At 39.9% G+C, this 112,513-nt stretch overlaps 3 protein-coding genes across 8 annotated transcripts; 2 read left to right on the forward strand and 1 right to left on the reverse strand.

Annotated features, from left to right (window-relative positions):
- Positions 1–2,147: 2,147 nt before the first annotated feature.
- Positions 2,148–43,374, reverse strand: ACADM (acyl-CoA dehydrogenase medium chain). Of its 6 annotated transcripts, none has more exons than XM_009248888.4 (12): positions 42,944–43,374; positions 39,288–39,375; positions 35,006–35,103; positions 34,820–34,889; positions 34,110–34,210; positions 32,868–32,948; positions 27,446–27,576; positions 19,979–20,087; positions 16,329–16,469; positions 15,343–15,438; positions 4,286–4,534; positions 2,148–2,953 (listed from the first exon to the last, which is right to left on the reverse strand). In XM_009248888.4, exons 1-12 carry the CDS (start codon positions 42,971–42,973, stop codon positions 2,882–2,884), a joined length of 1,266 nt encoding a protein of 421 aa, XP_009247163.2. In that variant the 5' UTR covers positions 42,974–43,374; the 3' UTR covers positions 2,148–2,881. The 6 variants fall into 6 exon arrangements, with proteins under 6 accessions (XP_009247163.2, XP_024101205.2, XP_054388965.1 ...); XM_024245437.3 differs by having other exon boundaries at positions 16,320–16,469; positions 42,944–43,272; XM_054532990.2 differs by having other exon boundaries at positions 16,320–16,469; positions 39,288–39,387; positions 42,944–43,083.
- LOC100440394 (dihydrolipoyllysine-residue succinyltransferase component of 2-oxoglutarate dehydrogenase complex, mitochondrial-like) lies at positions 21,115–24,260 on the forward strand. The gene is given in 2 exon segments (XM_054532993.1): positions 21,115–21,422; positions 23,065–24,260. Coding segments are annotated over 2 exon segments (1,362 nt in total). The 5' UTR covers position 21,115; the 3' UTR covers positions 24,120–24,260.
- A 26-nt stretch (positions 43,375–43,400) lies between the features above and the next one.
- LOC129050631 (inositol hexakisphosphate and diphosphoinositol-pentakisphosphate kinase 2-like) lies at positions 43,401–86,756 on the forward strand. Its single transcript, XM_054532992.2, has 2 exons — positions 43,401–43,604; positions 85,511–86,756. Exon 2 carries the CDS (start codon positions 85,916–85,918, stop codon positions 86,744–86,746), a length of 831 nt encoding a protein of 276 aa, XP_054388967.1. The 5' UTR covers positions 43,401–43,604; positions 85,511–85,915; the 3' UTR covers positions 86,747–86,756.
- Positions 86,757–112,513: the final 25,757 nt, after the last annotated feature.

The raw sequence follows: 112,513 nt of genomic DNA on the forward strand, positions 1-112,513 counted from the left end.
CTCCCTTTTGGAGTACATTTATATCTTGTATAGAAACATTTTCTTTTCCCTCCCTTCCTTCCTTACTCCCTCCCTTCCTCTCTTCTCTCCTTCCTTCTTTTTTTTTGATGGAGTTTCACTCTTGTTGCCCAGGCTGGAGTGCAATGGCATGATCTCAGCTCACTGCAACTTCGGCCCCCCGGGTTCAAGCGTTTCTCCTGTCTCACCTCCTGAGTAGCTCGAATTACAGGTGCCCACCACCACGCACGGCTAATTTTTTGTATTTTTAGTGGAGATCGGGTTTCACTATGTTGGCCAGGCTGGTCTCAAACTCCTGACCTTGTGATCTGCCCGCCTCAGCCTCCCAAAGTGCTGGGATTACAGGCATGAGCCACCTTGCCCGGCCCTTTTTTTCTTTTTAGGGTCTCACTCTGTCACCCAGGATGGAGTATAAATGGTGCCATCACAGTTCACTGAAGCCTCAAATTCCTGCCCTCAGTGATCCTCCCACCTCAGCCTCCCAAAGTGTTGGGATTATAGGCACGAGCCACCATGCCCAGCCCATTTCTAGAAACTTTATGTTTAGAAATGGTTGGGCCTCTGTATTGCAAATTCAAATTTGCATTTGAAATATATACATTCTATTTAACTTCTCATTTCTACATAATACCCAATTAAGAATTCTCTAAATCTCCTTACCAATCTCAAGTTGTATCATTTAAATAAAATTTCGTCATTGAGCATGAAGGAAATGTCATTTAAATATTTTATATTTGTAAAAGATTTGATTTTTATTTTGGTAATTTAATGTGGTATAAGAAATTTATTTGGTCTTTGTTCCCAGTTCCTGGCACAGAGCTCCTAAAACCCTTGGAATTTCTTGAGTTCTTGGAGTTAATCTTCTGTTATTCCTTATAAACCTTTTCAATCATACCTGAATTTGGCATATGAGATGACTTAGGCCCCTAGATAATCTCAGGAGGAATCTGGTCACCAGAAGGACTAAGTAATTAGAGGGTGATGTTATGGACTGAATTGTGTCCCTCCAAAATTCCTATGTTGAAGCCTTAACTCCCAATGTGACTGTACTTGAAGATAGGATCTTTTAGGGAGTTAATTAAGGTCATGAGGATAGGGCTCTAATCTCACAGGGCTAGTGTCCTTAGAAGAGGAGAAAAAGACAAAGGAGCTCCCCCTAACCCAACCCTTCATGATGCACAGAGAAGAGGACATGTAAGGACACAGAAGGTGGCAGTCTATAAGGCAGGAGGAGAGGCCTCACTAGAAACAACCCAAATGGCACCTTGATCTTGAAATTCTAGCTTCCAGAACTGTGAGAAAATAAATTTATTTAAGCCACCAAGTCTCCAGTGTATTTTTTATGACAGCCCTAGGAGACTAATACAGTTGGGAGCTTCCAGCTTTCACCTTGGTCCTCTGGGGAGGAGTGGAGGACTGGAGATTGAGCTCTATGGAAACTATTGAATTTGAGTTGGAGAGCTTCCAAGTTGAGGAATACAGAGACATGCAGGGAAGGTAATATGCTGGAAGAAGGCATGGAAGCTCTGCACCTCCCTTCTCCCTCCATAGCTTTCTCTATGCACCTCTTCATTAATTGTTCCTAGTTGTACCCTTTATGATATAAACAGGTAAATGTAAGTTAAGTGTTTTCCTGAGTTCTGTGAGCTATTCTGGCAAATTATCGACCCTGAGGGCAGGGTCATGGGAATACCTGAATTTGTAGCCATGTTGGACAGAGTACGGGTAGCTTGGGGAGTCAGGACTTGTGACTGGCCTCTGAAGTGAGGGCAGCCTTATGGAATTGAGCCTAACTCTGCTGCATAGTGTCAGAACAGAATTAAAATGTAGGACACAGTTGATGTCAGAGAACTGGCGAATGAGATGTGATGTCAGAAAGCACTCCATTTAGTATAACACAGTTTAGCAGTATTTGATATTTAGAATTACAAAGAAATATTAAATTCAGAGATTTGGGTTCTTATATTATTTCATATTTATATTTTCTGAGGTCTTTAAAAATATAATCTAATAAAAAATGAACAGGTAACTTTATTCAATTCAAAAGACGACTTTTTTCATCATAGTAAATACAAGAAATATACATTACACGAAGTAATGAAATTTCCTGGAAAAAATACAGAAAGATATGATAATAAGCACTGAACAATTTTATTAAGTTCTTTGCCAAAATGCAAACATATGAAATGAGATTGTGTACAATAGACCAAAGGCTACCTAGAGACCAACAGTCATATAAAAATAATTTAAGGCAAGCTTTATTATTTTAAATAAGGTAAGTGAAATATGGGCTCAGAATTAAACAAGATTTTCAAGAAAGTTCTTGTAGCTGTAAAATAGGAGAATATGAATGTCAAAATTTTGACTGTTTCTGTGCCAAACAGAAAGTTTCACAAATGCTTTCCAAACTGCAGTAAAAAGAACTTTAATAATACCATTAAGTCTACAAAGTCACTGTCAAGTTGATAGTATTCAAATACTACAATATTTTCTAAATGTAAATTTTGTAACATCTTGAATACTTTCTAAGCCCACTTTTCTGTCATTACAAAAATAAAATTCCAAGAAATTTCTGCTACATTAATCTTAAGAGATCAAAATAACATGTGTACTTTTCTAGGTTAATGTAATTCAAGTAAAGTGGTACTAAAGAAAACATATCATTTTAATAAAAACCAAACCTGCTTAAGAGACATAACAGAATTAAGCAAAAGTATAAACTACTATAGTAAGCACTTGCTTACATTTAATATAAGAGGATTTATTTTTATTTTCACTGGAAAAAACGTTAAAGCCCTTTCTCTTTTCTGGAGCTGAAACAGTGGCTTGTGTTCTAGTTATTCAAGTTTCTACAGTAATTTTTTTAATTTTTATACTTGCCAATGTGTTCACGGGCTACAATAAGTCTTTGAATTTGTGAAGTACCTTCATAAATCTGCAAGAAAAATATAAGTGTAGGTTAAATATCTTCAGTACATAAATACTTCGATTTATTCAACATTTTAGACAGTAGTAAAAGCTGTGTTGTAATATAAAACCAAATCAAACCATATATAGGGTCTCTAGCCTCTACAGATTCCAAAACCTGATTTTGTGAAAGTCTGAAAATATGGAGTTCTCTAAAGATTGGTTTAAGTTATTATAAAAAGCCATTTATCAAAATTTTGGAGAAGAGTTTTTATGTTTTTCAAAACATAAAAAAAGAAAAGATATTTACATTTCAGAAAGTTTGGGAAAACTAAAGTTTAATGTGGCCAAAATATTTGTCCAAATTTTCTGAACTGTTCTAAGGTAGCTGTCTCCTTCAGTCTTTTATTCTTACTCTTAATTTTTTTTTTTTTCTCCCACTGCCTATGGAACAGAGTTGCTAAAGAAACAGATGCTACAAGGATTTCATTTCAAGAGTCAGATCTTATTTACATTCTAAACTTCTAACTTTAGCCATTCGTTAGTTCATCTTCTCAGATGGCAGAGAAAAGCTAAGCGGTTGATGATAATAATAGCAATAATTATAATTAAAGGCTCTAGGAGAGGAAGAGTATCACCACATAAACCTGTGACTTTGGATAAGGCACAAATTCTAGACCTCAGCTTTTTCACGTCTACATGGAGAGGCTGCACTATGTCTAACATTCCTTCTCACTCTAGCATTTTGATTTGAACTCAATATTTCCAATGACTGGATGAGTCAAATAATTTGCTAGGTATAGGGGGAGCAAGGGAAGAGATACTGAGGAGCAAGAATGTGGTAATTATTAATTACTTAAGCCACATGTACAGAACATGCACATTTATATTTCCCTTTACTGAATTCCTCCTAAGTTTTTTTTACTACCAATTTAATTTGGAATTAATCTACATCACTGTCTCCTGATGTTGGTTTTTGACTCCAAGTATAGTTACAATAAATTAAATAGTTGTCAGGCAAGATTCAAATCAAAATAATTAATTTTAAATGACATGCATGCTTTTTGGAGAGAAAAGTTTGGGTTACAATTAGCTAATCTGTTAAAACTCAAAGAAATCTAATCCAAACATAATACACGTCTGTACCATTTTTTTCAGCCTATTCTCTCTTCAGACTTATACTTAATCACAAATAACATTCTTCTTTCTATTAATTAATTCCAAAAACTGGCTCACAGCCATATATGACAGTCATTTATTGCTACTAGGAACATAAAATTTCTAAATAATCAGAAATCCACGTTGTCATTTATGAATATTCTCTCTCCTTGCAAACCAAAAAAATCATCTTTAACCTTACCTGATAGATCTTGGCATCCCTCATTAGTTTTTCTACAGGATATTCTGTATTAAATCCATTGCCTCCAAGTATCTGCACAGCATCAGTAGCTAACTGATTTGCAATATCTCCAGCAAATGCCTTTGCAATAGAAGCATAATAGGTATTTCGACGACCAGAATCAACCTCCCAAGCTGCTCTCTGGTAACCCATTCTAGCTAGTTCAACTTTCATTGCCATTTCAGCCAGCATAAATGATATCGCTTGGTGCTAGAATTAAAAAGAAAAGAGTTAAAGGATATTTATTGAGAAAACTTAAAAGTTTTTTCCTAGGGCTTTTTTATTTTTATAGTGACGGGGTCTTGCTATGTTGCCCAGGCTGGTCTGCAACTCCTGGCCTCAAGCAGTCCTCCTACTTAGGCCTCTCAAAGTGCTGAGATTACAGGCATGAGCCACTGTGCCTGACCTTTTTATTTTTTATCTTTTAAACTTTTCATTAACTAATTTTAGGTTTATAGAAGTTACACCCAGCTTCCTCTAATGTTAACATATTACCAAACCATAGTGCCATGATCGAGAACAGGACATTAACACTGGTATAGTATTAACAACTAAACTATAAGTCTTACTCAAATCTGGTCAAGTTTTCTAATGTTCTTTTTCTGTTTCACCATTACACATTTAATTTAGTTATTTCTTCTTAAATACTGGTATAGTATTAACTAAACTATAAGCCTTACTCAAATCTGGTCAAGTTTTCTACTAATGTTCTTTTTCCATCATTATACATTGAATTTAGTTATTTCTTCTTATTCTTCCCCAGGCTATTATAATTCTTCAATCCTTCCTTATCTTTCATGTCTTTGCACTTCTGAAGAACGTTGATTGGTTATTTTATGTAAAATGTCCTTCAATTTCAGTTTGCCTAATTTTTTTGTTTTTGTTTTTGAGACAGGGTCTCACTTTGTTTTCCAGGCTGGAATGCAACGGCATGATCTCAGATCACTGCAGCCTCAATGACCCTCCCGCCTCAGCCCCCAAAGTAGCTGGGACTTTCCTTTTTTTTTTTTCTGAGACGGAGTTTCACTCTTTTGCCCAGGCTAGAGTGAAGTGGTACGATATCGACTCACTGCAACTTCCGCCCCCCATGTTCAAGTGATTTTCCTGCCTCAGCTTCCTGAGTAGCTGGGCGTGTGCCACCACGCCAGGTTTTTTTTTTTTTTTTTTTTTTTTTTTTTGTATTTTTAGTAGAGACAGGGTTTCACCATGTTGGCCAGGCTGGTCTCAAACTCCTGATCGCAGGTGATCCACCCGCCTCAGCCTCCCAAAGTGCTAGGATTACAGGCGTGAGCCACCACACCCGGCCTCTTTTTTTTCTTTTCTTTTTTTTTTTGAATAGAGATGAGGTGCCTCCCTATGTTGCCCAGGCTGTTCTCAAACTCCTGGACTCAAGTGATCCACCCGCCTCGGCCTCCCAAAATGCTAGAATTACAGGTGTGATTCACCATGCCCAGCCTCTGCTAGGACTTTCTAAAAGAAATTTGCTGGCTGGGCGCAGTGGCTTACACCTGTAATCCCAGCACTTTGAGAGGCCAAGGCGGGCGGATCACCTGAGTTTGGGAGTTTGAGACCAGCCTGACCAACATGGAGAAACCCCGTCTCTACTAAACATACAAAATTAGCCAGGCATGGTGGCGCATGCTTGTAATACGAGCTACTCAGGAGGCTGAGGCAGAAGAATCACTTAAACCTGGGAGGTGGAGGTTATGGTGAGCCAAGATCACACCACGGCACTCCAGCCTGGGGAACAAAAGCAAAGCTCTGTCTCAAAAAAAAAAAAAAAAAAAAAAAAAAGACAGTTGCCATAGAAAAAGAAAAATAATGTGGCACTGTATCAGATACCAAGACAAAGGAAACAACAACTAAAAGATGCTTCTTAGACTTAGAGACTCAGAATTAAATAGAAAACATAAAACAAATACTTTCAATAAGGGATAGTAAGTGCTCTATGAGTAGTTATATGGCCAAGATATGTTATAGGATGGAAATATGTTCCTGTTTCCTGGCATACAACTCCTAAATTCCTTGGGATCTCCAAAGTGCTGTCTTTTGTCTGATAGGTTCAGCGTGGTGCTGGTCACTGGAAAGACGATGGCAGGATTAGAGGGTTGGGACTTTCAGCCCCACCCCTACAACATCCAGGGAGGGGAGAGGAGCTAAAAGTCAAGTTAAATCATCAATGACCAATGGTTTAATTGATCATGCCTACGTAATGAAGCCTCCATGAACACCCAAGAGTGTGTCCAGAGTTGGTTCCTTCCAGTGGGTTCTTGGTCTTGCTGACTTCAAGAATGAAGCCGCAGACCTTCGCAGTGAGTGTTACAGCTCTTAAATATGGTGTGTCTGGAGTTTGTTCCTTTAGATGTGTCCGGAGTTTCTTCCTTCCAGTGGGTTCGTGGCCTTGCTGACTTCAAGAATGAAGCTGCGGACCTTCGTGGCGAGTGTTACAGCTCTTAAAGGTGGTGTGGATCCAAAGAGTAAGCAGCAGCAAGATTTATTGTGAAGAGCAAAAGAACAAAGCTTCCACAGCGTGGAAAGGGACCGAAGAGGGTTGCCACTGCAGGCTGGGGTGGCCAGCTTTTATTCCCTTATTTGTCCCCACCCACATCCTGCTGATTGGTCCATTTTACAGAGTGCTGATTGGTCCATTTTACAGAGTGCTGGTTGGTCTGTTTTACAGACTGCTGATTGGTGCATTTACAATCCTTTAGCTAGACACAGAGAGCTGATTGGTGCATTTTTAGAGTGCTGATTGGTGTGTTTACAATACTCTAGCTAGACACAGAGCGCTGATTGGTGTGTTTACAATCCTTTAGCTAGACAGAGAGTGCTGATTGGTGCATTTTTACAGAGTGCTGATTGGTGTGTTTACAATCCTCTAGCTAGACAGACAAGTCTACCAAGTCCCCACTCGACTCCGGAAGTCAAGCTGGCTTCACCTCTCAAGAGGACAGGGTTTGGAGAGCTTCCAGAGGTTCCTACAGGGTGAGATTCCCAGGGAGGGCATGGAAGGCATATGCATCTTCTCTCATACCTTACCCTGCACATCTCTTCCTCTGTATCCTTTAAAATATCCTTCCTGGCTGGGCGTGGTGGCTTACACCTGTAATCCCAGCACTTTGGGAGGCCAAGGTGGGTGGATCACCTGAGGTCAGGAGTTTGAGACCAGCTTGGCCAACATGGTGAAACCCTGTCTCTACTTAAAAAAAAAAAAAAAAAAAAAAAAAAAAAAAGCCAGGCATGGTGGCAGGTACCTATAATCCCAGCTACTTGGGAGGCTGAGGCAGGAGAATCAATTGAATCCAGGAGGCAGAGGTTGCAGTGAGCTGAGATTATGCCATTGCACTCCAGCCTGGGCAACAAGAGTGAGACTCTGTATGAAAAAAATAATAATTAAAAAAACAAGTTAAAAAATTAGATATCCTTCCTAATAAACTGGTAAATGTGTTTCCCTGAGTTCTGTGAGCTGCTTTAGCAAATTACTGGAATTCACAGATGAGGTCATGGGAACCCCAACTTGAAGCCAGTCAGCCAGAAGTTCTGGAGGCCAGGACTTGCAACTAGGGGAAAAGAAGGGGCAGTCTTGTGAGACTAAGCCAGTGGGATCTGATGCTATCTCTGGGTAGGTAGTGTCAGAACTAAGTTGGAGGATACCCAGCTAGTGTCAGTTGCTTGGTGTGTCCTCCTACATCTTTGCTCATAGAAGTCTTTATAGCAGCTTGATTTATAATCCTTTGGGTACATACCCAGTAATGGGATGGCTGGGTCAAATGGTATTTCTAGTTCTAGATCCCTGAGGAATCGCCACACTGTCTTCCACAATGGTTGAACTAGTTTACAGTCCCACCAACAGTGTAAAAGTATTCCTATTTCTCCACATCCTCTCCAGCACCTGTTGTTTCCTGACTTTTTAATGACTGCCATTCTAAATGATATGAGATGGTATCTCATTGTGGTTTTCATTTGCATTTCTCTGATGGCCAGTGATGATGAGCATTTTTTCATGTGTCTGTTGGATGCATAAATATCTTCTTTTGAGAAGTGTCTGTTCATATCCTTCGCCCACTTTTTGATAGGGTTGATTTTTTCTTGTACATTTGTTTGAGTTCTTTGTAGATTCTAGATATTAGCCCTTTGTCAGATGGGTAGACTGTAAAAATTTTCTCCCATTCTGTAGGTTGCCTGTTCACTCTGATGGTAGTTTCTTTTGCTGTGCACAAGCTCTTTAGTTTAACTAGATCCCAATTGTCTATTTTGGCTTTTGTTGCCATTGCTTTTGGTGTTTTAGTCATGAAGTCCTTGCCCATGCCTTTGGCCTGAATGGTAATGCCTAGGTTTTCTTCTAGGGTTCTTATGGTTTTAGGTCTAACATTTAAGTCTTTAATCCACCTTGAACTAATTTTTGTATAAGGTGTAAGGAAGGGATCCAGTTTCAGCTTTCTACATATGGCTAGCCAGTTTTCCCAGCACCATTTATTAAATAGGGAATCCTTTCCCCATTTCTTGTGTTTGTCAGGTTTGTCAAAGATCAGATGGTTGTAGACGTGTGGTATTATTTCCGAGGGCTCTATTCTGTTCCATTGGTCTACATATCTGTTTTGGTACCAGTACCATGCTGTTTTTGTTACTGTAGCCTTGTAGTACAGTTTGAAGTCAGGTAGCATGATGCCTCCAGCTTTGTTCTTTGGCATAGGATTGTCTGGGCAATGTGAGCTCTTTTTTGGTTCCATATGGACTTTAAAGTAGTTTTTTCCAGTTCTGTGAAGAAAGTCATTGGTAGCACGAAGGGGATGGCACTGAATCTATAAATTACCTTGGGCGGTATGGCAGTTTTCACAATATTGATTCTTCCTATCCATGAGCATGGAATGTTCTTCCATTTGTTTGTGTCCTCTTTTATTTTGTTGAGCAGTGGTTTGTGGTTCTCCTTGAAGAGGTCCTTCACATCCCTTCACATCCCTTGTAAGTTGGATTCCTAGGTATTTTATTGTGAATGGTATAGGTATCCCATTGTGAATGGGAGTTCACTCATGATTTGGCTCTCTGTATGTCTGTTGTTGGTGTATAGGAATGCTTGTGATTTTTGCACACTGATTTTGTATCCAGAGACTTTGCTGAAGTTGCTTATCTGCTTAAGGAGATTTTGGGATGAGATGATGGGGTTTTCTAAATAAACAATCATGACATCTGTAAACAGGGACAATTTGACTTCCTCTTTTCCTAATTGAATACCCTTTATTTCCTTCCCTTGCCTGATTACCCTGGCCAGAACTTCCAACACTATGTTGAATAGGAGTGGTGAGAGAAGGTATCCCTGTCTTGTGCCAGTTTTCAAAGGGAATGCTTCCAGTTTTTGCCATTCAGTATGATATTGGCTGTGGGTTTGTCATAAATAGCTATTATTTTGAGATACATTCCATCAATACTAGTTTATTGAGAGTTTTTAGCATGAAGAGCTGTTGAATTTTGCTGAAGGCCTTTTCTGCATCTATTGAGATAATCATGAGTTTTTGTCATTGGTTCTGTATGTGATGGATTACATTTATTGATTCAAGGTATGTTGAACCAGCCTTGCATCCCAGGGAGAAAGCCAACTTGATCGTGGTGGATAAGCTTTCTGATGAGCTGCTGGATTCGGTTTGCCAGTATCCTCCTTTAGCTCGGAGAAGTTTGTTATTACCAATTGTCTGAAGCCTTCTTCTCCCAACTCGTCAAAATCATTCTCCATCCAACTTTCTTCCGTTGCTGGTGAGGAGCTGCGTTCCTTTGGAGGAGAAGAGGCGCTCTGATTTTTAGAATTTTCAGCTTTTCTGCTCTGGTTTCTCCCCATCTTTGTGGGTTTTATCTACCTTTGGTCTTTGATGATGGTGACGTACAGATGGGGTTTTGGTGTGGATGTCCTTTCTGTTTGTTAGTTTTCCTTCTATCAGTCAGGACCCTCAGCTGCAGGTCTGTTGGAGTTTGCTGGAGGTCCACTCCCGACCCTGTTTGCCTGGGTATCACCAGCGGAGGCTGCATAACTGCAAATATTGCAGAATGGCAAATGTTGCTGCCTGATCGTTCCTCCGGAAGCTTCGTCTCAGAGGGGCACCTGGCCGTATGAGGTGTCAATCAGCCCCTACTAGGAGGTCTCTCCCAGTTAGGCTACTCAGGGGTCAGGGACCCACTTGAGGAGGCAGTCTGTCTGTTCTCAGATCTCAAACTCCATGCTGGGAGGACCACTACTCTCTTCAAAGCTGTCAGACAGGGAGGTTTAAGTCTGCAGAAGTTTCTGCTGCCTTTTGTTCAGCTATGCCCTGCCCCCAGAGGGGAGTCTACAGCAACAGGCAGGCCTCCTTGAGCTGCGGTGGGCTCCACCTAGTTCGAGCTTCCCGGCCACTTTGTTTACCTACTCAAGCCTCAGCAATGGCAATGACCCTCCCTCAGCCTTGCTGCCGCCTTGTAGTTTGATCTCAGACTGCTGTGCTAGCAGTGAGCGAGGTTCTGTGGCTGTGGGACCCTCCAAGCCAGGCGAGGGATATAATCTCCTGGTGTGTCGTTTGCTAAGACTGTTGGAAAAGCGCAGTATTAGGGTGGGAGTGTCACAGTTTTCCAGGTACCGTCTGTCACGGTTTCCCTTAGCTAGGAAAGGGAATTCCCTGACCCCTTGCGCTTTCTGGGTGAGGTGATGACCCGCCCTGCTTCGGCTCATGCTCTGTGGGCTGCACCCACTGTACGACAAACCCCAGTGAGATGAACCCAGTACCTCAGCTGGAAATGCAGAAATCACCCGTCTTCTGCGTCACTCACGCTGGGACCTATAGACTGAAGTTGTTCCTATTCAGCCATCTTGGAACCCTCGGGCAGATCATTGTATATTTTCTAATACCACACATGAAATGGCTAAACAATTATTTAACTGTGGATTCCAAGAATAACCTGACCCTTTTTATTCATAATGCTATATATAAGAGTACACAGACTGAAAGACTGAAGTGGCTGGACATGGTGGCTCACGCCTCTAATCCCAACACTGGGAGGCCGAGGTGGGTGGATCACAAGGTCAGCAGTTTAAGACCAGCCTGGCCAAGATGGTGAAACCCCATCTCTACTAAAAGTACAAAAGAAAATTAGCCGGGTGTGGTGGCAGGTGCCTGTAATCCCAGCTACTCAGGAGGCTGAGGCAGGAAAATCACTTGAACCCCGGGGGCAGAGGTTGCAGGGAGCAGAGATCGCACCACTGCACTCCAGCCTGGGCAACAGAGTAAGACTCCGTCTCAAAAAAAAAAAACAAAAACAAAAAACTGAAGTTTCAAAGGGCACACAAATGGGTTGGGAGACAACTAGCAAAGGAGTGACAAGGAATTATGGTGTCATATCACTGTACCTATTAATTAAAAATGCAAAACTAGGCCAGGCGCAGTCACTCATGCCTGTAATCCCAGCACTTTGGGAGACCAAGATGGGTGGATTACTCAAGCTCAGGAGTTCGAGACCAGCCTAGGTAACATGGCAAAAACCCATTTCTACAAAAAAAAAAAAAAAAAAAAAAAAAAAAAAAAAAAAAAGCTGAGCATGGTGGCTTACGCCTATAGTCCCAGCTACTCAGGAGGCTAAGGTAGGAGGATCACTTAAGCCAGGAAGCAGAGTTTGCAATGAGCTGAGATCACACCATTGCACTCCAGCCTGGGCAATAGAGTGAGACCCTGTCTCAAAAAAAAAAAAAAAAAAAAAAAAAGAAGCTATCAGCATTTTGCAGAGTGCTTAAAAGAGAAGCAAATCTTCAGCAGAAATCAAATGATAAAAGACTGTATTTTGAGCTAAGCAGTAAGGAAAAACTAAGATTTTTCAATATTTAATAAGAAAAAAAATCTTTAGAATTTATAAGAAAAAGAACATAAAAGGAGAAGATTCTATATTGAGTTGAAAGCCAAAAATACAGTTATCATCAGATACTTGGGTAAGGAGGACCTGGAAGACGATGACAGATCTTCACTGAAAAGCATTAGGTTGAAATTTGTTTATGAAAAAGATAAACTAACATTTAGTAAAATGTACAGCCCTGGCAACATGAAGGAGTTAACAAAGAAATACTTGGTTAAGAAAAAAAAAAAAACTCATAGGAAAGAAACAGAAATCTCTAAGTGCCTCTAAAAAGGAATTTAAATCCTGAGGAGAAGAGATAACATGGAGGAAAAAAAAAAATCAGACTCAGATTTGGGCTCAGCAGGATAGGAACCAGAGTTTTAAGAAACACATAAGAACAGGAGATTTCGATGTGAGCATGAACAATCTAAGGGGTAAAACTGAGACTCCCTGCATGTAAAAGCTTTGCTTTCCAAAGGTGCAATTAAAAGTCTGGGCTCATCAGGATAGGAGGGCCACAAAGAAGCTGATCTCTTGCCCAGGAGGGTTAAAAAAAGAACAAGAAAAAAAAGGACTTTTGTTATTGTTGTTGTTTTGAGACAGGGTCTCACACTGTTGCCCAGACTGGAATGTAGGGAGTTTCTTAATGTGTGAGATCAATGTACGAGCTCTGTGATACAGGATTCCCCAAGTCAAGAAATTAATGTAAAATAACAGCTCTTAGAATGGTGAAATCTCTGGAGTACCTAACAAAAGTGCCAAAAAAGTACAAAAGCCAATTTCTAAAATGCTTCCATAATGCTCTGAGAAATATAGTACCTCCTGCAGGTAAGTTGTTTACAAATAAAAAATAAAAGCAAAATAATTGACCATAAGAGAGTTAGGAGACACAATACACCTTGAAAGATTAGCACCCTAAGAATTGAAGATAACAAAAAAATCTGAAATTGATTATAAATGAAGAATGTTTACACGATTAATGACAAAAAAGGAAAAGGCGGTACGATGTTGAAAAGAAGGTATAATGGAAAAAACCAAATATAACTTCTGGAAATGAAAAGTAGTCATTAATAAAAAATCAACAGATAGATTAAATAGACTAGGCACAAGATAAAAGAACTAGAAAGCAGATCTGAAAAAATTATCTAGAATACAGTGCAGAAAGATAAATTATGAAACTAAGGTTAAGGGACACAGAGCAGTGCTGATCCAAGTTTGTCCACAGTGCTGATTCACAAACTGTTACTGGTTGATGGTACAGAAGATGAGAATAAGCATTTAGAAACTTTTACAGCAATTTAACATTGTTGTGACATTCTTATATTTTACAAAAATAATGGTCCACATTAACTGGAAATTAAAACAAACTGGTCTTTCACCACAGATAGTTTGAGAACCACTGACAAATGGAGATAGGAATAGGAGGCTCATGGGGGCCTGAGGTGGAAAGATTGCTTGAGCTCAGGTGTTTGAGACCAGCCTGGGCAACACAGTGATACCCTATCACTACAAAAATAAAAAAATTAGGCAGGCATGGTGGTGTGCCCCTATAGTTCCAGTTATTTAGGAGGCTGAGGTGGGAGGATTGCTTGATACCGAGAGGCTGCAATGAGCCATGACTGCAACATTGCACTCACATTTTGGCAACCAAGACCCTGTCTCAAAAAATAAAAAAAAAAAGAAAGAAATAGGAGGTTCACTATACAACTCATAGTGAGTTGCAGGAGAGAATACAGATAATGGGGGAGCATCAATATTTGAAGGGGTAAGAGTTAAGAATTACCCTGGAAATTCATGGAAGACACGACTCTTTATAGTACTAAAATTATCTGATACTCGAGAGGACATGGGAAGTAACAAGAATTAAGAGTATAACATAGGCCAGGCGCAGTGGTTCAGGCCTGTAATCCTAGCACTTTGGGAGGCGGAGGCAAGCAGATCACTTGAGGCCAGGAGTTCAACACCAGCCCAGCCAACATAAAGGAACCTCATCTATACTAAAAATACCAAAATTTGCTGGGTGTGGTGGTGTGTGCCTGTAGTTCCAGCAACTCAGGAGGCTGAGGCAGGAGAATCACTTGAACACAGGAGGTGCGGGTTTCAGTGAGCCCAGATCATGCCACTGTACTTCAGCCTGGACAACAGAGCAAGACTTTGTCTCCCACCCAAAAAAAAAAAAAAGCATAAAATAGGATCCTGGATCTGTGACTTATAAATTGTGTGGCCTTGGACAAATCATTTAATACCTCTGAGCTTCAGTTTCTTGATCCTTAAAAGAGATAACACTACCCAAGAAAGGGTTACTGAGAGAATTAGAAAAAAAAAAATTTTATATATATATATATATATATATATTTCTTTTTTGAGACGGAGTCTCACTCTGTCGCCCAGGCTGGAGTGCAGTGGCCTGATCTCGGCTCACTGCAAGCTCTGCCTCCTGGATTCATGGCATTCTCCTGCCTCAGCCTCCCGAGTAGTTGGGACTACAGGCGCCCACCACCATGCCCGGCTAATTTTTGTATGTTTAGTAGAAACGGGGTTTCACCGTGTTAGCCAGGACGGTCTCGATCTCCTGACCTCGTGATCCACCCGCCGCAGCCTCCCAAAGTGCTGGGATTACAGGCGTGAGCCGCTGCGCCCGGCTAGAAAATATATTTAAAATACATAGCACAAGGCCGGGCCCAGCGGCTCACACCTGTAATCCCAGCACTTTGGGAGGCTGAGGCGGGCAGATCGAGACCAGCCTGGCCAACATAGTGAAACCCCATCTATACTAAAAATACAAAAATTAGCCAGGCATAGTGGTGCGCACCTATAGTTCCCACTACTTGGGAGGCTGAGGCAGAAGAATTGCTTGAACTCGGGAGGCGGAGGCTGTGGTGAACTGAGATTGTGCCACTGCACTCCAGCCTGAGCAACAGAGCAAGACTCCATCTCAAAAAAAAAAAAAAAAAAAAAAAAAAACGCATAACACAGTGTCAGGTTCAGAAGTAACCAATAGTTAGTGGCACACTCTAAAAAGAAATGTCTTTGAAACTCATCTTGATAAAACCACATTATCTTCTTGCTATCAAAGTAGAAATTGATTAGTTTGTGGTTTAAAAATCATTTCTAAATATTAAATGAAAATGAGTGTCTTTACATTTGAACAAAGCAAGCAGTATTAAAATTACCTCTACAAGTAGCTTTCCAAAAGTTTTCCTTTCCAGGGCATACTTGGTAGCTTCATCCAAAGCTCTTTGTGCTAATCCAACAGCACCAGCAGCTACCTAGTATTTTAACATATTATAAAGCAAAAGTTCATGTTATCTTTAAAACACACAATATCTGCCTAAGTGTCTATGTTAGGGAGTGTACAAAGAGAAGGTGATGTACAGCAACAAGAAACTGGTGGGGAGCTGGGAATAGGCACGTAAGTTTATATTATTTGTTAATTAAAGGTAGTAAGAGGCATTTGTTAGGCATAATATCATACTCTAGAAAAAAGTCATTGCTTTTGTTTAACAAGAGAAACCTTACTAGGGGAAATATTCTTAATGAGTAAAAACAAAAAATGAGTACATATTAACAGGATGACCATATTTAGGGTGGACTGCCTCTCTAAATCTAGCACCAACTACAGTAATTTTGCAGTTGCTAAAATAATTTCTATAACGGATGGTAAGAAAAGTTGAAGAATTATCTAAAAAATTAAGAAAAGTAACAATATGGTCAGGCACAGTGGCTCACGCCTGTAATCCCAGCACTTTGGGAGGCCGAGGTAGGCAGATCACGAGGTCAAGAGATCGAGACCATCCTGGCCAACATGATGAAACCCCATCTCTACTAAAAATACAAAAATTAGCTGGGCAGAGTGATGTGCGCCTGTAGGCCCAGCTACTCATGAGGCTAAGGCAGGAGAATCTCTTGAACCCAGGACGCGAAGGTTGCAATGAGCTGAGATTGCACCACTGCACTCCAGCCTGCTGACACAGCGAGACTCTGTCTCAAAAAAAAAAAAAAAAAAGAACAGAAGATAACAGTATTTCTCCTATATCCTTAATAAAATAAGCAGATATTAAAAAGAGAAACACACTAAACATACAATTTTAAAGTAAAACTACTTATTTAATGTAATAAATAAAAGATCCTATAAAGATTATCAACCCACATTACTTACTATAGGTCTGGTTTTATCAAAAGCTCCCATTGCAATTTTGAAACCAGCTCCGTCACCAATTAAAACATTTTCTTTAGGCACTTTCACATCTTCGAAGACAATTCCTCTAGTATCTGAACATCGCTGGCCCATGTTTAATTCCTAATAAGAAAATTGATATATTTTAAGGAATTTTTTTTTTGAGCCAGCGTCAATTTTTGCTTTAATCACTGTTTCCTGACTTTCTGCAATTACCTAAAACAGGGATCAACAAACTGTAGTCTGCAATGCCTGTTTTGCAAAGAAAGCCTGATTAGAATACAGTCACGCCTATTTGTTCATATATCATCTACAGTTACTTTCTTGCTACAATGGCAGAACTAAGTAGTTGTGACACAGAGATGGCCTGCAAAGCCTGAAATATTTATAATTTGGACCTTGACCAAAAAATTTGCCAACCATAATCCAAAACAATGTTTCACAAATTTTGAAACCGACACTAAAGGTCTACAAGTACATCTTATCAACAAAGACAAATCTCATTATATGTTTGAAAGCTATCTATTTTACCATGTCAGAAAAAACATTTAGTAAACACAATCTGATTTAGACCTTTAATCTTAATAGAACTAGTAAAATAATCTACTGAATAAAAATTGATTTTGTTTTCCTTTGACTCTTTGTTAAGATTAGGTTTACTGAGATATAATTTACATGTAGAAAAGTCACCATTTTTATGTATACATTTCTAATAGCTCTGACAAATGTATATGTGTGTAACTACCACCATGCTCAAGATATAGAGTATTTTAGAACCCCAAAAAGTTACCTTGTTCTCCCTTTATAGTCAATTTCCTTATTCTACACCTATCCCCTGGCAACCACTCTGTGATTTCTCTCCGCGTAGTTTTTCCTTTTCCAGAACGTCATTTAAGTGAAATAATAAAGTCTGCTTTCTGTGTCTGATTTTTCACTTAGTATAGTGCTTCTGAGATTCATCCATGGTGCTGAATGATCAATAATTCATTTATTTTACTGCTAAGTAGTATCCCACTCTATGGATGTACCATATATTCATTATCTTTTCACTAGTTGACAGATACTCCCCTCCTTTTTAGCAGTCATTAATAAAATTGCAATAAACATTTGTATATAGGTCTTTATTTTCATCTCTCTTGGGTGTTTATCTAAGAGCACTGGTTATGTGGTAAGTGTATGTTTGACTTTATAAGAAACTACTAAACTAGCTACATTCCCTCAACTTTTTGTTTTAAAAATTTTCAAACCAATGGAGGAGTTGTAATAGGCATATAAGTACTTATATACCCTTCATCTATAATAGATTCACCAATTGTTAACATTTTGATACATTTGCTTTATTTTTTATTTCTCTTTCTCTTTGCATATAACTATTAGTGTTATGCTGAATCATGAGAGGAAGTTGCAGACATAACTCTTAATAAGGAAAAAAAGATCTCATTTTTAATAAGCAGAATGAGAAAACAGGAGCAATGTAAACAAAGAGCTATAAACTAATCCTTTAATTTGCTGGTTTTAATAGTCTGCTTCTGAGTTTGAGAAATGATAACAATAGTTTGACCTAGAAAGAAGCCAACATCCCTTTATTTTGTCTTTAAAAGTTAATAAACTAGAATCTTGGACCACCATGCAGATATAATGAGAAAACACCTTACCAGATTCATCCCAAACCCCACAACATTTAAAACCAAAATGCTTCCTGGGCTCATCTCAAACCATATAATTTCTAAAACACAAAACATTTGAAAACATTAGGTCTCACTCTGTCATCCAGGCTGCAGTACAGCAACACGAGCGTGGCTCACTGCAGCCTTGACTTCCTGGACTTAGGTGATCCTCCCACTTCAGCCTTCCAAGTAGCTGGGACTACAGGTGTGCGTCACTGCAACTGGCTAATTTTAAAATTTTTTTGTAGAGGTGAAGTCTCAATATGTTGCCCAGGCTGGTCCTGAACTCCTGGGTTCAAGTAGTTCTCCCACCTCAATCTCCCAAAGTGCTAGGATTACAGTCATGAACCACCAGACCTGGCCTGAAAACATCAAATTTCACAAATTTGTAAATATCTATTTGTTTCAATAAAGATTTAAGAAGGCTTAAATATACACAATATAATTATCTGTATCCCTCACCAGAAAGTAATTTACCTAAGGCCAGGGATTTTTGTCCATTTTGATCCATACTGTATCCCTAATAGTTAGAATACCGTATATAGTATGCACTACATAAATATTTATTGAAGTAGATTTTTTTTTCAAGTGAGAAAATTAGGCAAAAAGAAAAAAAACTAGAAATAGCAAGATAAAATCAGGAGTGAGTTTACTACTAAAAAAAGTATAAGCTGTTAGGTCCTTTATACTTTCTAAAGATGGGCCATACATTTGGCCAAGTTTGCTAGCAACTATTCCTAAGACAGAAACATGATCTGTTACACAAATAAAAAACAATTTCTTGGGAAAAGCACAACAATTTTTAGTTCTTATATTTTGTTATATACAACAGTATCATCTGTTTTGTCAAGTGCAGTCCACCTTTAATATCTGATTGAAAATATAGCACAATACAGTATCAGAAACTACACTGGGTAAGGTCCTAGGACACCTTCATATTGATTTCAACTCTGCCTGTAACTTTGGGACCTTGGTTGGGTGCAGTGGCTCATGCCTGTAATCCCAGCACTTTAGGGGGCCAAGGTGGGAGGATTGCTTGAGCCCAGGAGTCTGAGACCAGCCTGGGCAACACAGCACAACCCTGTCTCTACAAAAAATACAAAAATTAGCCAGGTGTGGTGGTGCATGCCAATAATCCTAGCCACTCAGGAGGCTGAGGTGGGATGATTGTTTGAGCCCAGGAGGCAGAGGTTGCAGTGAGCTGAGATCCTGCCACTGCACTCCAGCCTGGGCAACAGAGCATAACACTGTCTCAAAAAAAACAAAACAAAACAAAACAAAAAACTTTATTGACTTCATTTCTTTCCTCTTTTATAAAATTTATAATTTTAAATTCTGATTTATAAAATTTTAAACTCTTTTCTCTTTAGTCTACTTTAAATGCCAAATTTATCTCCACATATTCAGAATACAAACCTTTTCAAATATGTTAAATTACCTTTTCTTATTTAAGTAAGACTTTATTGCCTTTCCACATTCAAGGCTATTTGCTACTTTCTACACTCTTTTCAGGCATAGACTTTTTTCTTAATGTTGTATGACCTAGTAAAATCTCAATTATGTCACATTGTTTTTATCTGTAAAATGGGCATAATGCCACTTACCCTACCAAAAGGTCGCTGTGAGAATCCAATGGGGAAAAGAGTGGGAAAGTCCTTTGAAATATCCAAAATTCTTATTATTGGTCAGGTAATATAAATGATAGCTTGATTTTACTTCATTATTCCTCACAGCTGTTATTAGCCTTCTCCACAGGTTGGTACTACTCTTTCAAAATGACTTGAAAAGACTGTTCACAAAATCTCCAGTAGTATATAGACTATTTGATCTAATATCATCAAAACACAGCTTCATTTTTACTCCAACTTAATACATACAAATGTTTTCATTAAAGGAAAGTTAAGTAATTTTGCAATTTATAATTAAAATAATGTTTGGGGCCCTAATCATTGATAAATACTTTACCTTTCTCCCAATCTGAATTCCTGGGGTATCTGCTTCCACAATGAATCCAGTAAAGGCTTTATTAGCAGGAGCTTTAGGATCTGGATCGGAACGTGCCAATAAAAAATACCTAAGAGATACACATACCCGATAATGGTGATAATATCAGCAAATAACACATGGTGATTGCTCTCTCAGTTAATTCTCTTAACAATCCCAATTATTATTACCTACATTTTACAAATGAGGAAATAATCAGGTTTAAAAACTTGCCTAGTCACGTACCTAGTATATGGAAGAGCTAGTATTTGAGGTCTATGTCTTAATAACACAGTACGCCCTCCCCCATTCCATGGGGTTTCACTTTCTGTGGTTTCAGCTACCTGCAGTAAAGTATATATAAGATACTTTGAAAGACAAAGAGGACATTTACATAATTTTTTTTTTTTTTAAGACAAGATCTCACTTTGTTGCCCAGGCTGGAGTACAGTGGCATGATCTTGGCTCACTGCAGTCTTGACTTCCCCAGCTCAAGCGATCCTTCCACCTCTTCTGAGTCACTGGTACTATGGGCATGTGCCACCATGCCTAGCTAATTTTTTATTTTTTGTAGGGATGAAGTCTCACTACCTTTCCCAGGCTGGTCTCAAACTCCTGGACTCAAGGGATCTTCCCACGTGGGCCTTCTAAAGTGCTGGGATTACAGGTGTGAGCCACCATGCCTGGCCTACATTTACATAACTTATTACAATACATTGTTATAGTTCTATTTTATTAGTAGTTGTTGTTAATCTCTTGCTGGGCCCACTTTATAAATTAAACTTTGTAATAAGTATATATGTATAGGAAAAAAACATAGTATATACAGGGTTTGGTACTTCTGAGGTTTCAGGCATCCACTGGGGGTCCTGGAATGTATCCTGCAAGGATAAGGAGGGACTATAGTATGCTATTTAACTTTCTTTTAGTAATGTGAGTTGTAAGTAAAAATTCCTGGTATAGTATTATTATTACAACAAGACAGTCTGTGCCTTTTGAAACTGGCACTTTTTCTTTCCCAAAACTAATTTTATTCTTTAAGGGGCATGCTATCTTGAAAAGGAGGGCAAATAGAGCTGCCTGTGAAAAGGAATAATATAAAACGGAGACCCGGCCGCCATGATGCTGTCCCGGTCCCGCTGTGTGTCCCAGGCATTCAGCCGCTCGCTCTCCGCCTTCCAGAAGGGGAACTGCCCTCTAGGGAGACGTTCCCTGCCTGGGGTCTCCTTATGCCAGGGACCAGGTTACCCTAACAGCAGGAAGTTAACAAGTGTCTTCAGTGTTTGCTTCTTCAGAACTACAGCTGTATGCAAGGATGACTTGGTTACAGTCAAAACCCCAGCGTCTGCAGAATCTGTCACAGAGGGAGATGTCAGGTGGGAGAAAGCTGTTGGAGACACAGTTGCAGAAGATGAAGTGGTTTTGTGTCCGGAATTGGTGGGTTCTTGGTCTCACTGACTTCAAGAATGAAGCCGCGGACCCTTGCAGTGAGTGTTACAGCTCTTAAGGTGGCACGTCTAGAGTTTGTTCCTTCTGATGTTCGGATATGTTCAGAGTTTCTTCCTTCTCGTGGGTTTGTGGTCTCGCTGGCTCAGGAGTGAAGCTGCAGACCTTCACGGTGAGTGTTACAGCTCTTAAGGCGGCAGGTCTGGAGTTGTTCCTTCCTCCCTGTGGGCTCGTGGGCTTGCTGGCTTCAGGAGTGAAGCTGCAGATCTTTGCAGTGAGTGTTACAGCTCATAAAAGCAGCATGGACCCAAAGAGTGAGCAGTAGCAATATTTGTTGCAAAGAGTGAAAGAACAAAGCTTCCACAGTGTGGAAGGGGACGCGAGCAGGTTGCCAGTGCTGGCTCGGGCAGCCTGCTTTTATTCTCTTATCTGGCCCCACCCACATCCTGCTGATTGGTAGAGCCGAGTGGCCTGTTTTGACAGGGCACTGATTGGTGCGCTTACATTCCCTGAGCTAGACACAAAGGTTCTCCACATTCCCATCAGATTAGTTAGATACAGGGTGTAGACACAAAGGTTTTCCAAGGCCCCACCAGAACAGCTAGATACAGAGTGTTGATTGGTGCATTCACAAACCTTGAGCTAAACACAGGGTGCTGATTGGTGTGTTTACAAACCTTGAACTAGATACAGAGTGCCGATTGGTGTATTTACAATCCCTGAGCTAGACACAGGGTGCTCCAAGGCCCCACCAGAGCAGCCAGATACAGAGTGTCCATTGGTGCACTCACAAACCCTGAGCTAGACACAGGGTGCTGAATGGTGTGTTTACAAACCTTGAGCTAGATACAGAGTGCCAATTGGTGTGTTTACAATCCCTGAGCTAGACATAAAGACTCTCCACATCCCCACCAGACTCAGGAGCCCAGCTGGCTTCACCCAGTGGATCCCGCACGGGGCTGCAGGTAGAGCTGCCTGCCAGTCCTGCGCCACGCACTCGCACTCCTCAGCCCTCGGGCGGTCGATGGGACTGGGCGCCATGGAGCAGGGGGCGGCGCTCGTCGGGGAGGCTTGGGCTGCACAGGAGCCCATGGAGGGGGTGGGAGACTCAGGCCTGGCGGGCTGCAGGTCCCAAGCCCTGCCCTGCGGGGAGGCAGCTAAGGCCCGGTGAGAAATCGAACACAGTGCCGGTGGGCTGGCACTGCTGGGGGACCCAGTACACCCTCCGCAGCCGCTGGCCCGGGTGCTAAGTCCCTCATTGCCCGCAGCCAGCAGGGCTGGCTGGCTGCTCCGAGTGCGGGGGCCGCCAAGCCCACGCCCACCCGGAACTCCAGCTGGCCCGCAAGCACCGCACGCAGCCCCGGTTCCCACTCACGCCTCTCCCTCCACACCTCCCTGCAAGCTGAGGGAGCCGGTTCCGGCCTTGGCCAGCACAGAAAGGGGCTCCCACAGTGCAGCGGTGGGCTGAAGGGCTCCTCAACTGCCACCAAAGTGGGAGCCCAGGCAGAGGAGGCGCCGAGAGCGAACGAGGGCTGTGAGGACTGCCAGAGTGAACGAGGGCTGTGAGGACTGCCAGAGTGAACGAGGGCTGTGAGGACTGCCAGCACGCCCTCACCTCTCAGTTTGTGAGATTGAAACTGACAAGACATCGGTGCAGGTTCCATCACCAGCAAATGGCATGATTGAAGCTCTTTTGGTACCTGATGGGGGAAAAGTCAAAGGAGGCACTCTGCTTTTCACACTCAGGAAAACTGGTGCTGCTCCTGCTAAGGCCAAGCCGGCTGAAGCTCCTGCTGCTGCAGCCCCAAAAGCAGAACCTATAGCAGTGGCAGTTCCTCCCCCTGCAGCACCCATACCCACTCAGATGCCACCGGTGCCCTTGCCCTCACAACCTCCTTCTAGCAAACCTGTGTCTGCAGTAAAACCCACTGCTGTCCCACCACTAGCTGAGCCAGGAGCTGGCAAAGGTCTGCATTCAGAACATCGGGAGAAAATGAACAGGATGCGGCAGTGCATTGCTCAGCGTCTGAAGGAGGCCCAGAATATATGTGCAATGCTGACAACTTTCAATGAGATTGACATGAGTAACATCCAGGAGATGAGGGCTCGGCACAAAGAGGCTTTTTTGAAGAAACACAACCTCAAACTAGGCTTCATGTCGGCATTTGTGAAAGCCTCAGCCTTTGCCTTGCAGGAACAGCCTGTTGTAAATGCAGTGATTGACGATACAACCAAAGAGGTGGTATATAGGGATTATATTGACATCAGTGTTGCAGTGGCCACCCCACAGGGTCTAGTGGTTCCAGTCATCAGGAATGTGGAAGCTATGAATTATGCAGATATTGAACAGACCATCACTGAACTGGGAGAAAAGGCCCGAAAGAATGAACTTGCCATTGAAGATATGGATGGCGGTACCTTCACCATTAGCAATGGAGGCGTTTTTGGCTTGCTCTTTGGAACACCCATTATCAACCCCCCTTAGTCTGCCATCCTGGGGATGCATGGCAGCTCTGACAGGCCAGTGGCTATAGGAGGCAAGGTAGAGGTGCGGCCCATGATGTACGTGGCACTGACCTATGATCACCAGCTGACTGATGGCAGAGAGGCTGTGACTTTCCTCCGCAAAATCAAGGCAGTGGTAGAGGATCCCAGAGTCCTCCTCCTGGCTCTTTAGGAGGAACCCACACACCCTACAAATTGATCACGCAGGAACTGAAAACCAGTCTTCTCCCTGTCCCCTCACGGGTCCCAGGTTAGCCTGGTGACAGGCATGCACATGCTGTTGGCCTCAAGTAAGGAAGCAGAGCACTATGTAACCAGCACTCACAGGTCTTTTCTTGGTGTTCCTGCCAGGCTGTCTCCCTCTCTGCACCTGTCTCATACCCTCGAATATCTTAATTCCTTAAGCTTGAGAGAGAGCCTTAATGGATGCTCATTCATATTCCTGCCTTTCTTCCATCAGCTCTCTGCAAAGATGATTTTGCTTCTCCTTAGTGCTGGTATACTATAGAGAAACCCCCGGGGACCATGTGATTAAGTTCCTATCTTTCGAAAGTTTGTTCTGCAGAGAGATCTAGGAGGATGCTGTGCCTCCCAAGCTCAGAGCAGCCTCTGTCCTGGCTGTGCACATTCTCCCTTGATTCCACTTGTGTGGAGGGATTGAACACAGGCAAAGAGGTGCTGCTTTGCTTCTTCAGTGGCACCTTCATTCTCCATTGTCATTGACTTCAAGATGCCTCTTCTACCTCTTCCAGGAAGCACAGGCCAGGGGATCTGGCTGTGTGAGTGGGAGGAGAGGGCAGAGGTCCCCTGAGGTCACGTGTTGTAATCATGATAGAAGGAGAGCCCAGGCCTGCCCTCACGCTCTCCATCATAGGCTCACACCAAGAAGACTCGTCTTGGCACAGTCTCACACAGCTGGGGCTGTAGCAACCCTCTCCTGGTTGCTGGGCCTCATTCTAGCACCTTGTTCTTACTTAGAGCAGATTCTAGTACATCATGGCAGTGGAACCGAGCGTGGTCCCAAAGAAGGGTCAGAGCCTGGTAGAGACTAGGGAAGGGAGGTCTACTCTAGACTAACTCAGATTGCCTTGAGCTTTCCAATTAAGTTGCTGTAAGCACGTGGGCTGAGGAGGCAGTTCTTGTTCCTTCCTGCGTTATAGCGGGGCCTTGTCTCTTCCTCTGCAGGACACAGATCTGGAGGACGTGGACTGGGGTAGGAAACCACCCTGAGGGTATTAGTAGATAGTGGTGTAATGGATGAGGTCACTTCTAAGGTGTGTTGCCCGTGGATCTGGGCACAATCATTGGAATTCCTTGGAGCTACTGTGATTCATGGCTTTGTATCCAACTGCATCCAGGCCTGAGGCTGCTGACATTTGACACCAGGGCCAGTAGAGAGTGCCCTTTTATATCTTGAGCCAAGAAGTGAGGCCTGGGGGTGGGGAAGGGGGGAAGGGGTGGGAGCCAATACTGAGTGCCTGCAGCATCTACTACTCTGTCTTCACTATTCAGAACTTGTAACTAAAGTATTTAAAGAAACTGATTTTAAATGCAAATTAAAGGGCAGATGTTCTCAAAAAAAATAAATAAAACGGAGACCCATATGTTCCAACTACTGTTTCTTTATGCAGCAAGTCAGTGTTTTTGTTATAGCTGAGTTATTATGAATATTTGCTGATTTTTTCCTACAGAAGAATTTCTCAGAAAGATTTTGAAGTGTAACATAAGAAAAAAATGCAAATATCCAAGCATCTGTCTAATTCATGTTCTGTATATCCTGGTACACGAAAAATTCTTTTAAAAACGTATATTCTTCCCTAAACAACACAAACTTATTTTCTTTGGTTAAAACCAATACATTACCACTCATTCTATAGTTTTATTTAATGATAGTAACAAAATCATAAAAATTGTTATCTGGTTTCATATATTACCTAATTTGCCTTACTATATGAACAGTGAACAGTTGTAATCAGTTTTTCTTTTTATTTTAATTTTGTAAAGATGGGGTCTCGTTATGTTGCCCAAGCTGGTCTTGAACCCCTGGGCTCAAGCAATCCTCCTGCCTCAGCCTCCAAAAGTGCTGGGATTGCAGATGTGAGTGATTGCACCTGGCTAATCCGTTTTTAAAATTACAAAAACTTCAAACTGCGTTGTTAGATTTCTCTCAACTTGTTAAATTTTAATAGTTTCTTCCCTTTTTATTAGTTGCTGATATTACCAGGAATTGCTTAAAGGTAAAGATATAGCACTCCATAATACTGAATATATTTAGGATGCTCATAAGGAATTGACTGATATGTTTAATCTAAATAACTTTTTAGTAGGCTCACTCCGAAAAAAAATGATATTTTATTTGCTAGAAAACTGTAGTATATGGCACACAAATATATTGAATCTGAATTTTTTACAAAGAGAGACAGACAGGTCATTTAGTACATTATTCCAATCAATAAAAAGTTATTCTAGAAACTCTCTATATACTTGTAGTGATGGGTAAATACAGTATTTCCCATGACAACTTAACAGCACTGCTGATGGAAAGCTTGTCTTTATGTTAAGCTAAAGTCTACGTTTTTCTAACTTTCACTCATTAATTCTAAGCTGGCATCCTGAAGTAAATATATAAGCCTGATCATCTTTCTATGTAATAATATTTGAAAAACTTCAAGATTCTTCCAAAATAACCAAGGCTTTGCTTTGCAGAACATATTTTGTAGGCTCCTCCTAATGCAAGACACTTACCTGCTTCTAGATTTAGTCAAGTTTTTCAATACATGTTTTAAAATGTGTTGCCCAGAAGTGTCACCATTTTTTCTCTATTTGATGCTGTACTTCTACTACTTTGGCTTAAAATCACATTGGCTTTTTAAAGGCTCATACTATTGATTCTTATTGAACTTAAGAGTTACTTATTGAACTTTCCTCATCTTTTATCAACAAATAATCAAGTGTTTTTCTTTAGTATTTTATATTTATACAAATTATTTTTGGTCCTTTGTTGAACTTCATTATTTTTTGACCATGTATTAGAAATTTTCAGATTTTATTAAAGTCAAATTCTGTCTTCTCTAATACATAACCTGTTTTAAGACTGACTCTGTTTATTTCTGACAACTGGAGACAGGCACTATACCAAAGGTTTTCCTTTTTCCTTAGAGTTTTAGGGATTCCAAGGAGCGGCTGGTATAGGAGATGAGGAGTGGAGATAATAAGCCAAGTAGATAGAGTGCTAACCTTCCTAATCAGATTCAAACAGAGCACGCATTTGTATTTTATTTTACACATTAAACTTCTGAGAGTTAATTTGAAAAAATAGTGCAGGGGCTTAAAAATAGTTTTTGAAAATCACTGAACTGTTTATAATCTCCTATAGGCCTTCCAGTTCCACAAACATACCTTAACTGTAGTGGTTTAAAAATATACAGAAAGAAGAAAGAGAGATTTGAAGATAAAACAATTAAGAAAAAATATACAAAGATGTTTTGAACAACATACCAATTAGCTTTTCCTCCGTTGGTTATCCACATCTTCTGACCATTAATAATATACTCATCTCCTTTCTTTTCTGCTTTGGTCTTTATACCAGCTACATCAGAGCCTGCTCCAGGTTCTGTTACACAATAAGCCTTGAATATATAAAAACAAGAGAAATGAAATTAAATGTTAGTGATTAAATTTTGACTGTTTGGAAACAGGACTATATTATTTTTTAAGCTGTATTTTAAATATTTTTAAATATCTAAAATTAAAATGTTCTCACAAAATCAAAGAAACCACTCAAATGTAAAAACTTTTCTGTTTTGTTTGTAAGAGACAGGGTCTCACTCTCTTGCCCAGGCTGGAGTACAGAGGCTCAATGCAGTCTCGGCTTCCTGGACTCAGGAAATCCTCCTGCCTCAGCCTCCCGTGTATAACAGCTGGGACTGCAAGCACACATCACCATGCCCAGCTAATTTTAAATTTTTTGTAGACATGGAGTCTCACTGTGTTGCCTAGGCTGGTCTCAACCTCCTGGGCTCAGGCAATCCTCTGCCTCAGCCTCCCAAAGTGCTGGGACTACAGGTATGAGCCACAGTGCCTGGCCTAAAAACATTTAATATATAATTCAAATTAGGCATAGGTATATCAACAAATCATGTATTAAAAAAAAATTGAAAATGTTAGATAGCTTCAAACAAGTTCATTAAATTCAATTTCACATGTATTCATTCATGCAAACATTTATTGAATATCTACTATGTACCACAATATAAACTAGGATATGGGGAAACCAGAGGTAAAAGACATTCAGTCCTAGAGATTTTCACAATGTAACAGTGAAGATAAATAACTATACTGCAACTCTGTGTGTGAAAATCACAGATAAGGGGCTTGAGAAACTAGTTTCCCAGGGGACAGGATGTTTAAATTAAGTCTCAAAAAGGAAAATGGCTTCTTTGGGAGGAGGGAAAAAGAGGAAGAATATGCATTCCAGGTACAAGTAATGGCATATGCTATGATGCTAAGATAAGAAACAGAGTTACCCAGTGTTTCTAATGCTGAAAGTACCAGAGTTCCACAGTACATAAATTCTATGCATGTAAGGGAATGGTAAGACATGAGTCTGGAAAGAAAGGAAGGAAATGGTCGACGAGAATCTTTTATATCACATTACAAATTTAAAATTTTATCTGGTAGAAACAGGGGAGCCTCTTAGAGCTCTTAAACAGAGGAGTGACAAGACACAAGCAGTAATGGATAAAAGGGGGTGGTAGAAGGCAAGTGTTAGTGCAAGTTAATTCAAGAGTGGCAGGTACTATGGATACTAAAGAAACAAGTTACTTGCCCTTAAGGTACTTACAGTCCAAAGAAGAAAGAAAATGGGCCGAGCATGGTGGCCCCCGCCTGTAATCCTAGCATTTTGTGAGGCTGAGATGGGAGGATCGCTTGAGACCAGGAGTTCAAGACCAGCCTGGTCAACATGGCGAGAACCCATGTCAATTTATTTTTTTTTAAATATACAACAAAAAAGAAAGAAACTATATACATTTTAATTCAAAGTAGTAAGGGTATATAGCGGCACTAGAAATGATTACTTAGGGCCGGGCGTGGTGACTCAGGCTTCAGGCTTGTAATTCCAGCACTTTGGAAGGCTGAGGCAGGTGGGTCACCTGAGGTTAGGAGTTCAAGACCAGCCTGGCCAACATGGTGAAATCCTGTCTCTACTAAAAATACAAAAACTTAGCCAGGCTTGGTGGTGGGCGCCTGTAAACCCAGCTACTTGGGAGGCTGAGGAAGGAGAATTGCTTGAACATGGGAGTGAGCCGAGATGGCGCCACTGCACTCCAGCCTAGGCAACAGAGTGAGACTCCATTTCAGAAAAAAAAATAATAATAATAATAATAATAACTATACTTGGCTGGGCATGGTGGCTCACACCTGTAATCCTAGCACTTTGGGAGGCCAAGGTGGGCAGATCATGAGGTCGGGAGATAGAGACCATCCTGGCTAACACGGTGAAATCTTGTCTCTACTAAAAATACAAAAAATTAGCCAGGCGTGGTGGCACGCACCTGTAATCCCAGCTACTTGGGAGGCTGAGGCAGGAGAATCGCCCAGGAAGCAGAGGTTGCAGTGAGCCAAGATCACACCACTGCACTCCGACCTGGGCAACAGAGCGAGACTCCGTCCCAAAAAATAAATAAATAAATAAATAAATAAAAATAACTATACTCAAACATCTGAAGGGCAATATAGCCAAAGAAAACTACAGTGAAATCACTCTAACATTTATTGAACACCTATTACAGTATGAACTGGTAAAATTATAAAAAAAAAAAAAATGACAGGTTCTGTGCTTAAGCATTATGTAATCTAAAATATTTTTCTAATGATAACACATGCTCGCAAATGATGCTGCTTCAGAAGGTGTTGATTCCCAGGCACCTGAGGTATAAAAACATGTCAGCCAGATGGTCTTTTGACAGGGATTTTGTAGAGGGGATTCAGGCATCACTCAAGTTAACTGAACTAGATTACTCTGCTACCTGGAGATTTGATGTATTCAGCATCATGACAAATTAAGGAGTCGTCCATAAAAGATGCCCCTTTCAAGTACCAAAATTTTGTTTTAACCACCTTTCAGGTGATTTTTTCCCTGAAATATGCTATTAGACATCTGTCTGTTTCATAATACAGTGAAGCTTTTAGAGCTTGTGAAGTAAATGGGTCTGTTTTTCTCTATACAAAATGGCTTGTCACTACTGGTTCTTCAGAGTTGTTTTTGTCTTCTTTTTTTCTTTTTGGTTTTTTATATATATATATATGTATATATATGTATATATGTATATATATGTATATATGTGTATATATACGTATATATGTATATATATGTATATATGTGTATATATGTATATATATGTGTATATATGTATATATGTATATATGTATATATATATGTGTATATATATATGTATATATATGTGTATATATATATGTATATATATGTGTGTATATATATATATATGTATATATACACACATATATTTGTGTGTGTGTGTGGTGGCAGTCTCTCAACGTTGTCCAGGCTGGTCTTGAACTGCTGGCCTCAAGCAATCCTCCTGCCTTGGCTTCCCAAAGTGTTAGGATTACAGGCATAAGCCACCATGCCTGGCCTGTTCTTGGCTTCTTATTTGATCATTTTTATTTATTTTTTTCTGTATTATTTCTTACCATAACATTATTTTCTAAAGTAAAAACCCAAGGAGTTTAAACATTCAACAGTACAGAAAAGTGAAACAATTTATAGCATATCCATTAGATAGCAAATTATGCAGTACTGTTACAGCATGTAAAAAGAAGGCATAAGAAAATGTTCATGTTGTTAAATAAAGAAGTACATAAAACTACATGTATATAATAGGGGGCTAACTGTTAAAAACACAATTACATATTTAAAACTCTGGTAGGCACTACAATAGGAAGTAATACTAATTAACTCCATATCTGAGGGATTACAGATATTTTTGTTCTACTTTAAATATTTCTAAATTTTCTATACTCAGTATTTTATAATTAGTAAAGTTATAAAATTTTAATTTTTTGGAAGTTTGCCTTTGGCATCCACGAGTTTTGGAATTTAACCAACTGTGGATCAAAACCCACAGATATGAAGGGCTAACTGTACATTTTGTATAACGGACTTGGCAACCAAAAATTTTGATATGGAGGGCAACAGGTCCTAAACTATTCCCTCATGGATATGGAGAGCTGACTGTCTGTGCTACAGGAGAACAATCGAGATGTTTCACACAGTTCTTAAAGACAATAGTGAGAATGTTTAGCTAACCTCTCAACTGTTAAAAAAATTGCAAATTTCCTAGCAAATATGTACAAATTCCTTTATTAAACAGTTTGCTTGAAATTTAGGTATCTGAAATAAAAAACATTTATTTTCAAATATTATTTTCTGTTAAGATGAATTCTCATCATTAGCTCAAAACTAACAAATCTACTGTATTTCAGTATAACAACCACACCTTAGATTGAAATATGTTTGAATAAACAAGAAGTAAAAATCCTTAGGTAAACAACAGTTTCAGAATAGAGCCTCTGTGTGTGTGTGTGTGTATGTCTGTGTATTCATCTTTTTAAAAAAATCTAATGTAAAAATTTGTTGGGTTGCTTTCAGAGGTTTAAATAAACTCTACAACTATTCTTCCCAAGTCATTCAGTCATTCAACAAATAAGTTGCTATTTCTTCAGTTACAGGTTCACATTAATATTTATTTATTTATTTATTTATTTAGAGACAGGGTCTCACTGTGTTGCCCAGGCTGGTCTTGAACTCCCGGGCTCAAGCAGTTCTCCTGCCTTAGCCTCTCAAAGTGCTGACATTACAGGTGTGAGCCACTATGCCCAGCCCACATTAATTGCTGTTTTTTTTTTTTTGAGACAGAGTCTCACTCTGCTGCCCAGGCTAGAGTGCAGTGCCGCCATCTTTACTCAGCAACCTCTGCCTCCCAGGTTCAAGAGATTCTCATGCCTCAGCCTCCCAAGTAGCTGGCAAGCGCCACCACATCCAGCTAATTTTTGTATTTTTAGTAGAGATGGGGTTTCTCCATTTTGGCTAGGCTGGTCTCGAACTCCTGACCTCAGGTGATCCACTTGCCTCAGACTTTCAAAGTGCTGGGATTACAGGCGTGAGCCACCACGAACAGCCAACATTAATTTTTTACTAATTCAAAACACTACTAGTTCAAACATACATTGCCCTACATTCTATCTGAACTTCCTGACACAATGACTCAGTTCTTAAAGTGTAGAATGCTCCATTAAATAGATCTCTCTCTCCTGAAGTAAGAGGATTATTATGACACTTTTTGACATCCCAAAAACATCACAAGTAGATCTCTCTTCTCCTGGAAATAAGCAAGGAAATTATGATGACATCTTTTTTTGTTGTTGTTGTTTTTTTTGGTTTTTTTTTTTGAGACAGGGTCTCACTCACTCTGTCACCCAGGTAGCAGTACAGTGGTGTAATCTCTGCTCACTGCAACCTCCACTTTTCTGGTTCAAGCGATTCTTGTGCCTCAGCCTCCTGAGCAGCTGGGATTATGGGCAGGCACCATCACGCCTGGTTAATTTTTGTATTTTCAGTAGAGATGGGGTTTCACCATGTTAGCCAGGCTGTGAACTTCTAGCTTCAAGTAATCTGCCTGCCTCGGCCTCCCAAAGTGCTGGGATTACAGGTGTGAGCCATTGCCCTCGGCCTATTATGATACTTTCTTGGCATCCTTGACACATCATTGCAATAATATGTTGCTAATTTTTGTTTCAATGCTAAATATCCCAATATATACATACAGACTGAAAAGGAGAAATAGCACCTTTGTTCCCTTCTTAAGTGTGAAATAAAGCGGCAGCTACACATACTCACACACATCAATGGCTCCTCAGTCATTCTCCCCAAATACTTCTTCTTTTGTTGATCATTTCCAGCAATAATAATAGGCATTTGCTACCGAAGAAAATTGACATTAAAAAATCAAGTCATTTTTATTGGATATGTAAATTCAGAGATGCTATAATTCAAAATGAAAAAATAACTATTTTTCACCTAAGAAGTAAGTCCAAAGAACTGGCCTATACCTTGCCTCTAAGTTAGAATGAGGAAATAAATCTGCTAATCTAAATATTTTCATAAAATTAGGTTATATGGAGGACCTGTGGCATTATAATCTGTGAAAATCTACTATAGTAAAATGCACTAATAAAAAATTATGTTTAGAATATGTGACACGGTATGTATGATCAGGCCTAAGAATTGCTTGTTAGGCCGGGCGCAGTGGCTCACGCCTGTAATCCCAGCACTTTGGGAGGCCGAGGTGGGCGGATTACGAGGTCAAGAGATGGAGACCATCCTGGCCAACATGGTGACACCCTGTCTCTACTAAAAATACAAAAAAAAAAAAAAAATTAGCCAGGCATGGTGGCGGGTGCCTGTAGTCCTGTAGTCCCAGTTACTTGGGAGGCTGAGATAGGAGAATGGAGTGAACCTGGGAGGCGGAGCTTGCAGTGAGCTGAGATCGTGCCACTGCACTCCAGCCTGGGCGACAGAGTGAGACTCCATCTCAAAAAAAAAAAAACAAAAATAAGCTGGGCGTGGTGGCACGTACTTGTAATCCCAGCTACTTGGGAGGCTGAGGCAGGAGAATTGCTTGAACCCAGGAGGTGCAGGTTGCAGTGAGCCAAGATCACACCACTGCACTCCAGCCTGGGTGACAGAGTGAGAAAAAAAAGAATTGCTTGCTAAATTTCAGTACTGCCATAGTGGCAGCAAGCCATCCCAATCCTGCTCCTGAATGCTGGATTTAGCCCTTGGCTTTACCTAAGAATTGCCACTGAAGCTGCAGCCAAAGTATACAGTTTCCTCCAAAGGACAGTCAGAACTCCGAGTACTAGAGACAACAAGGTCAGAGTGATCAAGCCTTGAAATCAGAACTCCAGGCTTCACTGCTGAATCTTGTGTTCCTCTTTAAAGAAAACTCTGTGTACCCACTAACCTTACCTAGTAGTAACTGACTCTCCTTTTTTTTTCTTCTAAAAATCCAACTTCTTCAGGAGTAACTATCTCATTAACAAGAGCTCAGTTAGGTAGTTAATTTTCCAAGTCACTTACCCCCAAAGAATTTCCTTCAATAGCAGTTTGAACCCCTGTACATCCATAAGCCAATTCTTCAGTAATTAAACAAGCATCAAAAGTTCCAAGTCCAAGACCTCCTACAGTATCAAAATGTTTCAACACATTATAATATGTAGTATATCACAATAGAAATAAAGGTAACCTATTTTAATTTCTTTCAATATGACCAAAATTTGTTTTAAAAGGAAATTTGCAATATAATACCTACATGTGTTCTGGCTGGCACAATAAGAAATTATACTTTCTTAAAGTAAGCTCTAAAATTTTCAAAAAATTATTTTACTATTTGTAATTTGAACCTATAATCCTGTTCTAACTTGATTTTGTTAAAACTCAATTCAACTCTAAAACTAGGTCTGAGGAAAAGAATGATGGTTCACAAAAAAGACTCAATAAAATGTAATACAGAAGATAGGAATAAAATGCAACAAATTGACCAACTCTAGAAACAGAAGTTACCAAGGTTTGGGTGCAAGTTAAGGTTGGAACCAGTTAGAAGAAGGAAAAATGCATCTAAGTATAGAGAACAAGCTTCCAAAAGTGGGCAAACACTGTAGTGTGAGCAGGAAGACAAAGGCAGAAAGTCATTTAATGGCAAGAAATATTTGAAAAAAGTGACTGAGTAGAGTTCCACAATTTTTCTTACTCATATGCATTCCAGTATTAAAAATATAAAGAAAGCTTACCACAGTTCTCTGGAATGTGTGTATTCATTAAACCAAGTTCCCAGGCTCTTCTAATTATGGGGACCGGATACTAGACGAAAAAGAAAAGAACTGAGTTAAAATATATTTTGAAATCCAGATAGTTTGATTACATAATCTTGTAAAAAATGTAAAAGATTTTTCCCTCTTTAAAATGTATATACCTACTTCACCAGTTTTATCATATTCTGCAGCAACTGGGATGATTTCCTCTCTGGCAAATTTACGAGCAGTAGCTTGAAATTCTTTCTGCTGTTCGGTGAACTCTAACGGAAAATTATTTAGAAAAAGTTAAAACTGGATAACAAGGAAAAATGTCCTATGAAGTCAGTATGTAGAAATGTGTATTTATTGTGGGGACTTAAATCCTTGATTATCAGAAAGTCAGACTACAGTGCATTTTTTGACTAATCAAGAGTTCACTACACAATATAAATAAACCTATGTCAATACAAATGCTAAAGGAAATAGGTAAGATTTCTAACTTTTACAAATGAGTAATAGATATTAACTTGTAGAGCTCAAGTGAGTTTTTCTTTTCCAATTGGTGATATAAAAAACGTTTAACTTATTATTAGTTCCTAAGCCAATTTATCAAACGTTTGCTAACACTGAAGTGATACTAATATACAAGACACCTCCCTGATGACAAGAATCAATCTAACGAGATAGATGAAACACACTCAGTGACATAAAGCAATAAAACTTATTTCAAAGTGTCATATAAGAATATCAATATCATAATTTTGCCTTTTTTTTTTTGAGACAGTCTCATTTTGTCACTCAGGCTGGAGTGCAGTGGTGCAATTATGACTCACTGTAGTCTTGACCTCCTGGCCTCAAATGATCTTCCCACCACAGCTTCTCAACTAGCTGGGATCACAGGCACATGTCACCATATCTGGCTAATTTTTGTAATTTTTGTAGAGACAGGGTTTTGCCATGTTGCCCAAACAGGTCTGGAACTCCTGGGCTCAAGTGATTCTCCCATCTCGGCCTCCCAAAGTGCTGGGACCCACCTCACCCTATTTCATTTTTTTCTGTTTTCATAGAGACAGGGTCTCACTATGATGCCAGGCTGGTCTTGAACTCCTGGCCTCAAGCAATCCTCCTGCCGTGGTCTCCTGAAGTGCTGGGATTACAAGCATGAGACACCAAGCCTAGGCTTACTGCTCCTTTAAACTCAGACAAGCTTATAAATTAGCACAAAGCAAATGGTAAAAGTGGTAGAAAGGTTTTTCAAAAGATAGTAACATAAAATCCTGCTATGCAATGCTAATAAATGGTGTCCAACAATTTGTTTACATAAAATAAGGGATTATTGTTTTAAAATTAATGAAATTAGTATGGTGGCTTGATTGAGGAGAGGAGTCAATTGCTAACTGCATCTTTTCAAATCCATGGTATCCTTGTGTTTTAATGTGGTTGCATCTAACGTCAAAGATTAGGTAAAATTTAAAACAGATAATAGGGTATTTCAAGCAAGAAAAATGAGAGCAAATGCACAGAGGAATGTTTAAGACTATAGTAATCATTTGTATGGGGATGTGAAAAACAATACATAAAAGTAGAATTCTGGTGCTGAATTGAACAGCATAAGATCAGATCTCTTTTTTTTTTTTTTTGAGACGGAGTCTTGCTCTGTCGCCCAGGCTGGAGTGCAGTGGCACGATCTAGGCTCACTGCAAACTCCGCCTCCCGGGTTCACGCCATTCTCCTGCCTCAGCCTCCCGAGCAGCTGGGACTACAGGTGCCCGCCACTGCTCCTGGCTAATTTTTTTTTTGTACTTTTAGTAGAGACGGGGTTTCACCGGGATCTCGATCTTCTGACCTCTTGATCCACCCGCCTCGGCCTCCCAAAGTGCTGAGATTACAGGCGTGAGCCACTGCGCCCAGTCAAATCTCTCTTTTTATAGATAAACTAATGCAGAGTAAGGAAATTCTAGTATCACAGTCTCACAATGAATTAGCAGAAGTATACTTAGAGTTTCAGTCCAGTGTTCTATCACAGCTTTACTTCTAAGATTGGTGCCAGTTGATATCAATCTTGCAGGTAGATAGAGGGTAGAGAAAGTCTGGGCACAGTAGCTCATGCCTATAATCCTAGAATTTTGGGAGGCTGAGGTAGGTGAACCATTTGAGGCCAGGAGTTTGGGGCCAGCCTGGGCAATATAGCAAGATCCTGTCTCAACAAAACATTTAAAAATTTCAAAAATCAGCTGTGTGTGGTTGACATGGACCTATTGTCCTAACTGCTCAGGAAGCTGAGGCCAGAGAATCCATGGAGCCCCAGAGGTCAAGGTTGCACCTAGCTTGGGTGACAGAGTGAAACCCTGTCTCTTAAAAAAAAAAAAAAAAAAAAAAAAGGAGAAATGACAAGGATGTATTATGGATATTTATTGAGAAACTACTTTGATCTAGTCACTATGTGCTAGGGGCTTTAAATACACCATATAATTTAATCTTCATAGAAATTCTGTGTTATAGATATTATTTCCATTTTACAGATAAAGAACCGGATACAACTGGTTCAAGGAAAAGACCCGTATTGAACCTCACAATCTCCCTCCCAAACATATCTATCTCATCCTCTGTCACTCAGTGAACCATCACAGATTTCTCCTGCAAGTCTCTTACTACTGAGAGTGAAATTTTAAGTGACAAGCAATCATACCAAATTAATGCTAATTATGTCAGTATGATCCACTGCGCTGGCTGGGCATGGTGGCTCATGCCCATAATCCCACTTTGGGAGGCCAAGACGGGTGGATCACTTGAGGCCAGGAGTTAGAGACCAGCGTTTCCAACATGGCAAAACCTCATCTCTACTAATAATATAAAAATTAGCCAGGTGTGGTGGCCCACACCTGTAATCTCAGCTACTTGGGTGGCTGAGGCAGGAGAATAGCTTGAACCCAGGAAGCAGAGGTTGCAATGAGCCCAGATGGAGCCACTGCAATCCAGCCTGAGCAAGAGCAAGACTCAGTCTCAAAATAAAAAAAAAATCCACCATCCCAAATGGCTATCCTCACACTGCTTGAAAACTTTCATTTAGGCTTTGGCTACAGAAAGAGAAAAAAGAAAAAGAAAAGAAAAAAAGAAAATTTTCATTTAGGCTGGGCACAGTGGTTCATGCCTGTAATCCCAGCACTTTGGGAGGCAGAGGCGGGTGGATCACTTGTCATCAGGAGTTCGAGACCAGACTGGCCAACATGGCAAAACCCCATCCCTACTAAAAATATAGAAATTAGCCAGGCATGATGACCCACACCTGTAGTCCCAGCTACTCAGGAGGCTGAGGCAGGAGAATCGCTTGAACCTGGGAGGTAGAGGCTGCAGTAAGCCACCGCACACCGGCCTGGGTGACAGAGTGAGACTGTCTCAAAAAAAAAAGAAAGAAAAGAAAAGATAATTTTCATTCAGTCTTTGGCTACAGGTCACAGAAAAAAAAAAAAAAAAAAACCAGAAAATTTTCATTTGGTCTGGGTGCAGTGGCTCATGCCTATAATCCCAGCACTTTGGGAGGCTGAAATAAGAGGACTGCTTGAGCCCAGGAGTTCAAGATCGGCCTGGGCAACATAATGAGACAATGAAAGCTCATCTTTAAAAAAAAAAAGAAAGAAAGAAAAAGAAATGAAAAATTTCATTAAATTCTGGTAAAAAAAAAAAAAAAAAAAAAACCTTTATAAAGAAAAAGGAAAAATCTTTAAAAAACACAACAAATAATAAAAAAAAAATAACTGGAGAGCTTTGAGATTGTCATTTGTACCTAGCTGTGAGTTATCGCAGCTGCCTTTAACTATTTTCTGAGACCAAATAAATTGAGTAAATGGTTTTTAACTAGAGAAAAAATAAAAATTTTGAAGAAGCACTTCAGAAGGCCAAGAATGCCAAAGATAGATATTATTTCAAATTTTTTGCGTGTAGTTTTCATTTTATAGAGGGCAGAGGAAAAAAAATCATATTCCTTTTCCCTACAACAACCACATGGCTCCCTGGTCCCAGGAGTGAGAACTTCATCTAATAGTACCAAAATTGCAATTTGGATATATTATAGCAAAAACAAGCTTTAGCTTATTTTTGCCAGGCACCTAGAATTGTAATCTAACAAGTGTTTTTAAAATGTATTTGTGGCATTCAGATATGTAAGTTGAAGACTATTCATATGTATCAGTAAATCTCATTTATTTTGGGCTAAACATTCAGGAAAAAAGGAAGGAATATAAGTGTATGTATGCTGCTAACACAGATCTAATGTATAGTGTAGTATACTGAGGAAGAAAATGAGATCAGGAAGAATGGGGTGAGTTATTGTGAACTATCTGTGGATGGTGGACTGGTTCTACTCAATGAAAGACATTATTAAGTTTATTTACAAACATATTCCAAACAAACACATAGAGCTTCATATGTATAAGTTTAAAGTCAAAAGATAGAACAGAACATATACCAAAACTAAATCCTAATCCTGGTTCACGTTGTCGATTGGCTTTTGTATGCTGTGATCTCCAATGAAAATGAGAAATACTTCTCAGGACCTGTAAAGAACACTTTTATTAAAATAAATTTGATAAGTTAAACATTAATCAGATAAGAGACTACTGATAATTACAAGTGACTACAGCAACTGGTTTGACCGTACTCATAGTTTTTAAAGTCATCACTATCTAAATGCCTTCAATCATAATTTAAATAAGCCAATTATCAGTTATATAAATTCCTATTACAGAGGAGATGTTTTTAAAAAGTAATGAAAATAAAGTCAGTGGTATTTATACTACTGAAGTGGAGGGTTTAGGACAAACAACAGTCAAGGGTAGTAGTAGACGTAGGACCACTCTTCTGGGTATCTTACAAGCTCCTAGGACGTTGATGGTTGGAGAGTTGGGTTGGGGAGAACGATAGGCTGGAAGTGAACATACTTTGTTCAAGAGTTGCCTAGTCCATCAACTTTGATACCCTGTCCCTGTGAGCCTCCCATGCATGCCTCTGGGAACCTTCCCCTCAGAGGATGTCATTTTTTAGGATACCCCACTCTAACAAAACAAATTAGCATAAAACCATGTTCTGTATTTTCTGCTGTCTACAGGGATTCTTACAATGTTCTGAGCAAGGAGTCACCAAACTAGGGCAGCCACATCATGCTGTCTATTGCTGCTTTCACAGCAGATCTAACTAGTTACTACAGAGACCATCTGGTTCACAAAGCCAAAAACATGTACTATCCGTTCCTTTACAAACACGTTTGCTATCCCACTTCTAAACTACTAATACACTACTTGTCTTAGGATCTGAAATATACTTATATTTCTTCAAAGGAACATATAAAGAAACAGACAAATATACATATATTATTGCTTTGCAACCCATTTTTATATTCATGACAGCTTAATGGATACAAAAGTAAAAATTTGCATTTATTAAAGCTGCCAAACTGGGAACCACAATGGTGTTCTTGAGTAAAGGTTTCAGGACAGTCAAAATTACACAATTTTCACTGTAAAAGACTTTAACTGAACTATCCGGCAATTTTAACAAGCTTAGATACTAAGAGAAAAGAGAAGCTGAAGAATATACTAAAGTTTCTGCATTTAAATTCTTATATTTTTCAAAATCCGTAAAAAGAAACTGTCTTTGTAGATGACAATTTCAACTTATAAAAGAGGAATTCCTACATGTAAGGTGACAATATAATTAAGAGTGTCAAATATTTGTAATTGAAACAGTGCTTTCCAAATAACACACCTCATACTACAATAATAAAAACATATAGAGTATGAAAACTTGCATTTTCTTTGCAACTTCATTAATTTTATTTTGAAAGTGAAACAGTGCCAGGTGGGGTGGCTCAGGCGTGTAATCCCAGCACTTTGGGAGGCTGAGGTGGGCGGATCACGAGGTCAGGGGTTTGAGACCAGCCTGACCAACATGGTGAAACCCCATTTCTACTAAAAATACAAAAATTAGCCAGGTGTGGTGGCATGCACCTGTAGTCCCAGCTACTCGGGACGCTGAGGAAGGCGAATCGCTTGAACCTGGGAGGCGGAGGTTGCAGTGAGCCTAGACTGCACCACTGCATTCCAGCCTGGGTGACAGAGCAAGACTCCATCTCAAAAAAAAAAAAAAAGTTAAACAGTTTCTCTGGTGCTTATTGTCCAGCAGTCACAGACCAAATCTACTCTGATTTACAGTCACGTTACACAGGTTAGTTCACTGAATTCCAGGTCAAGTCTAGGATTAAGCCATTCCTTTATTCCACTTTCGCAAGTGAAGAAACGAAGGCTTAGAAAGTCAACTAAATTAGGCAAAGTCACTCTACTATTAGGGCAACCAGGATTCTAACATTTACTATCAAGAGCGCATGCTATTAACCACCTTGCTATACTGATCTTTCTGTTAGTATCCTAATCGGTCACTAGGTTCCATAACAAAGGAAAACATTCCACAAAAATCAGAACAAAAAACCTGACTCTATTATAAATGCGTTTTTAAATACCATGCACAAAAGTCAGAACTCAAACCAGGCTAAATGGTCTACTGAGAGACTTTTTTTTTTTTTGACAGAGTCTCCCTCTGTCACCCAGGCTGGAGTGCAGTGGGGAGATCTCCGCTCACTGCAAACTCAGCCTCCTGGGATTACAGGCATATGCTACCATGCCCAGCTGATTTTTCCTATTTTTAGTAAAGACAGGGTTTCCCTGCGTTGGCCAGGCTGGTCTCGAACTCCCGGCCTTAAGTGATCAACCCGCCTAGGCCTCCCAAGGTGCTAGGATTACAGGCATGAGCCGCCGCGCCTGGCCAACCGAAGGACTTTAAACACGGAAAAAATCACTTCACATGTGACTATTCAGGAAAATATGTTACATAGAACAAAGTGCAAAGGTTGCTATTACCAGAATACAATGCCCATCAACCTGTTAATTATATAACAAAGTTAGCCAGTTAATTAGAGAGGTGGTTTGCAAATAGAAAACAGAAATAGCACAAGATCTGGAGTTACAATTGCTGAATTTGAATCTAGGTTCCACAACTATATTTGTGGCTGTAGACAGGTTACAAACTGCTTATAGCTTCCGTTCAAAACCAAAAAATGGGGCTAATCTCACTGCGTATTTTCGGACGATTAAAGTAAGATTATATTTTGAAAGCCTAATGCTATATAAATATTGGTTTTATTACTTCGGGCTGTCTAGAACAATGAAATTCCAAATACCGAAACAGCACCACTAGAATTGAACACTTTTGTGCATTTCTTGGGAATATAAGAGTGTTAGTTTTATGGGTTAAAGCAGAGAAAAAGGGTGTAAGTTTTCTATATCAGGTTTTTTTTAGATCCTTCCTTGGAGGTTGAGAAATCCGCTTTTCTGGTGTTGGAGTTAAAAACAGCTGAAATCTCCCAATTTCTGCCTTCACTTCACATTAACTTGTGTAACACCAGCAAAACATGGGCAGCAATTCTTTAGAATTATTCTAAAACCGCAGCTTTTTTGGTCCAAGACATAACTTGAACTTAATTTTAAGTGACATCTAAATGGCAGTCGTGTGAACCTATCAAGAATATTTAAGATACCAAAATTCATCTAGTGACAAACTTATTTAGAATCTATTAAGACCCAATACTAGAATACACACACAAGTTCACATAAAATTCTGCAGTAGGTTTTTTTCTTTTACTTTTTTTTCCCGTAAGCAACGTGGAAACGTTACAACGAAAAGCTTATTAAACATTAAGTATTTCAAGGAGTAGCTGCTCCATTTTCCTTTTTCCGGTGGTTCTGACACAGAGACAGGGTCACTTCGGAAAAAGGTGGGATTCCCGGCGTAAATATTTGGAGGGTTTACCAGAGAAAGAAAAACGATATTCTAAAGAGAGGATGCCGGCTATAACGGGGTCGGCTGACGGGAGGATACGGAAAATGAAACGCTAGGCTACGTTCCGTCCGGTGGCAGGAGGCGTGAAAGCAAGGTGGGGGCCGCTAGGCTGGCTCCTTCCTCAGCCCGACTTCCCACTCCTCCCGGCCGCACCTGTTTTTGGCCCACGGCCCCCTGCTCCCACACCACAATACTCATGTCCCAGCCCCACCGCACCGCTGGGCTCCCTCTCACCCTGCAGCATCGCCCGAACCCCGCTGCCATGTTGGCTCCCGTTCCGGCCACTCGGACAATAGTACAGGGGTCACGGCCTTGACATACTCCCCGAACGCGGAACTCCTCTGGTCCCGCCCACTGGGGCCCGTGGGCGGGATGGGGCGGGGCGGGGCGGGAAGGGGCGGTTGGGCTGCGGAAGGAGGGGGCACTGCGCTAGGCGGGGTGGGAGCGGTCGCCGGCGCCGGGTATCCGACGCATGCTCCGTGACCCTTGCGTGCGCCGTCGCTGCGAGCTGGGGAGGGGTCGCATATCCTCTGCGGGCAATCTCTGCTAAGCCTCTGGCCCTGTCTGTGGGACGCCGAGGCTGACAGCAGCGCGTAAAGAGAGCCAGGGCGGGGGAGGGGGACGGCGGCGGGGCTAGGAGGGCCGGGTGGCGCTGAACGCTGGGGGACTTGCGGCGCGGTGCAGGACGGGAACCTGGGTGAGGACGTGGCTGGGGCCTGGAGGGAGAGCGGCTCCCGTGGTCAGCCTTCACCTTTACCCGGAGAGAACGGTCAAACCCAGATTGTGTCTGTTTGGCGGATTCAAAGTATTAATACATTTTGCTCTCAAATGCCCTACCTATAGCGAAAGCATATTTGTGTTTCCTTAAAATTTAAAAGATAATTTAATTGTTTAGGTAAGTTTGACCTTTCCGCGTATTCCCAAGGCTATTTATGACTTGTCCGCTGATGTGGATGTGGTGTCCTTGGATATGCGGGTGCAATCCGAGGCTGTCCAAAGGTCCTGGTTCAGCGAATGATGGAAGTGAATGTCTTCCTGAGGGATTCTACCTGGAGTCACTTTCTCCTCCAGTGAGACCCTGAGTTTTGGGATGGTAGCTTATACTAAACCTTATACTAACTTTACATTTTCTTTTGCCCAATAAAGGTCACCCATAAATTCATTCTAATTTGGCTGTTAAAATTCTATATCCTGTTATTGTATTCCCCTACTTTGTCTTCTGGGAATTTATGGTGTGTTAGTCCTAGGTATAAGGTACAATGTTAATTAAGCGCTATATTCAAAGTAAAAGTACCAGGAAAATTCGGAAAAGGGATAAAGAACTGAGTTTGTCCTGGTATAGGCAAGAAAGCCTTCAAAGTGGTAAGTAAAACACAAAGTGGACACTTAAAAATGATTAGGAATTGTCTATTCATGTCTTCTTTGTTCCAATTTCTTTTTTTTTTTTGTGAAGAAATAAAATGCTTATTAAAAATATGGACACTTCCCGTAAGAACTTCTTTTTATTCAGTTATTATTATACTTTAAGTTTTAGGGTACATGTGCACAATGTGCAGGTTAGTTACATATGTATACATGTGCCATGCTGCTGTGCTGCACCCATTAACTCGTCATTTAGCATTAGGTATATCTCCTAATGCTATCCCTCCCTCTTCCCCCGACCCCACAACAGACCCCAAAGTGTGATGTTCCCCTTCCTGCGTCCATGTGTTCTCGTTGAATTCTCATCTATGAGTGAGAACATGCAGTGTTTGGTTTTTTGTCCTTGCGATAGTTTACTGAGAATGATGATTTCCGATTTCATCCATGTCCCTACTAAGGACATGAACCCATCATTTTTTATGGCTACATAGTATTCCATGGTGTATATGTGCCACATTTTCTTAATCCAGTCTATCATTGTTGGACATTTGGGTTGGTTCCAAATCTTTGCTATTGTGAATAGTGCCTCAATAAACTTACGTGTGCATGTGTCTTTATAGTAGCATGATTTATAATCTTTGGGTATATACCCTGTAATGGGATCACTGGGTCAAATGCTATTCTAGTTCTAGATCCTTGAGAAATCACCACACTGTCTTCCACAGTAGTTGAACTACTTTACACTCCCACCAACAATATAAAAGTGTTCCTATTTCTCCACATCCTATCCAGCATCTGTTGTTTCCTGACTTTTTAATGATTGCCATTCTAACTGGTGTAAGATGGTATCTCGTTGTGGTTTTGATGTGCATTTCTCTAATGACCAGTGATGATGAGCATTTTTTCACGTGTCTCTTGGCTGCAGAAACGTCTTCTTGTGAGAAGTGTCTGTACATATACTTTGCCCAATTTTTGATGGGATTTTTTTTTCTTGTAAATTTGTTTAAGTTCTTTGTAGATTCTGGATATTAGCCGTTTGTCGGATGGGTAGACTGCAAAAATTGTCTCCCATTCTGTAGGTTGCCTGTTCACTCTGATGGTAGTTTCTTTTGCTGTGCAGAAGCTCTTTAGTTTAATTAGATCCCATTTGTCAATTTTGGCTTTTGTTGCCATTGCTTTTGGTGTTTTAGACATGAAGTCCTTCCCCATGCCTATGTCCTGAATGGTAATGCCTAGGTTTTCTTCTAGGGTTTTTATGCTTTTAGGTCTAACATTTAAGTCTTTAATCCATCTTGAATTAATTTTTGTATAAGGTGTAAGGAAGGGATCCAGTTTCAGCTTTCTCCATATGGCTAGCCAATTTTCCCAGCACTATTTATTAAATAGGGAATCCTTTCCTCATTGCTTGTTTTTGTCAGGTTTGTCAAAGATCAGATAGTTGTAGATATGCAGCGTTATTTCTGAGGGCTCTGTTCTGTTCCATTGATCTATATCTCTGTTTTGGTACCAGTACCATGCTGTTTTGGTTACTGTAGCGTTGTAGTATAGTTTGAAGTCAGGTAGCGTGATGCCTCCAGCTTTGTTCTTTTGGCTTAGGATTGACTTGGCAATGCGGGCTCTTTTTTGGTGCCATATGAACTTTAAAGTAGTTTTTTCCAGTTCTGTGAAGAAAGTCATTGGTAGCTTGATGGGGATGGCGTTGAATCCATAAATTACCTTGGGCAGTATGGTCATTTTCACGATATTGATTCTTCCTGCCCGTGAGCATGGAATGTTCTTCCATTTGTTTGTGTCTTCTTTTATTTCGTTGAGCAGTGGTTTGTAGTTCTCCTTGAAGAGGTCCTTCACATCCCTTGTAAGTTGGATTCCTAGGTATTTTATTCTCTTTGAAGCAATTGTAAATGGGAGTTCACTCGTGATTTGGCTCTCTGTATGTCTGTTATTGATGTATAGGAATGCTTGTGATTTTTGCATTTTGATTTTGTATCCTGAGACTTTGCTGAAGTTGCTTATCAGCTTAAGGAGATTTTGGGGTGAGATGATGGGGTTTTCTAAATATACAATCATGTCATCTGCAAACAGGGACAATTTGACTTCCTCTTTTCCTAATTGAATACCCTTTATTTTCTTCTCCTGCCTAATTGCCCTGGCCAGAACTTCCAACATTATGTTGAATAGGAGTGGAGAGAGAGGGCATCCCTGTCTTGTGCCAGTTTTCAAAGGGAATACTTCCAGTTTTTGCCCATTCAGTATGATATTGGCTGTGGGTTTGTCATAAATAGCTCTTATTATTTTGAGACACATTCCATCAATACCTAATTTATTGAGAGTTTTTAGCATGAAGGGCTGTTGAATTTTGCTGAAGACCTTTTCTGCACCTATTCAGATAATCATGAGTTTATGTCCTTGGTTCTGTTTATGTGATGGATTACATTTATTGATTCAAGACTTGCATCCCAGGGATAAAGCCTGTTAGATCGTGGTGGATAAGCTTTTTGATGTGCTGCTCAATTTGGTTTGCCAGTATTTTATTGAGGATTTTTGCATCCATGTTTATCAAGAAAATTGGTCTAAAATTCTCTTTTTTTGTTGTGTCTCTGCCAGGCTTTGGTATCAGGATGATGCTGGCCTCATAAAATGAGTTAAGGAGGATTCCCTCTTTTTCTATTGTTTGGAATAGTTTCAGAAGGAATGGCACCAGCTCCTCTTTGTACCTCTGGTAGAATTCGACTGTGAATCTGTCTGGTCCTGGACTTTTTTTGGTTGGTAGGCTGTTAATTATTGCCTTAATTTCAGAGCCTGTTATTGTTCTATTCAGAGATTCAACTTCTTCCTGGTTTAGTCTTGGGAGGCTGTATATGTCCAGGAATTTATCCATTTCTTCTAGATTTTCTAGTTTATTTGCATAGAGGTGTTTATAGTATTCTCTGATGGTAGTTTGTATTTCTGTGGGATCGGTGGTGATATCCACTTCATCTTTTTTTATTGCATCTATTTGATTCTTCTCTCTTTTCTTCTTTATTAGTCTTGCTAGCGGTCTATCAATTTTGTTGATGTTTTCTAAAAACCAGCTCCTGGATTCATTGATTTTTTTGGAGGGTTTTTTGGGTCTCTATCTCCTTCAATTCCGCTGTGATCTTAGTTATTTCTTGCTTTCTGCTAGCTTTTGACTGCGTTTGCTCTTGCTTCTCTAGTTCTTTTAATTGTGATGTTAGGGTGTCAATTTTAGATCTTTCCTGCTTTCTCCTGTGGGCATTTAGTGCTATAAATTTCCCTCTACACACTGCTTTAAATGTTTCCCAGAGAATCTGGTACATTGTGTCTTTGTTCTCATTGGTTTCAAAGAACATCTTTATTTCTGCCTTCATTTCCTTATTTACCTAGTAGTCATTCAGGAGCAGGATGTTCAGTTTCCATGTAGTTGTGTGGTTTTAAGTGAGTTTCTTAATCCTGAGTTCTAATTTGATTTCACTGTGGTCTGAGAGACAGTTTGTTGTGATTTCTGTTCGTTTACATTTGCTGAGGAGTGCTTTACTTCCAACTATGTGGTCAGTTTTGGAATAAGTGTGATGTGGTGCTGAGAAGAACGTATATTCTGTTGATTTGGGGTGGAGAGTTCTGTAGATGTATATTAGGTCCGCTTGGTGCAGAGCTGAGTTCAAGTCCTAGATATCCTTGTTAAGCTTTTGTCTCATTGATCTGTCTAAATGTTTACAATGGGGTGTTAAATTCTCCCATTATTATTGTGTGGGAGTCTAAGTCTCTTTGTAGGTCTCTAAGGACTTGCTTTATGAATCTGGGTGCTCCTGTGTTGGGTGCATACATATATTCAGGATAGTTAGCTCTACTTGTTGAATTGATCCCTTTACCATTATGTAATGGCCTTCTTTGTCTCTCTTGATCTCTGTTGGTTTAAAGTCTGTTTTATCGGTGACTAGGATTGCAACCCATGCTTTTTTTTTGCTTTTCATTTGCTTGGTAGATCTTCCTCCGTCCCTTTATTTTGAGCCTATGTGTGAGATGGGTCTCCTGAGTACAGCACACTGATAGGTTTTGACTCTTTATCCGATTTACCAGTCTGTGTCTTTTAATTGGGGCATTTAGCCTATTTACGTTTAAGGCTAATATTGTTATGTGTCAATTGTATCCTGTCATTATGATGTTAGCTGTTCATTTTGCCCGTTAGTTAAGGCCATTTCTTCCTAGCATTGATGGTCTTTACAATTTGGCATGTTTTTGCAGTGGTTGGTACTGGTTGTTCCTTTCCATGTTTAATGCTTTCTTGTAAGGCAGGCCTGGTGGTGACAGAATCTCTGAGCATTTGTTTGTCTGTAAAGGATTTTATTTCTCCTTCACTTATGAAGCTTAGTTTGGCTGGATATGAAATTCTGGGTTGAAAATTCTTTTCTTTAAGAATGTTGAATATTGGCCCCCACTCTGTTCTGGCTTATAGAGTTTCTGCTGGGAGATCTGCTGTTAGTCTGATGGGCTTCCCTTTGTGGGTAACCTGACCTTTCTCTCTGGTTGCCCTTAACATTTTTTCCTTCATTTCAACCTTGGTGAATCTGACAATTATGTGTCTTGGGGTTGCTCTTCTTGAGGAGTATCTTTGTGGTGTTCTCTGTATTTCCTGAATTTGAATTTTGACCTGCCTTGCTAGGTTGGGGACGTTCTCCTGGATAATATCCTGAAGAGTGTTTTCCAACTTGGTTCCATTCTCCCCATGACTTTCATGTATACCAATCAAACGTAGAGTTGGTCTTTTCACATAGTCCCATATTTCTTGGAGGCTTTGCTCGTTTCTTTTTACTCTTTTTTCTCTAAACTTCTCTTCTTGCTTTATTTCATTAATTTGATCTTCAATCACGAATATGCTTTCTTCCACTTGATCGAATCGGCTATTTAAGCTTGTGCACGCATCACGTAGTTCTCGTGCCATGGTTTTCCGCTCCATCAGGTCCTTTAAGGTCTTCTCTACACTGTTTATTTTAGTTAGCCATTCATCTAATCTTTTTTCAAGGTTTTTAGCTTCCTTTCGATGGGTTCAAACATCCTCCTTTAGTTCAGAGAAGTTTGTTATTCCCAACCTTCTGAAGCCTACTTCTGTCAGCTTGTCAAAGTCATTCTCCATCCAACTTTGTTCTGTTGCTGGCAAGGAGCTGTGATCCTTCAGAGAAGAGACGCTCCAGTTTTTAGAATTTTCAGCTTTTCTGCTTTGGTTTCTCCCCATCTTTGTGGTTTTATCTACCTTTGGTCTTTGATGTTGGTGACCTACAGATGGGGTTTTGGTGTGTATGTCCTTTTTGTTGATGTTGATGCTATTCCTTTCTGTTTGTTAGTTTTCCTTCTAACAGTCAGGTCCCTCAGCTGCAGGTCTGTTGGAGTTTGCTGGAGGTCCGCTACAGACCCTGTTTTCCTGGGTATCACCAGCGGAGGCTGCAGAATCGCAAATATTGCAGAACAGCAAATACAACTGCCTGATCCTTCCTGTGGAAGCTTCATCCCAGAGGGGTACCCACCTGTATGAGGTGTCAGTCGGCCCCTACTGGGAGGTCTCTCCCAGTTAGGCTACACGGGGGTCAGGGACCCACTTGAGGAGGCAGTCTGTCCATTCTCAGAGCTCAGACTCCGTGCTGGGAGAACCACTGCTCTCTTCAGAGCTGTCAGACAGGGACGTTTAAGTCTGCAGAAGTTTCTGCTGCCTTTTGTTCAGCTATGCCCTGCCCTCAGAGGTGGAGTCTACAAAGGCAGCAGGCCTTGCTGATCTGTGGTGGGCTCCGCCCAGTTTGAGCTTTTCAGGCTGCTTTGTTTACCTACTCAAGCCTCAGCAATGGCAGACGCCCCTTCCCCTGCCAGGCGGCTGCCTCTCAGGTTGATCTCAGGCTGCTGCACTAGCAGTGAGCAAGGCTCCATGGGCATGGGACCTGCCGAGCCAGGCACGGGATATAATCTCCTGGTGTGCTGTTTGCTAAGACCATTGGAAAAGCCTGGCATTTGGGTGGGAGTGTCCCATTTTTCCAGGTACAGTCTGTCACAGCTTCCCTTTGCTAGGAAAGGGAAATCCCCCAACCCCTTGCACTTCCTTGGTGAGGCGATGCCCCACCCTGCTTCAGCTCACTCTCCGTGGGCTGCACCCACTGTCCAAGCAGTCCCAGTGAGATGAACCAGGTTCCTCAGTTGGAAATGCAGAAATCACCCGTCTTCTGCATCAATCACCCTGGGAGCTGCAGACCAGAGCTATTCCTATTCGGCTGTCTTGGAACGGCTGGAAGTTACTTTCAAAAAAGAAACACCTGTGTGCCTTTTACTAGCTTTCCACAGAATTAGGATATGCTGTGTGTATTACAGCTATTTTGGTTTGTGCATTCTTGTCTTTCACACTGAACAAGCATTTTTGAACACTCATTAGAAAACACTGGCACCTTGTGCTCTTAAAATTGATTGCTTTAAGTAAGGATTTGGAGAAGTATTCCTGATATACTGGCATGTGTTGGCTATCAGTAATTGAGAGGGAGGAACAGTATTGAATGTACTATGATGATGGATTTCATTTCTTCCTGTAATTCTGTTAATTTTTCCCATTTATAGTTTGGGATACTTTATTTAATGTGTGTAAGTTTTTTTTGTTTGTTTTTACTTTTTTCTTTTTTAGAGATGGGGTCTTGCTGTGTTGGCCAGGGTGGTCTCCAACACCTGGACTCAAGCAATCCTCCTGCCTCGGCCTCCCAAAGTGTTGGGATTACAGGCCATTACCACACTGGCCTGCATGTAAATTTAAAATTATCTAGTTTTGTTCAGTTGAGGCTTTTCTTTTGTTATTGTTCATTTGTAGGGAATTAAAAAAAAAAAGGGAAAGGAGACAGGGTTTGCTCTGTCACTCCAGATAGCAAGCAGTGGCCGGATGATAGCTCATTGTAACCTGGAACTCCTGGGCTCGAGTGATCCTCCCATGTTAGCCTCCTTAGTAGCTGGGACTACAGCATGATGCACCACCATGCCTGGCCAATTTTTTTTTTTTTTAATTCAGTCTTTCTCTGTCACACAGGCTGGATCTCCACGAGCTGCAGTCTCAAGTGCCTGGGCTCAAGAGATTCTCCCACCTCAGCCTCCAAGTGGCTGTGACCACAGGAGTGCACCACCACCCCCAGCTAATTTTTTAATTATTTATAAGCACAAGGTCTCCCTATATTGCCCAGGCTGCTCTTGAACTCCTGGATTCAAGTGATCCTCCAACCTCAGCCTCCCAAAGTGCTGGGACTACAGGCAACAGACAGCTATTGTACAAGGCGTACCCTTTTATCATTAAATGATGACCATATCTAGCCCTAATAAGGCATTTTATCTTGAAAAGTCTTCGTTACATGTTAATTTCCACAGATTTATTTTAGTTAATAGTTACCTCTAAGAGTTTTTTTTCAACTTTTTATCTTTAACCTTTCTGTGCCCTTATGTTTTAGTGTGTCTTGTAAATGAAATATGGCTGACTTTTTGGTCTATCATTAACCAGTAACCTCAGTTCATTTACATGTAATTATTTGTTTATTTTGGGCTTGTTTCTGTCATCCAAATTTTTTCTTCCTATATGTTCCACTTTTCCTATTTTTTTGTATTATTTTGGCCTTTCTTGCCTTTAAAAAAAAAGTGTCTTAATTTTTTCTTATTTTATTTTTTCTTTTCTTCTGGTTTAAAAGTTACGAATTCCAATAATTTAGTGGCTGTTTTTAAATTTACCTTGCATAATTAAAAATGTGTATAGTTAATATCCTAACCCTCTCTCCCAACAGTACAAGAACCTTAGGACATTTCAAATGTTTCAATCTCCTTGGACTTGTTCTCGTATTTTAGTTATGTTTTTTTGTTAACTTCATAAATACTATCTTATTATCATCTAATATAGGCAATTTTTGTTTGTTTGTTTTGAGACAGAGTCTTGCTCTGTCACCCAGCCTGGAGTGCAGTGGTGCAATCTCAGCTCACTGCAAGCTCCACCTCCTGGGTTCATGCCATTCTCCTGTCTCAGCCTCCAGAGTAGCTGGGACTACAGGTGCCTGCCACCACACCCAGCTAATTTTTTCTATGTTTAGTAGAGACGCGGTTTCACTGTGTTAGCCAGGATGGTCTCGATCTCCTGACCTCGTGATCCGCCCGCCTGGGCCTCCCAAAGTGCTGGGATTACAGGCGTGAGCTATCGCGCCCAGCCTAATATAGGCAAATTTTTTACCCAATAGTTACAATTCATTTAACTATTTCCTTTTGCATAGCACACTGTCCTTCTGAAGTGATCTTCTCTTCCTTAATGATTTTACTTCACTAGATTTTCTGTTGGTAGATAACTATTAGTTTTTTTATCTGAAAATGGCTTTATTTCACACAGATGATTCTTCAACGAATTTTGTGGGTTAAAGATTCTAAACTGGGTACAGTGGCTCACAGCTGTAATCCCACCACTTTGGGAAGGAGGGTGGATCACTTGAGGTTAGGAGTTCAAGACCAGCCTGGCCAACATGGTGAAACCCTGTCTCTACTAAAAATACAAAAATTAACCAGGCATGGTGGTGGGCACCTGTAATCCCAGCTACCAGGGAGGCTGAGGCAGGCAAATCACTTGAACCCAGGAAGTGGAGTTTGCAGTGATCTGAGCTCACACCACTGCACTCCAACCTGGGTGACAGAGTAAGACTCTGTCTCAAAACAAAAACAAAAACAAAAAAAGTACCTGAGACTGGGCAATTTATAAAGGAAATAAGTTCAGTTGACTCACAGTTCTGCATGCCTAGGAGGCCTCCGGAAACTTACAATCATGGCAGAACATGAAGAGGAAGTAGGCATCTTCTTCACAAGGCAGCAGGAGAGAGAAGAGTGTTATGTAGAAGGAAATGTCAAACACTTATAAAATCATCAAATATCGTGAGAACTCACTATCAGGAGAACAACATGAGGAAAACCACCCCTTTAATCCAATCAGTTCCTACCAGGTCTCTCCCTGAACACCTGGATATTATAATTCATGATGAGATTTGGGGTGGGGACAGAAAGCCAACCATATCACAGCCCCCTTGCCCATAAGGCAATGCTCATTTGTGTGGTCCCTGGTGCTAAACCATTCTTGGAGGAACTGCTTCTGGAGCAGAGCAGCTCCCTCACTGTGATCTACTGAAAGTCAACCCTCCACACACGGGACTGTTAAATATATATATATATATACATATATATATATTTTTAAGACACAAATAAAAAGGAAAAAGAGAAGCTATCTGTCAATTTGTCAATCTAATTGTTACGTTGTGGGTAATTCTCTTGCTGCTTTTAAGATCTTTTCTGGGTCTTCTGTTTTGTGCAGTTGCATGAAGATGCCTCTAATTGTGGATTTACTTTTATTTCTTTTACCTGGTATTTGATGAACTTCCTATATTTGAGAATGTAGCACTCCTAAAAATTTTCTAGCATGATCTGTTACAATACCATTCTTAGACACAGGTAAGGTGGATTGGTGGCCCATGTTTAGAGGGCAGGTCCTGCTGTGGTCCTCCTACAGCCACATACCTTTACATGCAGCTAGGAGTCTCTGGAATCCAGTAGACATGCCCACCCAGAATCAGCCTCCCCACCACTACATGGTATTTCAGGTCACCCTCCCTGCATTTTTCTACCCAAATAGCCCCATAGACCACTTGCAAATTCGACTTGGGTATCTTCCCTGGGCCCTTCCCTTAAAGGGCAGATCATTTGCTGGTATGTGCACCACATGTCCTAAGGAGTTGCCAAGGCATTGATGTAAGCAAGGTATGAAAGGAGCTTGGATGTCTAGGTTAGGATGTCCACATGCATAGGTACAAAACGCACTGTGATGCAAGACCCTGAAGCGGTACAAGGAAAGGAACAGGCCAAGAGACATCTTTTCCTAATCTGTAATTTTCTAGCACATGATTCTAAGAAGTTCAAGCTGGCTAAATTTGAACCTGGCATTCTGGGTTGTCATCAAGGTATAATTATGAAAACTGGAGGACAGAATATAGAGATATAGATAGATAGATAGATAGATAGATAGATAGATAGATAGATAGATAATAGACTGACTTGAGACAGGTTCTCACTCTCTCCCCAGGCTGAGTACCATGGCACAATCACCACTCAATGCAGCCTGGACCTTTTGGGCTCAAGTGATCCTCCCACCTCAGCCTCCTAAGTAGCTGAGAATACAGGTGCGTGCCAGCACGCCCAGCTAATTTTTTAGTTTTTGTAGACATGGGGTTTTACTATGTTGCCCAGGCTGATCTTGAACTCCTGGATGCAAGGAATCCTCTCTTCTTGGCCTCCCAAAGTGCTGGGATTACAGACCTGAGTCACTTTGCCTTGCCGGAATATTTTTTTTTCTTCTTCCCTTTTTTTTTTTTTTGAGACAGAGTCTTGCTGTTGTCGCCCAGGCTGGAGTGCAATGGCACTGTCTCGGCTCGCTGCAACTTCCCCCTCCCGGATTCAAGTGATTCTCCTGCCTCAGCCTCCTGAGTAGCTGGGATTACAGGTGCTTGCCACCACACCTGGCTAATTTTTGTATTTTTAGTACACACAGGGTTTCACCATGTTGGCCAGGTTGGACTCGAACTCCTGACCTTGTGATATGCCCACATTGGCCTTCCAGCCTGCCGGGATTACAGGCATGAGCCACCGCGCACCCAACCCTTTTTTTTTTTTTTAAACAGGGTCTTGCTCTGTTGCCCAAGCTGGAGTGCAGTGGTGCGATCACAGCTCACTGCAGCCTCTACCTCACAGGCTCAAGTGAGCCTCCCACCTCAGCCTCCCAAGTAGGTAGGACTACAGGTCTGTGCCACCATGCCTGGCTAATTTGCGTGTGTGTTTGTTTTGTAGAGACAGGGGGTCTCAGTATGTTGCCCAAGCTGTTTTCAAATTCCTGGCCTCAAGCAATCCACCCACCTTGGCCTCCCAAAGTGTTGGGATTACAGATGTGAGCCACCATGCCCTGCCCAGAGCATATTTTATTTAACTGTGGATTAGCTTGGATATTAACTTTTAACTGTTAAATGTATGTTATATGGTATGTGGGTGTGCACTTGTGAGTTTGCTCCAGGCCCTGCAAATGTAAAGAGTGGGCCTTCTCCCTTTTTGGGACTTTAGTTGACATGTTAGACTTCCTTTTTTTTTTTTTTTCAGATGGAGTCTCTCTGTCGCCCAGGCTGGAGTGCAGTGGTGCGATCTCGGTTCACTGCAACTTCCACCTCATATGTTCAAGTGATTCTCCTGCCTCAGCCTCCTGAATAGCTGGGATTACAGGCGTGCGCCACCACGCCTGGCTAATTTTTTGGTATTTTCAGTAGAGACAGGGTTTCACCATGTTGGCCAGGCTGGTCTGAAACTCCTGACCTCAAGTCATCCACCTGGCTCAGCCTCCCAAAGTGATGGGATTACAGGAGTGAGCCACTGAACCTGACTGACATGTTACACTTTCTTGTTGCATCCTTCTCATTTCTTAACCTCTTGTATTTTTCACCTTTTTGTCTTTCTGTGATGCATCCTGGGTAATTTATTCCTATCTATAAGCTAGTATTCTTTTCCTACTTAAAGTCCATGGGCTAGCAGCATCAAAATCACTCTGAGAGCTATTATAAAGGCGGAGTCTGAGTCATATCCTAGACCTACCAAATCGCATTCTGCATTTTAGTAAGCTCCCCAAGGATTCCTATGCATGTGAAAACTTGAGAAGTACTATTTCAGATTCCATTTGATTATTTTTCAGATCTACCTGTTTGTTTCTATAGATCCCTATTATTTTCCATTGTGTGATTTTTTGAATTTCTTTACATCTTCCACATTGAGTTATTTTATACAGTTTTCTCTTGGTGTCTGCAGAGGTACTGGTTCCAGGTACCCCTGCAGGTACCAAACTCCAAGGATGCTCAAGTCCTTTGTATAAAACAGCATAGTATTTGCATATAACCTGCGCACATCCTCCCATATGCTTTAAATCATTTCTAGATTACTTATAATATCTAATAAGATGCCTACATATCACTCTATTTGTGTGGATTCAAGGTAGTACTTGCATGTAGCAAATTTAAGTTTTGCTTTTTGGAACTTTGTGGAATTTTTTTTTCCCCTGAGTATTTCTTATCTGAGGTTGGTTGAATCCACAGATGCTGAACCCACGGAAACAGAGTATGGCCAACTGTACTGTTTATGTGATCATTCTAATATCTGGAGTCTTGAGGTCTGTGTTAGTCTGTTCTCTCATTGATATAAAGAAATACCTTAGACTGGATAATTGATAAAGAAAATAGGTTTAATTGGCTCATGGTTTGGCAAGCTATACAGGCAGCACAGCTAGAGAGGCCTCAGAAAACTTTCAATCATGGCAGAAGGTGAAGGGGAAGTAGGCAAGTCTTACATGGCCAGAGCAGGAAGAAAAGGTGTGGGGTGGAGGCACCACACAATTTTAAACAACCAGATCTGATGCGAAAACTCACTCATTATCACAAGGACAGTGTTCAGGGGGATGGTGTTAAACCATTAGAAACCATTCCCATGATCCAATCACCTCCCACCAGGCCGCACCTCCGACATTGGGATTACAGTTGAACATGAGATTTGGGTGGGGACACAGATCCAAACCATGTCAAGGTCCCAAATGTGTTATTTTTAATTTTCAGTTGACTTTTTTTCATGCTGATTGGTTCTGTATTTACTTTGAAGATTTTTCGTTGTCAGCTCACATTAGGGCCTAATTGGAAGGTGTTTTTCTCTGGAGAACATTTGCATTTGCTCTGACAAGAGCCAGAAAGTGATAATCGTCTAAATTTACATTATGTCAACATAAGCATAAGTATTAAACATGTGCTATGTAGCTGGCCCTCTAAGAAATGCTTCTACCCTGAAGGAGCCTAGTGGGAAAGATAGTTGGTAAATAATCTGTGACAAATCCTGTGACAAATTCTGTGACAAAGGCAAGCTAAGTATGCCATGGAAAAGGTGCCCGTAAATCAGATGGAAGAGAGTTGTGGTAGAGGGGAAAACAGAGGGAGACAGGGATTGATCACATATCCCGGGAAAGGCAATGCTTGAAATAAGAATCATATAAGCATCAGACCCAAAAAGTAACATTATTCAGATTGTTAATAACTGCTGAAGGAATGAAAAACAAACCTAACCTCCTACTGTATAAATTCATTCAACTAATATGTATTGAATGCCTAGAATATGCCAATATTATTCTAAGTTCTGGGGGTACAGTGGTAAGCAAAATAGAATATATGTAGAAAGCATATATTCTAACAATTCATTTTTAATTTTTATTATTATTATTTTTGAGACAGGGTCTCACTCTTCTCCAGGCTGGAATGCAGTGGTGGGATCAGGACTCACTGCAGACTCATCCTCCTGGGCTCAAGAGATCATCCTCCCACCTCAGTCTTCAGAGTAGCTGGGACCAAAGGTGTGCATCAACGTGCCCAGCTATTTTTTTTTTTTTAAGAAGCAGGGTGTCCCTGTGTTGCTCAGGCTGGTCTTAAACTCCTGGGCCCAAGCAATCCTTCATCCTCCTGCCTCAGCCTCCCAAAGTGCTGGAATTACAAATGTGAGCCACCGCCCCCAGCCCAATGCTTGAACTACATTTGAAAATTCTATTCCTAGGTATTTATCCTATGAATATACCCCCTTGGTTATGAAGTGACTTATGTGCAAGAATAACCACAGGAGCAGTCTTTGTAATAGCAAAAGATTTAACTTAACATTGTCTTTTGCACAATAAAGATCACCCATAAATTCATTCTAATTTGGCTGTTAAAATTCTGTATCCTGTTATTGTATTCCCCTACTTTGTCTTCTGGGAATTTATAGTGTGTTAGTCCTAGGTATGAAGCAGAATGTTAATTAAGCGCTATATTCAAAGTAAAAGTACCAGGAAAATTCGGAAAAGGGATAAAGAACTGAGTTTTTCCTGGTATAGGCAAGAAAGCCTTCAAAGTGGTAATAAAACACAAAGTGGACACTTAAAAATGATTAGGAATTGTCTATTCATGTCTTCTTTGTTCCAATTTCTTTTTTTTGTTAAGAAATAAAATGCTTATTAAAAATATGGACAGTTCCCATAAGAACTTCTTTTTTTTAATTATTATTATACTTTAAGTTTTAGGGTACATGTGCAAAATGTGCAGGTTAGTTACATATGTATACATTTGCCATGCTGGTGTGCTGCACCCATTAACTTGTCATTTAGCATTAGGTATATCTCCTAATGCTATCCCTCCCTCCTCCCCCTACCCCACAACAGACCCCAGAGTGTGATGTTCCCCTTCCTGTGTCCATGTGTTCTCATAGTTCAATTCCCATCTATGAGTGAGAACATGCGGTGTTTGGTTTTTTGTCCTGCGGTAGTTTACTGAGAATGATGATTTCCAATTTCATCCATGTCCCTACAAAGGACATGAACTCATCATTTTTTATGGCTGCATAGTATTCCATGGTGTATATGTGCCACATTTTCTTAATCTAATCTATCATTGTTGGACATTTGGGTTGGTTCCAAGTCTTTGCTATTGTGAATAGTACCGCAATAAACATACGTGTGCATGTGTCTTTATAGCAGCATGATTTATAGTTCTTTGCATATATACCCAGTAATGGGATGGCTGGGTCAAATGGTATTTCTAGTTCTAGATCCCTGAAGAATCGCCACACTGACTTCCACAAAGGTTGAACTAGTTTACAGTCCCACCAACAGTGTAAAAGTGTTCCTATTTCTCCGCATCCTCTCCAGCACCTGTTGTTTCCTGACTTTTTAATGATCGCCATTCTAACTGGTGTGAGATGGTATCTCATTGTGGTTTTGATGTGCGTTTCTCTGATGGCCAGTGATGATGAGCATTTTTTCATGTGTCTTTTGACTGCACAAATGTCTTCTTTTGAGAAGTATCTGTTCATGTCCTTTGCCCACTTTTTGATGGGTTTCTTTGTTTTTTTCTTGTAAATTTGTTTGAGTTCATTGTAGATTCCGGATATTAGCCCTTTGTCAGAGTAGTAGGTCGCGAAAATTTTCTCCCATTTTGTAGGTTGCCTGTTCACTCTGATGGTAGTTTCTTTTGCTCTGCAGGAGCTCTTTAGTTTAATTAGATCCCATTTGTCAATTTTGGCTTTTGTTGCCGTTGCTTTTGGTGTTTTAGACATAAAGTCCTTGCCCATGGCTATGTCCTGAATGGTAATGCCTAGATTTTCTTCTAGCGTGTTTATGGTTTTAGGTCTAACGTTTAAGTCTTTAATCCATCTTGAATTAATTTTTGTATAAGGTGTAAGGAAGGGATCCAGTTTCAGCTTTCTCCATATGGCTAGCCAATTTTCCCAGCACTATTTATTAAATAGGGAATCCTTTCCCCATTGCTTGTTTTTCTCAGGTTTGACAAAGATCAGATAGTTGTAGATACGCGGCGTTATTTCTGAGGGCTCTGTTCTGTTCCATTGATCTATATCTCTGTTTTGGTACCAGTACCATGCTGTTTTGGTTACTGTAGCCTTGTAGTATAGTTTGAAGTCAGGTAGCGTGATGCCTCCAGCTTTGTTCTTTTGGCTTAGGATTGACTTGGTGATGTGAGCTCTTTTTTGGTTCCATATGAACTTTAAAGTAGTTTTTTCCAATTCTGTGAAGAAAGTCATTGGTAGCTTGATGGGGATGGCATTGAATCTATAAATTACCTTGGGCAGTATGGCCATTTTCACAATATTGATTCTTCCTACCCATGATCCTGGAATGTTCTTCCATTTGTTTGTATCCTCTTTTATTTCCTTGAGCAGTGGTTTGTAGTTCTCCTTGAAGAGGTCCTTCACATCCCTTGTAAGTTGGATTCCTAGGTACTTTATTCTCTTTGAAGCAATTGTGAATGGTAGTTCACTCATGATTTGGCTCTCTTTCTGTCTGTTATTGGTGTATAAGAATGCTTGTGATTTTTGCACATTGATTTTGTATCCTGAGAGTTTGCTGAAGTTGCTTATCAGCTTAAGGAGATTTTGGGCTGAGACAATGGGGTTTTCTAGATATACAATCATGTCATCTGCAAACAGGGACAATTTGACTTCCTCTTTTCCTTATTGTATACCCTTTATTTCCTTCTCCTGCCTAATTGCCCTGGCCAGAACTTCCAACACTATGTTGAATAGAAGTGGTGAGAGAGGGCATCCCTGTCTTGTGCCAGTTTTCGAAGGGAGTGCTTTCAGTTTTTGCCCATTCAGTATGATATTGGCTGTGGGTTTGTCATAGATAGCTCTTATTGAGATATGTCCCATCAATACCTAATTTATTTAGAGTTTTTAGCATGAAGGATGTTGAATTTTGTCAAAGGCCTTTTCTGCATCTATTGAGATAATCATGTGGTTTTTGTCTTTCGTTCTGTTTATATGCTGGATTACGTTTATTGATTTGCGTATATTGAACCAGCCTTGCATCCCAAGGATGAAGCCCACTTGATCATGGTGGATAAACTTTTTGACGTGCTGCTGGATTCGGTTTGCCAGTATTTTATTGAGGATATTTGCATCAATGTTCATCAAGGATATCGGTCTAAAATTCTCTTTTTTGGTTGTGTCTCTGCCAGGCTTTGGTATCAGGATGATGCTGGCCAGATAAAATGAGTTAGGAAGGATTCCCTGTTTTTTATTGATTGGAATAGTTTCAGAAGGAATGGTACCAGTTCCTCCTTGTACCTCTGGGAGAATTCAGCTGTGAATCCATCTGGTCCTGGACTCTTTTTGGTTGGTAAGCTATTGATTATTGCCACAATTTCAGAGCCTGTTATTGGTCTATTCAGAGATTCAAATTCTTCCTCGTTTAGTCTTGAGAGGGTGTATGTGTTGTGGAATTTATCCATTTCTTCTAGATTTTCTAGTTTATTTGCATAGAGGTGTTTGTAGTATTCTCTGATGGTAGTTTGTATTTCTGTGAGATCGGTGGTGATAACCCCTTTATCATTTTTTATTACATCTATTTGAATCTTCTCTCTTTTCTTCTTTATTAGTCTTGCTAGTGGTCTATCAATTTTGTTGATCTTTTCAAAAAACCAGCTCCTGGATTCATTGATTTTTTGAAGTGTTTTTTATGTCTCTATTTCCTTCAGTTCTGCTCTGATTTTAGTTATTTCATGCCTTCTGCTAGCTTTTGAATGTGTTTGCTCCTCCTTTTCTAGATCTTTTAATTGTGATGTTAGGGTGTCAATTTTGGATTTTTCCTGCTTTCTCTTGCGGGTATTTAGTGCTATAAATTTCCCTCTACACACTGCTGTGAATGTGTCCCAGAGATACTGGTATGTTGTGTCTGTTCTCGCTGGTTTCAAAGAACATCTTTTTTTCTGCCTTCGTTTCCTTATGTACTCAGTATTCATTCAGGAGCAGGTTGTTCAGTTTCCATGTAGTTGAGCAGTTTTGAGTGAGTTTCTTAAACCTGAGTTCTAGTTTGATTGCACTGTGGTCTGAAAGACAGTTTGTTATAATTTCTGTTCTTTTATATTTGCTGCGGAGTGCTTTACTTCCAACTATCTGGTCAATTTTGGAATAGGTGTGGTGTGGTGCTGAAAAAAATGTATATTCTGTTGATTTGGGGTGGAGAGTTTTGTAAATGTCTATTAGGTCCTCTTGGTGCAGAGCTGCGGTCAATTCCTGGGTATCCTTTTTAACTTTCTGTCTCATTGATCTGTCTATTGTTGACAGTGGGGTGTTAAAATCTCCCATTATTATTGTGTGGGAGTCTAAGTCTCTTTGTAGGTCACTCAGGACTTGCTTTATGAATCTGGGTGCTCCTGTATTGGGTGCATACATATTTAGGATAGTTAGCTCTTCTTGTTGAATTGATCCCTTTACCATTATGTAATGGCCTTCTTTGTCTCTTTTGATCTTTGTTGGTTTAAAGTCTGTTTTATCAGAGACTAGGATTGCAACCCCTTCCTTTTTTTGTTTTCCATTTGCTTGGTAGATCTTCCTCCATCCTTTTATTTTGAGCCTATGTGTGTCTCTGCATGTGAGATGGGTTTCCTGAATACAGCACACTGATGGGTCTTAACTCTTTATCCAATTCGCCAGTCTGTGTCTTTTAATTGGAGCATTTAGTCCATTTACATTTAAAGTTAATATTGTTATGTGTGAATTTGATCCTGTCATTATGATTTTAGCTGGTTATTTTGCTCATTAGTTGATGCAGTTTCTTCCTAGTCTCGATAGTCTTTACGTTTTGGCATGATTTTGCAGTGGCTGGTACCAGTTATGCCTTTCCATGTTTAGTGCTTCCTTCAGGAGCTCTTTTAGGGCAGGCCTGGTGGTGACAAAATCTCTCAGCATTTGCTTGTCTGTAAAGTATTTTATTTCTCCTTTACTTATGAAGCTTAGTTTGGTGGATATGAAATTCTGGGTTGAAAATTCTTTTCTTTAAGAATGTTGAATATTGGTCCCCACTCTCTTCTGGCTTGTAGAGTTTCTGCCAAGAGATCCGCTGTTAGTCTGATGGGCTTTCCTTTGTGGGTAACCCAACCTTTCTCTCTGGCTGCCCTTAACATTTTTTCCTTCATTTCAACTTTGGTGAATCTGACAATTATGTGTCTTGGAGTTGCTCTTCTCAAGGAGTATCTTTGTGGTGTTCTCTGTATTTCCTGAATCTGAATGTTGTCCTGCCTTGCTAGATTGGGGAAGTTCTCCTGGATAATATCCTGCAGAGTGTTTTCCAACTTGGTTCCATTCTCCCCGTCACTTTCAGGTACACCAATCAGATGCAGATTTGGTCTTTTCACATAGTCCCATATTTCTTGGAGGCTTTGCTCATCTGTTTTTATTCTTTTTTCTCTATACTTCCCTTCTCACTTCATTTCATTCATTTCATCTTCCATCACTGATACCCTTTCTTCCATTTGATCGCATCGGCTCCTGAGGCTTCTGCATTCTTCATGTATTTCTCGAGCCTTGGCTTTCAGCTCCATCAGCTCCTTTAAGCACTTCTCCGTATTGGTTATTGTAGTTATACATTTGTCTAAATTTTTTTCAAAGTTTTTAACTTCTTTGCCATTGGTTTGAATTTCCTCCTGTAGCTCTGAGTAGTTTGATCGTCTGAAGCCTTCTTCTCTCAACTCGTCAAAGTCATTCTCTGTCCAGCTTTGTTCCGTTGCTGGTAAGGAGCTGCGTTGCTTTGGAGGAGGAGAGGCACTTTGCTTTTTAGAGTTTCCTGTTTTTCTGCTGTGTTTTTTTCTGCATCTTTGTGGTTTTATCTACTTTTGGTCTTTGATGATGGTGTTGTACAGATGGGTTTTTGGTGTGGATGTCCTTTCTGTTTGTTAGTTTTCCTTCTAACAGACAGGACCCTCAGCTGCAGGTCTGTTGGAGTTTGCTAGAGGTCTACTCCAGATCCTGTTTGCCTGGGTATCAGCAGCGGTGTCTGTAGAACCATGGATTTTTGTGATCCGCGAATGCTGCTGTCTGATCGATCCTCTGGAATTTTTGTCTCAGAGGAGTACCCAGCTCTGTGAGGTGTCAGTCTGCCCCTACTGGGTGGTGCCTCCCAGTTAGGCTCCTCAGTGGTCAGGGGTCAGGGACCCACTTGAGGAGGCAGTCTGCCCGTTCTCCGATCTCCAGCTGCATACTGGGAGAACCACTTCTCTCCTCAAATCTGTCAGACAGGGACATTTAAGTCTGCAGAGGTTACTGCTGTGTTTTTGTTTGTCTGTGCCCTGCCCCCAGAGGTGGAGTCTACAGAGGCAGGCAGGCCTCCTTGAGCTATGGTGGGCTCCACCCAGTTAGAGCTTCCTGGCTACTTTGTTTACCTAAGCGAGCCTGGGCAATGGCGGGCGCCCCTCCCCCAGCCTCGCTGCCGCCTTGCAGTTTGACCTCAGACTGCTGTGCTAGCAATCAGCGAGACTCCGTGGGCATAGGACCCTCTGAGCCAGGTGCGGGATATAATCTCCTGGTGTGCCGTTTCCTAAGCCTATCGGAAAAGCACAGTATTCTGGTGGGAGTGGCCCGATTTTCCTGGTGCCAGCTGTCATCCCTTTCCTTGACCAGGAAAGGGAACTCCCTGACCCCTTGCACTTCCCGAGTGAGGCAATGCCTCACCCTCCTTTGGCTGGTTCACGGTGCGCTGCACCCATTATCCTGCACCCACTGTCTGGCACTCACTAGTGAGATGAACCCAGTACCTCAGATGGACATGTAGAAATCACCCCTTTTTTGCATCACTCACACTGGAAGCTGTAGACCGGAGCTCTTCCCATTCGACCATCTTGGCTCCTCCTCCTCTTTGTTCCAATTTCTTATTCTGAACATTTTAAACACAGAAAAGATGAACGAAAAGCACAAAATCACCCATATGCCTATTGTAACTGCCCAATAGGTTCACCTGCTTCTTACTGTACATGTGGCTGGCAGAGAAGGGAAGATGGAGCCCTCATCTTGAACATGTCTAGTCTCTAATTCCTGCCACCATTCACCTGTGCAAGCTCCCAGCTTGCTTGTCTATGCCTGCAGCTCGACTTTATGGGCTGCTCTTATTTAGAAAGTGATTTGGGTCTGCTTTTCATTAAAAAGAAAAGCCTTACTGATGTTGGGAACAGGTGCTCAGTGTTGCAAAAATCAACACTGAGACAAGGGATTTCTTAGCAAGGCTAGTTTGCTTTTTGCAGAAAGGTTGCGGCTCGCTAGTAGTCTTGCCACGAGAGCACACATGCATAAAGGAGACAGGGTCATTTATAACCTGACATGTGCACCCTACTACTGTGTCCGGTTTCCATTGGCTGGAACCGGACCTCATGTTCTGTACTTGTCCTGATTGGCTAGCAACTTAGAACTTTCCAAAAGAGGCAAAGACAGAGGAGAACAAAGGAAGGAGGAAGCAACTTGTGGAAGCAACTTGTGGAATGCTGAGAAAGGTAAAAACACCTCCAAATAAAGAAGAGAACAGGCTATGGCCTAATGCTTGCTTGGACCAGTGTAAGCATGCCAGGGCAAATATCTAGGCTAAAATGTCGTAGCTAAGAGCACAAAGTACATTGATTTCTTTATTACAGCTAGCATATCAAAGAATGTTAGTGTGGCCCACTGCCACAGTTACTACTTGAGACCATCATTACTGCAGTTACTACTGTTACTGCTTGAGACCATCACTATGAGACCAAATGAAGAGATGAACATAGAAATGATAAGACAAAAGGAACTGTTTTAAGGAAAGAGCCAGGGGAAGAAGAGAGCTCCCTGCTTCTAGTGAGCAAAGGCAGCCCCTGATCTTCCACAGCCCTTCCTATTTTTTGGGTAACAGGAGCAGGGAGGAGGTGGTAACAATTGGTAAGCTGCTTAATTTATCACAGGTTCATATTGTTACTGACAGGCTTCAATTATGCCAAATCATAAGAAACATTTGTGCCTGGATCATAACTGCCCTCAGCAGTCCTTCTGGGTGGCATATGCAGTTTGTCAGTTCGCCAACATTCTGCATTTGAGGAAACAGTTTGCTGCTTACTCATATACCCTCCAGTGATATACTGAGTTGATCACCACCCTCATTCTTTCGGCCTCCAATATGTTAGCACAGGTCTTTGAATAAATTTTGCTTCTAAGAGAAGTTACTGTTTATTCCTAATTAGACGGAGAGGAAAGTCCCTTTGAAGAGGAACCTCTACTTCACTTTTTACACTGAGGACTCCCATACTTGTACTATCTGCCTAAGTAATTTCTTCTTAATATCATTATCACCTAGATTCAAATATTTTTCCATATTTATTTATATATGTGTACCTGTGTGCGTGTTTTGGTTGTTGGTTTTATTTTTCTCAGATCTGTAGGTTGTAGATGAGACACTTCAGTTCTGAATACTTTAGCTATATGTCTCCTACAAGGACATTTTCCTATATAACCATTTCCTATAAAACCTTTATCACATCAGTGAAAATTAACAATTATTCACTACTATTATTTAATGTCCAGACAATATTTACATTTCTCCAGTTGTCCAGTTTTGTCCAAAATACCTTTTGTAAATAGTTTGTTTTTGAACAAGTATCCTATGAAAGATTGCCCATTGCAGTTGTGCTTTAACTTTCTTTGGCTTCTTTTAATCTAAAGCTTTTAATCTAATTCATTTTTCCCAATAATAACTGTCTTTTTAAACAAATTTAAGATACCAAGCAGTTGTCATGAAGAATGCCCTAATGCTGGATTGTCTGATTTTATTTATTTTATACCTCTAGATTTTGTATTTCCTATCAGCTGCAAGTTACCAGAGGCTTGAGGAGTTCAGATTAAACATTGGATAAGGATACTTCAAAGGTCATACTGTGTAGTTAATATTGTATCACATTAGGAGGCATTTAATATCAGATTTGTCCCACTATTGGTGATGCTGTAAGCCAGCAGTGTCCAATCTTTTGGCTTCCCTGGGCCACACTGGAAGAAAAAGAATTGTCTTTGGCTATACATAAAATACACTAACACTATTGGTAACTGATAAGCTACAAAACAAAACAAAAACTCAAGAAAATCTCATAATGTTTTAAGAAAGCTTACAAATTTGTGTTGGGCTGCATGCAAAGCTGTCCTGAGCTGCATGTGGCCTGTGAGCTGCATGTGGTCTGTGGGCAGCAGGTTGGACAACCTTGCTGTAAACCAAAAATAAAATTCTAAATTCCCCCCAACTATCTGAATGGACTTTCTCGTAGGCTAGGGCACTCTAAAATTTAAATTTAACCTGAAAGACTACTTCAGGCCATGATGGGAAGTGGGGGTTGGACATGCCTCTTTATACCTCTGTGATGTTAACATCAACACAGACCTTAAGTCTGATAAGAAACATTTACATTCTCTTCTCTCTGAAGGAGAGAGAACAGAATGCTTTTCTGTTCTCACCTGAAGGCTTCCTCTGAGCAATAAGAACTTTGGTCTCCACAATTCTTTAACTTAACCCAGACATTTCTTTTCTATTGGTTCCAGGTCTTTAGATAAGCTCAACCAAGTGTCAACCAGAAAATTTTTAAATTTGCCTATAACCTGGAACCTCCCCCCGCCTACACCCCTGGCTCCGCCCCTGCTTCAAGTTGTCCTTTCTGAACTGAACCAATGTATTTCTTAAATGTATTTGATTGAAGTCTCATATTTCCCTAAAATATATAAAACCAACCTGTACCCCAACCACCCTGAGCACATGTTCTCAGGATCTCCTAAGGACTGTGTCGTGGGCCATGATCACTCATATTTGGCTCAGAATAAATCTCTTCAAATATTTTACAAAGTTTGACTCTTCATTGACAATGCTATTTGATCATTTGATTATTGACAGACAGTTCTTTCTATGGTAAAGTTACAGTTTTCCCTTTGCAATTAGGAAGTAATTTATAGGGTAATATTTGGCATCATGCCAAACAATCTTTCATCTACATTTTTGCCAGTAGTAGGAATGGAACCATCTCTCAATAAATACATTTTTATTAATTAAGCACTGTTTCACAAAACTTTTCTACATTTTTAGGTGAAATAATTCGAACATTTCCCTGGTGTTCCTTCTCCCTAACCCATCTATTTCAAGGTAAGCAGGACTATACAGACCTACGCTCCAAAGTCTAAGGAAGCTGAGAGGCTGAAGAAAGAGGCTGACACATTAATGTTTCTCAAAAAGAAACATTTAATGGAGACTTAAAAACAGAAGCCCTGTTTGCATTTCATGTGGCAGTGAGACAAGATGGTGGATCCCGGTGCCATTACCCCTCAGACCCAGGGCTTATATACCATAGGGAAAGGGTGACTCAGAAGGGACATGTAGGGCAATTGAAATACAATAACATCAAAGTTGTCTTTACCTAAGGGGAGGATTTACAGTAAGTACATGCTCTTACACAAGAAACAATAGAGAGAGGGGAAATCTTAGAAGCCTTCCCAGAACAGGGGAAGTCCACATGGTGGATTAGCATCCTAGATGGAGTTGCTTTGTCCTCCACATTCCGCTAATTCATGTGTAGAATCTCACGCACCCTTCCCTTTTGCAATGGTCTCAGAGCATTTGAAATCCCACTGTGCCTTATTGGTTTCTCATTGCCAACATACTCCTTGGTATTTCAAACAAGGGAGATTCACAGGCTTTGTTGAGTTTCTCTAGTCTTCAGAATACTATGACTTTGGTTTTCTTGGAAGAAGTAAAACAACAAAAGATACAGAGCATCAATAATTTGAATAGTAGAAATACAATCCACACAAGGATTACAATCAGAAGAGAATTTGTATTCCAGAACAAAAATAAAAGGAGCCTATTCAAGTAAGGAGCCAACTAAAAGCATCATGAAGAAAATTAAAACCAAGTTCCTTTTTAGAGACTTCTTGTAGCCAGGAAATAATTCAGGATTTAGTCCAAATTGTAGGCAAATTATAAAAACTCAAAAACAATGGTCAGGGCTAGAATCTAAGATTTTTTTTTTCTCCAGTTTTCTTATTTCTACCGAGGATAAATTATACTAGGACCAATTTATTTGCAAAATAACTTTGTGTCATTATATTGGCCTGGTTATTTGAATAAATTGTAGCAGGAATAGTGATCAGCCATACAGGCTTCTTTTAAGTTGGCTTTGCTAGAACTATCAGAAGTTTTCATTCCAGTGTTTTAAAGCCTGAACACCAGAAGCCAAGCCAAGGATTCACCATTAGACTGCATTTATAATACCTGTACAAATTTCTCTCTTCTTGAGGTCTCAAAATATCTTGAGATTTCTGATCCTGTTAGAAAGTGACATTCATTACTTACCATGGGTCAGGAAACTTTTTAGGGAACCAGTCTTTCCATAGGCTTTTTATTGTCTCTATACAGACAACTTCAATTCCCCAAGCAGATTGATCATGTCTGAAAATAGGCCATTCCAGTCAAAGACTTGGTAAAATAATGTGTCTCCAATTGTGTCCTATTACAAAAGAAAACATTCATATTGAACATATGTACATAACTATATTGCCATAAAATAACACAAATAGTTTTCAAATTTGGGAGAATTCATATACAGAGAAGGACAAATTTTGCTTACAAAAATACACTTAATTATTATAAGTTATAAAGAGCTCAAAAGAAAAAAGTTTTCTTGACTCTTCTTCAATCAGAGTAATGCCTTCCAAACAGGATGTTGCCTGATGACCTTGGAACTGCCATCCACAAGCCAAGCAACTCTTAGGTTAGAGCTGTTTGTCAGGTACTATGGTATCCAGCAACTCCTCACCAGTTCCAGGATCAGTCCTAGGGGAGAAAGAGTCTCGCTGCTCATGAGTATATCCTCTTTGCACTCCTCAGGTAGCAAGATCCATTCCCATTTTATTGTGTAACTCTTCTGGGCACTGCTATCCCTGTTAGAGTGTTTCTCTGACATCATTCCAGACAGCATGTGTATTTTAGGTGTCAAGATCTTTTTATGTCCTCCAGTCATAGGGGTAGCTTCTGTTAATGTCCCATTCCAAGGCAGTAAATGCCCCTCAAGTAGAAATTCTGTAGTCCACAGTCCCAGTAGTGGTTGTTGGGAGGTGCTTACAGGCCTTTGCCATGACCCCTAGTAAACACTCCACAAAGGGCTATCAAGTGGAGGTTTCATCCCTACCAGCAGTCCATTTCTACTCTACCCTCTGAGGGCTTGAGCAATTTACTGGCTCCCATTTAGCATGTCCAGCTAATATTTCTTAAAGGGCAGATTTATGTGCCTTCTAGTTTGCAGTACTAAGTAGGAGAAACATGCTCCAGTAGGATACAATGTCTGTTTTCATGAAACATTTAAGTAAAGGTGTCACAACTTTATGTAAAGTTTATTTATAAACTTTTCAACTTTCATAATCCTATCAATCTTTACATTTTTGTGTTCTAACCCCAAAAACTTTTCTTCTCCACCCAAGATCATTTCTTGAAAAAGCCTCTGGTGAAAAACACTTTGGGTTCCCAGTAGGGAATTGAGCCAAGGAACTTTGTATATCTTCATTAACCACCTCAACATTACCTCAGGCAATTGTTGGTCAGCTTTCTCTTTTACTATTTCTCCAATCGGGCAAATACAGAAAATTGGCCCTTTAATGTTGAGGGACCAGCAGGGGCTCCCTTTGGTTCACCCAACTTTTGGTAGCATTGTATTAAGACCTTTGTTTTAACCCCATCAATTTCCATTTTATTCATTCCATTTCTTAATAACCATTTGAAGATTCCCACCTTGCTGGGATGAGTCCTATGACTTTAATTTTTCTCTAAGTTTCACCCCCATCAATATATATATTTTTAAATTCACCTTATTTTTTAAAAAAAAACTATTTTAGGTTCAGAGGTACACGTGCAGGTTTATTATATAGGTAAACTGCATGTCTTGGGTTTGGTGCACAGATTATTTTGTCGCCCAGATAATAAGTGTAGTACCCAATAGGTAGTTTTTTGATCTCTCTCTTCCTACCCTCCACCCTCAAGTAGCCCCAGTGTCTGTTGTTTCCTTCTTTGTGTCCATGTGTACTCTCAATGTTCAGATCCTACTTATGAGTGAGAACTTCTGATATTTTTTTTCTTTTCTTTTCTTTTTTTTTTTGAGACAGGGTCTCACTCTCTCTCCCAGACTGGAGTGCAGTGGCCCGATCCTGGCTCACTGCAACCTCCGTCTCCCAAATTCAAGCGATTCTCATGCCTTAGCCTATGGAGTAGCTGGGATTATAGGCATGAGCCACAGCACTGGGCCAATATTTTTTTTCTGTTCCTGTGTAAATGCACTTAGAATAATGACCTCGAGTGCCATCTATGTTGCTGCAAATGACGTGACCTTATTTCTTTTCATGGCTGTAGAGTATTCCATGGTATATATGTACCATATTTTATTTTTCTTTAGAGATGGAGTCTCCCTCTGTTGCCCAGGCTGGAGTTCAGTGGCACGATCTTGGCTCACTGCAACTTCTGCCTCCCGGGTTCAAGCAATTCTCCTGCCTCAGCCTCCCGAGTAGCTGGGACTGCAGGCACATGCCGCCACACCCAGCTAATTTTTTTTGTATTTTAGTAGAAATGGGGTTTCACCATGTTGCCCAGGCTGGTCTTGAACTCTTGAGCTCAGGCAATCTGCCCACCTTGGCCTCCCAAAGTGCTAGGATTACAGGCGTGAGCCAGCATGCCCGGCCACCATATTTTCTTTATCCAGTCTACCGTTGATGGGTATTTAGGTTGATTCCATGTCTTTTCTGTTGTGAATAATGCTGTGATGAACATACACGTGCATGTGTCTTTATGGTAGAATGATGTATATTCCTCTGGGTACGTACCCAGTAATGGGATTTCTGGTAATTCTGTGTTGAGTTCTTTGAGAAATTGCCACATTGCTTTCCACAGTGGCTGAACTAATTTACATTGCCATCAGCAGTGTATAAGCATTCCCTTTTCTTTTTTTTTTCCTTTTTTTTGAGATAGAGTGTCACTCTGTCACTCAGGCTGGAGTGCAGCGGCTTGATCATGGCTCACTTCAGCCTCAACCTCCCCAGCCCAAACCATCTTCCTTCCTCAGCATCCCAAGTGGCTGGGACTACAGGCACAGGGCACTGTGCCTGGCTAATTTTTTGTAGAAGTGGGATCTCTTTATGTTGCCCAGGCTGGTCTCTAACTCTGGGGCTCAAGCCATCCTCCACCTTGGTCTCCCAAAGTAGTGTGATTACAGGTGTGAACCAATGTGCCAGGCCAGTGTTCCCTTTTCTCCACAACCTCACCAGCATCTGTTATTTTTCGGCTTTTTAATGGTAGAGATTCTGACTGGTGTGAGATGGTATCTCATTGTGGTTTTGATTTGCATTTCTCTATTGATTACGGATGATGAGCATGAGTATTTTTTCATATGCTTGTTGGCCACGTGTATCTCTTCTTTTCAAAAGTATCTGTTCATGTCTTTTGCTTACTTTTTAATGGAATTGTTTGCTTTTTGCTTGTTAATTTATTTAAGTTCCTTATAGATTCTAGATATTGACCTTTGTTGCAAATATTTTATATTTATATTAGACCTGTGTTTGCAAATATTTTCTACCGTTCTGTAGGTTGTCTGCTTACTTTGTTGATAGTTTATTTTGCTATGCAGAAGCTCATTACTTTAATTAGGTCCCATTTGTAAATTTTCATTTTTGTTGCAATTGTTTTTGTCATCTTTGTCATGAAATCTTTTCCAGGGCTTGTGTCCAGAATGGTATTTCCTAGGTTATCTTCCAGAGTTTTTATAGTTTTAGCTTTTACATTTATGGCTTTATTCCATCCTGAGTTAATTTTTGTATATGATATAAGGAAGGCATCCAGTTTTAATTTTCTGCATGTGGGTAGCCAGTTACCTCAACACCATTTATTGAATAGGGAGTCTTATCCCCATTGCTTGTTTTTGTTGACTTTGTTGAAGATCAGATGGTTGTAGGTATGCAGCTTTAGTTCTGGGCTCTCTATTCTGTTCCATTGGTCTTTATGTCTGTTTTTGTACCGGTACTATGCCGTTTTGGTTACTGTAGCCTTGTAGTATAGTTTGAATTTGGGTAGCGTGATGTCTGTAGCTTTGTTCTTTTTGCTTAGGGTTGCCCTGGCTATTTGGGCTACTTTTTGGTTCACATACATTTTAAAATAGTGTTTTTTTTAAACTCTGTGAATAATGTCATTGGTAGTTTGACAGGAATAGCATTGAATCTGTAAATTGCTTTGGGAAGTATAGTCATTCTAACAATATTGATTCTTCCTATCCATGAGCATGGAATGTTTTTCTGTTTTTCTGTGTTGTGTCTGATTTCTTTGAGCAATGTTTTGTAATTCTCGTAGAGATCTTCCACCTCCCTGGTTAGCTGTATTTCTAGGTATTTTGTTCTTTTTGTGCCTGTTGTGAATGGGACTGCATTCTTGATTTGGCTCTCAGCTTGAACATTGTTGGTGTATAGAAATGCTACTGATTTTTTCTGGATGCAGTGGCTCATGCCTGTAATCCCAGCACTTTGGGATGCTGAGGTGAGTGAATCACCTGAGGTCAGGAGTTTGAGACCAGCCTGGCCAACAGGGTGAAACCTCATCTCTACTAAAAATACAAAAATTAGCTGGGTGTGGTGGCACATGCCTGTAATCCCAGCTACTCAGGAGGCTGAGGCAGGAGAATTGCTTGAACCCAGGAAGCAGAGGTTGCAGTGAGCTGAGATTGCACCACTGCATTCCAGCCTGGGTGACAGAGTGAGACTCCATCTTAAAAAAAAAATGCTACTGATTTTTGTACATTGAAATTTTGCTGAAGTGGTTTATCAGACGTAGGAGCTTTTGGGAAGAGACTGGGGTTTTATAGGTATAGAATTACATTGTCTGCAAGCAGAGATGTTGCTGACTTGCAACATCTTGACTTCCTCTCTTTCTACTTGGGTGTCTTTTATTTCTTTCCCTTGCCTGATTGCTCTGGATAGGAATTTCAGTACTGTGTTGAATAGGAGTGGTAAGAGTGGGCATCCTTGTCTCTTCAGTATGATGTTGGCTGTGGGTTTGTCATAAGTGAATCTTACTGTTTTGAGCCATCACTTCAGTACCTAGTTAGTTGAGGGTTTTTAACATGATGGAATGTTGACTTTTATCAAGACATTTCTGCATCTACTGAGATGATCATATGGTTTTTATCTTTAGTTCCGTTTATGTGATGAATCACATTTACTGATTTGCATATGCTGAACCAACCTTTTATCCCAGGGATAAAGCCTACTTGATCCTGTCGGATTAGCTTTTTGATGTGCTACTGGATTTGGTTTACTAATATTTTGTTGAGGATTTTTGCATATATGTTCATCAAGGTTGAGAACACTGTCTCACACCTATAATCTCAGCACTTTGGGAGGCCAAGGCAGGAGGCTCGAGCCCAGGAGTTTGAGACCAACCTGGACAACATAATGAGATCCCATCTCTACAAAAAGTAAAAAATTTCCTTGGTATGGTGGCACACACCTGTACATGCAGCTACCTGAGAAGCTAAGGCAGGAAGATTGCTTGAGCCTGGGAGGTTAAGGTTGCATTCCCTATTTAATAAATGGTGCTGGGAAAACTGGCTAGCCATATGTAGAAAGCTGAAACTGGATCCCTTCCTTACACTTTATACAAAAATCAATTCAAGATGGATTAAAGACTTAAACTTTAGACCTAAAACCATAAAAACCCTAGAAGAAAACCTAGGCATTACCATTCAGGACATAGGCATGGGCAAGGACTTCATGTCTAAAACACCAAAAGCAATGGCAACAAAAGCCAAAATTGACAAATGGGATCTAATTAAACTCAAGAGCTTCTGCACAGCAAAAGAAACTACCATCAGAGTGAACAGGCAACCTACAAAATGAGAGAAAATTTTCACAACCTACTCATCTGACAAAGGGCTAATATCCGGAATCTACAATGAACTCAAACAAATTTACAAGAAAAAAAACAAACAGCCCCATCAAAAGTGGGTGAAGGACATGAACAGACACTTCTCAAAAGAAGGCATTTATGCAGCCAAAAAACACATGAAAAAATGCTCAGCATCATGACCATCAGAGGAACGCACATCAAAACCACAATGAGATACCATCTCACACCAGTTAGAGTGGCAATCATTAAAAAGGCAGGAAACAACAGGTGCTGGAGAGGATGTGGAGAAATAGGAACACTTTTACACTGTTGGTGGGACTGTAAACTAGTTCAACCCTTGTAGAAGTCAGTGTGGCAATTCCTCAGGGATCTAGAACTAGAAATACCATTTGACCCAGTCATCCCATTACCGGGTATATACCCAAAGGACTATAAATCATGCTGCTATAAAGACACATGCACACGTATGTTTATTGCGGCATTATTCACAATAGCAAAGACTTGGAACCAACCCAAATGTCCAACAATGATAGACTGGATTAAGAAAATGTGGCACATATACACCATGGAATACTATGCAGCCATAAAAAATGATGAGTTCATGTCCTTTGTAGGGACATGGATGAAATTGGAAATCATCATTCTCAGTAAACTATCGCAAGAACAAAAAACCAAAAACGACATATTCTCACTCATAGGTGGGAATTCAACAATGAGAACACATGGACACAAGAAGGGGAACATCACACTCTGGGGACTGTTGTGGGGTGGCGGGAGGGGGGAGGGATAGCACTGGGAGATATACCTAATGCTAGATGATGAGTTAGTGGGTGCAGCGCACCAGCATGGCACATGTATACATATGTAGCTAACTTGCACATTGCGCACGTGTACCCTAAAACCTAAAGTATAATAATAATAAATAAATTAATTAATTAAAAAAAAGAAAAAAAAAAAGGTTGCATTGAGCTGTGTTTGTGCCACCACACTTCAGCTTGGGCAACAAAATGTCGGATCTCAGTGACATTTTCCCCAGACCTAGGGCTTATATACCATAAGGAAAGTGTGACTCAGAGAGACATACAGGACAATTTAAATATAATAACATCAAGGTCATTTTGACCTAAGGGCAGGACTTACTTTAATTATGTGTCCTTACACAAGGGACAATAGATACAATATAAATCTTAAAGGTGTTCTCAGAAATAGGGTGAATCAGAAGTCATCATTGCAGAGTAGCACCCAAGATAAAGTTGCTTTGGCCTCCACTGCTTCTCTCCCTAACTCATGGTCATATGATACAATTGATAGGCCATCTTTAGTTCTCCAGGTTAGTGGTTCTTAACCTGCAGTTCCTGAATAAACTTAAAATGGATCTGAGAACCCTTTGGAGTTAAATACAAAATCTTATATGTAGTCATATATTCCTGAGGAGAAGACCTTCATGCAGAAAGGAAAGTAAGAGTATATCAGTTTAGATGCCCATAGATTGGTAGACATGATGGAGGAAATAGTTGGAGACTTTCTTCTGATTGTTCCTATTTCTCAGTGAAATAGGAAATAAGGTCATTAGCAGAGAATGAGGAAATGTTGGAAGTTTGAGTGAAGAGTGTAAAATTATTATGTCAATATAGACTGTCTCTTATTTCTTTACACTTGAGAAGTAAGGATGTGAGGGGTGAATAAAAATACAGAGGTAATAGATTCAATACATTGGCATGCCTAGTGAGTTTGAATAGTTAATGGAACTGGAAGATTGGAGAGAATGAGCTGAAATGATAGAGGGTAGTGGTTAGGTGGAACAGGAGCAGTTATAGTAAAGACAAGGTCTAGGTTATCATTGTAGAGTGAGCTTTTGAAGTATATAACAGGATTATTGTAGGAAGGGAAGCCAGCGAACACAGAGGCCATGTTGTTGGAGGGATCATCTTTGTGAATATTGAAATTATTAAGAATTATGACAGAGTTTGAGAGAAGGTGATTTTGAACCAAGTGCAAAACTCTTGGTAGCATTCATATTTTTTCTCCCTCAGACACATAGAAAAAAAAGATGATTGAATTGTAATTATAAAGCTAATTTTTTTTTAAACAACAGCATTTTTTGGTACCTGATTTTTTTTCTTTTCCATGTTTTTTTTTTTTTTTCCTCAAATGCTTTTTCTGTCTTCTGTAGCAGTAGTAATAGAACTGGGCACATTACATTATGATTTTATAAAAAGTTATTTCATAGGAAAGTAATTTATGATTATACCACTGCCAAGCCTCTGGTGTTACTTAAGCCTTTGTCAGCTCTGCCAGTGAAAAGCCAGTTTCACATTCATTGACACTTCTATTTATAGAGCAGAAGTCATGCTTAAAAATTGTTGATCCTACTTCAGGCACTAGATGTAGCTATTTGGCTTAGATCCCAGGAACTAATCCTTAGTGAGGTTTTCTTTCTTAAAGACTTCTTTCTTTTACATTTGAAAGATTAATCTGTATATTCATTTTTAGGTGGCCCTTAGGAGGTATGTCACCTTGGAACCACAGATAGACCTTCTTAACTTTGTAGACTCAGAAATATGAAATTATCAGTTTTCCCAAATAAGATCAGATAGTAAACTCAGATTCTAATTTGGACCATAATAGGTGAAGGAGCTGAGATTTCCCAAAGGGTAAAACGAGTCTTTACCATGTAGTGTACATTCTTCCAGCCAGAAAACAGAGAGAAACAAGTTAGGAGCAAGAGTAGGATTTCCTGGGTCTTGGGAACCAATAGAAGGACAAAGAGAATGCTTATATGGTCAGATCAGACACACTGTGCTCAGTAAATGCCACCTTCACATGCCAAAATCCTTTGAGAGCCAAAGAATAGAGCATAATCCAGAACTAGAGTGAGAGGACTACACCTGGAGGATTTGAAAAGAAACTGGAAATATCTGAGACCAAACAGCAATTTTAATAGAACTCTTGTGTTGGCCAGAGTCAGAGTAACATGGTCATATAAGGAAATGCTTGAGAGACAAAGTAGCAAAGATAAGAAGTCATACTTGCTCATTTATGCTTGCCAACATGATTTCACAAAGTCTCTGATTCTGAGAAAGAGGGATGCTTCGAGGACAAACAAGATAGAGCACATCACCATACCCTCACATCTCTTGCCTGAGTCACTATATTCCTTGAAAGATAAATGACCCTTGTCCTTGACTTTTCCTGCACATAAGATAACATCTGATGGAATGAATGATTATGCTTCTGTAATCTAAAATCAGATGTACTACTGTACCCAAACTTTGGTATGATTTTTCACATACTAAACTTCTGCTACCTGTTTATTAGCCGTGAGCTGAAATATTGTGCTGAAGCAGTCTGACAGAACAGCTCCCATGCTGTGGTCTATGGTCTACAGTCCTCAGTAAGACTTCTGAATAAAACTATTTTTTAAAAGTTTGATTTATCTTTTTCTTCAGTTGATATGACCAACAAGAGGCCCACAGGCTATGTGTAGGTCACTTGGTTGATGACATAATTTCAGCATAAAGTGAGTCTACTAGAGATGTCAAGCAGTGGCTATTGTCTTTATATCTGTCTGCTTCTATGGGAATTTGCCCTGTGTAGCTCTTGTGCTCCCCAAGCAGCTGTGTTCTGAACTATGAGTGACCTTGCTGCCTCTGGCCTATGGCTGTTTGGGCCAAGGGATAGGCAATCTGACCTAACAGAAGTCAATTCATGACCCAGTCAGGATTTTACCAATAGCCTGGCACAAAATGATGAATTTAGCCAATCAGATTGGCTGTCTTGGGAATTTAAGTCATAGAAGCAGAGGTATTGGTTGTGGGCAACTGAAAGTTCACCAATAGAGAGCTCATGATTGTCATAAAGTTATAGAGAAACAGAAACTATGAGCACTGGAAGCCAATGGGTAGAGAGAAAATGAGTAAAGAAAAATAAAATTACCAGGAGAGACAGGAAAATAAAAACTTCACATCTTCAAATAGAGATGATTATATTAATTGTTTCTAAGACCTGTTGTCTGGTTTCAGTTGTCACTAGACCGTATTATACTTTGGCACTTTGTTCTTGGAGTAGCATAAAAGTCTAGCCGTAACTTCATAGTAAAACCTCTTAAAATAGCTGAGCAGATCTTTGTTCCTTGCAACTGTAAGAACCAAGGAACCATTTCCCTTTTTCTAGGGAGCTATGCTAATCAAGCTAAATTGTGCCTAGTTACAAAGATTCTGTGCTTTGTTACTCATCTGTCTCTATGCTTTTTAGCTTTTATTTAACTGCTTATTTTTTCCTTTTTTTTTCTTTTTTTTTTTTTTTTTTTTTTAGGTAGGGTCTCTCTCTGTTACCCAGGTTGGAGCGCAGAGGTGGGATCACAGCTCACTGCAACCTTGACCTCCTGGGCTCAAGTGATTCTCTCACCTCAGCCTCCCAAGTAGCTGGGACTATGGGCGCATGCCACCACTTCTGGCTAATTTTTTAATTTTTAAAGTTTTTGTAGAGATGAGGTCTCACCATGTTGCCCAGGCTCATCTCAAACTCCTGGGTTCAAGCAGTCCTCCTGCCTCAGACTCCCAAAGTGCTGGGATTACAGGCATGAGCTACAGTACCTGGCCAACAGCTCTCTTAAGGTATAACTGATGTACAATTAACTCTACATATTTAAATTGTACAACTTGAATGAGTTTTGATATATGTATACCATATATCAAACCATCACCACAATTGAGATGACAAGTATTTCCATCACCCCAGAATGTCCTCATGCCTCTTTGTTATCCTTCCTTCATTCCTGTTCCCAGGCATCCACTGATCTGCTTCTGTCACTGTAGATGAATTTGCATTTTCTAGAATTTTATATAAATGGAATCATACAGTATGTATCTTTTTTGGCTTACTTATTTACCATAATTTTAAGATTCGTTCATGTTTAGAGTATCACTAATTGTTCCTTTTCTGCTGAGTAGCATTTTGTTGGATATACCAGAATTCATTGATGGATATTTAGGTTGTTTCTAGTTTATGAGTATTAAAAATAAAGCTTCTATACACATTTGTGTACAAGAACAGGAATTAGTGTAGTAGAAAACAAACAACGGAGTCAACAAAATTAAAAACTGATTTTTGGAAAAAAAACTAAAAATAGGTGTGCCTCTAGCAAGACTGGTAAAGAAAAGATACAATGTTTAAACAGTTTTAGAATTTATAGGAGGAATAGCTACAGATTTAGGAGAGATTTTTAAAAATCACAAGGGTGCTATGAAAAGTTTTGTTAATAAATTTAGAAACAAACAAAACATACTTTTCCGTAACTGTAGAAATTACTATAATTACATCAAGAAGAAAGAAAAAACCTGAATAAGACATTACTTATAATAATAATAAGCCGCTATCATACTTCAAAGACTTGAGCTTCAGATAATTAAAAATTCTTGGCAATGTGAGTATTTTGAACCAGGATCAGTCTGTAATAAGATTTCATAATAATGATTTAATAATATTTCATAATAATAAGTATCAGTATGTAATAATACCTCCTTCCTATAGGTCTAGTTGTTGTGTTTTTCTACATATATGCTTTTCAAAAAATTAAAATAGATTCCTAAGTATTTGAAATCTCAGCATTTACTCTTAATCTGATGTTGAACTGGAAGAATCAGTTTATACTGAGGGACTTGTGTACATTTGGTTATAGGCTAAAGGCAGCCGTGTATTTGGTTATAGGTTAAAGAGTCATGGACTGGAACCAGGAAAGTTTCAGCCAGGAGAATCACGTCAAAACTCTGAGATTAAGATCATAAGTGGTTGAGTTATTGGGAGGTCAAAATCATGGCACAGCAACAACTCATCAGTATCCGGGATTAACAAAGGCAAGATTAACATAGCCAAAATAGCTAACAACAAGGAGGAGAGTGGGACAGGAACAATGGCAAAATTGCCTCAACAGGTTTAAACTGACTTATTTTTAAAATAAGATTGATTCATAAGATTATAAGTATGGGCTAATTATTTTAAAACCCCACAAATTAAGATAAATACAAAAATAAATGATGTTAATATTTGGTATATAGCTTGTATAATTTATTGCATAGAATACAGACATTTATTTATAATCTTATTTTTACAAGGTTGAAGTTTTTTTCTGGAGGAAAGGTTGAGTTTTATTATATGTGTAATTTTATATTTGTCTTTTGAAAATATAGTAATCATGAACATTTCCTCCATAAAGATATAATTGCCATCGTTTTTAATGTTTTCACAAACTATATACTAAATATCAGAATTTAGTTTTCCAATTTCCTATTGTTGAATATATAGACTAATATTTTTACTTTTTTAAGCAGTGGTGAAATAACCATCATTGAACTTGATTCACTGTGTACTTATCCAGTTATTTCTTTGGCAAATAATCCTGAAATTCACATACTTCCTGGGTCAAAGACAATAAACTTTTTTTTTTTGAGACGGAGTCTTGCTCTGTCACACAGGCTGGAGTGCAGTGGCACCATCTTGGCTCACTGCAACCTCCGCCTCATGGGTTCAAGCGATTCTTCTGTCTCAGCCTCCTGATTAGCTGGGATAACAGGCGCATGCCACCATGGCTGGCTATTTTTTTTTTTTTTGTATCTTCAGTAGAGATGGGGTTTCCCCATGTTGGCCAGGCTGGTCTCAAACTTCAGACCTCAGGTATCTGCCCACCTTGGCCTCCCAAAGTGCTGAGATTACAGGTGTGAGCCACTGCACCCAGCCGAGAATAAACATTTTTAAGGATTTTGATATAATCTCTAGAAATATTTTACCAGTTAACATTCCCACTAGCCTTGTCAAATAAAATTATAATATTGAGAGCAATAATACATTTAGTAATATTTATTAAATAATTACTATGTGCCAACTACATGTCAAATACCATACAAGTTACCTAATTTAATCAATAGCAACTTCTTCTCAACTTTCCTTATTTTTTTCATCTTTGACAAGTTAATAGATGAAAATTTGTAACTTATTTTAATTTGCATGTTTTGATTAATAGTCATGTTGGACTTTTACTGTATTAATCAATTTATCCAAATTTGATATTTTTCCCCGGAATACTATCTTTCTTTTGATTTTTCTGTTTTGTTCTCCAGGTCATATATTTGGAAACCCTTTACAAGGAATACTTTTGAGGTTTCAAAACAATGGCAAGAGGTTAGGGTTTTCATAGAAATTATAGAAAATAAGATTATCAAGTAAAGCAGAATACCTTTTATTTGTGAGGGATTCATCGGAGTAGTGGGAAATACTATAGGGAAAGGACACAAACCTTCTGAAAGGTCAGAAGTTTCTGCAGAGCCCTTGGGGGAGAATAGCTGAAGGCAGCTGTTCTATAACCTGGAGGCAGAGGGCAAGGAGTAGGTACAAGGAAGTGTGGGGGAATTTATCTTAAACAGGCTGTGTACTTATGTTGACCAGGAACTGACCTTTGATCATCAGCACATGAAGTTCTCAGAAAGAGGAAAAATAAACCTTAATTACCTACAGGTTGTGTTGACTCCAGGTTTTTGGCATTGTGCCTGCACTGAATAAAAGCAAGCAGCACCAGCTTCTTGAGGCTGCCCTCTGACCACTAGAGCCAGGAGGTCACCTAGCTGCTCTTAAACTGCATACCTGTGTCTGAGTACTTATTTCATCTGTCAGCCAGGGTCTGTGGGACAGACCTGGCATTTATTAATTTGTTGTTAACTAGATTTTAAATAGTTCCATTATTATATACATATTATTCTTTACATATACATATTAAAATATGGTCAATTTTCTGTTACCATATCATGTGAAAAAGACTAAACAGATTTTCATCAAAATTTGAAAGTATATCTGGAATGGTCTTCCTCAACATACAGACTAGGTAGCAAGCATGAAGTTTCTTTAATGGGTCTTAGAAGGTATCTTAAAGATACAATCAGTCATCCTTCAGTAAAGCTGCAATTGAGAGAGAGTGACAGGCTTATAGAATTACCAATCATGAGAAATACTTCACATGTGTTAGCTGCTGTGGATGCTACAGTAGCAGTTGGTAAGCAAAAGAAACAGGAAAATGTATCAATCCAAAAGGAAAAAAAGAAAAATGAATTGGTAAACAGGACACATGGGATAATATGACAGAAATCAGATAAACATCACTCATCACAAAATTGTCTTCTAGGCAGAAATAAAGATGTTCTTTGAAACTAATGAGAACAAAGACACAACATACCAGAATCTCTGGGACACATTCAAAGCAGTGTGTAGAGGGAAATTTATAGCACTAAATGCCCACAGGAGAAAGCAGAAAAGATCTAAAATTGACACCCTAACATCACAATTAAAAGAACTAGAGAAGCAAGAGCAAACGCAGTCAAAAGCTAGCAGAAGGCAAGAAATAACTAAGATCACAGCGGAACTGAAGGAGATAGAGACCCAAAAAACCCTTCAAAAAAATCAATGAATCCAGGAGCTGGTTTTTAGAAAACATCAACAAAATTGATAGACCGCTAGCAAGACTAATGAAGAAAAGAGGGAAGAATCAAATAGATGCAATACCACCGATCCCACAGAAATACAAACTACCATCAGAGAATACTATAAACACCTCTACACAAATAAACTAGAAAATCTAGAAGAAATGGATAAATTCCTCGACACATACACTCTCCCAAGACTAAACCAGGAAGAATTTGAATCTCTGAATAGACCAGTAACAGGCTCTGAAATTGAGGCAATAATTAATAGCTTACCAACCAAAAACAGTCCAGGAACAGATGGATTCACAGCCGAATTCTACCAGAGGTACAAGGAGCTGGTACCATTCTTTCTGAAACTATTCCAATCAATAGAAAAAGAGGGAATCCTCCCTAACTCATTTTATGAGGCCAGCATCATCCTGATACCAAAGCCTGGCAGAGACACAACCAAAAAAGAGAATTTTAGACTAATACCCTTGATGAACATTGATGCAAAAATCCTCAATAAAATACTGGCAAACCAAATCCAGCAACACATCAAAAAGCTTATCCACCATGATCAAGTGGGCTTCATCCCTGGGATGCAAGGCTGGTTCAACATATGAAAATCAATAAACGTAATCCAGCATATAAACAGAACCAAAGACAGAAACCACACGATTATCTTTTTCAGAGGTGAACTTTTGTTAAACAAGTCATTCAATAGTATGACAAAGGCACTGAAACTATACTTATAGGTGAATTGTTTCTCTGAATGATCCCTTGTTTATTATTTATATCTTTTGTTTATTAATTTATTACACCTCTGTATGTATATTTTTTAATATACATAAATGCACATATAGTTAAATGACAAATTTAAAACTCTTGACTGTAGCTTCAAAATACGCTTGCCTTATTAATACATAAAACAATGCATATGCTAAATTTCTTTTACTATCTTAGTAAAATTTTACCAGTTCCCTTGATAGACAAATGGATAAAACATGCCCATTATTTTGCATATTTCTCGCTTTGTAATGAATATATCATTATTTTATTTACATCTTTTAACAAAAGCAACTAACTAGTGAATGCGCACAGTCACAGAACAATTAGGATGTAGATAACTGAGAACTGTCTATCACAGACAAGTGTTTTAGCCCTGAATGAACTCCAGTGAAGGTTGCTAATGGTCTGTGAACATGCTTCTATATCTTTTCTATATTTTATAAAGTAGGAAAAATGACCATGTATACTAACATGACTGTTTTAGTCTGTTCTTATGCTGCTAATAAAGACATATCTAAGACTGGGTAATTTATAAAGAAAAGAGGTTTAATGAACTCACAATTCCACATGGCTGGGGAGGCCTCACAATCATGGTGGAAGGCAAAGGAAAAGCAAAACCATGTCTTACATGGCCGCAGGCCAGGGAGCATGTGCAGGGGAACTGCCTTTTTATAAAATTATCGGATCTTGTGAGACTTATTTACTATCCTGAGAACAGCATGGGAAAAACCTGCCCCCATTATTCAATTACCTCTCACTGGGCCCTTCCTATGACACATGGTGATTATGGGAGCTATAATTCAAGATGAGATTTCAGTGGGGACACAGCCAAACCAACGACCTTAAGGTATTTACACATCTTTTTTCTATCATGTTAACTAATGGACAATCTAGAATGTAAATGAATAAGATATATACATATATATATAATTAAATGATATTTGCTTGTTTTTATATTCTATATTTATGAATTTAGTTCTACTTAGAAAATATCCAGACAACCAAAGACTATTTTAATGAAATTAATTAGTTTAACAATAGTCTGGGGTCTTGAAGTCAGCCAGAGATTTTGGAAATTGTTTGAGGTTGACATGAAAGAGACACAATCCTTATTGATCTTAAAATAGTTCATCAGACAAATATGATATTTAAAATTCGATATAGGTAGTATAAGTAAAGTTACTAGGTCTATATGATTTATGGTATTATCTGAAGCTCACAAGAGCAAATCTTTCAAAAGATGGTTGAACGATAATTTTATACTTTTTAACAGTTAATGGAAGTAAAAATCAGTATAGGAAATCTAGCAAATCAGAATTAATTAGGTTTCTCATGAGAAAATAATATGCTAACATTTTTCACACTGTGATAAAATCAGGGGAAAACATATAGCTATTTTTAAAGTCAAATTACAAAACCAATTTAATTTGTCCAGTGATTCACCTTGATAGGGAATATAACCTAAACTTATTTGTTTACAATTTTTTCTGTATTTACCAAATATTAAAACTTTCCAATTTTTGTTTAAAAGTACTGTTCTCTTAGAATTCTCCCCTACCCCCACTGTTTTCCAAACTGGTAACTACTTATATTTTTCTGCCTCTTATCTTGAGACTTTGCAACCAAGGCCATTAATTTAATTTATAGTAAGCTCCTCCTCCTCCTCATACTTCTCCTTCTTCTTTTATTGAGTTATGGCTTCAGCAAGCCTCTCAAGCTTTCATAAATGGTAAGCACACTTAAAACATTATGATATAAATTTTTCTCTCTTCTTCCTGAAGATTATTGAATTTCTTATTCATCTCTATAAGTCAATCAGAATAGGAGTTCTTTTAACCATAAGAGACTTTATAATTAAATTAATTTTTTTTTCAGACATAGACACAAATCTTGATGAACACTTCACCCCTGCCTCCAGAATGAAAGGGGGAAACCTAGACCTGAATGGGCTTGACCATCTCACAACTGCTCACGTGACGACCGCATTTGTGGCAGGTAAAAAGATTGCTGAATCAACTCAAGAAAGCAATAGCCTCACTGTCTTTGTATTTTGAATTGATATCAACAACTTTGATATCAACAATGAAGCAATGATATCTAAGAACAAAAGAGCATTTGCCAAAAGTCATCATAAAATGAAGTGATTGTATAAGCAGAAACAAGCTGTCACAGACCTGTGTGTCAGCTAACATATGGAGAATGCTTTCTTCTGATGCTATTTATTTAGGGGCAGTTTTAATATAAATCATTTCAATTATATCTACATCAAATAAAATAAAAATGAATGAAGCCCCCAGATTCTTCATTGGACCAGAAGACACAGAAATAAATCCTGGAAATTATCGACATTTCTTCCACCATGCAGATAAAGACCATGAGGAGGAAGATGATTCTCCACCAGAAAGGCAGATTGTGGTTGGAATATGTTCCATGGCAAAGAAATCCAAATCCAAACCAATGAAGCAAATTCTTGAATGGATCTCCTTATTTAAATATATCACAGTAGTGGTATTTGAAGAGGAGGTTATTTTGAGGGAACCAGTGGAAAACTGGCCTTTATGTGATTGTCTTTTTTCTTTCCATTCTAAAGGATTTCCACTGGACAAAGTGGTTGCCTATGCAAAACTCAGGAATCCACTTGTAATCAATGACTTGAATATGCAGTATCTCATACAAGATTGGAGAGAGGTATATACTATTCTTCAAGCTGAAGCTATTTTACTTCCTCGTTATGCAATTTTGAACCATGACCCAAATAATCCCAAAGAATGTAATCTGATTGAAGGGGAAGATCATGTAGAAGTAAATGGGGAAGTTTTTCAAAAGCCATTTGTAGAAAAGCCAGTCAGTGCAGAAGATCACAATGTTTACATTTATTACCCAACTTCTGCTGGCAGTGGAAGTCAAAGACGCTTTAGAAAGATTGGCAGTAGAAGTAGTGTTTATTCTCCACAAAGCAATGTACAAAAAACAGGCTCATATACACTTGAGGATTTTATGCCTGGAGACGGTACTAATGTTAAGAGATTCCTCATGTTTTGTACCACCAACATCTTTGGCAGTCTGAAGCCTATGGACTCTTTTTTAAGAGTAGTGTTCTTAAATGCTTAAAACATGTAAGATTATGATGGAGAAAAATTTTATTCAAATATAATAAAATATTTAAAAATAAAAAAGAAATAGACACAAATATGCCATTTGTTTAGAAAATGTTTCATACTCAGCAGAAGTATCTTGTCATATCTCTGGGCAAGGAAAGAACTCTGGGAGAGTCTAAAGTTGCCTTTCTTTGTATTTTATTATGTCTTTTTTTGGGAAGACTTGTTCAGACGTGATCAACTTATGGGTTCTACTGTAAGATTTTATAATATTTTGTCATAGTTCACATGAAGTTCTTCCTCACGTCTTCATTTGGCTCATTTGTGACTATTTCCATGGGACTTTTTTATTTATTAATATTTTCCAAGAGGAAAGAATAAAAAATTCATGTACTCTGAATCCTTTAGTTTCCTCAGAAGGCCATGAAACCCCAGACAAGCCAGAGCAGTTATTCCCATTTTAAGGACATTTGAGCCTGCATACAATTGTAATACAAACCAAGCAAAGCTCTTTCAGAAGGCACAACTCTACTTCATGATCCATGAAAAACTGGTTTTAATATTTGCATGCATTTTCTTTCTATGAAGGTCTGTTTGAACTGGATATTTCTATAGCATGCACAAATGATAGATTGTTATGATCAATTAATATTCAAAAGTTCCCCCAGAGAGAGAGAGAGAATGAGAGATAGAATCACTCACAGGTACAGAAAGAACTACCATTATAAACAGACTATTATAAAGACAATCTTCCTTCTGTGATGGTTTCCCAATGAATCATACTTCTCTGTCTCCACATGCTTGTGTAGTCCCTGTCACATTTACTCTGGGCTTGACCATCGACTTGCTCCAGCCAAGAAGATATCAGCAGATATACAAAAAGCAAAGGCTTGATAAGCATGTGTGCATTGGTGCTTGCTCTCTTGGAGCATTTCTGCCACTATGTGAAGAAGCCAGGATGAAAGACCTCATAGAGAGAGACCCAGCTGGCTTAGCTGGTCCAACCATCCAAGGTGAGACCGTAGACATGTAAGAGAAGTTGTATGAATGATATCATCCAGCCCCAGCTGAATACACGGATGACTACAAATGCATGAGTTGGGCTTGGCAAGATCAGCAGAAGAAACTCAACAAAAATTTGGCGAAACTGTTGTTGTTTCAAGACACTGTGTTTTGGGGTGGTTTGCCACACAGTAACAAATAATTTACATATCTTTATTTTCTAAGGAAAGTAAAAGGCCTTTTCCCCTTTTCAGTACAAAGACCTAAAAATAACTGACCAAAGAAATTATAGATCGTAAGACAAACAACATGAAGTTTCTTTCAATGGTTGGAAAAGTTAACAAATCAAGCAGATATCACAAGGGCAATTCCTCAACCCCAAGGCTGAGACCAGCCAAATCTGACTACACCCTTATCTCATCATCTGGTTAAGAGATATCAGGAGATATCAGAATTTCTATGACAGTCAGACAACTAAACAAAGATAAAGGGCCAAGCAGATTCCCAGTTACCTGTAACTTGTCAGAGACCATAGAAAACAATTTCCCAACATTAATTCAACTGCAACTGTGAACAAAAACACACATTGCTAAGAGCCAGGTTCAGCATGTAAGAGCCCATGAGTTTGATCCCTGTATAATGGCATGCACTGGGGAAGTGAGCAAAGGCAAGACAGAACATGGTGGGTCTGGATGAAAAGCTTTCTTAGGCTGCATGCTTCTAAGGGCTCAGAGGCTTATTGGAATAACAGTCAAAGAATAATTTAGAGGTATTTAGTTTGGCTAGAAACTGAGCTGAGTTTACTTAGATTTGAGAGAGGTAGTATTTTCCCTGTATCAAGCATAGGTTGTTTATCATGGAACAAAAGTAAAGAAGGCTTTATTAAAACAAGAACTATAGACTGGTAGAACAATAGTTTTGTTTTGTTTTGTTTTAAATTGACAGATAAAATTATATGTGTTTATCACATACAGTATGATGTTTTGATGTATACATACATTGTGGATTCACATAATCTAGCTGATTAATGTATGCATTGCCTCACATAGTTATCATTTTGTGGTGAGAACACTTAACATCCACTATCTTAGCATTTTTCAAGAATACAGTATATTGTTATTAACTATAACCATGTTGTATGATAGATCTCTTGAAGTTATTCCTCTCATCTAACTGAAATTGCGTATCCTTTCACCAACATCTTTCCAACTCTTTTCCCCCCATCCACCTCAGCCCGTGGAAATCACTCATCTACTCTCCAGTTATATGAATCAACTTGTTTAGATTCCACATACGTGTGAGATTATGTGATAATTGTGCTCCTGTGCCTGGCTTATTTCACTTAACACGATGTCCTCCAGGTTCATTCATATTGTTGCAATTGGCAGAAGATATCTACAGTCTGATGTTTATTGCAGCACTGTTCACAACAGACAAGATATTGGAATGAATCTAAGTGTCGAAAACGAATGAATGGATAATGTGGTCAATATACATAGTGGAAAGCTATGTATAGTCATAAAAATAATGAATTTTGTTTTTTGTCCAGGGGCAAGTTGATTGGCTGAAAACTAACAAGAAAGAAGAACAGTTTTCCTTGGAGCAGGCTGACAAGATTTATTGAGAAAGCAAATTTAATTATTAATGGGTTGCTTGAGAAACTTTATGATTTCAGCTGTGGAGTATATTTGATTGCTATCTCTGTGTAACAGAGCCTGGGCTCTTTCCTTGGCTTTCCTACCTTAGTTAAACCTAGACTGCACCACTTTCCTCACTATAAATCCTCATGGGACAGTGTTGAAGTTTTCCTGATTCCTTGCAGGTTTTATTTCATTTCGTTTTGATATTAAGATCCTACAACCTTAATACACATTAACAACTGTGTTTGTTATTATAAGAATAAATACATTTCAGGTTATAACATAGCTAGTAAAACTAGATTCTACTTACTATGTTAAATCATAGAAATGCTTCTATGTTTCACTTGTGTGATTTCGGAGCAGTGATGGCCATCGGAGTCACTATACTTGAAACATGGAACTTGCTTTAATCGTACTATTAGCTTCTAATATTATAATAAGACAATAAATGATGTCATATTATTTAAGTCTTTTTATTTTGTATCATATTTACTGCATAGGGATGTTGTGAGGATTAAAAGAGTTGATACAATAATTGCTATATAAATGTTAGCTATTATTACACAATTATAATAAATATTTTAAGAAGGAAGGTCAAGAGAATATACAATAATTTGGCAAAACTATGTCAACTGCATAGGCGGATTTATATCAGTGAGGTACTAGGTAATAGAGGGAAAGAAATTCACTATCCTTTTGAATAAAAATTCTGAGCACTATTTTAATATATTTTTGGGAAAGGCTAATTCAAGGGGATCTCATGGCTAGTCCTTTTAAAGGCATGTCTGTGTGTAGTGTGTATTCCCATGTTTCAATTCTTATAAATTTTCCCAATAAAATATTTTTTAATCTGTCTTCTCTACTCCCCCAGTTTGACCCGGTATTGATAAACTTTAAATACAATGAAGATATGTTTATCAGAAAAATATTTTACTCTGCTTAATTTCTTAATGTAATAAAATACATATAACCAAAAATATTGTCATTTTAAACATTTTTCAGTTGCAATTCAGTGTCATTAACTAAATTCACAGTGTTGTACAACCATACCATTATTTCCAAAAACTCTTCATCACCCAGACAGAAACTCTGTACCCATTAAGCAATAACTCTCCATTCCTCACTTCCACCAGCCCCTGGTAACTTCTACTCTACTTCTTGTCCCTATGACTTTGACTATTCTAGATACTTAATATAAGTGCAATTTTTGTCCTTTTGGGTCTGGCTTATTTCACTTAGCATAATGTTTTTGAGGTTCATCAATGTTGTGGCATGTATCAGAATCATTTCTTTTTATGGCTGAATTATATCCCATAGTATGTATAGACCACATTTTGTTTATCCACTCATATATTGATGGATGCTTGGGTTGTTTCCACCTTTTGGCTACTGTGAATAATGCTGCAATGAACATTTTTGTGCAAGTATTGGTGTGAGTTTTTGTTTTTAATTATTTTGAATATATACTGAGGAATGGAGTTGCTGGATCCTATGAACTGTTTCAGTTTCTAAATCTAAATTAGTTAAAATTATGTTAAATTAAAAATTCAGTCCCTTAGTTATGCTAGCCATATTTCGAGAACTCTTTAGTCACATACAGCTAATGATTACCATATTGGTCAGTGCAGGTCTGGATTAATAATTTGATGAATATCTTTATAATAAATCTACTGATTGTGCCCATTTTCTCTACTGCTCAAATAAGCCTGGTTCTTCCTGCTTTTGTGCTTTGGTTTACCTTTCCTGAGGTCGTACTTCTTTTTGCCTGGGATATCTACCTATTCTCTATTTTCTTTTATAGAAATGTTATCTGTTTCAGAAAGTACTCTTTATTACTGCAGGTCACACTGATCATTACTACTCATAAACTGTCAAAACACTTGTTAACTTTATTATTTCCATGACATTTACTTGCATGATACTGTAGTTATTTATTTATTTGTTTCTTATCCGGATTAAAATTCCTTATGGGCAAAGCTAATAATAAAAACAAGAACTACATCAGCAAAACAAAACTAGTCATTTATTAAATGATTGCAGTTCCTCAGGCACAGTGTGGTTTTATACACTCCATTTCATTTAATCCTTAAAACAGACTTAGAAAGGAAGTAGTATTATCTGGATTCTAAATCAGGATTTGGGGTTTACAGGCTAAGTATCATGTTTAAATCCCTATATCTAGCAAATGGTAGAGTCAGAATTCAAACTCAGGTATGTCAGATGCTCTTACAAGTCTGCTTATACTTTATAAATATTACTTTGGGAAATCTTTATAAATAATATTATCTAACATTTATTTATTGTTTACTCTGTGCCAGATCTTATTGTAAGTGCTTTTCTTGTATATAATAACTTAATTCTTATAACAGTCTTAGGAAGTGTGAGCTGTAATCACCATCATTTTATGTATATGATAACAGCTCAGAAAAGTTAAGTTTCACAAGCCAGACACAAAAAGCCTAACATCGCATGTTCTCACTCATAAGTGGAAGCTAAAAAATGTGTACACATGGATGTAGAGAGTGAAATGATAGGCAAAGGAGACTCTGAGGGGTGAAAGGATGGGTGTGGCAGGGGGTGCATGATGAGGAATTACTTAATGGGTAAAACATATGTTATTCAGGTGATGGATACCCTGAAGCCTTGACTTTACAATCACACAATCTATGAATGTAACAAATTGGCACTTGTACCCCATAAATTTATACAAGTTAAAAATAAATACATAAATAATGCCTTCCCAAAGTTAAGTTTTATACCTACTAAATAGCAGAGTCAAGATTTGGACTGAGAGTAAATAAGAGCTTGCATTTTAAATAATCATATTATTTATAAACTTTATTCAACAAATATTTGTTGAGTAATTAGTATGTCCCAGACACCATGCCCAATACTAGGATTTAAAGATGAATAGACCATAGTGTGTGTATAGCTTTTCTAGGAGTTTAGCCTACTAAAATGAACAAACAAGAAATATTTGTCATTGGTATAAAAGTTATTAATCACAACTACTACCACCACAACCAAATAAGAATAATGAGGGCTTGCTGTTTTCAGGAACTGTTTTAAGTGTTTTGCAGACATTAATTCATTTAACCTCACAGCAACTTTTAAAGATCACCATGGTTATTGTTGTTTTTATTTTTTAGGTCAGAAACTGATCAGCAGAGATATTAGGTAACTTGTCTGAGCCAGAAGTGGAAGAAATAACTTATGAACATACGCAATTTGGCTCTAGAACTCAAGTGCTCAAATATTCCCTATGGGTAATAGAGTCTTAGTTTTTCTGAGTGTGAACAAGTGCCATTATATAGAACACATTTAAAACTGACTCTTAAAAAACAATTTCAGGAGCATGGAGAAAACAGGAATGATAGTCATTCTGCAATGAGATTTTAAAAGACGCAGTTTCTAGAATGGTCAGCAGAGGGTGAAGGGAGGCAGCATTTGTAAGGTGCCACTTCATTACAATGGAGTAAACTTCATGAAACTGATCATCTCTAAAGTTCTCTCTTGCTCTGACATTCCAGGATGATCCTTGTTTGAATTATTTTTAGTTCAATGTTACACAACACAAGCAAAAAAAAGAAGTAGCTCCTTCTGAAATACATATAGCTGAGATGATTTTTTATCTGACTTAGCATAGCATTTATTTCAGTATTTATTGAATATTTTGTAAGAATGTCTCTAAAGAAGTAAGTGTAAGATGATCCGTAAAGAGCTCAAGTCTGTACTGAAGAGGCAAGGTAAAGAAAAATTTACATGATGATATAAACATCATATGAACAAAGTTTCAGAGTTCAGAGACACGGAGAAAATAATGGGGCCGAAATAGAAGGGAATTCTTTATGGAAAATGTAGCCTTTTCCAGGACTGAAGGGTGGGTAATACGTGTACAGGAAGGGAAAAGTTGGCTTCTCCTTAAAATTAAATTTCTCAAGTGCTTACGATTTGTCATCAGTGAGTCCAGGCACTGCAGAGAAAATAAGGATGAGTGATACTGTCCAGGCAGGGTGGCTCATCTTTGTAATCCAGCACTTTGGGAGGCCAAGGCGGGCAGATTGAGCTCAGGAGCTTGAGACCAGCCTGGGCAACATGGCAAAAACGTATCTCTACAAAAAATATAAAAATTGGCTGGGTGCAGTGGCTCATGCCTGTAATCCCCATGCTTTGGGAGGCCGAGGCGGGTGGATCACCTGAGGTCAGGAGTTCAAGATCAGCCTGGCCAACATGGTGAAACCCCATCTCTACTAAAAATATAAAAATTAGCTGGGCATGGTGGAGTGTGACTGTGATCCCAGCTACTTGGGAGGCTGAGGCAGGAGAATCGGGAGGCAGAGGTTGCAGTGAGCTGAGATTGCGCCATTGCACTCCAGCCTGGGTGACAGAGCAAAACTCTGTCTCAAAGGAAAAAAAAAGAAAAAAAGTAGGCATGGTAGTGCATGCCTATAGTCCCAGCTACTTGGGAGACAGAAGTGGGAGGATGGCTTGAGCCCAGGAGGTGGAGGTTGCAGTGAGATGAGATTAGGCTGCTGCACTCCAGCCTAAGTGACAGAGCTAGACCATGTCTCAAAAAAAAAAAAAAAAAAAAAAAGAGTGATACTGTCTCTGCCTTGAGGAAGTCACAGATACCCTAGCAGTAATAATACAAGAAAGGATATGGTAGGCAAACAACAAGATGCGCTATTGGAAAAGTTAACAACAAAACAATATGTTTCCCATTCTAAAGAGAGGAATCAGACCATTCATGTTGTACTTTCGCCACCAAAGTGGGAGCCCAGGCAGAGGAGGTGCCGAGAGCGAGTGAGGGCTGTGAGGGCTGCCAGCACGCTGTCACCTCTCAATCCCCTCTGTAAACAGGACACCACAACTGCTGTTGGGAATTTGGCCGATGACCGCTCTAGCTACTTCCTGCTGGATAGGGGTGAAGAAGGGGCCCTGCAGCTGTAGTGTCCTCCAGAGGGGAACTCTCTAGGCCAGGGGAAGTGCCAGTCGGTCGGTCCAGGGGTCCTTGGTAGAAGATGTTAGTTGAACTCATTTGGGGTTCCATTTGTAAGACCATCTGTAGCTTGATGGCCTCAATTCTAGAGGCAACAAATTTGACAAGAAGGTTAAAAATACAGGGTCCAAAGGCAAGTAACAGCAAGATGGCTGCCACGGGACCTAGAAAGGGGAAAAGCCATGTTGCCCAACTCCAGAGGTTGGTATAAGAATTTGAAAGGCGTTGTCTGATTTCAGAAGCCTTTTCCTGTAAACGCCAGGTGGCATCTCGTACTATCCCCAACTAGTTAGTGTAAAAACAACACTCTTCCCCTAAGAAGGTGTAGAGTCCTCCTTTCTCAGCAGTGAGGAGGTCTAGGCCTCGGCGGTTTTGGAGAGTCACTGCTGCCAAAGAGTCTATTTGGGATTGTAAAGTAAGAATAGATTTGGTTATTTCTTGCAAACTGTCTGAGAGGCAGATATGGGTTGAAGATCCACATAAGTAGACTATGCCTTGGCTGGGTAGACAGAAGTTTACCCTGGCTTTTAAAGGAATAGGGTACACTGTTTTTTCTTTACTATTTCTATCTCTCTTTTTCTCTTCAACTTATTCTTTGTCTCTTCCTCTCTTTTTAACTCTTTCTTTGACTTTCTGTGTCTGTCCCTCTTTCTCTCTGACTCCTTCTCTTTGTCTCTTACTCTTTGACTCTCTGTTTCTTCCTCTCTCTGTCTCCTTTTCTGTCTCTTTGTCTTTTTGTCTCCTTCTCTTTGTCTCTTTTTCTTCCTCTCTCTTTCTCTCTTTCTGACTTTCTCTTTCTCTTTCTCTTTTCTTTTTGCTGGTCTTTTCCTGCCTCTGCCAGCCACTTATGTTGCTGTTCTCTCCTCTCCTTCCCATTTTTGATGGCTTTGGCAGTGTAAGACTGCCACCTCTTTGGGTTCCTGCACCATTGCAATAACTCCATAACTTTTCTGTGGCATCCAGTGGGGGTTCCCAGAGGTTAGGAACTCCCATTCTTTCCATATTGCAGCAAAGGCATGTAGGATTAGATAAGCATACTTGCTATTTGTATACACATTTATTCTTTTTCCCTTTCCCAGTTCTACAGCTCGGGTAAGTGCCACTAGTTCTGCTAACTGGGCACTGGTCCCTGGGGGAAGAGGCTTACTTTCAAGAATGGTTACATCACTAACTATGGTGTAACCTGCCCTTCATACCCCATTCTCCACAAATGAACTTCCATCGGTATATAGGTTAAGGTCAGGATTAGTTAAGGGGACTTCTAAGAGATCATCTCGGGTGGCATAAGTCTGGACTATAATTTGTTGGCAGTCATGCTCAATTGGTTCCCCATCCTCTGGGAGAAAAGTGGCAGGGTTGAGGGTCATGCATGTGCATATTTGAAGCACCGGTCCCTCAAGGAGTAGTGCCTGGTATCTAAGTAGGTGGTTGTCTGATAGCCGTAAACTTCCTTTGGCACCTAGTATGCCATTTACATCATGAGTAGTCTAGACAGTGAAATCCTTTCCTTGTATTATTTTGATAGCCTCTGACACTAAGATGGTCACTGCTGCAACTACCCTTAAACAGTGAGGCCAGCCTTTTGCTACTACATCAATTTCCTTACTTAGGTATGCCACTGCTTGTGGGGTTGTCCCAAGAGTCTGAGTAAGGACTCCAAGAACTATCCCTACTCTCTTTGTGATGTATAAAGATAAATTTTGTCCTGTGGGAAGGCTTAAAGCTGGAGCTTGTACTAGGGCCTGCTTTAAGGTTTTGAAGGCTGTTTCTGCCTCTGATTCCCATTCTACTAGATGAGTATTTGCCCTCTGGGTTTCCTTAATTAGAGTATAGAGGGGCCTGGCTATCTCGCCGTATCTGGGGATCCATAGTCGGCAAAAGCCGGTAATTCCAAGGAACCCCCTCAAATGTTTTAATGTCTTGGGGTGAGGATAAGCCAGTATAGGCTGTATTCATTCCTTCCTGAGAGCCCTGGTCCCTCTGGCTAAGATTAGGCCTAGATATTTGACCTGCTGTAGGCAAAGCTGGGTCTTCAACCTAGACACCTTGTACCCTTGATTAGCTAGAAAGTTTAAGAGATCTAGAGTAGCCTGCTGGCACGAGGCTTCTGAACTGGTAGCCAAAAGTAAATCATGCACATATTGAAGGACCAGAGTGCCTGGACTTGAGAAGTGGCCTAGATCTTGGGCCAGGGCCTGACCAAAGAGATGAGGGCTATCCCTAAACCCTTGGGGCAAGACCGTCCACATAAGTTGGGACGTGTGGTCTTTGGGATCCTCAAAGGCAAAGAGGAACTGGGAGTCAGAGTGCAGGGGAATACAGAAGAAGGCATCCTTGAGGTCCAGAACCTTGAACCATTCTGCTTCCTCTGGTATTTGAGAGAGCAGGTTATAGGGGTTGGGTACAACTGGATATAGTGGAATTACTGCCTCATTGGTGAGTCTAAGATCTTGCACTAGTCTCCACTGACCGTTCGGTTTTTGTACTCCCAGAATTGGGGTGCTGCAGGGACTGCTGCATTTCCTTACTAAGCCTTGAGCTTTCAAATGTTTAACAATATTCTGTAATCCTTTATGAACTTCAGGCCTTAAGGGATATTGCCTTTGATAAGGAAAAGTGGTGGGATCTTTTAACCTGATTTGGACTGGGCGGGCATTTTTTGCCCTTCCAAATTGTCCTTCCAATGCCCAGACTTCAGGGTTGATTCCCTCCTCAAGTAGGGGACAACAAATGGGTAACTTGTTCCCCATATTCGTGTAGACAATAGCTCCAGCCTTGGCTAATATATCCCTCCCTAATAAGGGTGTGGGACTTTCAGGCATAACAAGAAAGGCATGTGAAAGAGCAAAGTCTCCCAATTACAACTGAGGAGGTGGGAGAAATACCTGGTTACAGGGTGTCCCAGGATTCCTCGAATGGTAACAGACCTTGAGGACAGTCATCCAGGACAGGAGATTAACACAGAGAAGGCCGCGCCAGTGTCCAGGAGGAAGTCAATTTCCTGGCCCTCCATAGTTAAACACACCCGGGACTCAGTGAGGGTGATTACATAAGCTAGTGCTTGCCCCGGGCACCCTCGGTTCTGTTGTTGGATCATCTGGTTGGGGGCTTCTGACCCAGGGAACCTTCATCCTCTGGGGCAGTGCACCTTCCAGTGATTGCCTCGGCATGGTGGACATGGACGAGGGGGCAGCTTGTTTCTCATTGGACAATCTTTTTTAAAGTGTCCTAGTAAACCACACTGATAACAAGCCCTACCAGGTGATTGGCCTGCTCCATTTTCTGTTCTTTCTGAACCACCAAGGTTTGATTGTCTGAGGGCCATGACTAAGGCTGCGGCCTTTCTCTGATCTCGCTTTTCCTTTTGGGCCTGCTCCTCTTGGTCCCTATTATAGAACACCGAGGTTGCAAGGTTTAATAATGCCTCTAGATTTTGTTCAGGGCCCAAGGCTTGCTTTTGGAGCTTTCTCCTGATATCTGTGGCTGATTGGGTAATAAACTTATCTTTTAGAATCAATTGACCCTCGAGTGATTCAGGTGACAGGGGAGTATATTTTCTTAAGGCCTCTTGTAGCTGCTTGAGGAAGGCAGAAGGATTTTCTTCCTTTCCCTGAGTTATGGTGGACATCATTGAATAGTTCATGGGCTTTTTTTCTAATTCTCCTTAGTCCTTCTAGAACACAGGTCAACAGATGTTTACGACTCCAGTCCCCATGATCTGAGTCAAGGTCCCAGTGGGGATCCATACTGGGGATGGCTTGCTGACTGGTAGGGAATTTGTCCCTTTCTTCGGCTGTCATTCTATTGTTTACTTGACTAAGATACCAGGTATCTCCAAATTCTCAGGCTGCAGCTAAAGCCACATTCTTTTCATTAAAGGCCAGGGTTTGATCTAACAGTAGCATGACATTCCTCCAAGCGAGGTCAAAGATTTGCCCTAGACTCTGTAGGACATCTGTGTACATATCAGGATCATCTGAAAACTTCCCCAGGTCTGCCTTGATCTGCTTTAAATCAGAGAGGGAGAAGGGGACTTTACCTGGGTTGGGCCAAATTCCCCTCCCCATACAGCTTGAAGGGGACATAACCTATAGCCCAGGGGTTTTTGTGGTCCTTCGGAGATTTCTTTGCTTATTTCCTTCTGGGCAGGGGAGATTAGAGGAACAAAGCTTCCACAGTGTGGGTGGGGCCAGATAAGAGAATAAAAGCAGGCTGCCTGAGCCAGCAGTGGCAACCTGCTCGGGTCCCCTTCCACACTGTGGAAGCTTTGTTCCTTTGCTCTTTGCAATAAATCTTGCTGCTGCTCACTCTTTGGGTCCACACTGCCTTTATGAGCTGTAACACTCACTGCGAAGGTCTGCAGCTTCACTCCTAAAGCCACCGAGACCACGAACCCACTAGGAGGAACGAACAACTCCAGAGGCACCACCTTAAGAGCTGTAACACTCACCACGAAGGTCTGCAGCTTCATTCTTGAGCCGGCGAGACCATAAACCCCACCAGGAGGAAGAAACTCCGAACACATCCGAACATCAGAAGGAACAAACTCCTCCAGACACGCTGCCTTTAAGACCTGTAACACTCACCGCAAGGGTCCACAGCTTCATTCTTGAAGTCAGTGAGACCAAGAACCCATCAATTCCAGACACACTTTCAAAGGTCAAGGTTCTAAACTAGTTCTGCCAGCTGCAGTGATTCACTCCTCTCTAGTCTATATAAGAAGTTGAGGTTGAAGAGAAAGATATTTATTTGGTGAGAAATTGACAGTGTTTTACATTTCACCCACCTTAAGTACCAGCCTCTGATGGAGAAGAGGATGTATTTTTTGATAGTACAGATCCCCTAAATAGACACTGCAGAGCATGCTCGGAGAAGTGGAAATTGCCTCAGTGCTGGCACAGCAAGAATTTCAGACCCTGAAGAATATGGCTCCCTGCATAGGTGACTTAATGCCTTCTGTTGGTGTTCTAAGTTGTTTCTGAGTATTAACATAGCTGGGGACCTGAAAAACAGTGAGTCCATGTCTTTCTCTGACTTGGAAAATTGGGCGGTTGCCAATTCCTCTGAACTTCAGGTGAGCTTCTGTGAAATACACTTAAAGCATGGGGAGTTGCACCCACTGATCTCTTCTTATTTTATTTTTATCAATGACGGTTCATTTACTCTTTGGGAGTTAACAGGTAATAGTAATAGTAATAGTAATAGTAATAGTAATAGTAATAGTAATAGTAATAGTAATAATAGTGAAAAAAGGCAGAATATGGTAGATGCAATCCTCTCTCCTCAAGTTAAGGAGAGGCTTTTCTAGAGGACCACTTGGAGAGCTTTTGCATGTCTCCAGGAACTTGAGCATCTTACCAGTGAATATTCTAAAGCTGACATGCTGTGGCTGGAACTGCCCGGTCTGGTGGCTGAACACACAGCTGGCTGCTTTGTGACTGGGCTGTACTTCCTCATGTGGCAGGCTAATGGTGAATGTTTCTGAGACTTGATAAGGACCCTATGGAAATGATTCTAACCAAGAGTACTTGCCTGAAGGACAGGAACACAGGGGTGGACCTCAGAAATCCAGCAGGCAGACAGAAAAGAGGCAGACAAGCTAATTGCCTGGGATTGATAAGAAACCCACAAAGGCACCCCACAGAGTCAGCAATTGTATTTCTGCCACCAAGAGGGCCCTGCAGGTAGATTACAACTGTAGCTGTCACAAAAGCTGTGCTACATTTTTCCAACTCTTACTCTCCTACCCACAGATATCAGAAACAATGACCAGCAAATTGAGGGAATGGAGCTAGAAAAAGAAAAGCTAATTTTACCTCCTACTTACATAGGCTGGGGATAGAAGAAATTTAAATTTGAGTTTGGAGTTTGAAATTATATTCAATAGAGATGTATCTTGTGCTTTCTAACTTGCTTTTAATGGTATTGTGTGGTTCTCAGTTTGTTTCCTCAGCTTTGCATTGTTCCCTTTCATCTTCAATACTGCTTTACACCTTATTTCTTTAAAAATTGATTTTATGTTCTCATTAACTTTTATATCGTGAAGCACTTGCTGGAAATTCTTTGTAAAGTTCTGCTTACTTCCAGCATGGTTTTTCATCTGTATTTATATTCTTCTTTCTCATATGTATTTATTTTTGCTGATAATGTGTTTGCAAAGTTATTGTGTCCCTTCTTTTTATCTTTTAAAATACAGCAGTTTTGTTTAGGCCTTCTCTTTGCTGTGCTATAATGTGAGTGAATTCCACTTGCTTTTTTATTACCTTAGATTCAAGGAGGAAGAAAGAGCTCAACTGTGGCTGTGTACAGTTGGAAGAGGATCCACACTCTACTGTCTTCTGGAATTTTAGTAAATGTTTTCTGTGCAAAAATCTTAATCTATTGGAGTTTATATTCATTACACTGAGAAGTATTCTTGGGCTTTGGATTATTTCTCCTCATCAACATGGAGCCCAGATTCTTTGTTTGCTTTAAAGAAAGTAATCTGGAATTTGGTTTTGTTTGTTGAGTTCTCTATTTCAATGTCATTAGCTTGTTTTATGTTTCCCTTTCCATATTTGCCCATTTCTCCCCAGTAGAAATTTCTCTTCCTCCCAAGCTCCTCTCTCTCATCTTCTGGGAAAAAATAAACAACATAGGAAGTACATGTAGGTTACTTCCCTTCAGGCACTACACATGTTTCTTCTCCACTTTCCCTCCCTCAGAGACTCTTGTCCTAATTATTTTCTATTTTTTTCTTCCTTTCTGCTATATCACTATTTATTGTTGGAGATAATTAACTATGGGTGTTTATGATTGTTCTGCCATCCTCTCCTTTTTCACCCAGCTGTAAGATGCCAAAAGGGAGATTTCCAATAGTCCCCTTTCCTGGTAGAACATGCAACTAGTTGAGATGGGACTTTTCCCTCCTTGCAAAATTCTTTGTCTCCTCTAAGGGTTACTCATATTTCATCTAAAGCTACCTTTCCTATGTTATAGTGTAGGAGTGGGTGGTTATACTTTTCAGAGTTTTGTTTGCTCATCTTCCCTACAAAGTGCTTGTTTGGAGGATGATATTAAGAGGTTTGCCATACTGTTCTAAGCTTTATTCTGTAAATTCTTGAAAACTTCTTTGTGTCTTTCTTTGATGGCTACAATTTTTTGAATGTTATGACATGACCCTTTCTCTTGTTTCAATGCTATTTACTTTTTTTTTGCTGCTTTAGTTTTTCCCATTTGCTATTCGTATAATTAAGTTATGTGGGAAGGATATTTTTAAATATTTGGCTGAAATCCAATATCAAAACCTTAAACTCTCTTATTGCCATTTGTCAGTTGTAGAAATTAAAGGTCATAATGTTTAAGTGATTTGCTTGAAACACAGCTTATGGAAGAAAGAGGCAAGAGAGAGGCATGATTTGAATCTAGACCTGTCTTTTATCCTGTAATCAATATTCTATTCTGTAATCAATGAAGAGTAGACAGGATTTTTAAATAGGTGACTGATGAAATGAAACATTCATTTTAGGTTTGGGAACTAGCATGTGGTCTGATACAGATATGTGAAATGAATTTGCAGAGAGGGAACTATGAAAGCAGTGAAACAAATTTGGAAGGTTTTATAAAATCAGATATAAAGCAACGAGAGCCTGAGGCAGGGGGAAACTTCTTTCATATCCTAAAGTTTTGAATTTGGTAATTAGAACCTTTTTCTGCACAGGTTTCTAGGGTGCCATCAATCTGCCTATCACCTACTCAAACTTGTAAGAATTTTGTAAAATTAGGAAGCTGTGAGTTAGAAGGCAAGGCACAGACTAACTTCTAGTCATTTCTTTCGCCACGTACTAGCTGTAAGACCTATGTTAAATCATTTCAACTTGCTGGGCCTCAGTTTCCTTAGGTTTAAACTGAGAAAACTGAATTACATGGACTATAAATTCTCTTTCAACTCACACTAGATGCTCAAGAAAAGCTGAATGAATGAATGAATCAATGAATAATATTCCAAAGAATAAAGGAAGAGTTTCCTTTCCTGTGCAAATGGGAAAACTTAGAATCTGTCAAATGAAGAAAAAAAGAAATTTGGGTTATTAACAGCTCTTCAATTAAAAAGTATTTATTAAATATCTATTATATACGAATTTCCATTCTTCTTTATTTTTTTTTTTAAATAGAGATGTGGTCTTGCTCTGTTGGCCAGGCTAGAGTGGGTGGCGTGATCATAATTCACTCTAGCTTCGTGCTCCTGGTTTCAAGCAATCCTCCTGCCACAGCCTTCTAAGTAGCTGGGACTACAGGTGTATGCCACCATGCCTGGGTATCTAAAAAAAAATTATTTTGTACAGACAAGGTCTCACTATATTGCCTAGGCTGGGTCTTGAACTCCTGGCCTCAAATGATCCTCCCACCTTGGCCTCCTAAAGTGCTGGAATTACAGGTATGAGCCACCACTCTTAGTCCCTTTCTTCATTGTAACTTGACATTCAGGGGCTCCCTAATCTGATCCCAAAATACTATTGCAACCCTATCCCCTACTGCTCTTTTCAAGGATTACTTACCACTGAACTAGGAACTAAGTTCCTACTATAATGACTAAGACAAAATCTCAACCCAAACAGACCTTCTAGTTTGATACGGAGACAGATATCCACACAGATAATCAAGATAATGTAAATGAAATAAATCTTAATGATAAAGGTATAACCAACATGTTACAGTAATACACAAAGGGAACCATTACTTCTCAGAAAATGAGTACCATTTATGACTCAAGGGATGACTAGGACTTTAAAAGATGGAGATGGGAAGTGAAAAAACAATGTGAATGAAAGCAAACCCATATGAACATATGTGGCATATTTAAGGAATTATAAAGAATTCAGTGTGCCTAGAACATAGAATGTTGAGGGCAGAGAGTAGAAGAGAGGAGGCTGGGAAGGTGAACTGGTGCCAGGTAGTAGAGAACTTTACACGACATAGGAAGGTCGTGCTGTACTATAAAAGCTTTGAGAACAGAAGCATAATATGCTTTGCTCAGAGTAATATGAAGATAACCAAGGCATCAATGTGAAGATGGATTAGAGAGGTGAAAGAATGGAGTCAGGGAGATCAATTAAGTTTCAAGGAGAAGAAATTAAAAGAATTAAAGTTAAAAGTGGCATTGCTGGAACAGAGAGAAGGGACTGGGCTAATGAAAAATAAGCCCAGGGAAGCAAAACAGATTTGGCTAGAAAAGGCAGGCTGAGAGGATGTACATGGAAAAGAAAGCAAATAGAATTCATCAAAAATTATATATTTGGCTTATTTTCTTGCAGCCCCCTGTGTGCATGGCTTGAGTATAGAGAACAATGGGAAGAGCAACACAAGAGTAGGCTGGAAAGAGTCATGAGTCAGATCATTCCTGTGTAGGCATCTTGAGTGTTTGAACTGTTTTTCTTTTTTTATTTATTTATTTTTTTTTTATTTATTATTATTATTATCATTATTATTATTATTATTGTTATACTTTAGGTTTTATGGCACCTGTGCGCAATGTGCAGGTAAGTTACATATGTATACATGTGCCATGCTGGTGTGCTGCACCCACCAAATCGTCATCTAGCATTAGGTATATCTCCCAATGCTATCCCTCCCCCCTCCCCCCACCCCACAACAGTCCCCAGAGTGTGATGTTCCCCTTCCTGTGTCCATGTGTTCTCATTGTTCAATTCCCACCTGTGAGTGAGAATATGCGGTGTTTGGTTTTTTGTTCTTGCGATAGTTTACTGAGAATGATGATTTCCAATTTCATCCATGTCCCTACAAAGGACGTGAACTCATCATTTTTTATGGCTGCCTAGTATTCCATGGTGTATATGTGCCACATTTTCTTAATCCAGTCTATCATTGTTGGACATTTCGGTTGGTTCCAAGTCTTTGCTATTGTGAATAATGCCGCAATAAACATACGTGTGCATGTGTCTTTATAGCAGCATGATTTATAGTCCTTTGGGTATATACCCAGTAATGGGATGGCTGGGTCGAATGGAATTTCTAGTTCTAGATCCCTGAGGAATCGCCACACTGACTTCCACAAGGGTTGAACTAGTTTACAGTCCCACAAACAGTGTAAAAGTGTTCCTATTTCTCCACATCCTCTCCAGCACCTGTTGTTTCCTGACTTTTTAATGATTGCCATTCTAACTGGTGTGAGATGGTATTTCATTGTGGTTTTGATTTGCATTTCTCTGATGGCCAGTGATGGTGAGCATTTTTTCATGTGTTTTTTGGCTGCATAAATGTCTTCTTTTGAGAAGTGTCTGTTCATGTCCTTTGCCCACTTTTTGATGGGGTTGTTTGTTTTTTTCTTGTAAATTTGTTGGAGTTCATTGTAGATTCTGGATATTAGCCCTTTGTCAGATGAGTAGGTTGCGAAAATTTTCTCCCATTTTGTAGGTTGCCTGTTCACTCTGATGGTAGTTTCTTTTGCTGTGCAGAAGCTCTTGAGTTTAATTAGATCCCATTTGTCAATTTTGGCTTTTGTTGCCATTGCTTTTGGTGTTTTAGACATGAAGTCCTTGCCAATGCCTATGTCCTGAATGGTAATGCCTAGGTTTTCTTCTAGGGTTTTTATGGTTGTAGGTCTAACATTTAAGTCTTTAATCCATCTTGAATTGATTTTTGTATAAGGTGTAAGGAAGGGATCCAGTTTCAGCTTTCTACATATAGCTAGCCAGTTTTCCCAGCACCATTTATTAAATAGGGAATCCTTTCCCCATTTCTTCTTTTTCTCAGGTTTGTCAAAGATCAGATAGTTGTAGATATGTGGCATTATTTCTGACGGCTCTGTTCTGTTCCATTGATCTATATCTCTGTTTTGGTACCAGTACCATGCTGTTTTGGTTACTGTAGCGTTGTAGTATAGTTTGAAGTCAGGTAGTGTGATGCCTCCAGCTTTGTTCTTTTGGCTTAGGATTGACTTGGCGATGCGGGCTCTTTTTTGGTTCCATATGAACTTTAAAGTAGTTTTTTCCAATTCTGTGAAGAAAGTCATTGGTAGCTTGATGGGGATGGCATTGAATCTGTAAATTACCTTGGGAAGGATGGCCATTTTCATGATATTGATTCTTCCTACCCATGAGCATGGAATGTTCTTCCATTTGTTTGTATCCTCTTTTATTTCCTTGAGCAGTGGTTTGTAGTTCTCCTTGAAGAGGTCTTTCACATCCCTTGTAAGTTGGATTCCTAGGTATTTTATTCTCTTTGAAGCAATTGTGAATGGGAGTTCACTCATGATTTGGCTCTCTGTTTGTCTATTATTGATGTATAAGAATGCTTGTGATTTTTGCACATTGATTTTGTATCCTGAGAGTTTGCTGAAGTTGCTTATCAGCTTAAGGAGATTTTGGGCTGAGACAATGGGGTTTTCTAGATATACTATCATGTCATCTGCAAACAGGGACAATTTGACTTCCTCTTTTCCTAATTGAATATCCTTGATTTCCTTCTCCTGCCTAATTGCCCTGGCCAGAACTTCCAACACTATGTTGAATAGAAGTGGTGAGAGAGGGCATCCCTGTTTTCTGCCAGTTTTCAAAGGGAATGCTTCCAGTTTTTGCCCATTCAGTATGATATTGGCTGTGGGTTTGTCATAAATAGCTCTTATTATTTTGAGATGCGTCCCATCAATTCCTAATTTATTGAGAGTTTTTAGCATGAAAGGTTGTTGAATTTTGTCAAAGGCCTTTTCTGCATCTATTGAGATAATCATGTGGTTTTTGTCTTTCGTTCTGTTTATATGCTGGATTACATTTATTGATTTGCGTATATTGAACCAGCCTTGCATCCCAGGGATGAAGCCCACTTGATCATGGTGGATAAGCTTTTTGATGTGCTGCTGGATTCTGTTTGCCAGTATTTTATTGAGGATTTTTGCATCAATGTTCATCAAGGATATTGGTCTAAAATTCTCTTTTTTTGTTGTGTCTCTGCCAGGCTTTGGTATCAGGATGATGCTGGCCTCATAAAATGAGTTAGGGAGGATTCCCTCTTTTTCTATTGATTGGAATAGTTTCAGAAGGAATGGTACCAGCTCCTCCTTGTACCTCTGGTAGAATTCGGCTGTGAATCCATCTGGACCTGGACTTTTTTTGGTTGGTAAGCTATTGATTATTGCCACAATTTCAGCTCCTGTTATTGGTCTATTCAGAGATTCAACTTCTTCCTGGTTTAGTCTTGGGAGGGTGTATGTGTTGAGGAATTTATCCATTTCTTCTAGATTTTCTAGTTTATTTGCATAGAGGTGTTTGTAATATTCTCTGATGGTAGTTTGTATTTCTGTGGGATCGGTGGTGATATCCCCTTTATCATTTTTTATTGCATCTATTTGATTCTTCTCTCTTTTTTTCTTTATTAATCTTGCTAGCGGTCTTTCAATTTTGTTGATCCTTTCAAAAAACCAGCTCCTGGATTCATTAATTTTTTGAAGGGTTTTTGTGTCTCTATTTCCTTCAGTTCTGCTCTGATTTTAGTTATTTCTTGCCTTCTGCTAGCTTTTGAATGTGTTTGCTCTTGCTTTTCTAGCTCTTTTAATTGTGATGTTAGGATGTCAATTTTGGATCTTTCCTGCTTTCTCTTGTGGGCATTTAGTGCTATAAATTTCCCTCTACACACTGCTTTGAATGCATCCCAGAGATTCTGGTATGTTGTGTCTTGGTTCTCGTTGGTTTCAAAGAACATCTTTATTTCTGCCTTCATTTCGTTATGTACCCAGTAGTCATTCAGGAGCAGGTTGTTCAGTTTCCACGTAGTTGAGCGGTTTTGAGTGAGATTCTTAATCCTGAGTTCTAGCTTGATTGCACTGTGATCTGAGAGACAGTTTGTTACAATTTCTGTTCTTTTACATTTATTGAGGAGAGCTTTACTTCCAAGTATATGGTCAATTTTGGAATAGGTGTGGTGTGGTGCTGAAAAAAATGTATATTCTGTTGATTTGGGGTGGAGAGTTCTGTAGATGTCTATTGGGTCCGCTTGGTGCAGAGCTGAGTTCAATTCCTGGGTATCCTTGTTGACTTTCTGTCTCGTTGATCTGTCTAATGTTGATAGTGGGGTGTTAAAGTCTCCCATTATTAATGTGTGGGAGTCTAAGTCTCTTTGTAGGTCACTCAGGACTTGCTTTATGAATCTGGGTGCTCCTGTATTGGGTGCATATATATTTAGGATAGTTAGCTCTTCTTGTTGAATTAATCCCTTTACCATTATGTAATGGCCTTCTTTGTCTCTTTTGATCTTTGTTGGTTTAAAGTCTGTTTTATCAGAGACTAGGATTGCAACCCCTGCCTTTTTTTGTTTTCCATTTGCTTGGTAGATCTTCCTCCACCCTTTTATTTTGAGCCTATGTGTGTCTCTGCATGTGAGATGGGTTTCCTGAATACAGCACACTGATGGGTCTTGAGTCTTTATCCAGTTTGCCAGTCTGTGTCTTGTAATTGGAGCATTTAGTTCATTTACATTTAAAGTTAATATTGTTATGTGTGAATTTGATCCTGTCATTATGATGTTAGCTGGATATTTTGCTCGTTAGTTGATGCAGTCTCTTCCTACTCTCGATGGTCTTTACATTTCGGTATGATTTTGCAGTGGCTGGTACCGGTTGTGCCTTTCCATGTTTAGCGCTTCCTTCAGGAGCTCTTTTAGGGCAGGCCTGGTGGTGACAAAATCTCTCAGCATTTGCTTGTCTGTAAAGTATTTTATTTCTCCTTCACTTATGAAGCTTAGTTTGGCAGGATATGAAATTCTGGGTTGAAAATTCTTTTCTTTAAGAATGTTGAATATTGGCCCCCACTCTCTTCTGGCTTGTAGGGTTTCTGCCGAGAGATCCACTGTTAGTCTGATGGGCTTCCCTTTGATGGTAACCCGACCTTTCTCTCTGGCTGCCCTTAACATTTTTTCCTTCATTTCAACTTTGGTGAATCTGACAATTATGTGTCTTGGAGTTGCTCTTCTCGAGGAGTATCTTTGTGGCGTTCTCTGTATTTCCTGAATCTGAATGTTGGCCTGCCTTGCTAGATTGGGGAAGTTCTCCTGGATAATATCCTGCAGAGTGTTTTCCAACTTGTTTCCATTCTCCCCGTCACTTTCAGGTACACCAATCAGACGTAGATTTGGTCTTTTCACATAGTCCCACATTTCTTGGAGGCTTTGCTCATTTCTTTTTATTCTTTTTTCTCTAAACTTCCCTTCTCGCTTCATCTCATTCATTTCATCTTCCAGGGCTGATACCCTTTCTTCCATTTGATCGCATCGGCTCCTGAGGCTTCTGCATTCTTCACGTAGTTCTCGAGCCTTGGTTTTCAGCTCCATCAGCTCCTTTAAGCACTTCTCTGTATTGGTTATTCTAGTTATACATTCTTCTAAATTTTTTTCAAAGTTTTCAACTTCTTTGCCTTTGGTTTGAATATCCTCCCGTAGCTCGGAGTAATTTGATCGTCTGAAGCCTTCTTCTCTCAGCTCGTCAAAGTCATTCTCCGTCCAGCTTTGTTCTGTTGCTGGTGAGGAACTGCGTTCCTTTGGAGGAGGAGAGGTACTCTGGTTTTTAGAGTTTCCAGTTTTTCTGCTCTGTTTTTTCCCCATCTTTGTGGTTTTATCTACTTTTGGTCTTTGATGATGGTGATGTACAGATGGGTTTTTGGTGTGGATGTCCTTTCTGTTAGTTTTCCTTCTAACAGACAGAACCCTCAGCTGCAGGTCTGTTGGAGTACCTGGCCGGCCGTGTGAGGTGTCAGTCTGCCCCTGCTGGGGGGTGCCTCCCAGTTAGGCTGCTCGGGGGTCAGGGGTCAGGGACCCACTTGAGGAGGCAGTCAGCCCGTTCTCAGATCTCCAGCTGCGTGCTGGGAGAACCACTGCTCTCCTCACAGCTGTCAGACAGGGACATTTAAGTCTGCAGAGGTTACTGCTGTCTTTTTGTTTGTCTGTGTCCTGCCCCCAGAGGTGGAGCCTACAGTGGCAGGCAGGCCTCCTTGAGCTGTGGTGGGCTCCACCCAGTTCAAGCTTCCAGGCTGCTTTGTTTACCTAAGCGAGCCTGGGCAATGGCGGGCGCCCCTCCCCCAGCCTCGCTGCCGACTTGCTGTTTGATCTCAGACTGCTGTGCTAGCAATCAGCAAGACTCCATGGGCGTAGGACCCTCTGAGCCAGGTGCGGGCTATACTCTCCTGGGGCACCGTTTCCTAAGCCCGTCGGAAAAGCACAGTATTCGGGTGGGAGTGGCCCGATTTTCCAGGTGCCGTCTGTCACCCCTGGAAGGGGAACTCCCTGACCCCTTGCGCTTCCCGAGTGAGGCAATGCCTCGCCCCTGCTTCGGCTGGTGCACGGTGCGCTCACCCACTGACCTGCGCCCACTGTCTGGCACTCCCTAGTGAGATGAACACGGTACCTCAGATGGAAATGCAGAAATCACCCGTCTTCTGCGTCGCTCGCGCTGGCTCGCGCTGGGAGCTGTAGACCGGAGCTGTTCCTATTCGGCCATCTTGGCTCCTTGAACTGTTTTTCTATGAGCAATGGAACACCATTGCAGGTATATTAGCCAGAGAGAGAGAGATGGTCAGCCTCCTCCCTTCCTCACATCTTTGTTAATTCTGGCTGGATTCCATAACACACTACTTCTTGTTTCTTGTCAATCTCTTAAACTCTGTGCCCTGTTCTCCTTGTCTCAAATCCTTGTTACAAAACACACATCTAGATGAATCTGATCACTGACCTTCTCTGGTCCTTTACATTGATGGAGCAAAATAAAATGATTTCAGGCTTGATTCTACTCTAAATAAATCCATTGCCTTTAACAGCATCTTGACCCTAAGAGTGACTAGGATTCTTTCAATGTTTTCTTAATTATTCCTTTCCCCTCTTCTCCACAGTAGGCATCTAAAATCATTTCTGGTTTTCTCAGATGTTCTTCCCCACAGCCTACTTCCTCAAACTCATCAGATAACTGTATGCCCTACTTCAAAGAGAAACTAGAAGCCCACAGAAACTTTCTTAACTTCTTGCCACCATATCTACAAACTGCACCCAGATCCACCTGGTGCACAAGTTAGGAAAGTGACTGCAAATATCAGTAAACACAACAGCAATTTAAACTACAGAAGCTTACATTTTCTCACATTGGAAGGCTGGAGTCAGAAACTACAGGGGAATGGTGAAGATTTAGGATGGTAACTGGGGGACTAGAGTACCAGAAATAAATAGACAGGAGTACCAGAAAATAAATAAATAAGAGACCCAGCATCACTGATAGTCCAGCTTCACTGGCCCAAATAGGGGCTCAAAAATTGCTGATCCTATTATTTTTTATTATGGGAGTTGTCAAAAGTCACAAAGTGTATCATTTGACAAGTTGCAACCAGAATTCAGATTTTCTGATTCAATATACTTTGCTAACCCTAGTTACCAAAGATAGTATTTTTGGCCTGTGAAACCAATGAATATTTAATTCCTAATAAACCCTTTGCCCTGTGGCTAATTACGCCTTGAATTAGTGGCATTTGTTACTTCTGGAAAGGCATAATACACCTAGAGAAAAGGGATCTTTCTTCAGTTTTTTTATTTTTATTTTATTTTATTTCATTTTATTTTATTATTATTATACTTTAAGTTTTAGGGTACATGTGTACAATGTGTAGGTTTGTTACATATGTATACATGTGCCATGTTGGTGTGCTGCACCCATTAACTCGTCATTTAGCATTAGGTATATCTCCTAATGCTATCCCTCCCCCCTCCCCCCACCCCACAACAGTCCCCGGAGTGTGCCGCAAGGCCAATTTTCTTGAGCCCTTTGTGAGACAATTGTCATGAAATCCAGGATTTTTGAAAGGGGGAAAATGTTTCTGGTTTCTAAGTTCCAAAAGTAGCCCTTTATAAACCAAAAGGAAAATTTAGCTCTTTGTAAATAGAATATTACAACAAGCCATAATGTAGAAGGCATGGAGGAGATGATACAAAGGAAGTCCCACCATATGAAAAGTAGAAAGTGCTAGGGGAGGAGTTAAGGGGTGTGTGTGGGAGACGAGTAAGTGAGAGATGATGCAGTGCCCATTACTCACAGTGCAACTCACTGGGTTCATAGTTTTTGCGGGAACTTTGGAACATCAGTAGCTGAGAGGTTGGAAGTCTCTGAGAGAAGCCCTGTGTCAATGTGAGGTGACAACAGTAGAATAAAAATGGTGGCTGAACAGTGACTGGTGCATGTTTTGGAAGAGATCTAGGGTTCCTTAGTGACACTGAGGAGATATAAAGGGTAATTTAGAAATAAGCATTCATATACTTGCCATAAGTCACAGCAGAGCTGGTTTCAGTAGAGGTCTGGGTTCAAAGGAACATCATAGTGATGGCTGTGATTGGGCAACTCAAAATTGAAGTTCAGAGAGAAGATATTGCTAAGTCTCAGAGGATCCACAGCATCAGTGATCATCCTCTTCTAGTGGAAGAAGTTTAGCTCTCATTTTCAAGGTCCAGATTCTCAACTGGAGCCAGAAGGACTCAGTGATTGTTTCAGAGGACTTTGGCAAAAGCAGTGCTCCTTTTCATTCTCCAGATTTCCTCTTCTCTAATGGCCTACTGACCTCCCCTAGAGAGATAGCTATGGGAGAGAAGAGGATACAGAAGAAAGATTGGAGACGGGCCCCTCTAGCGTAAGCTCCATTTGTAATAAAGCCTTAGCACTCTGAAAAAAAAATTAATGACTAACATATGAGGTAATATTTTGAAACCGTATGCATATCATGTTCCCAACAACCTTTTATCCAATGATTTTGGCATCCGTTGATTTCACAGTTATTATATCGGGCATTGCAAAATGATGACTTTGTAATTCTATCATTTCTTCTACATTTATTAGCTCATATTCTTCTAAAAATAGTTAATATTTAGTTAATATTTTCTCTTTTGACTATCACTATGGACTCATACATTTTATTTTATTCAATGTATTAGAATACATTATCATAGTTAATCTTTTTGGGGCTCACCTCTTCATATGTTTTGATCAGTGGACAACCACTTCAAGCTGGCTCCTTTGTCCTTTTAACATGATCTAATTCGTCTGAGCTCTTTTGTGTTTTCTGACACATCAATATGTTCCAGGTTTACCTGGTACTTTCCCTGCTGCAGACCTGCAGTCATTTTT

The sequence above is a fragment of the Pongo abelii genome, chromosome 1, assembly GCF_028885655.2.
Source record: "Pongo abelii isolate AG06213 chromosome 1, NHGRI_mPonAbe1-v2.0_pri, whole genome shotgun sequence".
Lineage (NCBI taxonomy): Eukaryota > Metazoa > Chordata > Mammalia > Primates > Hominidae > Pongo > Pongo abelii.

What these genes read in the sequence shown, in the direction of transcription:
- ACADM (XM_054532990.2), bottom strand. Translation starts at nt 42,973, where the DNA reads ATGGCAGCGGGGTTCGGGCGATGCTGCAGG. An exon ending in AATATGATAAAACTGGTGAA is followed by an intron (nt 34,890 to 35,005) that starts GTAGGTATATAC and finishes TTTTTCGTCTAG; the next exon opens with TATCCGGTCCCCATAATTAG. An exon ending in GGGATGCCAAGATCTATCAG is followed by an intron (nt 2,954 to 4,285) that starts GTAAGGTTAAAG and finishes TTTTTCTTGCAG; the next exon opens with ATTTATGAAGGTACTTCACA.
- LOC129050631 (XM_054532992.2), top strand. Translation starts at nt 85,916, where the DNA reads ATGAATGAAGCCCCCAGATTCTTCATTGGACCAGAAGACACAGAAATA.